General features: G+C 41.0%; 2 protein-coding genes across 2 annotated transcripts in view; both read right to left on the bottom strand.

Annotated features, from left to right (window-relative positions):
* Positions 1-729: 729 nt before the first annotated feature.
* Positions 730-114,746, bottom strand: ALG9 (ALG9 alpha-1,2-mannosyltransferase). Its single transcript, XM_006065264.4, has 16 exons — positions 114,523-114,746; positions 113,385-113,523; positions 112,263-112,397; positions 101,801-101,871; positions 96,170-96,258; positions 93,291-93,426; positions 87,334-87,421; positions 87,046-87,151; positions 72,853-72,975; positions 70,102-70,256; positions 67,500-67,629; positions 66,741-66,888; positions 65,489-65,618; positions 31,096-31,226; positions 4,302-4,420; positions 730-4,018 (listed from the first exon to the last, which is right to left on the bottom strand). Exons 1-16 carry the CDS (start codon positions 114,651-114,653, stop codon positions 3,981-3,983), a joined length of 1,869 nt encoding a protein of 622 aa, XP_006065326.1. The 5' UTR covers positions 114,654-114,746; the 3' UTR covers positions 730-3,980.
* Positions 114,747-119,277: 4,531 nt separating this feature from the next.
* The window catches only part of FDXACB1 (ferredoxin-fold anticodon binding domain containing 1), a 5,028-nt gene continuing 2,409 nt past the window's right edge, over positions 119,278-121,896 (bottom strand). The window contains exon 5 of the mRNA XM_006065263.4: positions 119,278-120,860. Within this exon, the coding sequence (XP_006065325.2) occupies positions 119,678-120,860 (1,183 nt within the window). The 3' untranslated portion in view covers positions 119,278-119,677. The remainder of the gene's footprint in view (positions 120,861-121,896) is intronic.

Below are 121,896 nucleotides of genomic sequence, written 5' to 3'. Positions count from 1 at the left end.
AGAACAGCCAGATGGCTACTAGAAGTTATTGACTCTAAGGTGCGAGATACAGGAATGATATTAGAAGTTCATTCACACACACACAAAGTTGTATTGTACCTGACAAAGTGGCAAATTACCTAAATGTTAGATATGACTAGATCCCATTTCTATGAATATGGAGACTCTCATACTTTAGCCACCTGATGTGAATAGCCGACTCACTGGAAAAGACCCTGATACAGGGAAAGACTGAAGGCAGAAGGAGAAGAGGGTGACAGAGGATGAGATGGTTGGAAGACATGACTAATTCAATGGACATGAACCCAGGCAAACTCTGGGAGATGGTGAGGAACAGAGGAGCCTGGAGTGCTGCAGTCCACGGGGTCACAAAGAGTCGGACACCACTTGGCCACCTGAACAACAAACAACGGAAGATTCTCAAAGTCCAGAGATTTCTTAATTCAAAAACGTTAACAGGGACTCAGAAACTCGTAGGCACGATGTTGACACACTGGGTAGTTCCCACTGTGCCTGGTTTTAAAACGAATCCTCACCGGGTTTTCCAATGGCTTCTCCCCCGTTTTCAAAATAAACACACTAGGTTGTTTGGTCTGCAGAGGGCAAGTCTGTACACTGCAGGGGAAAGTGGAGGGGATGGAAGGAGCTGAGCTCCTTCAGTTTCCAATCTCCACCAAAGATTCAAAAGCTAAAAGCAAAAGAGAAAATACCACCTTAAGAAAAGGAAAATCAAACTGCCAAGATTTATTTAACTTCTTTCACGGAAAATACAAGTATGTAATGTAAACACTGACATGTGAAATGAAGTACAAGCATTAGGAAGACAAAGGACCTGAACAATAACTCTTGCTTCAACACTGCAGTGCTTCCTGATTTCACTTCCAGCAGGAATCACAGGATTATACAGATTACATATCGGAAAAATCAAAGGCAACATCCATTGATATTTACCAAAACACCAGAGAGCCTCTGAAATTCAACAATGCCATATGGAAGTCAGAGCTCTATGCTGCTGCAAAAAAAAGAAAGCTGAGCACATGTCCATTAATCTGTTTACCCAAGGTGTTTAATGTAGGAGCCTAAGAAATTAACACATGAGTTTAATTTGCCGGTGGAGGTGAAGATTAAGTGACCCCTCTTTTCCCTCTTCAGAGAAAATGAAATTAACCAAATTTAAAGCAGAGCTGCTCAACACTGGCCAGAAGACGGCACCATCACAGTGAATTATTTCAATAAATCCCACAAAATGCAAAACACAATAAAAGATTTCCATTTGTGCTCTGCCCAAATGGTCAATCCAGATCCAAGGCTGTAGGATCACATAGGGTGTTCTTTCCCCAAAATCCAAACTAGAAAAAGATGACCCAAATAAGTGGTTGGGATCAAGAACCATCTTGATTTAAAACAGATGATCTGTTTCTGAACTTGAATTCAGCAATAAAGGGTGCAGTCTTCACTTTTCTATTATCTGATGACACCCACCAGTTGGCAGGTCCACTTTGATAACAGATGCTACTACACAAGTTGGTTCAGTAATGGAACTCAGCATCGTAAGATCTGGAGATCAGGGAGCCCTGGAATTGCCAATATATCTACTTCCTATTGTTGCCTGGAGGCATCCCATGGACAGAGGAGCCTGGCAGGCTACAGTCCATGGGGTCGCAAGGGTCGGACACAACTTAGTGACTAAACGAACACCACCTACTTCCTCACTCACCTCCATAATCCAAGATTCCCACCAATAATCTGCAGCCCCTTATTCCTTGATAGTCAACAAACAATGGAGAAAAAAGGACTTCAGATACTTCATCTTCATGCTGACCACTGAATCTCTGGAGGAGAAATGCTACTTGCTCCGGTGTTTTGAGACACTTTCCCAGGCAAAGCTAACCTCCCTGTACTGCTGAGGTGGAGAGCTTTAGTGTGATTATATGTCATGTGAAAAATACCTTCACAACAAACACCACTCATTTTTATGTAACTTACCCATAGAATTTGGCACAGTGTTCTGCAATTTCTTGTGCTCTTACTAAAGATATTTGTAGGACAGAGAAAACCAAATCAAGTTTTAAAGAGATAGCAATTGACATTCGCAAAGAACATCAATCATGACATTTTTTGTGCTACATTACAGTAAGTTGTTGCTCAGCAGGCTGTTTTTTTTTTTTTTTTCAAACCTGCAAGATGATATAACAGATCAGCACTGTACTACTCTGATTAGAAAAACGCCGCTCATCGTTGACCTCCATTACTGCACTTTCTCATTCACTTTTGCAGAAAAAGAGAGCTCTAGCCACTGTGAAGGACAGTTTACCATTACTGCAAGTATGGCAAGATATTTCACTAAAAATTCTCTATACGGTAGTCAGACTATACGTGCCAATATTTACCTTGGGAAACAGGAATCAAGTATTGAAAATTAAATGCCAGAAGTCCTTAAAGCAGTCAGTGGGACCCGAGTTTCTGTTCCCTCTCCAAGGAGGGAGCTCGTCTACAAGATCTAGACCCATTGCCTCACTAGTGCTTCCAGCCCACCCCAGATATTCTGTCAGCGTGGACCCCAGTGAGGAGACTCTTTAAACCTAACTAGCTGTTTCTTTTCTTGTCACTTCTTTTCTCCTCTCTGATCAGTTCCTATTGAAAATCTCTTCTCTTTGAAAAATGAAAGATGGAAACTCTGAAAAATTAATGCATCTTATCTGCAGATACTAAACATAATTACCCTTAGGGAAATAAGGCACTATAATGTCACCCCAGCCTGACTATAGGAATGGAAATGGAACTGATATTGGATCCTGTGTGGTTGCACAGAAGCTGGACTTCCAAACATGAGCACTGCTCTCCTGCCGCAGGCCAAGCTGCGTGCTGGAGTGCTGCTGATGGTCAGACCCACAGGCAGACCGGAGGCTCCACAGAACTGAGAAGCCCAGATAAAATGCTTCCTTAAAAATAGAAAGTGATGTTATCAATCAGGTCTCTGGCCAACCTCATCATTCCTTCAAGTCATGTTTTCGTAGTCAAGTAGAGTATGGATGAGCGCTAGATGAGAAGTTAAGCAACCCAGGTTGTGGTGCGAACGCTATTATTGGCTGTGTGGCCTCGGGCAAGTCACCTCACCTTCCTCTGCTCCCTGCCCTCTAGTCTTACTTTCTTCATCTGTAAAATGGGGATAAAACCTCTTGCCTTGTCTCCCTCACGTCATGACTGTGTGGATTGAATAAGATAATGTGAAAGTGCTTTGTAAACTATGAAATACTGTGTGTGAAGGCAAAGTGAAATATATACTTATGTTCTATTTAAGTCCTTATCATTGCCTATTTGACTAGAGGTTTCCCATGCAGGATGTGCTTTGCAATAGAGAGACTCAAAAATAGATGCCATAAATACACACTGGTCTTTTTCACTAGGGTTGTTTAAAAAAGGGAGAGTCTTAATTTTCTCAGAAATGGTCTCAGAATAAATTACTTTAAAATGTGATGTCGTTCAAATCCACCAACTGATAGAATTAATCTTCTCCACCTATGTCCTATACAGTTATAGTCTGGTCTGTTGATACCTTGACAGAGGGAAGTCTTGAATTCAAGAAAGCATGCTAAAACTGAAAAAAACAAAAACAAACACCAAACTCTCATAGTTATAGCTTGTTGTAACAGATTTAAATGAAAATAAGAGGCATCCTATATAAAGAAATTAAGCCACAGTTCCTCAAATGGTTGCCTTTTTCCTGAGATATCTCCAGGACAAGGTTCTAGTCCTGTGAAGTGCTTTAGAAAAGCTTAGTCTTGCTGGAGGTGAAAGGACATGTAGGTTGGCAACTAGGCTGTGCTCATTTTCAGCACTAGGATTTGAATGAGAAGTTCTGCTAGGAGCTCCCAGGGAGCTTGGGTGGAGAAGCCCACCCGGCCCCAGGGAGGCCAGTCCTCAGACACCAGGCCAGAGTGTGGAGAACAGCTCAACACTGCCATCCCATCCCAGGATTTTCAGCTCTTCCTGGAAGTTGGTTCTGCTCTTCTCCGGTCTAGTAAATAATCGAACAGAAGAGAAACAGTGAGATGTGGAGCAGCATACTACCCGGACTGCAGGGCCTGTCTGCATCTGGCTGTACAAGGCGCACATGCAGAGCAGACACAGGCAAGGAGTGAGCGTGACTGACTGACCGGCCCAAAGCACCCAGACTCCAGCATTCGTGTCACACGGCCTTTATTACACACGGTACAAGCGCTGGCTTGGAGGGTGTCCTGTCAGTGGGATCCCCAGTGAACAGGATGGGAGTCCTCTGGGACCACAGGCATGATGCTAACCTCCACTTCTCTTCCTGGTTTGCTTTGCTTTCCGGGGTTTGAGGATGGTATAGTTTGCATACACTGTATACTGATCTGACAGGAAGGGAACGTAGAATGCCCGCAACAACCTTGAAGACCTGAAAGACAAGAGAGAAAAAAGACAGAATCTTAGCATTTGAGAGAATTTACTCGTGGTACTGATTAAAGGAAATGAATAAAATGCTGTGGTGAGGATTATATTTTATATAAGCCATACTTAGCTATTAGATCTTGATAAAAGACTTAATCAAAACCAAGTACTGGGACTTCCCTGGTGGTCCAGTGGTGAAGAACCCACCTTCTATTGCAGGGGACGTGGGTTCGAGCCCTGCTCAGGGAACTAAAGTCCCACATGTCTAGGAGTAGCTAAGCCCATGCGCCACAATGAAGACCCAGCACAGCCAAAAGAAAAAAAGACCAAGTACCTTCTTGCCTGAACCCAAATGACAGTCTTGGTAGTCTTGCTAATAAGCCACAGGATATCCTTCAGAATAGCTCTAGGTCTGCGTTAGAATTTGCCATTGAAAAGTTCTAATTCAATCAAAGAAATGTTATTACGGAAATATATTCTTAACACCTCAAGAGTTTGTGTACCCCAGAGACTGCAGAGATGCTAAATGCTCAAATGATCCTGACTCCAGCTCTAAGTTTTCCTAGAGAGGTGAAGAAAAAACTATGTCCTTGGCTTCCTGTGCATACTGTTCTGGCGATTCTCAAGTCAAAGACAGAGTCCAGTCTTTTCTCTTTATACTGAAATATAGATAGGAACAGCTAAAACCCTGAATAGCTCACTAATTTCTAAAGAATATGAAAAATATCTCACATTTATTGAATACCTAGCATTGAACACAGAGAAAGCAATGGCACCCCACTCCAGTACTCTTGCCTGGAAAATCCCATGGATAGAGGAGCCTGGTAGGCTGCAGTCCATGGGGTCGGGAAGAGTCAGACACGACTGAGCAACTTCACTTTCACTTTTCACTTTCATGCATTGGAGAAGGAAATGGCAACCCACTCCAGTGTTCTTGCCTGGAGAATCCCAGGGATGGGGGAGCCTGGTGGGCTGCCATCTATGGGGTCACACAGAGTCGGACACGACTGACATGACTTAGCAGCAGCAGCAGCAGCATTGAACAAGCCCTGGGGAAAGTGCTTACACTTTTTCAGATACTATTTAATCCATCCAACAAACCTATGTGGAAAGTGATATTACTTCTATTTTATAGATGGGAAAGTGAGACACACAGATTAAGTAGCTTGAGCAGGGTCACACAGTAAGTGATAAAGCCCTCATTCAGGTTCAGATTTGATTCCAGACTCTACACTCCTACCACTCTGGTTTATCCTGCATCCCAGGAGACAGGCTAACAAGATTCATCATTTCCTAGAAAAAGTGGCAGTGATAGTTTTAAATTCTATATGCGGTATTACTTCTTGACTACGATTTCTGAGTCAAAAAACCAAAAGTTGGCCCAGAAACTGCCAACCTAAATGAGGTAGCTGAAGGGTGCTCCACTGCCAGTCCTTTTCCAGACTCTCAACTTGTAAATGTCATGTCAACGTGGCATTTGTACTGGCAGCCTACTTCTGAGTTTGGCAGGCACCCGCGATGCCTGCACACAATGGCACCGTGCTTGGCATGCACACCTCCTAGAGATCCTTCCCAACTGGGATGCTGGCCGTGCGCTGTGCTCGGCAGAGATTCACTTCACTTCAACAGCTAACAGCTCAAGGGCTTTGATAGAGAAAAGAGGCTTAGCAGAGAGACACACGAGATAAAGCAGGGCCTCTGCAAAGAAACGAACAGGAGGAGGAAGCACCTACCTCAGTCAAAAAGACGTTAATTTTTCTTCTTTCTGTCCACGCTGCATAGATAAGGGGAAGGTCAGGACAGAAAGCTGTAAGCTGGAACAAAGTCCCGCAGGCTTCAGTGTAGTGAAGAAAGGCTAAACTGCATGAAGCATCATTTCCATTCCAGGTGACTCCATGCTAAAAGCTTCACTAATGCAGTCAGAACATGTCTCCAGTCAACTCATCCCTTGGTCTAACATTAGGTCCACTGGGCCCAATTTTACTTTTTTTACTTTCTTTTTGGAATGATTCCTTGCTACTTGGAAAGATCATTATTTTGTAATTTTATTCTTCTTGGAGTCTTCCAAAGAAGAAAGGAAAATTATACTTATTTTCAAAAATAGAATAAAACTCATTCTATCATGTAACTACCATACGGGTCCATTACAACCTTTTATAAATTTAAACTATATTAAAGAATCTTAGTGGTCTTTTTTCCCTCTACATCTTGGATTATTTACAACTATGCTTAAAAAAAAAACACAGACAGACAAATGATAAGAAAAAGAATGATGACATCCTCAAAAAGGATTATGCAAAAATGATATAATTACATTATCCTTCCATTTTTTTCACTGCATTGTTCAAAGTATGCATCATCTTTCAATAAGGTACAAAAGATTTGTGACACTATCTTTGCAGCCTGCACTTAGCTTTAATTGAGCACAGCTGAGAGTTCAGAATTTAAAAATTTTCTGTCCATAATGCCAATGAGAAGAAAATCAACAGAGGAAGACACTTCACAATTAGACAAATCAGAAGATGAATGCGGAGACAGCGGCACTCGAGACTCTAATGACGATAGCATGTATGTGTGTGTGTGTGTGTATGTGTGTGTGTGTGTGTATGTGTGTGTGTGTGTGTGTGCACGTGCGTGCACGTGCACATGTGAGTGTGCTCAGTCACGTCTGACTCCTAGCGACCCCACGGACTGTAGCCCGCCAGTCTCCTCTGTCCATGAAATTTTCCAGGCAAGAGTACTGGAGTGGGTTGCCATTCCCTTCTCCAGGGGATCTTCCTGACCCAGGGATGGAACCTGGGTCTCCTGCATTGCAGGCAGATTTTTTACCCTTTTTTTCTGAGCCACCAGAGAAGCCTATTTCAGGTATATATATTCAAAAGCAGGAAAACATGGAATAAAGATTGGGGTTGCTACATTCAAATTCTTACAAAAATTTCAAATGATGTTTTTAAAAACTATCCTTTCGTTATTACTTTTATGTTATTTATAAAATAATTAAAAAATATGAAAACAAAAGGGGTTATAGGCCCTTTTACAGACCAAGACAGTACATGGTGAAGACAAGACAGTATGTGGTGATGACTATTTCTATGCTAACTCCTTGGTCATCACAAGGAATTCTAAAAGAGATCATTTCAGGAAACCATCCAGGGTGATTCATGGGACATGTTATCATCAAAAACACTGACCTCCCTAAAACAGAAGAAGGGTCACTATGCATTACTGCTGAATGCAAAAGGCAAGCTGAAACAAAGGTAAAAGAATAACGGAGACTGGGACAAAATATTTACCATATACATAACAGAGGAAGGGTATCTAGACTATATAAATTATATATATATGGGCTGGGCTTCCCTGGTGGCTCAGATGGTAAAGAATCTGCCTGCAATGCAGGAGACCCAGGTTTGATCCCTGGGTCAAGAAGATCCCCTGGAGAAGGGAATGGTAACCCATTCCAGTATTCCTGCCTGGAGAAATCCATGGACAGGGGAGCCTGGTGGGCTACAGTCCATGGGGTCGCAGAGTTGGACACGACTGAGCAAGTAACATGTACTGGGGCTTCCTGGGTGGCGCAGCGTTAAAGAATCCACCTGCCCATGCAGGAGACACAAGACACACAGGTTCTATCCCTGGGTCAGGAAGATCCCCTACAGGAGGGAATGGCAAACCCACTCCAGTATTCTTGCTTATGGGACTGCAATAACCATATGAAATGATGTTCAATTTTACTAGTAATCAGGGAAACATAAATCTAGATATAATTTTTCAATATCAGGTTTGCAATAGCTGAGAAGTCTGACAGTATCAAACCCTGGGGAGGAAGGAGGAACCCGATACTGCCAGTAAAAGTGGAAACCTGCAAGAAGCACTTGGAGAGGCAGTTTTAACAATACCAATAAAACAGAAATTATGCTGTCTTTATGACATAGCACATGATTTTCATTTTGTACTTTGCACCATAATGCTTTTTTTAAAACAACCTACTTTACCATTTGTTACAATAGAAAAATTCAAACACAAGCAAAAGAGATATTTTACTTGTAATAATTTTTAAAGCTATGACAAACTAGACAGCATATTAAAAAAGAGACATTACTTTGCTGACAAAGGTCCATATAGTCAAAGCTATGGCTTTTCCAGTAGTCATGTATGGATGTGAGAGTTGGACCATAAAGAAGGCTGAACGCTGAAGAATTGATGCTTTTGAACTGTGGTGTTGGAGAAGACTCTTTGAGAGTCCCTTGGACTGCAAGGAGATCAAACCAGTCAATTCTAAAGGAAATCAATCCTGAATATTCATTGGAAGCATGGATGCTGAAGCTGAAACTCCAATACTTTGGCCACCTGATACGTAGAGGTGACTCATTAGAAAAGACCCTGATGCTGGGAAAGATTGAAGGCAGGAGAAAGGGACGACAGAGGATGAGATGGTTGGATGGCATCACTGACTCAATGGACATGAGTTTGAGCAACTTCAGAGAGATGGTGAAGCACAGGGAAGCCTGGCATGCTGCAGTCCATGGGGGTTACAAAGAGTCGGACACGACTGAGTGACTGAACTGAACTGAACTGAGACAATGTTTTAAAGAGAGGAAACCTCAAATCCTTAAAATGAACAAACACAAAACCCTATGTGCCTGCTACGTGTACGGCTTTGTGTGCTGGCCCTGAAGACACAAAAGCCTCTGTTCTCAAAGAGCTAATAATCTACAGTTGGAAGAAAGAGATTATGAGTGATATATAATATGTCTCTGTGTTAGTTGATCAGTCGTGTCTGACTCTTTGCGACCCTGCCAGGCTTCTCTGTCCATGGAATCCTCCAGGCAAGAATATTGGAGTGGGTGGCCATTCTCTTCTCCAGGGATCTTCCTAACCCACGGATTGAACCTGAGTCTCCTGCGTTGCAGGCAGATTCTTTACCATCTGAGCCATCAGGGAAGCCCAACTATAATATAGCACACACTAAATACTAAATAGCTAATATAGAAGTTCAAAGTGATAATACACATATTCAGAAGAGAGGATAAAAAAACACTGTGGGTTGCATAAGTATGGAAGAAGCATTTATTATACATTATTTTATTTGACCCAGTCAACATTTCAAGGTATACTAAGAAAAAAAAAAAAAAAAAAACCTTGCCCATCCATAACCAAATCTATAGGCATCTCAGATTAAATTCTTTGTCTACTCAGCAACAATTGGAAAATGGCTTGAATAACATCCAGACTCTGTAATGATCTACAAAGCTGTAGGAGATCTAGCCCTCGCTAACCTGTCTCTCTTCACTTTGTACCATTTTCTTCCTTGCCCACTACACTCTCCCCACACAAGCCTCCTTTCAAGTTTCTCAAAATTACAAGTTCTTTCCTACTCTCAATGATGATTTCAAAGTCCTATGGAATGTGTGGTTCGGAATAACCATCTTGCTAGGGACAAACATGTATCTGACTCAGATACATCAAGAGACCCAAGAAGAACTGGGATTCTCTCAAGCTTCCTCTGCGTGCAAACATAAAAAATTTGGCATCAGATTCTAGAAAATGTGTTCAGGAAGCATGGAGGCATTTCTAGTTAGACCTGAACACAAAGCTATATTAAAGGTGAGAACTAAATATAAGGAAAAGTTAAGAAAAATTTATCATCCAAATCTGGTACTGGAAAAATCCTTGTTAGAAGATGAATCTTCCTTTCTCCTGCAGATTTTGCTTATGATTTTTAATTGTCTTTAACATGTAAAGCCACTACTTTCTTCCAGTGGATGAAATGAGTAAACAATCAACACAAATACTTCTGTGCTGGGATGGGAAGAGTCTGTGTTTTTGTTTTTTCTTTTTAACCAAAAGAGCAAGTTGGCTTGAATTCTTCACTTCTAATACTATGGCTGCTCTTCTAGATTAATTTCTTTCTCATCTGTAGCTTTACTAAATCAAGCACAACTGGGGCTGTTCAAATCATTATACAGTTGCTGGAAGAACAAATTGGTTATTTGTCTCTGTGAAAGAAGAGAGCAGTTGAGCATTGGAATAACGTGCATACGCACACATTCATACTCATGGAAACAAAGATAGGACTGAATCACAAGTTAGAACCAGACTAATCCTGATCAAAACTCATGTAACAGTGTCTGTAATAATGTGAAATGCCAAAGCACTGCCCTAGAAAGCACAGGCAGCATAAATTAGGAAGGCACTAAAGGGACGCTGAAGCACTTCCCCTCCCAGTGAGGAAGTCACTCAAGCAATTCAAGGATGAAACAGACATGGACAAAACGACCGCCTGGATGGCATAATTAGCCGACAGCTCAGAATGTTTTCTAATTCAACTATCAGCCCTATTTATCAGGGCTGGGGGGCACTCCGCTGTGGCGATTTTAATCTGCTCTTGCTGACGTCCGTAGAGTCTGCCTGCCAGTCCCTGACGTCACCAGTGCAGCAGGCCCGACGCAAATGCTGGGTCAACTTTTAATTTTAAAGAGAAAACATCTTAAGTACTCAGGCTGTCTCCATGATTTTTGTCTGTCTCTCCATCCATTCAACCACCCGTCCAACCAGACATTGCTTATTCCTGTGAACCTGCAGCCTGGGCTCCCTGCCAGTTCTCTTCCTTTTTCAAAGCTAATTCCTTCTCTTTTTGTTTTTGTCTCTGTCTCTTGTTCTCCTGCACTTAGTTCAGTGACAGACTTCCACAACCCTCAGAACAGAGCTGGCCTTTCAGAGAAGTCTTTAGTTCTGAAGAGAATCTCACAATTCCCTCAAGACTTACTCTTAGCCATGGTCAGTTCTGAGTCTCATATCAAGCAGTTTAAGAACTGCTCAGAAGGCTGATAATGCAGCAAAAATGTGGCTGATCTTTAATATTCTTTAATAGAAAATGTGGTGAGAGACATTACCCTCATGATAAGACAGAGGTTCAGTTCAGTTCAGTTGCTCAGCGGTGTCCGACTCTTTGCGACCCCATGAATCACAGCATGCCAGGCCTCCCTGTCCATCACCAACTCCCAGAGTTTGCTCAAACTCACATCCATTGAGTCGGTGATGCCATCCAGCCATCTCATCCTCTGTCGTCCCCTTCTCCTCCTGCCCCCAATCCCTCCCAGCATCAGAGTCTTTTCCAATGAGTCAACTCTTCGCATGAGGTGGCCAAAGTACTGGAGTTTCAGCTCCTTCCAAAGAACACTCAGGACTGATCTCCTTTAGAATGGACTGGTTGGATCTCCTTGCAGTCCAAGCAAGGGACTCTCAAGAGTCTTCTCCAACACCACAGTTCAAAAGCATCAATTCTTCGGAGCTCAGATTTCTTCACAGTCCAACTCTCACATCCATACATGACTACTGGAAAGACAGAGGTAACACTTATCTATTTTCCAAAGTAGAGAAACATATATCTTAATGTTCCCCTGGAATGCCAGGCCCTTGAAGATAGAACTTACTCTGACCAACTGCTGTACTGCAGCTTTTAGAATAGGCTCAGTAGGCTTCTGGTTCAAGTTGGCCAAGGAGAAGGACATGTGTTCATCTCCTGAGAGAGCATCAAAATCACAACTAGCTGTTGAACAACCATTGACAGGAGGATGCTGGAACCCAATGAAAAAAGACATCCCACTACGAAAGACAAAGAAGCTGCAGAGAGATGGTAGGAGGGGCACAATCACAATAAAACCAAATCCCATACCTGCTGGGTGGGTGACCCACAAATTGGAGAGCAATAAATACCAAAGGAGTTCTCCCACTTTGTGAAGGTTCTGAATCCCATGTCAGTCTTCCCAGCCTGAGGATCTGACAAGGGGACTGGGAATCCCCAGGGAATCTGAACTTGAAGGCCAGCGGGCCTTGATTATAGGACTTCCACAGGACTGGGGAAATCAGACTCCAGGCTTGCAGGGCAGAAATAAAACCTTGCCTACACCAAGTCCCAGAGGAAAGGAGCACTGACCCCACAGGAGACTGAACAAAACTACCTACTAGTGTTGGAGGGCATCCTGTGGAGGCATGGATTGGCAGGGGCTCGCCACAGGCACAGGGGCACTGGCAGAGCAATCCTAGAAGGTCCCCCTAGGCGTTAGCCCTTTTGGAGGTTGCCATTAACCCGACCATAGAGCCCGTAGACCCCAGGGCTGGGTTGCCTCGTGCCAAACAACTACCAGGGAGGGAGTGCAACCCCAGCCATCAGAAGATAAATAGATTAGAGCTTCACTGAGCAAGGCCCTGCCCACCAGAGCAAGATCCAGTTTTTCCCATTGCCAGTCTCTCCCATCAAGAAGAAAACACAAGCCTCTCAGCCTCAGCCATCAGAGGGCAGACAGAAGAAGCAAGAAGCACAGTCTCACAGCAGCTAAAACAAAAATCATATTACAGAAAGTTAATCACAATGAAGCTCCAATACTTTGGCCACCTGATGTGAAGGACTGACTCATTAGAAAAGACTCTGATGCTGGGAAAGATTGAAGGCAGAAGGAGAAGGGGATGACAGAGGATGAGATGGTTGGATGGCATCACCGACTCGATGGACATGAGTTTGAGCAAGCTTCAAGACATGGTGAAAGACAGGGAAGCCTGGCATGCTGTAGTCTATGGGGTCGCAAAGAGTCGGACATGACTGAGTGCTTGAACAACAACAATAATCACAGTGAAAAAGCAGAAAGTTATGTCCCAGATGAAGGTACAAGATAAAATCCCAGAAAAACAACTAAATGAAGTGGAGATAGGCAACTTTCCAGAAAAAGAATTTAGAATAATGATACTGAAGATGATCTAGGATCTTGGGAAAAGAGTGGAGGCGAAGATTGAGAAGATGCAAGAAATGTTTACCAAAGACCTGGAAGAACTAAAGAACAAACAAACAGAGATGAATAATACACTAGAAAGAATCAATAGCAGAATAACTGAGGCAGAAGGACGGATAAATGACCTGGAGGACAGAATGGTGGAAATCACTGCCACAGAACAGAATATAGAAAAAAGAATGAAAAGAAATGAAGACAGTCTAAGAGACCTCTGGGACAACATTAAACACACCCAACATTTGCATTATAGGGGTCCCAGAAAGAAAATAGAGAGAGAAAGGACCTGAGAAAATATTTGCAGAGGTAATAGCTGAACAACTTCCTGAACAGGGGAAAGGAAATAGTCAAGTCCAAGAAGCACAGAGTCCCAGGAAGGATAAACCCAAGGAGGAACACACCGAGACACACAGTAATCAAACTGACAAAAATTAAAGACAGAGATAAAATATTAAAAGCAACAAGGGAAAAATGACAAATAGCATACAAGGGAACTCCCATCAGGCTATCAGCTGATTTCTCAATAGAAACTCTACAAGCCAGAAGGGAATGGCATGATATATTTAAAGTGGTAAAAGGGAAGAACCTACAACCAAGAATACTCTACCTAGAAGGACTGTCCTTCAGATTTGATGGAGAAATCAAAAGCTTTCCAGCAATTAAAAGTTAAGAAAATTCAGCACCACCAAACCAGCTTTACCACAAATGCTAAAGGAACTTCTTAAGGCAGGAAACGAGAAGGAAAAGACCTACAGAAAATAAACCCAAAACAAATAAGAAAGTGATAAAAGGATCATATATATCGATAATTACCTTAAATGTAAATGGATTAAATGCCCCAACCAAAAGACATAGACTGGCTGGGCATTTGAAAATGTGTGCATGTATGCACTTTCACTTACCATATCACTCTGCTTGACCCCCTCTCCCAAATTGTATGTAATTATTCTATATTGTTAGGTTAATTACATTCCCATTATGGTTTGTAAATATAATTCATTTTTTCTCTGGCTATTGATTGTGAAAAAACTGATAAACATCCTTTACTATTGTGATTATGTAAGTATTTCTCAATACCACTGCATCATGATTGGTCAACAGAAAAATAATAGAATTCTATATTACCAAAACTACCATTTAATAGAAAACCTGTAATCACTTTTCAAAATCCAGATGTGTATCAGAATTATCTTGGAGTTTTTTGAAAAATACAAATGCCCAGGTATTGCCTTTTTCCTCCAAAGCTCCAGATATGTTTCTAATGAGCAGCCATGTTTAAAAGCAACTGGACTATCTGATGATCTTTCACTTTTATCTAGTTTGTTTCACTTTTTCCATTTCATAGTCAGTGCTCTCATTTTATTTAGTTTATATTTTCCAATTTCTCCATCTCTCCTTTTCTTTTTTGATGTTCTTTCTCAAGCCTTTACCGAGTGTTGTAGAAAAGATTTTGTATACATATATATATATAGAGAGAGAGAGAGAGAGAGAATGTGTAATATATATTTTAGAAAACCTATGAATTTTTGCCTAATTAAAAAATTTATGACATTTTGATTCCACTGGCTTGACTTAGTAATGAATAGAATGCAAGACTTCTACTTTTAAAAAAATAGATAAGCAACAAGCAACAAAGGTTAACTGTATCGCACAGGGAACTACAGTTACTATCTTGTAATAAACTATAATGGAAAATAATTTCAAGAATAATATACGTGTATCTGTGTAACTGAATCACCTTGCTGTGCACCTGAAACACTGTTAAGTCAACTATACGTCAATAAAAAAAAAAAAAAAATATATATATATATATATATATAAAAAGAAAAAAAATAATGTGAAGCTCTTCCTCATCTCTTCCCAAACAATTCAGTCCTAAAGCCACTGGGCAGGGTGGAGCAAAGTGGGAGTCTTTGGAGCGCACATGGGGAATGGGAAGCTGTGGTGGGATGTTAGCGCCCAAGGGAGATGCGGAGGGCGTCCATATCAACAAAGACGGCATTCTTTTCTTTCCTAAAAAGTTTTAATCTCTTTTTGGGTGGAAAGGAGGCTTCACATATCCAGGGTTTATAAAACAAAATATGGTATAAACTAGATGAGAAATACCTGTAGGACACAAACTGTACAACACAGCCTAAATGTCAGTAAAGTAATAGCTGGGGGAACCGACAGTGACTGAAGGAACAGGAAGAGGAGAGACAAGAGACAAGACCATGGAGAATGTGCAAGACTCTGATAAAGAGGAGAAAAGCGCTCAAATCCATTATGATATGACGTTCTATATCATCTTCTGGTTCCTACTTCCTTTATGGCCTCATTTGTTACCCCCTCCAGCCTCTCATTTTGTACCCCAGAAACACAGAACTACTTGCGTCCTGCCATTTCTTACCTAGCAAAGAGAATATTCATGCAAAAGGTCAAGAAACCTCTCCGGGTTTCAGTTTACACAAAATCTGCTAAATCGTCATTACCCATGTGGCCAGAATGACCCTGTTTTCAGAGGGCATGTCCACAGACCCTGAACATTCAATGAACACATCACGGTTTTGGCTCTTCAGCAGCGACCTCCAAATCCACACTGTGTAACGACTTGGAAATTTGCTGAGGCACAAACGGGGATCACGTCACTGAGAGACATGTGTATGGGGTGGATCATCTCACTGACGTGCGGCCTTGGCCAATCAGTATGACCTCTGGACAGTATAACCTCTTGACCAGTCACCTTTCACCAATATTCAGCAATGAGGGGATTGAGAAAGAATTGGTATTAAGCAAGTGGTCGTTTTCTGACCTTCAGTCCCATTAAGTTTGCTGGAGAAAAGCTCGTGAGCGGCCCTTTCCCATCTGATAGCTCCTGAGATGTTAAGGTACCACGTGCTCCATCCACTGTGGAGAAGACACTGAACGGTGTTCAGGAAGGGGTCTGCCCCTACTCTCTGGACCCTTGTCTGAGCTACTTCTCTGTGACAAACAGTAAGTGGCACTGGAGGCCACAACCGGCTGACGGTTCTGGCAAGTTTTACAGAGAAGAAATAATGAGTATACTCTGAAATAACTCAACAATCTTTTTTTTCCCAGCTTAAAAAAAAAAAAGCCATCTATTATTTCTCTCAAATCTGTGGCTTACTGATGGGCTTTCTGTTTCACCGGGCTTTGGCTGGAACACTTATGGCCAGCTGTGGGCTGCGAGCTCAGCTAATGCTACAGGCCTCAGGACTCCTTCGTGTGGGCTCCTCTCTGCACACAGTCTGTGGATTTTCTTAAGGGGTGGAGCGTGGGTCTTAAGGAGGAGCACTCCAGCAGACAGGAAATAGAAGCCAATCAGCTACTTAGCGATCTTTATTTTACCAAATAAGGGCATGAGATGGAGAAGGAACTGGCAACCCACTCCAGTATTCTTGCCTGGAGAATCCCATGGACAGAGGAGCCTGGCAGGGTACAGTCCATGGGTCGCAAGAGTCGGACACGACTGAGTGACTAAGCACACAAGCACACACAAGGGCGTGAGAAGCTTTTGAAGAAATTTATTTCATCTTTTCCCTTTATGCAACGTCAGATAATTGATAAATATTTTCTAAGACCCTATGTGCTAATATGTGCTAGGAGTTGTGAGGGTCAACAAGAGATGTTCTAACTCTCAAGAAACTGAGAATACATGTCTCTGATGATGCCAGTTGCCTGGCCTAAGCTAGCAGAAAGCGGTGAGGTTCTAACACACTGTATATATGCATGCTTCAAGCCTGAGAGGCTCTTGCATCATGGACCTGAGGCTCAGACAGTCTGACTCCAGAGAACTAACTTCACAACAAGGCAAAGTAGACCCTCTGAGCTTCGGGGAAAAAAAGAAAAGGGTTTATTCTCCTGCAAGTGTCCGTAGACAATGATTAAGCAGTCAAGAATACAATGGGCAAAACCGAGTGTGTTCTGAAGCCAAATCTAGCCTGAGGTAGTAGTGATGCCAGGCGAAGGGTCTAAGGAAACCATCTGGGGAGAAGGAAATAGGGACAGCCCCAGACTGGTAAAAAAAGAGAAAGCATAAGAGAACAATGAGGAGTTAAGGAATTACAAAAGTACAAAAACTCTGACGGCTTTCCCCTTACAGTTTCTCAGTATTCTTGGCAAAGACAAAGGAGCTGAAGGCAATGCTGTGACTGACGTGCGGGGAACAGACAAGAGCACTTCAATCATGGGTTAGGAGGGAGAACCAATTCCACTGAAAGGATCTGAACACCATGTGAAGCATGTCCAACTGCTGGCCTGGAGCCAAACTCTGCCAGGGGGCGAAGTCTCCCTTTCCACCTGGGTAGCAAGAAGCTGCAGATGGGAACAGCCTGCTGGACTATTTTGGGCGCCATATGTCTCTTCTGCAAGAAATCGCCTTCAAAAAAGGTGGGTTTTTTTTTCCCCCCAAAAAGTGTCTAATTTGGATGAAGAATAGCATCAAAAGAGCAGTGATGTTTTAAAAACATGTCCATAAATTCTTTGACAATCTTCCCATCAACAGGGGAAATCTAATTCCTCTCCCCTTGACCATGGGCTATTAGACTGGCTTGCTTTCAATGAAAAGAATGAGGTGGGAGTGATGCTGTGTGAATTCCAAGGCTAGGTCATAAAAAGCTACACCGCTCTTGAGATTCTAGCTCCTGGAAGCCAGCCACCATGCTATGAGGAAGCACAGGCCACATGGAGAAGCCACGTTAGGTGTTTCAGCCAAGAGTCCCAGCTGAGAGCTAACCAGTAGCCAGCATTCCCTGTTAGATGTGTAGGAAAGCCCTTAAGGGGCTTCCCAGGTGCTGCCAGTGGTAAAGAACCCGCCTGCCAATGTAGGAGACTTAAGAGACACAAGTTTGATCCCTGGGTTGGGAAGATCCCCTGGAGGAGGGCATGACAACCCACTCCAGTATTCTTGCCTGAAGAATCCCATGAACAGAGTAGCCTGGCAGGCTGCAGTCCATAGGGTCACACCGAGTTGGACACGACTGAAGCAACTTAATAAGCACACACACACGCAAAGCCTCTGAAATGCCCCAGTGCCAACCACCATCTGATGGCCAATGCATAAGAACCGTGGAGCTTGGAATGGCCCACTGAGCCCAGTGAGTTCCCAGAACCATGAGATAAAACAATAACAAATTACTGCTGCCTTTTAATACCATTAAGTTTGGGATGCAGCAATAACTGGGACAAGAGTTTACAATTAGTTTTCACTTTACAGTGATTTTCCAATGGTCTTCTTATCTTTTGGAAACAAACAGTTCTGCTTATGCTGGGGTTAGAGTTGGGACATGATGCCTGCTATCTACGAGACAATGACACAGAACCAAACTGGATTCAGCACCATGGCCTCACAGCTGCTGGATTCACTTCCTGGATGCTAAAAGGAAAGTAATAGTCTCAGCTGAAAACCTCCACAAGGGTCCTGTGCTGGACACTGAAAGAACACAAGCATCAGGGGCTATCACCACAACCCCCACCTGGCCCTACAGAAATCCGCTGATGAGTGTAAAGGCCCCTCCCCTACCACACCAGCTGAAGATGTTATGTTCAACTCTTCACGTGCATCTACCTGTAATGATACATTGGGCAGGGCTTTGAAATCCTGCCCTACTGCTGCTGCTAAGTCGCTTCAGTCGTGTCTGACTCTGTACGACCCCATAGACGGCAGCCCACCAGGATCCCCCGTCCCTGGGATTCTCCAGGCAAGAACACTGGAGTGGGTTGCCATTGCCTTCTCCATTGTGTGAAAGAGAAAAGTGAAAGTGAATTCGCTCAGTCACGTCCGACTTGTAGCGACCCCATGGACTGCAGCCTACCAGGCTCCTCCATCCATGGGATTTTCTAGGCAAGAGTACTGGAGTGGCTTCCCATTGTCTTCTCTGCCTGCCCTACTAAGTGTCCCCAAATTATCTCACATCCCTTGTCAGGCAAGCCTAAAGTTCAGTTGGATGAGGCCAATAGGTTCCAAAATGGGGAAGAATAAAATATCACAATCCAAAAATCAAAGGTGAAGGCAAAGACAGCAAAACAGAAGGGACCTACAATGAAGGTGGAAAAAGTGGGTGTAAAGTGGCTGCAAAGCAGTGGCCGGGCCCCCCAACTTGTTTCTAAAGCTACAAACAGGCTCTGCTGCTCAGCAGGCCAACTCCAACATCCTGGAGAGGCATTCCCCACCAGACTCTCTCAGCCAAACACTCTCACCACCCTTAGAAAGGAACCCACCATCCAGCTGAGTTATTGCAACAGTCTCCCTTCACTCCTCTCTGGGGAATCTCAGAGTAACCATTACATCCACCCACTTGTCCAACTATTTTATACAAGTAGCTATTATATCAGGCTTCAAAGAACGGAAGAAAACAAAAAAATCTGCTCATTTTAGAAAGTATGTAATATGAGATGTCCAAAGGGTGACAAATGCGTCTGGTTTAAAAAGTGATATGTCAACGAGTTTAGCCCCCGTATCTTGGAAGTTTGATAAACGCTAATAATATTAGCCAGACACAGACACACCAAACTTAGGGAGAGGAAGTTGCAGCTCTGGTACCAGTCATGCGTGGGAGGAGACTAGAAAATGGTTATCAAGATCTTGTGCCTGATGGAGGGACACATGTATGCCCATGACTAATTCATATACTGCTATATGGCGAAAACCGTCACAGCTGTAAAGCCATTATGCTCCAAGCAAAATTAAAAAATTAAATAAAGATATTATGTCTAGATCTTCTAGACATAAGAAGATCTAATGTGGTCTGGCCTCTCCAGTCCTCTGATAAATCAAAGAAGTCTTCTTCGAAGAGCACGCGTGGGCATCTGGGCGGCCTTTCTCCCAGACAGGTTTACAATGTTGAGCCCTCTTTCTGAGTCCTTCTCCAACAGTCCAACAGGAAACTCTGCTTATCTTCCAACAATTTCAGCAGAAAACACGCCTCTTCACATATTCATAGATATTCAGAATTCCTAAATTTGCACCAGTCACAGCACTGTCCTAATAATTTTACGTTGCTTCCCTGGGGGTGGAGTCTCCCCTGGCACACACTCAAGAGTATGATTTTTCTACATGCTGGTACTGTCTTCAAACTAGCCTCACCGCTTTCCTTTCAGACAGCTAAGGCCCAATCCAGGCTATGGCACCAAGCAATGTCTAAAAACTAAATCAAATAAGTGACCTATGGGCAAACCCAAAGGTAGACATGGACTGACCATAACCATGTGCTCCACTCTCCAGTCCTGCTTTCTGGGATAAGCTCTTGTATTCCAGTCACATTACGACAGGATGACCACGTATCTCAACTCACCCAGGGCAGGGTCCCTTTTACTTTCAAAAGTGTTCTCATTTGGATACTGTATTACAGATCACTCTAACTAAAAGAAAATTTAAATCAAAGAGGTAAATTAAGCTTTCCTCTATGGACCCTTGGGTCCCCTCTTTTAACAGGCTTCTTTTACTTTTTCCACTTGTGTTCATGATTCCTTCTTCTTGAATTACAGATATGATTCTGCCCTCTTTACCACGAATACAAATCCTTTTTCTTGTACACTTCGGCTAAGCACCACCTTCTCCAGGAGACCTTCCTAGTACACTCTAACCTCCACAGAGCTCTCCTTTCTCTGAAGTTTTAGCACACCACCCAGCACCTTCTATGGTCTTAATGTCTTCTCTGGTGGCTCAGATGGTAAAGAGTCTGCCTGCAGTGCAGGAGACCCAGGTTCGATCTTTGGGTCAGGAAGATCCCCTGGAGAACGAAATGGCTACTCACGCCAGTATTCTTGCCTGGAGAATCCCATAGACAGAGGAGCCTGGGGGGTTACAGTCCATGGGGTCACAAAGAGTCAGACACAACTGAACGACTAACACTTTCACATGGTCTTAGTACTATTTTCAAGGTGTTTATGTGTGACTACAAAAAGTGAAAGTGAAGTCCCTCAGTTGCGTCCGACTCTTTGCAACCCCATGGACTATAGCCTCCCAGGCTCCTCTGTCCATGGGATTTTCCAGGCAAAAATACTGGAGTGGGTTACCATTTCCTTCTCCAGGGGAATCTTCTTGACTCAGGGATCCAACTCGGGTCTCCCACATTGCAGGTAGACTCTTGTTTTTTCACCATCTGAGCCACCAGGGAATCCCTACAAAATTTTACAAAAGGAACTACAGAAGTTGTAAATTATTCAAAGGTAAAAATCTGTGTCTAATTGCTTCTTTCATAACCCCTAAATAATCTAGTGCTGTGACAAGAACATTATAGCTTTTCAATAAATATTTTCTGATATCCAAACCTACTTAACCAGCTGGCTTCATGACTTAAAAGCAGACTCCAGGGGCGTCTCCTTCTCTCTGAGCACCCTGTACTTTTCTCTTAAAGTACCTAACAGGGCTGTAATTCTAGACTGATCTAGATGGTTATTTGTTTAATGCTAGCCTCCCCAGTATGCTGTAGGGCTCAAGAGGACAGAGAGTTTGTGTTCACCGTCATATACACTTAAGATCCATCACAGTTCCTGGCAGTGTTAAAAAAAACCTGCTGATTAAATGGGTGTCAGATGGCTAGAAAGACAGAGATGGATAAAGGAAGGAAAAAAATGATCTCAAAGTGAACTCTAAAGAAAGCAGATTTCTATTTCAGGGGCTTGGGCTTCCCTGGTGGCTCAGTGGTAAAGAATCTGCTTGCCAGTGCAGGAGACATGGGTGTGATCCCTGGTCTGGGGAGATCCCACACGCCGCACAGCAGCTAAGTTCCGTGTGCCACCGCTACTGAGCCCGTGCTCTAGAGCCTGGGAGCTGCGACTACTGAGCCCACGTGCGCAACTACCGAAGCCTGTGCGTCCGAGAGCCTGTGCTCCACAAGAGGAGCCACTACACTGAGACGCCTGCACGCTGCAACCGCAGAGCGGCCCCCGCTCGCCGCAACTAGAGAAAAGCCCTCGCAGCAACAAAGACCCAGCACGGCCAAAAATACACACATTTTTTAAAAATTAAAAATAATAAATTTCAGGGACTTAAGGAGAAGGCAATGGCAACCCACTCCAGTACTCTTGCCTGGAAAATCTCATGAACGGAGGAGCCTGGTAGGCTGCAGTCCATGGGGTCGCTAAGAGTCGGACACGACTGAGCGACTTCACTTTCACTTTTCACTTTCATGCATTAGAGAAGGAAATGGCAACCCACTCCAGTGTTCTTGCCTAGAGAATCCCAGGGACGGGGGAGCCTCGTGGGCTGCCGTCTATGGGGTCGCACAGAGTTGAACACGGCTGAAGCGACTTAGCAGTAGCAGCAGCAGGGACTTAAAACATTTGAGAAACTAACCTGCTTACATTTCTAAAAAGATCATGTGGTGGTATGTCACAGGCTTATGAAAACCCTTCCTCAGGAAGAGCTAGATAACAGCTAGGCCTGCAGCCCACCTGATCTAGGGTCTAAGACATGAGTGACTAATGACATGTGGATAGTGCCATTCTCCTCCCTGTTACATAAATTGCTAAAATACAAAAACCATTGTTTCATGAAGACAGAGGAAATGTAATAGCCCCATTTGAGAGGCTCAAAGACATCCCAGGGTCGAGTTCTCAAGGGCATTTCATGCACCACCTCAGAGGGGTATCTCTGAGGCACACCGCCTCCCACAGTACAGCCCAACTTAACTGGCCCAAAGTCAGCAACATCAGATGTCACAGTGCTGACAGTTACACACTGCTGTGGCAAAGGCCGCTGGAAGATCCTGCTGCTTTTGCAGCCGGGTCAGTACATACTAGGAATGGCTGAGCAAGAGAAATGTACAGAAAATCAGCATAACTTTGGAGCTTCAGGCAGCCTGCTAATTAATAGGAAGGCCTGATACTTATATAACGCTTTAGGATTTAAAAACACTTTCGTATTTCAGCTCTCCTTTAATCCTTCCAACATTCCCATAAAATATATAAAATATTATCTCTGTTTTACTGATGCGGAAGTGTGGGAACAGAGAGGAACAACAGCAAGTAACCAGGACTGAATGCACATGTCTTCTGACCTCCTGTTCTTTTCATTATACTTCGCATACTTTCAAATAAACTTCCATTATGCTTTGCATATCTTCAAGAAATCTGTAACCAACAGATTTCTTTTTTTTTTCTCAGCACACGGTCATGAAAAGAATGCCAGTTTAGGGAAATGAGTACAACTTATGGGAAATCAAAAACCTCTGAAGGCATTCTCTAGGGGTCTTCTCCTTTTCTCCACCTCCACTGGACGTGTGCTCGATGTTAAATGAAGCGGCACCAGGGACCAACAGGAGAGACAGGACATACAACGGGATAAGCTTAGAGTCCTGTCTCTCTGGCAAGTGCTGCTCAACGTGTGAAAGCTTCTGGTCAGGGAGCAGCCTAGCTAGAGAAAGAAAACCGTAACAGCGACTAGCACTGCATTTCTAATAGAGCAGAGGAAAATACTAAAAGCTTGATCAAGGCCACTGGAGAAAATTGTGGGCTTCTGGGATCCAAACTCTGGCCTGATCCTTTTCTGCAAAAATGTGTCTCCTGAGTCCATTCATCCTTTACAGCTGAGTTCACTTCCTCGTCGCCGCTCATCTAGTCAAGCAGAATAGCCTCCCGGCTTGTTTGTACGCCCCCCGCCGTGCCGCCTTCCAGTCCACCTCCCATAGTGGACCCGGTGTAGTCTTCAGACGTCATGTCCTCTTGGAATCTTCCTTGGTCTCACCATTCTAGCCTTTTGGAGCTAACCCCACCCTCTCACGCCCCAGTAGCACCTCTCTGAACCACGGTGCATCTCCCCGGGTAAACTATAAATTCCCAAGGCAGTGGTCTTGTCTGCACACAGTCTATAAAGTCTTATAGGCAGAAGACGGCCAACCAATGTCTATCAAACTGAGCCTATCAAACAAATGTCTGTCAAACTATGCCTCATTTCTGCCCTTAAAATCTAGCTGCTTAGGGAAGCAGATGTTCAGTGGGGAGCAGCAAATAGTATCTCTGGGAAAGGCTCTCATATTTCATGGGCTCCCAATGTGTCCCCTGCCCCCACTAACTGAGGAGAGTGCTGAACAGAGGGCCCTGGAGGAGTGATGCTCGACCACATCATTGAGTGACAGTGTGGTCAGCTCCGTCACTTTCTGCTCGCCACGAGGCAGGTGAGAAGGTGCCCAACACCTTCTGCTCTTCCCTCAGGAGATTTCCAGTTCTCCGGTGAGCAGTGTACAACTATCAGGCTTCTTTGCCTTAAACAGGCTCTCAGTTCATGTCTACCAGCTGCTGGGCCCATGTGCTACCAAAAGGGGAAATGGGAAGATGAGGAACTTTCCCTACTCCAATCCTTTAAGACCAAAAGGAAAAAAAAAAAAAGTTGCTTCAAAAATACTGTCTTGCCCCATTTGCTATAAACAGAATTTATTCTGTGACCAAGGTACGTCTGGTCAGTATCCATCACCCATTGCTTCCCTTTGTTAACAGGAAGGCTGTTAGGGATCTACTGACCCTCCTGGGCTGGAGATCTTTTCAGGCCCAGGTCTCATGTCGTCATAGTTTTCTCAACTCAAAAATGAAGCCACGACAGTGACCTGCTCTCCAAATACTGTATCAAATAACAAGTCAGGCACCAAAAGAATATGTATGATGCAGAGAAAGTCATACCTTCGCTGCTGCTTGAAAGGGAATTTCAAGTTCCCTCCTACTACTGTTCTGATTCTGACAATGTTTTTGAGTATCAGGTCATGATCCTATCACCTGTCATGGTCTCCCACTCCTTCAATGCCTACCCCCACTCCCTCCTTACTCACTTAAGGACATGATGATTGATCTTTTCTATTGTTTTCTTCATCTCTGTTTCATTTATTTCTGCTCTGATCTTTATGATTTCTTTCCTTCTAGTAACTTTGGGCTTTGTTTTTTCTCTAGTTGCTTTAGATGTAAGGTTTTAATGTTGTTTGAGATTCTTGTTTCCCAAGGCAAGATTGTATCGCTATAAACTTCCCTCTGAGAACTGCTTTTGCTGCATCCCGTAGGTTTTGGGTCATTGTGTTTTTGTGGTCATTTGTCTCTAGGTAGTTTCTGATTTCCTCTTTGATTTCTCCAGTGATTCATCAGTTATTTATTAGCCTATTGTTTAGCCTTCACGTGCTTATGTTTTCAACAGTTTTTTTCTTGTAATTGATTTCTAATTTCACAGCGTTGTGGTTGGAAAAGATGATTGACATGATTTCAATTTTCCTGAATTTACTGAGGCTCGTTTTGTGGCCCAGAATGTGATCAACCCTGGAGAATATTCTGTGTGCACTTGAGAAGAATGTGTATTCAGCTGCTTTTGGATGGAATGCTCTATAAATATCAAGTAAGTCCATCTGGTCCATTAATGAAAGTGGGTGTTAAAAGTTCCCCACTATTATTGTGTTACTGTTGATTTCTCCTTTTATGGTTGTTATTAGGTTGGTGCAAACGTAATCACGGTTTTGGATCATGAATTTTAAATAACTATAACTAGGCTCAAACACACACTTATTAATCAAAATAGGAACCATTACAATCAACACATTTCTGCCAATGAGAAATAAGTTTGCTTATTCCTGTAGCATAAAAGTCTGTTCTTCAGGATTTAATGAACTCTTAGAAAACATTTTCTGCATCCTGTTGGTTATAGAAGCATTCTCCCTGCAAAAAGTTGTCACGATGCCAGTTGGTGAGAGGTCAGGTGAATATGGAGGATGAAGCAAAACTTTGAAGCCAAATTCATTCAATTTTTGAAGCATTGGTTGTGTGACCTGTGGTCAGGCATTGTCATGGAGAAGAACTGGCCCTTTCTATTGACAAATGGTGGCTGGAGATGTTGTAGTTTTTGGTGTATCTCATTGATCTGTTGAGCATACTTCTCAGATGTAATGGCTTCCTTGGGATTCAGAAAGCTGTAGTGGATCAGACAGAAAGCAGACCCCCAAACAGTGACCATGACCTTTTTGGGTGCAAGTTTGTCTTGGGGAAGTGCTTTGGAGCTTCTTCTCAGTCCAGCCACTGAGCTGGTCATCACCAGTTGTCATACACAATCGACTTTTTGTCACATGTCACAATTCGATTGAGAAATGGCTTGCAGTTGTTGCACAGAATAAAAGAAGATGACACTTCACAACAATGATTTTTTTGGATTTCCGGTCAGTTCATGAGACACCCACTTATCAAGCTTTTTCACCCTTTTCAATTTGCTTCAAATGCCGAACGACCATTAAATGGTTGACACTGAGTTCTTCGGCAACTTTTCGTGTAATCGTAAGAGCATTAGCTTCAATAATGGCTCTCAACTGTCATTATCAACTTCTGATTGGTAAAGGCCAGCCACTAAGCTCCTCATCTTCGAGGCTCTCATCTCCTTTGCAAAAGTTCTTGAACCACCACGGCACTGTATGTTCATTAACAGTTTCCTGGGCTAAATGAGTTGCTGATGTTGCAAGTTGTCTCTGCTTCTTTACGACCCATTTTGAACTCAAGAAAATCACCCAAATTTGCTTTTTGTCTAACAGTATACCCATAGTCTAAAATAAATATAAAATAAACAGCAAGTAATGTCATTAGCAAAAAAAAAAAAAAACAAGAAATGTGCATTAAAATGATGTATAACTTAACCACATTTATTTATAATGTATTCCAATATCAAATGGCAAATTTCAACAAAGCAAAAATCGGAGGTACTTTTGCACCAACCTAAACAGTATTAATTTTTGCCTTTAAATTGAGGTGTTCCTATGTTGTGCGCATATAGTTAAAACTGTTATAGCTGCTGCTTCTTGGATTGATCCTTTGATCACTATGTAGGGTCCTTCTTTGTCTTTTGTACTAGATCTTTATTTTAAAGTCTATTTTCTCTGCTATGATATTGCTACTCCAGCTTTTTTTTAAATTTCCATTTGAATGGAATGCACTTTTCCATCCCCTCACTTTCAGTTCTGTATGTGTCCCTTGATCTGAAGTGGGTCTCTTGTAGACAGCATATATGTGGACTTGTTTTTGTCATCCATTCAGCCAGTCTATGTCTTTTGGTTGGGGCCTTTAATCTGTTTCAATTCAGTTGAGTCACTCAGTTGTGTCCGACTCTGAGACCCCATGAACCATGGCACACCAGGCCTCCCTGTCCATCACCAACTCCCGGAGATTACTCAAACTCATGTCCACTGAGTCGGTGATGCCATCTAACCATCTCATCCTCTGTTGTCCCTTTCTCCTCCTGCCTTCAATCTTCCCCAACATCAGGGTCTTTTCAAATGAGTCAGCTCTTCGTATCAGGTGGCCAAAGTACTGGAGCTTCAGCATTTCCAGTAGCATATTGGGCACCTACCGACCTGGGGAGTTCATCTTTCAGTGTCCTATCTTTTTGACTTTTCATACTGTTCATGGAGTTCTCAAGGCAAGAATACTGAAGTGGTTTGCCATTCCCTTCTCCAGTGCCCACATTCTGTCAGACCTCTCCACCATGACCCCTCTGTCTTGGGTGGCCCCACACGGCATGGCTTAGTTTCATTGAGTTAGACAAGCTGTGGTCCGTGTGATCAGATTGGCTAGTTGTCTGTGATTGTGGTTTCAGTCTGTCTGCCTTCTGATGCTCTCTCAGCGCCTACCGTCTTACTTGGGTTTCTCTTACCTTGGACAAGGGGTATCTCTTCATGGCTGCTTCCGCAAAGCGCAGCCACTGCTCCTTACCTTGGACATGGGGTAGCTCCTCTGAGCTGCTGCCCCTGAGCTTGGGCGTGGGGTAGCTCTTAAGGTAATTATCAATATCTATATGTTCTTAGTGCCACTTTGTTAACTGTTTTGGATTTGTTTTTGTAGGTCTTTTTTCTTCCTTTCTTTTGTTCCCCTCACTTTGATTTGATGATTGACTTTTAGTGTTGTGTTTTGATTCCTTTGTGTGTGTGTGTGTGTGTGTGTGCGTGTGTGTGTGTGTGTGTATCTACTGTAGCTTTTCAGTTTGCAGTTACCAGAAGGCTTTGATAGAGCAATCTATATATAAACAATACTGTTTTAACTTGCTCATCTTTGAATACCAAATGCATTTCCAGTATCCTGCATTTGTGTTCTCCTCTTCTCACAGTTTGATATCGTATTTGTGTGCAGGTGATTTCTTACCTTTACTGTATGTTTGCCTTTACTGGTGAGCTTTTCCATTTGTAATTTTCTTGTTTCTAGTTGCGGCCTTTTTATCCCCAGAGAAGTTCCTCTAGATTTTGTTGTAAAGCTGTTTCGGTGGTGCTGAATTCTCTGAGTTTTTGCTTGTCTGTAAAGTTTTTGATTTCACCATCAAATCTGACAGCCTTTCTGGGTAGAGTATTCTTGGTTGTTGGTTCTTCCTTTTCATCACTTTAAATATATCCTGCCACTCCCTTCTGGTTTGCAAAGTTTTTGGTGAGAAATCAGCTGATAACCTTATGGGAGTTCCCCTGTGTATTATCTGGTACTCTTCCTTTGTTGCTTTTAATACTTTTTCTTTGTCTATAATGTTTACTAATTTGATCACTATGTGTCTCAGTGTGTTCTTCCTTGGGTTTATCCTGTCTAGGCCTCTCTGCACTTTCTAGACTTGGATAATTGTTTCCTTTCCCATGTTAGAAAAGTTTTCAGTTATTATATTATCTCTTCAAATATTTTCTTAGATATGTTCTCTTTCTCTTCTTCTTCTGTGATCCCTATAATGCAAATGTTGGTGTATTTAATGTCATCCCAGAGGTCTCTTAAACTGTCATGTCTTTTCATTCTTTTTTCTTTATTCTATTCCACAGCAGTGATTTCTACCATTCTGTCTTCTAGGTCACTGATCTGTTCTTCTGCCTCAATTATTCTGCTACTGATTCCTTCTAGTGTATTCTTTATTTCAATTAGTATATTGTTCATCTCTGTTTGTTTTTTAGTTCTTCTGTGTCTTAGTTAAACATTTCTTGTATCTTCTCAATCTTTGGCTCCATTCTTTTCCCAAGATCTTGGATCATCTTTACTATCATTATTCTTAAATTCTTTTTCAGGTAGATTGCCTATCTCCACCTTACTTAGTTGTTTGGGATTTTATCTTGTTCCTTCATCTGGGACATATTCCTCTACCATCTCACTTTGTCTAACTTTCTGTGATTGTGATTTCTGTTCCACAGGCTGCAGGGTTGTAGTTCATCTAGTTTCTGCTGTCTGTCCTCTGGTGGATGAGACTGTCTTAAGAGGCTTGTGCAGGTTTCCTAGTTGGGGGGTCTGGTACCCGCCTACTGGTGGGTGGAGCTGGGGCTTGTCCCTCTGGTGGGAAGGGCCATATCTGAGGGTGTGTTTATTATTGGGCAGCTGTTTATTCAGGACGACTTTAAGCAGACTGTCTGCCGATGGATGGGGCTGTGTTCCCACCCTGTTGGTTGTCTGGCCTGAGTCCCAGCACTGGAGCCTACAGGCTGTTGGGTGGGGCCAGGTCTTAGTTAGAAAACAGCAGCCTCCTAGAGGGCTCATGCCAATAAACACTTGTCAGACCCATGCCACCAGTGTCCCTGCCCCTCCAGTGAGCCATAGCTGTCCCCTGCCTCCACAGGAGACCCTCCAACACTAGCAGGTAAGTCTGGCCCAGTCTCTTATGAGGTCCCTGCATTTTTCCCTGGAACTGGATGCCCATAACACCCTGTGTATGCCCTCCAAGAGGGGAGTTTCTGTTTCCCCCAGTCCTGTGGAATTCCTGTGCTCAAATACCACTGGTCTCCAAAGTCAGATTCTCTGGGGGCTCCTCCTCCTGCTGCTAGACCCCTAGGCTGGGCAGTCCAATGTGGGGGTTGGAAAGTTCACTTCTGTGGGAGAACTTCTATTGTATAATTATTTTCCAGTTTGTAGGTCGCCCACCTGGTGTCTATGGGATTTAAGCTTATCGTGATTGTGCCCCTCCTGCCATCTCGTCATGGCTTCTTCTTGTCTTTGGTTGTAGGGTATCTTTTTTGGTAGGTTTCAGCGATTCTTTTTGTCAGTGACTGTTTAGCAGTTAGTTATGACTTTGGTGTTTTCGTAAGAAGCACTGAGCATATGCCCTCTACTCCACCATCTTGCTGCGTTTCTCCCTGCCATTTTTGCTTCAATCCCTCTAATCTCTCAAATTCTATGCCCCCGCCACTCCACCAAAATTGCTTTTATCAACTGTCAAATCCAATGGACAGTTGTTATTCTTCACCTTATTTATCAGTAGGTTCTGATCATTCTCTCTTCCTGAAAATATTTTCTTCCCTGTTTCTGAGTTCCAAATCTGCCTCTCAAGACCTGGTCCTTCACCCTTTGGTTTTTACTTGACCTCTTGGATCCTGGGCTTTGCCTATGAGACCTCCTTGGACCTCCTTCAGCTCTAATCTCCTTGAACTTCAACTGTCTGTCTACCTGGACCTGGGCCCACAGACAACCTGTACCTTCTAATTCTCTCCCATTCATTACTGCTTTACCTGAACATCCTGACTCCCATCTTATCATGAATTCTGAGGCCTTTCTGAAGAGGTAGTCAAGGTCTAGTCTATTTGGTTTCTTTACTTAAGATGTAGTAAGGCCTGGCCTTATCTCTGACTGAGCTTTGAGCTCAAAAATAATTGATATGAATTTCTAGCTCCATAAAGAACATAGTCAATCTTCCTAACAGTATTAGAAAACTCTGGTTAAGAAAGCTGAAGTTTGTCAGAAATACTCAATGTCAAATATTTTGTGTTTTCTTCAGTGGATCTATCTGTTTATAGATTCTTTTATTTGGATGATACCAGAATATACTTCGCGTTCTGATGCCTAGAAAAGGAGAGCACTCTTTTAGATTTCTCAGGGAACTGGACACAGATAAAATAAAATGGATACTAGAGTTAGCCCAGGACTGGAAGTTATTCAATCCCAGATTCCAACTTTCATCCTTATTAGTCCTAGTACATTTCTTAGGATTAAAGCCACATACCTAGAAGCATCAAGGAATGGTCTGTAGGCCAAGTTGATCCATTCTTCTCTATTGGATGAATATTTTGGCTCCCGGGGTGTTTCTCTCATGGTGTCCAAATCCACTAAATAATGGCATTTACTGATGTCAATCTGCAATGGAGAAAGATGAACTCTTATCAGGAATTGCAAAGGTCCTTTCTGGGTAAGAAAGATAAATTGTAACCCTAAGAATTCAGGCAGGGTTTTAGAAGCACAAACATCAAAGTCCTCAGATGTTATCAGTGCTCTCTTCGCTCAGATAAGAGTGCTGGGTGTTAGGGTATTATTTAGGCTCCTGGGGGAGGGAGGAGACATCAACTCACCCAGCCAAATATACATGTAAGCTTTGGGAGTTTTGACTCCAGTTTGGGTATGAAGTCTCTCTAGCCTCACAAACACTTCTGAAGCTAGCAAGAGTCCACAACCTACTCAAAAAACTTTCTTTTGTGGCTCACTATTGCTCCCTTCCAAACTATCACCTTTTGTTTCAGAGATTGAGAGGCCTGATCAAACAAAAATGTTAATGTGTGAGAAGCCCCAGCTCTGCTGACAGAGAGCCAGCGGGGTCACCGTATACCTCACAAGTAGTTCAAAGACATCATGCACATTGTTTCCTTCAAACTTCAACAGAACTGACAGAGACACAAGAACTGTCCCTGCAGAGAAGATCAGTAAAGCAGATACAAGAACTGCAAGAGTAGAGATTATGAAATGTATATAGTAACTATTGGCAAAACTAGAGTCATCCAGTTGCTCACAATACGGACACATCAGAGGATCACTCGTACTCATAAGAAATTATTAATGCATTTTATTTAAAACCATGTTGGTACTGTGCTTCTCACAAAATTGATTAGTTCAACTGATTAATGCTACAAAATCTGTAGGATACTTTTGCAGTTAAATGGTTCATCTCAAACTATTCTTCCTCTCATCTCAAAGCCAGGGGAGAAATTTTTAAGCATTTTTAATAATAATAATAATAAAACTGTAGACTTAAAAAAAATTCAATACACACACACCAATGTTCATAGCAACACTATTTAAAATAGCCCAAACATGGAAGCACCTAAGTGTTCATCAACAGATGAAGCAATAAAGAAGATGTTGTATATGATTCTACCATAAATAAGGATGAAATAGTGCCATTTGCAGCAATATGGATGGACCCAGAGATTATCATAAGTGAAGTTAAGTCAGAGAAAGATGAATATTATATGATATCATTTACATGTGGAATCTAAAAAATACTAATTAACTTATTTACAAACCAGAAATAGGCTCACAGACAGAAAACAAATGTATGGTTTATAAAGGAAGAAGGGTGGCAGAGGGATAAATTAGGAGAATGTGACTAACAGGTACACACTACTATATATAAGATAAACAACAAGGATTTATTGCATAACATAGGGAACTACATGCAGTATCTTATAATAACCTATAATGTGAAAGATTCTGAAAAGAATGTGTGTGTACGTCTGTGTGTGAATCACCTGCTGTATACCCAAAGTGGAAGTCGTTCAGTCATGTCTGACTCTTTGCGACCCCATGGACTATACAGTCCATAGAATGCTCCAGGCCAGAATACTGGAGTGGGTAGCCAGTCCCTTCTCCAGGGAATCTTCCCAACCCAAGGATCAAATCCAGGTCTCCCTCATTGCAGGCAGATTCTTTACCAGCTGAATCACCAGGGAAGCCAGTATACCCAAAACTAGTACAATACTGTAAATCAACCACAGTTCAAAAACATATAATACACAAGTTTCTATGGTGTTAAATAAAAGCCCAAAGATGGAGAACATCACTGTGACATGATTTATAATAAATATTCTTGGGGGGTCTTTTTCTAAGATTTCTGACTGGCAGCTCCTAAAACCCTGGTAATTTCCTAGGCAATAAGAGAAATGGGAGCATTTTTTGTTAAAATGTTTGGCCTCTTATCCTCAGTTCCTGATATCTCTTCAAAGCAATAATGGTGAGTGGAATGTCTTGTTATTCATAGCTAGCCCCTATGTACCACAACTGAGCTTAGGTTAATGGGGTGACTTTTGGAAATCCCCAAGGATGGCAGGGGGTGCTGGTCACCAGATGAACTAACCATATGAATAGAATGTTGGTCTTTGCAATCACCAGGGGAGGGGTAAAGGGCTGGAAACAGCCAGTGATTTAATTAATCATTCCTGTGTCAGGATGCCTCCATAAAACCCTGAAAACCCAGGTTTAGAAAACTTCCAGGTTGGTGAACGCTTGGAGATTTAGGAAGGGTGCTGAACGTGGAAAGAGCATGAAGACCCGAACTCTTCCCTAATATCTTGCCCTATTCATCTCTTCCATCTGGCTGTTCCCAAATTATATCCTTTTATAATAAACCAGTTCTCTAGTAAGTAAAATGTTTCTCTGTGTGTAATACTCTAGCAAATTAATCAAACCCAAGGAGAGGGTCGTGGGAGACTCTGCTTTACACCCAGTCAATCAGAATTACAAGGAACAACCTGGACTTACAAACAGTACCTGAAGTCCAAGAAGGGGGTCATGGCCCCAGTCTGTCACCAGCCAGTCAGAAACAGGTACCAACCTGGGCTTGAGATTGGCATCTGATGTAGGCAGCAGAAGGGGGCAGTCTTGTAGGACTAAGCCCTCAATCTGTGGAGTCTGATGCTGTCTCTGGGTAGACAGTACGAGAGTTGCATTGAGTTGTAGGATGCCCAGATGGTGTCTGAGAATTGTTGTTACTATAGGGAACACCTCAACCCCCAACATTAGAAATCAGTCCCAGAACCCTCTTAATTACTAATGTAGTCAGTTAAAGGAAAGTAAATCTCAAGGGAAGGAAACTACTAATTTTAAGTGGTTTTTTTACATGCAAGGAAAAGACTCTGATGCTGGGAGGGATTGGGGGCAGGAGGAGAAGGGGACGACAGAGGATGAGATGGCTGGATGACATCACTGACTCGATGGACATGAGTCTGAGTGAACTCCGGGAGTTGGTGATGGACAGGGAGGCCTGGCGTGCTGCGATTCATGGGGTTGCAAAGAGTCGGACACGACTGAGCGACTGAACTGAACTGAACTGATGTTAAGGCCTATAGAGGAATTATTAATTCCTATTTTATAAATGAGGAATCCAAGACTCAGAGACAAATTATATAACTTCATTTTTTTCAAGATCTACATTAAGTCCCTACAATATACTAGGCATTAATAAGTTAGTGCTAACGATATAGAAATAAATAACAAATAAACAAATAATAAGTTCTCACCCTAAAAAGATATACAATCCTCACCAAAATCACAAGAGTTTATAGTAGAGCCATGTGGGTATTTAGTTGTTTCAGTTGTGTCTGACTCTTTGTGACCCCATGGGACTGTAGCCCACCAGGCTCCTCTGTCCATGGGGATTCTCCAGGCAAGATACTAGAGTGGGTTGCCATGCTCTCATCCAGGAGACCTTCCCAACCTATGGGTCGAACCCAGGTCTCCCGAATTGCAGGTGGATTCTTTACTGTCTGAGCCACCAGGGAAGCCCAGTAGAGCCATATTGGACTCAAGTCAGTGTGACTGCCAATGTTATACATCAACTGCCCAAAATGACCGAATGAGAGGCAAAGTACTCTCAGGAGCTCATCTAAATGTTGCTTAAAAATTAAAACCAAAAAAGAGTTGTCCAAGAATGCCAGGTTTCAGCTAAGATAAAGACCATTTGAAATACAATTAGATCTATAGCAAATCTCATACTTCAACCTTGATGAAGGGTTGAAAGCTTCTCCTTTGGAATCGGGAATAAGTTGAAGCCACTTGTTATCATTACTCTATTTAACACTTCACTAGAGATTCTACTACTGCCGCTGCTGCTAAGTCACTTCAGTCGTGTCTGACTCTGTGCGACCCCATAGACAGCAGCCCACCAGGCTTCCCCGTGCCTGGGATTCTCCAGGCAAGAACACTGGAGTGGGTTGCCATTTCCTTCTCCAATGCATGAAAGTGAAAAGTGAAAGTGAAGTCGCTTAGTCGTGTCCGACTCTAGTGCCCCCATGGACTGCAGCCTACCAGTCTCCTCTGTCCATGGGATTTTCTAGGCAAAAGTACTGGAGTGGGGTGCCATTGCCTTCTCCAACTAGAGATTCTAGTCAGCAGCAAAAGATAAAAGGAAAAAACAAATGGTAGAAGAAATGAAAAGAAAAAAAACTCATTTATTCATCACAATGATATGACTGGTATACATAAAATCCAAAACAGTCAACAGAAAAATGTTTGGAATTAAGAGAGTTTATCAAACTTTAAACTATTTATAGAATGTAAAATCAACATCATATATTCTTACATAACAGCAGTAAACAACATATTAAATTACACTGAAAAAATTACATATTTTCAAATTATATTATAAAAGTACCATTCACAAGGATTTGAAAACATGTGGCTTGGAATAAATCTAACAAAATATGGGCAAGGCCTCCATTAAAAATTATAGAATTTTACTGACAAGGGTCTATCAACTGATGAATTTATAATGTGGTATATTCATATAATTAAAATGTGGTCTAAAATGCAGTGGTATATCACTGTCTTAAAAAGGATACACACTACAACAAAGATGAACCTTGAAAACATTATATTACGTGAAAGAGACACAAAAGACCATTCTTGTGTAACTCCATTTATAAGAAATGTCCAGAAGAGGCAACTAACTACATTAAGACAGAAAGCAGATTAGTGGTTGCTAAGGATTGGGGAAGTTAATGGGTATGGGTATTTTTTTGGTGGCAGGGGTGGGGTCGGAGGGGAGGAATGAAAAGCTCTGAAACACTATGAACATACTGAAAGTCACTGAAAAAGTTCTGGAGATAGAAAGTGGTAATGACTACATAACAGTATGGATGTTCTTAATGCAACTGAATTATATACCTAAAAATGATTACAATGGTAAATTGGATAATAAAAAATAATTGAAATGATGAATTTTATCTCAAAAAATTTTAGTAAACCATAAAGTAGACCTTTAAGATAAACCTTATTTCTAGGTTAAAGACTCACTATTATAAAGATGTGAATTCTAAATAAATTGATTGAGAGATTAAATGCAATCTCAATAAAAATGCCAATAGACTTTTTTGATAAAACTTGACAAACTGATTCTAAAATATATTTGGGAATGCAAAGGACAGGGACAGTCCAGGCACTCTTGGAAAAGAACAAGGTGGGTACTTGTTATGGTAATTAAGACAACGAGGTATTGGTGCTGATTAGAACAGTCCACCAAATAAAACAGCTTACAGGCATATATGGACCCTAATCTATGATAAAAGTGACACCTTAGAGCAGTGGGAAGAGTATGGTCTCTTCATTAATGCATGCTGGGACAACTGAATATCCATTGGAGGGGAAATGAAATTGGACTTCTGCACACAATGAATAAACAACAAGGACCTACTGTATAGCTTGGAGAACTATATTCAATATTCCATGATAAACCAGAATGGAAAAGAGTATTTCTTAAAAAGAATGTATATATGTGTGTATATATATATAACTGAATCACTTTGCTGTATAGTAGAAATTAACACATTGTAAAATAAACTATACTTCAATGAAAAATAATGATAAAAGTAAAAAAATCTACTTCATATGGATTACAGAACTAAATGTGAAAAGCAAAACTCTTGGATTACAGAACTAAATGTGAAAAGCAAAACTCTTGGAAGACAATATGGGAGACTATTGTCAAGATCTAATGCATGGCAAAAGTTCTTTTAGACAAGCACAAAAAGTATTAACTATAAAAGAAATGATGGATAAATTTGATTATATTAAAATTGGGAATATCCATTCATCAAAGATACCATTAAGAGAGTGAAGCGATGAGCCAAAGAATGAGAGAAAATATATGCAATATATTAATAATCAAGCACTCATGTCTAGAATATATAAAGAACACCTACCAATCAATAAGACAAAAATGGACCATCCAACAGAAAAATGGGCAAATGATTTGAATAGGTACTTCAGAAGAAGAAATCAAAGCGGCCAAAACCAAAAGGTATTTAACTGCATTAGTAACCAAGGAAATGCCAATCAAAATTACATGAAAAATTACAATACCAAGTATTGACCAGAATGTGGAACGATTCTTATACATTGCTAGCAGGAGATTAAGTTGGTACAAAATTTTCAGAAAAGAATTTGGAAGAATCTGCTAAAATTGAACATATGCATTTCTTATGATCCAAAAATTCTACTCCTAGGTATTAGAATGAACCATATGGAATCATTAATACGTGACTGATCCACAAAAAAAAAATGGTAATTTCACAGGGTTCAAGCTAATGTATATCCAACAGGAATGCATGCACCAAAAGATACGTTCAAGAATATTCAAAGTGGCATTATTTACAGCTGGCCCAGATGGGAAACAACCAAAAAATGATCAACAGTAAAACAATAGTGATATAGCCATACAATGAAATCTATACTATAATAAAAGAGAACAAACTACACTACACTCATCAACATGTGGTTACAAACAAAATGTTAAGCAAAAGGATCAAGACATATAAAAATGCAGTATAATTCCATATATATGAGGTTCAAAAACAGGCAAAACTAATTTAAGTTGTTTAGGAATGCTTACAAAAGCAGTAAATCTAAAGAGAAAAGCAAGAACATTTTTATCGTAAGCAAAAGAGGGAATGGGGTAGTGATCAAAGGAATTAATTGGGGAACTTCTGGGTGCTGATAATGTTCTAATATTTGACCTGGGTGATGATTACACAGGTAGTTGCTCTATTATTATTGTATTATTACTAATTTAATGTACATTTATGTTTTGTGCACATTTAGGCTTATGGGTTATACACAGCTTAAGGTTTGAAAAAGTGCATATAAAAACAACTTGGTCATCTCTGGCTTGCAGCAAACTCTGTTCTTCCCCAACCTCTAACTCACAGTACTGTTCTCATTCTCTCTAGCATTATTTATATGTAAAAAAGACTTCAAGTCTCACATCTGTCTCTACATATGGCTATTCCTCCAGGGGAGAGAAAGCACACTGCGAATTGACGTCAGACCCAATTCCATTCCACATAACTCTCTAAAAATGATCCTTTGCATAAACACTCCAGGAAGCAGCCTTTTTGGTCTGAACACCCACTCTGTAGCTCCCAGGGATTTTAAAAACATGAAACAAGTTTTTTAAAGCTTTGCAAGTGCCATGCCTCTGTAATCAAATAGAACCGGCAAGGGGTAAAGATTCACAGTCTCAAGTCTAGACCTCCTTTGGTGAGGGAGCTCTGAGTTTGACATTTCAATACTTGAGCTCAGCCTGGCCTTTTCTGGCCAGGCATGCTACAGGTCTGATTATTTAGCTTTGGTGCTGGACACATGGTCTACCAGAGATGTGGACAGTAACTAGTTCACACCCAACTATACCAGTTAGCTTTAGACTTCACTCATCACACCATCCATAAGCAAACTGCATTTAAAGATTTTTGAAAGATACCAAGGCAAAAACTGTATTAATTGAAATACTAGCCCATTAAAAAGAGAAATGTAACCTCTTTTCATCTATTCTGGAAAGCAGCTGATGAATAATCTTTTTTTTATAGCAATCAGTTACCGAACAACTGCAATACACAAGGACAAAGGTCTCTGGCAAAAAACGATTAGGTATGATCAAGGGTAGTTTTTCTAGTAGAAAAGAAATAAGGCAGTTAAAAAAGGAGCCCAAAATAAAAAGGCAACCTATGGAAAGAGAAAAAAATATCTGCAAACCATCTATCTGGTAAAGGATTAATATCCTCAATGTATAAGGAACTCGTAGAACTCAACAGCCAAAAAGCCAAATAAATATGATTTAAAATGGGCAAAGGACCTGAACAGACACTTTTCCAAAGAAGACACACAAATGGCCAACAGGTACGTGAAAAGGTTCTCAGTATCACCAATCATCAGGGAAATGCAAATCAAAACCACAATGAGATGGCAACCTCATACCTGACAGAATGGCCATCATCAAAAAGAAAAGAGATAAGTACTGGCAAATATGTGGAGAAAAGAGAGAAACCCTGCACTGTGAGTAGGAACGGGAACTGGCACAGCCATTATGGAAAACAGTATGGAGTTCCCTCAAAAAATCAAAAATAAAACTACCATATGATTCAGCAACCCGACTTTTGGTATGGACCTGAAAGAAATGCAATCACCAAGGTGAAGTGATATCTGCACCCCCGATGCTCACTGCAGCATCATTCACAATTGCCAACACATGAAACGAAGCATCTGTCACAGGATGAAATGTGGGATGGATAGCTAGCTTGCTCTCTCTCACTCTACCTCACACACACGCGTGCATACACACAAAAATGAATATTATTCAGCCATAAAAAGAAGGAAATCCTGCTATTTGGGACAACATGGATGAACCCTGAGGACATTATGCTAAGTGAAATACGTCAGACACAGAAAGACAAGTATATCCTGTATAGACAAGTATATGACTTCCCTCAGGTATCGAATCCCAAAGTCAAACTCATAGAAACAAAGTAGAATGGGGGTTACGAAGGGGCTGGGGGAAATGGAGAGATGTTGGTCAAAGGCACAAAATTCAGTTACAGACGACTAAGTTTTACAGATCTAATGTACAGCATGGGAACCACAGTTAAAACAATACAGTGTTGTATACTTGAAATCACCTAAGAGAAGACCTTAAATACTCTCACCACAAAAAAAATGGTAACTACATGAGGTGATGGAAGTATTAACTAACTTACTGTGGTAATCATTTCACAATATATACATACATGAAATCATCACATTTTACACCTTAAACTTGGACTTCCCATGTGGTTCTAATGGTAAAGAACCTGCCTGCCTGCAGGAGATGTGAGAGATGTGGGTTTGATCCCTGGGTGGGGAAGATCCCCTGGAGGAGGGCATGGAAACCCATGGACAGAGGAGCCTGATGGGCTACAGTCCATAGGGATGCAAAGAGTCAGACATGACTGAAGTGACTTAGCACACACACCTTAAACTTACATAATGTCATTTGTCAATTATATCTCAATAAAGCTGGAAAAAAATTATATTTAAAAAATTAGAAGAGGAACTCTAAGTCAAAAGCCTAGATTCTGGTCTGGGCTCCATAAAAACTAGCTGGGTGATTCACATTCATTTAAGTTTTTTATACTTTAATTTCTTCTGTAAAAAATAAGGATAATACCATTTGGCTCAAAAGCTGTAATGAGGATTAAATGAGATGATTCATTTAAGTAAAACTTGCAAACTATAAAACACTACTATGCAAATAGCTATAATATTAGAAGGAAGTCTAATTCTGTGAAAAGTGAGAACTTGACTAATGTAAGAGAACCTTGGAGCATTAGAGCCCAGTAAGATGAATTATTCTTGTTTTCAACCTAGATTGATATTTATTGTCAAGTCATGTCCAACATGTAGGACACAACAGTTATAATATTAACTACTCACAGTCCTTGATTAGCAGTGAATTGGCAGCATCTACTAAATGGTATCAAAATGAATCTTCTGAGCTCACAGAAATAGAAAACAAACTTATGGTTACCAAAGGGAAGAGGAAGAGGGGAGACACAAATTAGGAGTTTTGGATTAACAACTATAAACTACTACATATAAAATACATAAGCAACAAGGATTTACTGTATAGCACAGGGAATTATATCTATTATCTTGTAATAACCTAAAATGGACTATAATTTGCCAAGTCCTGAATAAGTATGCTGTACAACTGAAATATAATACAATATTATAAATCAGCTGCATTTCAATTTTTTAAAAAACTGGAAAAATCAATCTCCTGGGCATCATCAAAGCCTTTATTAAGTTGTTAGGTGAATACTAAACTAGGCATATAAAATTCCTCTAAGACATGTCTCGTGTTATTAAACTTGTAATTTAGGTCAGGAAATAATACTGGCACATATGAAATATAGAAAATATTATAAGTAGAGTTCAGAGACAAAGAAATCACAGGGGGCTTCAGTAGTTGAAAAGCTTCCCAGGACATGGTGGCCAAAGTTAGAACAGAGAATAAAAGGCAGAAAAAAGCAAGGTCTTCAGGGGAAAGAGGTGGAATATCTGCTTGTCCCAGAATGTGTGCAATGAGAAACAGAACTAGAGAGAGGAGGTCCAAGGACTGATAACAGAGGACCCAAAGTAGGACACTCTGGATTTTGTGCATCAGGAATCTACTCTAGGTCTTTTCAGTGAGTGACAGTCATTCAGTCGTGTCCGACTCTTTGTGACCCCATGGACTGTGCATAGACTTCTTCAGGCAAGAATACTGGAGTGCGTTGCCATTTCATTCTCCAGTCTTTTAACCAGGGAGTCTTTTAACCAAGGAGTAATACAACTGAAAAATGGGTCTCAGAACGAGAGGTCCATATTGGCTATGCTGGGGACGGCAGGGGAAGGAGCACTTGCAGAGAAGGCGGGGAGCAAAGGCTGCAGTCACCACCACAGCATCTAGTTGCGACGGGACCACACCCTGAAGCTCCATGGCAGGCAGAGGGTGAAGGGAGCAGAAAGGGTAGATCTCGGGTCTGTCTGAAAGGAAATCAGTGACTCCGGGATTTCTAATGCAGTGAACTGGGGAGAAGGAGGAAATGCAGTGAAGAATCAATTTAGGTTAAGACTGAGAGAAGACGATAACTTGTTTCAACACCTACTGAGGTGGGAAGAAACATGGTGTATTTAAGTACTGAAAGAAGCTCCATGTGATTAGAATACTGAGTTAGAGTCTACAGTTCCTACTGCCTGGAATACTCCCTGCTGTTACCTCAGAAATCCCTACTCATCCTTCAGATTTTAGCTAAAAATGATTTTCGAGAAAGACTTCACTGTCCACTTAAACTAGGACAGGCCCCTAAATTACATGCTCTCATATCAACCAGTACTTCTCCATTAACTCACTGTATAATTATAATTTATGAATCAATTGGGGAAAGAGTAAATTCTGTGGAAGTTGGGACTGTGTCCATCTCCTTTCATGCATTCCAAAAATCCAGTATAGTGCAAAGTACACAACAGGTGCCAAATAAATATGTTAATACATGTACACAGAGAGCATGAATTTTAAAAAGTGAAAGTAAATTGAGGGAGGAAAAGATGAAAGGGTAGGAGAAGGAAGAGAAGAGCAGAAGACCCCAGATAAAGCTTGGGAGGATGCCAAAAGTACTGGCAGAAGAAAGTGGAAGTAGGGGCTGAAAAGATCCCTTAGACAGGCTGCTGGAGAAGGATCAAAGAAGTACACGGTTGGGAAACTCGGGGAGAGTGGATTTCAAAAGCCACAGAAAGGCTGCGGAGGAGGTTGAAGATTGAGAAAAAAATAACAACAGGACTGGGTTCAACAGTTGTATCAAACAATAAATTTATCACAGCTTAGAATGTCATGGGGGGACAAGGAAAGAACTAATCTCCTTCTCTCAGTGACCTTCCCTGCTGTCTACCCAGTGCCGGAGCCAAGCCCCCACAAGTCCTAAGGCAGGAAGGATGTGAACTTGCATTCACGCGTTTATCAGCTGGAAATGACAATGACGCACGTAGCTGTAAAAATAGAGATCTCTGGCAAGGGCCAACGTGAAGTTCAGGGAGCATCACAGAGAAACCATCTCCATGTAGAGAACAGATCTTATTTCTCAAATGTCACTGAAAGTTCTCCAGTAAACAAATGCAGGAAAGAATACTCTAAGAGTTTAAGGGCAGGGAATTCCCTGGTTCAGCGGTTAGGACTCTGCGCTTTCACTGCTGAGGGTCCAGGTTCAATCCCTAGTCAGGGACACAAGGATTTCCACACACCATGTGGTGCAGTCAAAAAAAAATTTTTTTGTAAGAGTTTAAGGACATAATGTGAAAGATCAATCAAAATCGGCCTGTAACCTCCAAGAAAAGTGGGAGGACTGAAGTTGAAAAAACTGTTTAGATGCTTTGCTCAGCTGCTTATTAATTGTGATAAATCTACTAAAATGTCTCCAGCTATCAAAATGGGTTCAAGTTCCAGTAAACTGGCTATTAATTTTGAGTAAGGCTAGACAATTCATCATAACAAGATTTGACTTGCCTGTATATTTTATAGAATAAAATAATTAAAGTATGGGAGTTGCCTAGAAAAATTAATTTGAACAATTATTCCAGGATCCCACTCCTGTGAACAGAACATATAACTCCCTTCAGATCTACGAGGGTGCTCTTGCTCTTAGGATGAGGGTTAGAGAATATGAAGAACACAGTAAATGAACAGAAGAATTGAACATAAGAACAAACCAAAACTCCACATGGATGTTCCTTGCTTATTCTCAATTCATAGAGAAGACATTAGAGACAATTAAGTCCAGATGTGCAAGCTTGCAGAACCTTCTGCTTGTGAAGAACTTCTCTGAGAAGGTATCTTTTGACTCCATTTTAAAAAAGGTATCTTTTGACTCCATTTTAAAGAAGATATCTTTTGACTCATGACATTTCATTATAAAAAAATACAAACATATAAAGAAATCCTATTGTATATAATCCTACTATATTTAGACATGGATTATGTCAGCAAGGAATCATAAAACAGACAAGTGTTTGAGACAGCTAACTCTCTGAAATGACACCAGCAGAAAAGCAGAATAATGCTTTGAACTCCTTGCGCCCAATTATGCATTATTCTTATTTAAATCTATCTAATATTACCATTCTTGTCAAGAGATGGGACCTCTAAAGACTCTGCTTCTAGCTCCAGCTCTGCAATTTAGGGAAGTTCTTAACCTAGACTAACCTTTACGATCTCTTTAAAGAGTTTAGCCTGCAAACCACTAAAATCCCTCTCAACTCTAACAAGGACTATAGAGAAAAAATTCCATTGCAATTGTAGATATACTCCACATTGCTGACTCTACTCTTCTCAAACTGCTGGGGCACATCATTAGATGTATTTTCATATTGAAAGACATCCCTGTACTAGACGTAACAAATACACAGGGTCTGCTTTTCGCACTGCCAAGACATGAGCAATCAGAGAGTCTGCCTCACTACTAGCACTGAACATAGCTGAAGATACATATTTGTCAGGAATGGCACAGGCAAAATAAGATCATTCAGTTCTCTGAATGTGCTGAGCTCAAGGAGCTGTTGAGGACTTCCCTGGTGCTCCAGTGGTTAAGACTCTGCACTTCCACTGCAGGAGATCTGGGCTGGATCCCTGGTCGGGGAGCCAAGATCCAGGGATTCAAAGCCAAGGTATCACCATTGTTGTTCTGACACATTGTTGTTCTGTTAAAAATGTAAAGGGTAAGGGAAATTTTGTGGGCCTGTGTGCTTGAAGAAATTTTAAATTTTTACAGAGTTTCTTCAATTCCAATGGCTTTATCAATAAATATGCAAGTGAATATCCAGAACAGTGGTAATGCTACTCAATGAAGCCCAATCTACATATCCCTTAGCTCTCAATGACACATCTCAATATAAACAAACTTACTATTTTATATGAAATGCATCTTTAGAAAATTGAGAAGTCATGGGAAATTGTTTAATTCCTTTTGTTTTATAACAGCAAATTTAGGGTTTCTTTTCTAAATTTGATTTTTTTTTTTTTTTCGGATGTGTCTAATGGCTTGTGGGATCTTAGGTCTCAGATCAGGGAGCGAACCCAGGCTCTCGGCAATGAAATCACTGAGTCCTAACCACTGGACAGCCAGAGAATTCCTCATAAATTTGATTTTTTTAAATACCAGTTTATATAAAACATTTTAAGATTACATCTATAATATAGGATGAAATTCATTAGTTTTTATAACTAAAGTTACTATCATTACCACCTTTATGAAAAAAATCTATTGATTACCAAATTAGGAAACAAAAGAAAAATCACTCGACTTCCAAAAAATTTCTACTTGAGTCATATATACAAAAAGCCATACACACCATTTTTGTCAAAAATTTTGATTTTCCTTTAAACTTTTTATATTGTCACTGTAATTTAAAAGAGGACCCAAGGAAGACAAACATATAGATAGATATGTGCCCTTTAGGAGTTCACTACCTGAGATGGACAATACAAGGTAAAGAAATTTAAATGGCATTCAGCCAATGGAATAAAACAATTGTGCCAAAGTAAAAATAAAAAATAACAGAAAATTAATTTTTAATCACTTGGAGCTGGGAAAACATGTTCACATAATTTTCTATTATAATTTTCTCTGCTTTATTAGTTGATTGATATTATTAGTTCCTGGTATATATTTTGCATTCCAAGAAGAGGAAATGGCTTTTTAAACTCAAACCTTTCACAGTTGTTTTCATCACCCATTCAAAACAGTATAAATTCAATAAACAAAGCTCTGCCTAGGTTAACATTTAAGCATCAACCTATAACGTGTTCTGTACATGAATACTAGAAAAAGCAAAGTAAGGGGAAACGGACTGGGGAAGGTGATAATTTTCTGATGATTCTTATGCTGGGTTTTAATGGGTAGCTTTTTTAGTTTATTTGAGATTCTGTGAATTCCCAAAATATTAATAGCAAAATATATTCAAGAGTAGGCGTTATTAATATACTGCTTTTTCTACTAACATAGATAATTGAGTGGTGATTATAAGTGGATTTTTAAAAAAGACTTTTAGGTTTTAGTTTTTAAAGGGAAATAGATGGTGCATAATATGGGATTAGAGCCAGTAAACAGCCATGGGAAAATTGTGTTGCAATAACAAAATCAAAAGAAATATAAGAAGGTCTCCTTTGCTCAATCTGCAAGAACTCCTGTAGAAAACAAGATCCGTAGTTGGAAAAGCGGTTTGGCAGACTAGCTGGAGGAAGGGCAGCCGAAAAGAGTGGCATGACAGGAATAGCAAACCACCTTTGTGAGACTCACAGGTGTAAGTGAGCCAGACAGACAGGCCAGGTGGATGAGGCTCTGTTATGTGAAGCAGCTGTGGTTCCCAGGCTTTGAATTAGAGTCTCTGCAAATGCCACTGACTGTGAAAACAGACCTAACACGGGTAAAAGAAAAGTAGAAAAGTATTCCGTCTTCCTGCAATACATCAAACTTGAGAGCGAACCAGCCAAGACATAAATCGGCCAAACGCTAAGCTCTGCCAACTCACATCAGAAACAAAGGACAGAAGAAGGCAAGACTGTGTCTTAAGAGACCCTGAGGTCACAGATAGGATGCTGAAGTCTCTGAAGCCAAGAGATGATACTTTTAATTTCTTTCCAAGTTAAAGGTTGGAAGTTTGGAAGAGAAAGATAAGGGAGGTGAACAGAAGAACACAAACAATGGGACCGAATCACAGGGCTGTGTTTCTGAATTATGACTTATAGCCTACTGCATTTGTGGCAAGGATCAGAATATTGATACATCTCACTAAGAGCGAATGTGCTTAGAAAAACCTCCAACCAGATGAAGAAAATTTCAAACAAACATCTGGAGGAAAAGGACTCCCAGAGAAAATCATAGACTAGACACTCTAGTCCAAAAAACGTGGTATTTCTTAAAAAACACACAGGTGATCCAGGGGTTAAGAAGCCACCTGCTAATGCAGGGGAAATGAGTCCAATCCCTGGTCTGGGAGCGTCCACATGACGCAGGGCAAGTAAGTCCGAGTGCCACAACTACTGAGCCCACGGGCGACAACGATTGAAAGCCACACGCCCTAGAGTCTGTGCTCCGTGACGAGAGAAGCCGCTGCAGTGAAGAGCCTGTGCACTGCAGCTGGAGAGCAGTCCGTGCTCACCACCACCAGAGAAAGCGGCAACGCAGACCCAGCACAACCAAAAATTAAATTAAATTAAAAAACACACATGCACAGAAGGCAGAATTTAAATTTCAGGAGAAAATAGAGGAGAGAATTAGAAATAAAAACCTATGGCCTCAAATATCAATGAAGCATTTAATCTGTGTTAAAAGAAGGTGACAAATAAAAAAAACCAGAGAAGGTACTTTTCCATATTCCTTCTGCTGAGTCCAGCTGAAAACCCTGGACACTATACATGGAACACATATAAGACAACTCCAAAGAGTGGATGAAAGAAGGCAGACTGGCTGGGAACCTCAGGACTCGAGGAGCAATACTTTTAGACAATAACCACTCTATTCCAATAGTGATCATTAATGTTATGTGCCAACCTACTTGGCCACAATATCTAAATATCAGGCCAAATATGTTGCTACAAAGATATTTTAAGATTAGATTAACATTTAAATCAGTAGACTCTGAGGAAAGCAGACTACCCTTCATAATGTGGACGGGCCTCACCCAATTAGTTGATGACCTTAATAAAAAAACAAGTATTCTCTCACCCCCTCCTCCCCACCAGGAAGAGAGAATTCTGTCTCCAGACTGCCTGTGGACTGGAGTTGCGACATCAATTCTTCCCTAGGTCTTCAGTCTGCCAATCAACCCTGCAGACTTCAGACCAGCCCCCACCAATTGTGAGTCAATTCCCTAAATCAATCTCTCTCTGACACATACAAACACTCACACACATATACACCGGCACACACACATACATGCACACATTCTATTGGTCTGTTTCTTTTGAGAACCCTAACATACTGGCCAACACTCCCTCAAAAACAGATCATTCCACCCATTCCTCTGACAGTAAATGCCCAGTGGAGAGAACAGAGTTTCGCACCTTCATCAGGCTGTAAGAGGGACGCCTCCTGCCAGCCTGGATGGTGTCAGAGAAGACCCAGTAGGGAGGTGGGCAGCACCAGCTTCCCTCCTCCCTCACCACATCACGGCAACAGCTGGAAGCCTTGCGGGGAGCCTGGACTCCCCCACTCCCTGGCAGTAACGGGGCAGCCAGCCTCTTAAATGCTAGGGTGGTGTTGGAGAGGGCCCCATGGAGGGTCAGAACTTTCACTACTGCCCAAAAGTAACGAGGCCACACCCCCTCCACAAACACACACACTCTGGCATCAGTCGAGTCTACACAGAGGGTAATGAAAAGGCATGGCTGCCCTCCAACAGCCAAGGTGATATCAGTAGAGACTAGTAGACAGCCTGAACCCCCGCTGCCATCCAGCAGTAACAAACAGCCCTGTCTAGCCCCAGGTATCAGTGGAGGCCACGTGGGGAATGTGGACTTCTATCCCCAACTGTCAGTAACAAGGCAACACTCCCTTCTTCCCATCACAGTTAGGTCAGAGGAAGCTTAAAACAGAAGAATCAGAGTCTCATAATACTCAAAATACCCAGGTTCCAAAGTAAGGAAGATCTCATGACATGACAAATGACAACAAACTCCAACACAGGAATGACAGAGGTGTTAATATTACCTAACAAAGATTTTAAAGCCACCATGATAAACATGCTTCAATGAGCAACCACAAATATGCTTGAAACAAAAGAACAGAAAGTCATGGCAAAGAAAAGGTTTCACCAAAGAAACAAAGGAAGAAAAACCAAACGGAAATTTTAGAAATAAAAAAGGACAAGAACTGAAATTAAAAGCTCAGTGCATGTGCTAAACAGCACAACAGAGGAATCAGAGGAAAGAATCAGTGAACTGGAAAACAGAATCACAAAATAATACAATATTGAAATAACAGAAAGAAAAAGAACTGGGGGTCAGGGGAGGAGAAGAGAGCTTCAGGAGCTTGTGAAACTGTAACAGAAGATCTAACACTCGTGTCATTGAGCCCCAGAAGGAGAGAAGAGGGCAGGGCTGGAAAGGTACCAAAATAATGGCCAAAAGCTCCCCAAATTTGGCAAGAGACTTAAACTTATGGCATCAAGAAGCTGAGTAACCCCCAAACAGACTAAACTCAAAGATATACACTCTAAGACACATCATAATTCAACTTCTGAAAACTGTAAACAAAGAAAAACTCTTGAAAGCAGCCAGAGAAAAATGACCCTCACCTATAGGGGAGAAAGAATTAGGGTGACAGCGGATTTCTCATCAGGAAACATGGATGCCAGAGAAACGGGCGTATTTTTCAAGTGTTAAATGAAAAAAATTGTCAACCCAGAATTCCATATCAAGGGGAAATCAAAACATTTCCAGGATGCACGCTGGTCAGAATGGCCTCATCAAAATGTATACAAATAATAAATGCTGGAGAGGGTGTGGAGAAAAGGGCACCTTCTCACACTGTTGGTGGGGATGTAAATCGATATAGCCACTATGGAGAACAGTATTCCTTAAAAACCTAAAAATAGAATTGCCATAGGATCCAGCAATCTCACTTCTGAGCATATTATCTGGAAAATATGAAAACTCTAAAACTGAAAAGATACATGCACTCCAGTGTTCATAGCAGCACTATTTACAATAGTAAAGACATGGAAGCCCCCTAAAGTCCATGACATATGAATGAATAGAGAGGATGTGTTGTAATTATATGTATTCAATAGAATATTACTCAGCCACAAAAAGAATGAAGCAATGCCATCTGTAGCAACATGGCTGGACCTAGGGGCTTCCCTCGTGGCTCAGTGGTAAAGAATCCACCTGCCGACACAGGAGATGTGGGTTCGATCCCAGCTTGGGAAGACCGAGAGACAGAAACAGCAATCCCCTCCACTATTCTTGCTTGGGAAACCCCATGGACAGAGGAGCCTGGTGGGCCACAGTCCATGGGGTCGCATGGAGTTGCACATAGCAACTGAGCCCAAGTACCAGCACGAATTGACTTAGAGATTAGCAAACTACCTGAAGCACATCCGACAAAGACAAATATAATATCACCTATGTGTGGAATCTAAAAAAAAATGGTACAAATGAACTTATTTACAAAACAGCAACACACTCACAGACATTAAAAACAAACATAGTTATTAAAGGGGAAAGAGGTGGGGAGGGATAAACTAGATACATCCTGCTATATATAAAATAAAGAGCCAGGGCCTATTGTACAGCACAGGGAGCTATGTTTGATATCTTGTAATAATCCATAATGGAAAAGAATCTGACATACACATATATATATATATAACTGGATCACTCTGTGGTGTATCTGAAACTAACACAACACTGTAAATCAACCACACCATAAATTTTTTAAGTTCCTAGATGAAGGAAAACCAAGAAAACATATTACTGGCAGACCTACCCTGAAAGAATGGCTATAGAAATTCATGAAACAGAATGATGATAAGAGAAGAAATCACGTAAGATTAGGAAGGAAGCAAGAAGAGAAAGCGTAAGCATACGGATAAAAATAATAGAGGTCCCTTCTCTTGCATTTTCTAAATTATGTTTAGAGGTGAAAGCAAAATTATAACATATTCTAATGTTGTTCTCAATATATGTAGAGAAAATATTTAAGACAATTATATCATAAACAGGGGAAGGTAAAGGAATGCAAAGGGAGGTAAGATTTCTGCACATCACTTGAACTGGTGCAGCCAATCTGGAAAACAGCTTGGCAGTTTCTGAAAAACTAAACATATATTATACCTACCATATGAGCCAGCAATCACATTCCTGGGCATCTATCCCAGAGAAATTAAAATGTATATTCACACAAAAACCTGTACACAAAGATGTATAACAGCTTTATTTGTAAGAGTTAAAAATTGGAAACAACCAAAATGTCTTTCAATAGGTAAATGGTTAAACAAACCATAGTATATCGATAGTATCAAATACTACTCAGATATAAAGACCAAAGTGTACAATTTGGATGGCTCTTAAGAGCATTATGCTGAGGGAGGTAAAGGTCATTTCAAAGGTAATGCACTACGTAATTCCATTTATATAAAATTCTCAAAATAACACAATCATAGAAATAGAGACAAACCAGCAGTTGCCAAGGGGTCAGTGATGGTAGAGATGGGCTGTAACTATTAAGAAGCAGGACAAAGATGATCTTTGTGGTGATGGAACAGTTCTGGACCTTGAGTGCAGTGGTGTTGCATGAATTTACACAGCTGATAAAATGGCACAGAACTGCACTAATGTCAATTTCCTGGTTTTGGAATTATACTATAGGTACACTGGGGGAAACTGCATGAAGGGTACATGCACCTCCTCTGTATTATTAATATCTTTGTAACTTCCTGTGAATCTGTGATGATTTCAAAATAAAAGAGCTTTTTAAAATGAAAATAAAGCAGCAAGGAGCCTCAAGATCTGGGGGGATGGTATATGTGACTCAACTGGTAAACGTGTCTCTTTCTCAAAAACAAACCCAAATAATATAAACTGAATGCCAAAAACTCATGAAATCCTCCTGAAAATCCTTCAACGTGAGAGGAGAAATGGAGAGGACTAAACATGTTGATGAGACTTGAAAGAGAAATAATAGAAACAATACTAATCACAAGGAAATATCAAAGTTGTTTTCTAAAAAATAAACTGCTAACCAGTCTTATGGTTAATGCTATGATGTTAAAGCAATAAATAATATGAATCTTTTTAGTGGGTTGGAATCTTGGTAGATAAAATAAACCTACTTAGCTCTCTTCCTCACTAAAGGCAGGCAGAGACCACTATAGAAATCAGGGTTTTTAGTCATGTAAGGATCGCATTAAAACAAGAGGAAGCAGGAGCATTTCTCTCTTTCAGTCTGGCATCTGTTAATAAAAGTGAAAAGGTTCATCCAATTACTATCTGCCAATGCTGGGCCATTGCAGTGCTGCCTTGGTGGGAAGGTATCACTGGGAAAGGATGTGATCGCTGCCCTCCAGGGGCTTGTAACCTCGTACGCTAATCAGCGTACACCCAGACCTTGAAGAAGGACACTGCTCAAATCCTAGTCTAAATTTCTACTATTACCAGGGCCTGGGGAGGCCTCTCGAGTTCAAGAAGATTAAATGAAGGGCTATTTTAGTTAAATATTTAAACTATCTGCTATGTATAAGCCCTAAGAGAGGTACTGTGGAGGTGCATGAACTCCTGTCCTTAAATAAGTGTATAATCTGTTAGAGAACACAGTCACATACATAAACAATGACAAGAAATGAAACAAGAAATAAAACATGCTCTGCCCAATTACTTCAAATCTAGAAACTTCAAACCATTTATTTCCCCCTAAACACTCAATGCTTTTTCATACTTTAAGGCTTTCCACATGCTGTTCCCTTTGATGGAAAACGTTCCTTTTCCTTCCTCCTCCAGGGAACCAGTAATTCTCCTGTAAGACCCAGATCCTCTGCCACCTCTCATGTGAAGCTCCCTCCAAACAGAGAAGTAGGAAGAGCCCTTCCCACTTTATCTGTGCTTTCCACAGCAGACGGGGGGCACTTACTACACTGTTGAAAATATTTTAGAACTCTCTCTTCTACTGAACTGCGAGGAAATGATTTATGGGTTTCTCTAAATTCACCTTTAGGTCTATTAAAATAACGTTTATGTGCATAGTTCAAAATTTACATGGTACAAGCTTATTAGGAAAAACAGTACATTCCCATTGCCAGGTCCCACTTCCCAGAGGCAATTTTCAGCTCTTCCAATGCTTTATTCTGGTAGCTCTTGATTTTTCAATTATTAATAATAATAATATACATTAACTTCTTTTGGTGCTTAGTGATTTGGGTATGAATCATTTCTTATTCATCATTTTAGGTACACTTTGTGGGCTCTTTCAAACTGAAAAGCAGTATCATTTAGTTCTTGGGCAATTTCCTCACATTTTTTCTTTGGCAATTTTCTTTTCTCCATTTCCCTTGTTCTCCCTCTCTGGACTTCCTATTAGCTAGATGCTGGATTCTCTGATCTTTTTTCCTTTTCGTATTTTCTCTCTCTTAGTTTTTCTGTTCTGTTTTTGTATTGTCACTGTATTGAAGATTTCAACTTTGGCCTCTAATCAAGCTATTATTGATTTTTAAAATCTCTATATCTTATTTTTAATTTCCAGAAGCTCTTATTTTCTGACTGTGCCCTTTTCAAAAAACATGCTTTTTTTTTTATGGTCCCCAAACTTTTCCTTTAACCTATCAGGGACGCTGGTTAAAAAACTTTTTTTTTCTGCTTCTTACAGAGTTTTCCAAATTCCTTTTTATCCCCATAAACTTTTCCTTTTCCATTTGTTCAGGACTTTTCTTCAATGACAGGAGACTATGTTTCTTGTCACCTTTGAATCTTTAGCACAAAATTTAGAAGAATAAAGAGTCAGATACTGAGTAGATGAATAAAGAAGGAACAAAATTAAAAACATTCAAAAATAGTTAAGAATAAACAGATGACAAAAGACTGGAGAGAATGCTTATTGTGCTGATAAGACTTACACGTCGCTGTCTTTTTAAGCCAGTGATCCAGGACTGCAGGGGATGCACCTGTCCACAGATGCTCTCTCAACTGGATGAACATAGCCTTTTGTCCAAACCTCACCAATAACCAAATTATTTAATTTTATTTGTGTAGAAAAATAAATTCTTTAACGCTCCTCCTGTCTGGAAGAACTGAATATATTACTTCATAATTTCTTTGCCACAGCAGCATTCTCTTTTAGTTTTAGGTTTTTAAAAAAATTTTTTCCTCATAGCTTGCAATAGATAAACCAAATCTATTTCTTTGAAGCAATCTACATCTAGTTTTCAGAAAGAACAGCAAAAGTAGTCTTAGATACAGTGACTGAAATGACTTAAGAGGCCAGAAGCCTACGAGGTATAAAAAAAAAAAAAAGTAACAGAAAATCTATCTTCCAACTCTGAGTGGAAGGTTCTTGTGCTTAAAGACAAAAATCTAATGTCAGCTGACTGTGCTGAGTTTTGTTTGTAAAGCCTACCAGAGATCTTGGTAGTTTCAAAGATTTGATATCTATAGCCCTTATTATGGTAACTTTTTTAAATTATGAAAGTAAAATATCATTTGTTATCAAAATATCTTTAAAATGCATTTTAAAAATCACTTATAACACTACCACCCAAAGAAAATCAACATTAACCTATTAGTTTATGTTCTAGGATTTTGTCTTTGGAGATAAGGATTTTTCTTCATAAAATCTGGATCATACATTTTACTGTGACTATTTAGAGTCTGAGATTTCTCAGTTTGAGCCACTGGTAACACCAAGTGACTACTGCCCCTTAGGGCTAAGAGAATCAGAAAGAATAGTTTCTTCTCTAGATTTTATCAATATCTCAGTGCACAATCTGAGACCATACTCCATACCACATCATCTACAATTCAAAAATCAAAAGGCTGGATTTGTAACCAAAGAGCTCATTTTTTTTTTTTTTTTTGTTTCTTCAGATTTAATCATTCTTTCTTGCATCAAAAATAACAAAATTGTAGGGTGACATTAACACATGATGGTGAAACAAAAATGTGTTTCATTTCATTAGTCACAGGCTACATATCAACCAGCTGTCGAAGCTAAAAATATGCCTTAGTTTAAAATTTTGTAAAATACAAGCGTTTAAGACTCATTTTGAAAGAAATGTGACTTCTTTTCGTTTCTAACAACCCACTGGAAGCTTTGAAGAAGAAAAAATCAGCACCTCTAAAGCAAAAGAAAAAGAAAGGCGGTGGGAGGGGAATTCAAACGATTTATTGATAATCAGTATCGCATTGTTTACACCTTATCAGGAAGATGTAAGGATATTACACATTAAGGATGACAATTTAAGGCCACCCCAGAGGTAAACAAAAATACAGACTCTAAAAAGAAAAGGCCTGAGCCAGAGATCAAGACATCAATAATAAAAGCAGTGCGTTTTGGTGGGGAGCAGTGGGCCAAGGGGATGGGGCAATAATACTCTCACAGCTTTTTCTCACAGGGGTTTTGCCAGAGATGGAGTGTGCAGCCATGTCTTCTCAACTCTCAAACATCACACTCAGGTGCCATGACACAGATGCTCAACTTTGGGACAGAAACAGCAGAGAGACTTCCATGTCTGGTCATTAGGTCACATGGCCCAGAAATCACGTTTCAAGATAACACTTTCTACCATGAAATATCTTGATTAGAAAACAGGTCATGGGAGAAGCTGAAATCTAAACACTGCAATTGGAAGTCAGGTGTAGCTACAGCAAATTAGAGATGCAAAGCTATTTCAAGGGTCTCGGAAACCCATGAAATCATATAAGAATAAAGTACATTTCACTGAATTTTAGAAAAGAATCCCAGGTTCTCCTAACTCCCAGCCCAGTCAGTGCTCTTGCCACTACATCATTTTGCCAGACATCAATATGATCCTGGGATTGTCTCTCTCTCTCTCTCTATTTTTGAAATAGGAACTCTGGGGCCTAGGATGAAACATCTGATAGGGAAAGATTTCAAGTATTTTTCTGGATTTTTCATTTATTTTTTATATACTGAAATTAAATTTTAAAAAGTAATTGTCACCCACAGTCACAGATTTATAGTTTTATTGCCTCCCATAAAGCCTTGATAAATGTATATTTGTTGAATGAATCTTTAAATTCACAAGTAAAAATTTACTTCACTATAAAAACATAAACTCACAGGTAAAATGCTGGGGTCATTCAATCACTAAAGATCATGAAAACATCATCTCTAAATGCCAACACAATGGATATGAGTGAATTAATTTTAAAGAAGCATTTTGAACATACTTAAATTCAGAGTGGATTCCAATTTTACTCTACTGAACATAGTACAGCAATTTTAATCTGCCTGCTCTGCTACTCAAGGCTAATAATAATTACCAAGGATATCTATCAGGTAATTACTTTTCTCCTCAAATAAGGACTTTGAATAAGAGTAGGAAAAATGATTAAAAGAAAAAAAGAATGAAGAGATTAAAAAAAGGGACTAGACACCAATTTCTTTTGATAAACACAATAATTATATAAAGTATCTGGCATACATGTAACAGAGCTCTAGAAATGAAAAATAACCTCTTAAAAATGTAATGCTCAACAACTTAAGGGTCTATTCAGTCCTTCTACATGAAAGAACAATTAACCATTGCACGAAAACATACATTCAAGTGATACATTATACGTGACTTTGGAGTCATGAAAAGAATAAAAATAATACTGGGGAATCCTGAAACCAAGCTTTTATCTTAGGACTAACCTTTGTCAGGTTACAACCCAAGCCCCAGTTTTTTCACCCATAAAGTGAAAAAGATCTTTAAACTTTATGATACTTATACCTTCCAAAACCATAATTCTTTCCACTGGTTAAATGGTAAAAGCGGGGAGAAAGATGAAAATAATATACAATCAGTTCTGTTCTAACATTTGTTTTGAATATGCACATTTGTTTCAATGCAACTGAACAATGTGAGCATAATTCACTCTCCACGTTTGCTTACGTATCATTTAATCCACAAGAAAAACTAGATGAATCCAGAAAACTGCACCCAATTGAACCGATCAGTCCAGATATATACAAAGTGCCCACACTCAAATATCTCCCAGCTTCTTCAGTTCACTGCATGTTATGAGCCATACCCATCCATATCATCCATATTTGGCATTACAACTTTCTGTTTCAGATAACCCTTACTTCACAAGCTACAGCCCTCCTAATGCCACTTCAAGAAGCATACCTGACGTCTCTTTCAAGGTAAACTTCCGTATTATTGTAGCATTTATGCATTTTTAGCCATGTAATACATACAGTGCAGCCAAAGATGGAGAAGCTGTATACAGTCAGCAAAAACAAGACCGGGAGCTGACTGTGGCTCAGATCATGAACTCCTTATTGCCAAATTCAGACTGAAATTGAAGAAAGAGGGGAAAACCACTAGACCATTCAGGTATGACCCAAATCAAATCCCTTATGACTATACAGTGAAAGTGAGAAATAGATTTAAGGGACTAGATCTGATAGACAGAGTGCCTGATGAACTATGGACTGAGGTTCATGACATTGTACAGGAGACAGGGATCAAGACCATCCCCAAGAAAAAGAAATGCAAAAAAGCAAAATGGCTGTCTGAGGAGGCCTTACAAATAGCTGTGAAAAAAAGAGAAGTGAAAAGCAAAGGAGAAAAGAAAAGATATGCGCATTTGAATGGAGAGTTCCAAAGAATAGCAAGGAGAGATAAAAAAGCCTTCCTCAGTGATCAATGCAAAGAAATAGAGGAAAACAATAGAATGGGAAAGACTAGAGATCTCTTCAAGAAAATTAGAGATAGCAAGGGAACATTTCATGCAAAGATGGGCTCGATAAAGGACAGAAATGGTATGGACCTAACAAAAGCAGAAGATATTAAGAGGAGGTGGCTAGAATACACAGAAGAACTGTACAAAAAAGATCTTCACAACCCAGATAATCACCATCGTGTGATCATTCACCTAGAGCCAGACAACCTGGAATGTGAAGTCAAGTGGGCCTTAGGAAGCATCACTATGAACAAAGCTAGTGGAGGTGATGGAATTCCAGTTGAGCTATTTCAAATCCTGAAAGATGATGCTATGAAAGTGCTGCACTCAATATGCCAGCAAATTTGGAAAACTCAGCAGTGGCCACAGGACTGGAAAAGGTCGGTTTTCATTCCAACCTCAAAGAAAGGCAATGCCAAAGAATGCTCAAACTACCGCACAATTGCATTCATCTCACACACTAGTAAGTAATGCTCAAAATTCTCCAAGCCAGGCTTCAGCAATACATGAACCATGAACTTCCAGATGGTCAAGCTGGTTTTAGAAAAGGCAGAGGAACCAGAAATCAAATTGCCAACATCTGCTGGATCATCGAAAAAGCAAGAGAGTTCCAGAAAAACATCTATTTCTGCTTTATTGACTATGCCAAAGCCTTTGACTGTGTGGATCACAATAAAGTGTGGAAAATTCTGAAAGAGATGGGAATACCAGACCACCTGACCTGCCTCTTGAGAAATCTGTATGCAGGTCAGGAAGCAACAGTTAGAACTGGACATGGAACAACAGACTGGTTCCAAATAGGAAAAGGAGTACGTCAAGGCTGTATATTGTCACCCTGCTTATTTAACTTATATGCAGAGTACATCATGAGGAACGCTGGGCTGGAAGAAGCACAAGCTGGAATCAAGATTGCCAGGAGAAATATCAATAACCTCAGATATGCAGATGACACCATTCTCATGGCAGAAAGTGAAAAGGAACTAAAAAGCCTCTTGATGAAAGTGAAAGAGGAGAGTGAAAAAGTTGGCTTAAAGCTCAACATTCAGAAAACGAAGATCATGGTATCCAGTCCCATCACTTCATGGCAAATAGATGGGGAAACAGTGGAAACAGTGTCAGACTATTTTTTGGAGCTTCAAAATCACTGCAAATGGTGACTGCAGCCATGAAATTAAAAGACGCTTACTCCTTGGAGGGCTTTCCTGGTAGCTCAGATGGTAAAGAGTCTGCCTACAATGCGGTAGACCCAGGTTCGATCCCTGGGTCAGAAAGATCCCCTGGAGAAGGACATGGCAACCCACTCCAGTATTCTTGCCTGGAAAAATCCCAGGGACCGAGGAGCCTGGTAGGCTATAGTCCATGGGGTCGCAAAGAGTCGGACACGACTGAGGAACTTCACTTCACTTACTCCTTGGAAGGAAAGTTATGACCTACCTAGACAGCATATTTAAAAGCAAAGACATTACTCTGTCAACAAAGGTCTGTCTAGTCAAGGCTATGGTTTTTCCAGTGGTCATGTATGGATGTGAGGGTTGGACTATAAAGAAAGCTGAGCGCCAAAGAATTGATACTTTTGAACTGTGGTGTTGGAGAAGACTCTTGAGAGTCCCTTGGACTGCAAGGAGATCCAACCAGTCCATCCTAAAGGAGATCAGTATTGGGTATTCACTGGAAGGACTGATGTTGAAGCTGAAACTCCAATACTTTGGCCACCTGATGGGAAGAACTGACTCACTGGAAAAGTGCCTGATGCTGGGAGGGATAGAGGGAAGGAGGAGAAGGGGATGATAGATGATGAGATGGTTGGATGGCATCACCGACTCAATGGACATGGGTTTGGGTGGACTCCAGGAGCTGCTGATGGACAGGGAGGCCTGGCGTGCTGCGGTTCATGGGGTCACAAAGAGTCAGATATGACTGAGCGACTGAACTGAACTGAACACATATAAAACTATCCTTCTGTTTTTGTTAGGTTGCTATGAGAAAAAAGCTAGTGGAGGTGATGGAATTCCAGCTAAGTTATTTCAAATCCTAAAAGATGATTCTGTTAAAGTGCTGCATTCAGTATGTCAGCAAATTTGGAAAACTCAGCAGTGACCATGGGACTGGCAAAGGTCAGTTTTCATTTGAATCCCAAAGAATCACAATGCCAAAGAATGTCCAAACTATCATACAATTGTGCTCATTTCACATGCTAGCAAGGTTATGCTCAAAAATACTTCAAGCTAGGCTTCAGCAGTATATAAACTGAGAACTTTCAGATGTACAAGCTGGGTTTACAAAAGGCAGAGGAACCAGAGACCAAATTGCCAGCATTTGCTGGCCCATGAAGAAAGCAAGGGAATTCCAGAAAAGCATCTACTTCTGTTTCACTGACTATGCTACACTTTGTGTGGACCACAACAAACTGCAGAAAATTCTTAGAGAGATGAGAGTACCAGATCACCTTACCTGTCTCCTGAGAAACCTGTGTGTGGGTCAAGAAGCAACAGTTAGAATTGGACACAGAAAAACTGACTGGTTCAAAATTGGGAAAAGAGCACGTCAAAGCTGTATATTTTCACGCTACTTATTTAACTTCTATGCAGAGTACATCATGTGAAATGCTGGGCTGATCAGTCACAAGCTGGAATCAAGATGGCTGGGAGAAATATCAATAACCTCAGATATGCACATGATACCACTCCAATGGCAGAAAGGGGCTTCCCTGTGTGACTCAGTGGTAAAGAATCCGCCTGCCAATGCACGATAGGTGGGTTTGATCCCTGGGTCAGGTAGATCCCCTGGAAATGGAAATGGCAACCCACTCCAGTATTCTTGCATGGGAAATCCATGGACAAAGAAGTCTGGCAGGCTATAATACATGGGGTCCCAAAAGAGTAGGACATGACTTAGTGACTAAACAACAATGGCAGAAAGGGAAGAGGAACTAAAGGGCCTCTTGATGAGGGTGAAAGAGGAGAGTGAAAAAGCTGGCTTGAAACTCAACATTAAAAAGACTAAGATCATGGCAACCAGTCTCATCACTTCATGGCAAACAGAATGGGAAAAAGTGACAGATTTTATTTTCCTGGGCTCCAAAGTCACTGTGGATGATGACTGCAGCCATGAAATTAGAAGACACTTGCTCCTTGGAAGGAAAGCTATGACAAACCTAGACAGCATATTAAAAAACAGAGACATCACTTTGCCAACAAAGGTCCATACAGTCAAAGCTATGGTTTTCCAGTAGTCATGTACAGTTGTGAGAGTTGGACCATAAAGATGGCTGAGTGCCAAAGAATTGATGCTTTCCAATTGTGGTGCTGGAGAAGACTCTCGAGAACCCCTTGGACTGCAAGGAGATCAAATCAGTTAATTCCAAAGGAAATCAATCCTGAATATTCACTGGAAGGACTGATGATAAAGCTGAAGCTTCAATACTTTGGCCACCTGATGCGAAGAACTGACTCATTGGAAAAGACCCTGATGCTGGGAAAGACTGAAGGTGGGAGGAGAAGGGGACGACAGAGGATGAGATGGTTAGATAGCATCACTAACTCAATGCACATGAATTTGAGCAAACTTTGGGAGATAGTGGAGGACAGAGGAGCCTGGAGGGCTATAGTCCATGGGTTTGCAAAGAGTAGGACACCACTTAATGACTGAACAACAACAAATCTCTTCCATATGTCACTGACAAACTTTGTGAGTATTGTGTCCTTAACTTCATTTTTCCCACAAGACTTGTGGCTTTCCACACCATTATCTTTAGCAACCGCACATCATGTTATAGCAGAACAGACTATATTCCTATTTGGGGAAAAAATTAATCAATGACCAGTTTTATCTTCTTCAATGGTAACAGATGGACAAGCTTCTTGAAAATCTGCTTAAGCATTAAGCCAAAGTCAGAGAAAAGTCTTTAAGCTCCCTCCTGAAGACATAATTTTTATTCCAAACTCTATCCATTGACTTAGTAGTTCCCAGATTAGATACCAGATTTGGAACCAAACATTATCATTCACCTTGGAATAGTGAACAAAAACTGGGATTTGTCAAGAGATAGAAGAGACACTGAAGGTATCTTCTAAATTCAGACCTTGATTCTGAAAGAGAATCTTGGTAGGTACCACTGAATAATGCCACCTGTTCAATAATGGGATGTTCAACAGCTACTCAATAACTATCATGAAAGAATATGCAGCCAAAAAAAAAAAACCCGCTGCAGTATAATTATAACACTACAGTAGAAACCACAGAATCTTTACAAACACTCCTAATTCTTGCTAAACTCAGAGGTGACAGAGCATAGGGAAAAGCATGAGGTCAGGCATGTTTCTTAGTTTCCATTCAGACAAGAAACAGGAGACAGACCGCATCACTTAGCATTGAAGCCAAAGGTTGGGTAAAACATGTTACTCAGAACCAAAGGGCAAATAAAAATAATGCTGCTATTCCGCATGCACAGGAAAGACAGAGAACATGATTGTTTTGCCTGTTTGACTGAACCTGTACTTGAAACCAGGACTGATACCAGAAGTACCAAACACAACTGTGGTACAGCGTGAACTCATACAAGCCAGGCAGAGCTGTTTGGTCACTGCAGTCTTGATCCTGGTACCAGTTCTTAAAGAATGACAGTATTTTTCAAAATAATTGAGATCGTTGTTCACATACAAATGCACATATGAATGCAAGAGAAAAAAAGTGAAGAAAAAGAAACCATCAAAATGGTTATGGTGGTTTAATATTTGGGTAATTAGATTATGAGCTTCCCTAGCGGCTCATGATAAAGAATCCACCTGCCAATGCAGGTGATGTAGGGTCCATCCCTGGGTCGGGAAGATCCCCTGGAGGAGGAAATGGCAGCCCACTCCAGTATTCTTGCCTGGGAGATCCCATGGACGGAGGAGCCTGGAGGGTTACTGTCCACGGGGTCGCAAAGAGTAGGACATGACTTAGTGACTAAACAACAGCAACAACAAATTAGATTACAGCCGATTTCTTTTCTTATTGGGTAGCATTCATTATTTTACACAATAAGTGTTTACTACTTGTATCATCAAAGGAAAACAAATGTCTTTTTAAACCCTTAACTGAAAGAAAGTAATCCCTGATCATAGTTCATGTAGAAGCCACAGTAAGCCACCAATTGCATCTTCTGCTTTCCAAAGGGTCAAAGGTGAGTGGGCTGGATTTGAAGGGCACTTCCCCCACCACACAGGAAAATCCAGGGAATTCTGCAAGAAACTCAGTCACAGAAATGTCCACGAGCACAGTGATAGACACTGCACACTCAAGGCACGTGCGGGACCTGCTTGTCCCTGGTTTTACCACCTAGCGTTTTGCTGACTCCCACAGCTCTTCTGGAAAATCTTTACCTTTGGGGTAAAGCTAATACCGTCACCGAACAGTTATCTTGAAGCAGAGAATATGGAAATCAACCAATGACCAGAGCACACCAAATGTACAATAGGCCACTGTAGTTTTGTTTTTTAATTGAAGTACAGTTGATTTACAATATTTTATTAGTTTCAGGGGTACAGCATAGTGATTCAGGGGAGTTTTGTGTTTTTGTAGATTATATTCCATTATAGATTATTATAAGATATTGGATACAATTATAATTCCCTGTGCTATGCAGTAAATCCTTGTTACTTATTCATATATAGCAGTTTGTACCTGTTAATTCTATACTCCTAATTTGTCCCCCTCACCCCCACTTTCCTCTCTGGTAACCATAAATCTGCATTCTGTGTCTGTGAGTCTATTTTTGTTTTGTATATAAATTCATTTGTATTATTTTTTAGATTCACATATAAGTGGTATCATGTAGTATTTGCCTTTCTCTGTCTGACTTACTTCACTAAGCATAATATTCTCTAGGTTCATCCATGTTGCTGCAAATGGCAATATTTCATTCCTTTTAATGGCTGAGTGATAGCCCAGTGTGTGTGTGTATGTGTGTCTGTTGATACTGTAAATAATGCTGCTATGAACCTTGAGGTACATGTATCTCTTCAAATTAGCATTTTTGTTTTTTCCAGATATGTACCCAGAAATGGGATTGCTGGATCATATGGTAAGTCTATTTTTAATTTTTTAAGGACCCTCCATACTGTTTTCCACACTGGCTGCATCAATTTACATTCTCACCAACAGCGTAGGAAGGTTCCCTTTTCTCCACACCCTCTCCAGCATTTATTATTTGTAGACTTTTTGAGGATGGCCATTCTGACTGGTGTGAGATGATATCTCTCTGTGGTTTTGAAATGCATTTCTCTAATAATTAGCAATGTTGAGCATCATTTCATGTGCCTGTAAGGACCTGCAGATTTTATAGCCAGTTTTCTCTCAACATCATCATCCCAACCATGATGAGTACTCATTCCTCAAGCCAGAAAGCACAGATTAATTACTAGATATACAGCACTATTTTAGCCACTATGGTGAATACAAAAGAAACAGAAGCAGTCATTCTTTCCATAGCATTCACAGTGTGATAGCCAAATATATGACATACACATCAGGAATATTTAAATGACAATAAGACAGCAAAATTAAATGGCTAAATGAGCTACACAGATCAATTTAAAGGAGGACACTGCTCACTATGGACTTAAATAGTTGGGAAAAGCTTCAGGGAGGAAGAGTTTTGGTAGCAAAAGAAGGTAGACAAAGGAAGTCCAGGTACTGGTACCAAAATAAGCAAAGTTACTAGATAGAAAAACCAATAATGAGTCTGAACAGACTGTAATAAAAACCAAGTTGGGGAACAATAAATTTAAGGAAGGAGAAATAGCTTTGGGCAGATTATAAATCCTCTTAAGGGTTCATTTACCTCTAATCCATCAAATACACCATTATCAAATTAAGAACATTTGTGGGAAAACCTGTGTACAGACACTATGCTATATATGACAGAGACATATGATATCCAGTCTCACATTAATCTTCCCAAAGTAGGTATCATTATTCCCACTTCACAGACAGAAACTGAAATTAGTTAAACAGAGATGTTAACTAATTTGCTCAAGGTCACCAGGTAGGCAACAGAGTTTAGAACCCAGGCCTACTTGACTCCAAAGTCCATACTCTTTTTTTTTTTTTTTTAATTTTCCTATACTATCTCTTCCTAAAACACAGCTGCAACAATATTACTCTGAATTTATTATATCTCCCCTCATCACAGCATATTCTCCTCTTTTTGACTATCAAGTGTCCCCATGATGATCCCCTGTGCATCAAAGCCTGCTCTCACGAGAGTGTCTGCAGCTAAAATAAACGTGGCTAATAGCAGTTTGTCACACCCAGGAGTATTTTCACTGTTACAGGAATCAGAGGCTTCAGTTAGAAAGAAACTCCAAGTCACTTAGTGGAATACACTTCCTACCTTCTCAGGGAGCCAAGCCAAAAATGTATTTTATGATGTCCATTTTCATAGCTTATAAAGCTAAAGCTCACACAGTAAGAATCTCACCCATAAACTGAGGGTCTCCACGGAAATCTAACCTGCCCCAATCCAGGAGACAAAAGGCCAGCCGTGGCTACAGGTTTGCTCTGAATGGAAATTGAAAGTCCTGATATTTCACGCTTTAGGTATATGACATAAGGGAAATGTATTTGACATTTAAATTCCTAAATGTTTTCTAAACAGGCTGCCAAAAAAAAAAGTGCTTTCTAATAATTCTACAAAATGGTCCTTTACCGTCTCTGGGAACCAGGAACATTATCTTTAGCGCTCTCACCTTTTCTGCAGTCAAAGATCCTACGGGTATCAAATGGTGAAAGTGTCATCTCTCAAAGGAACCTACATGGGCTCTCAGAGTGGGTAAAGATGAGTGTGTAGAAGAGCATGGCCCGTCACACTGCTTCACGGACTCCGTGTGAGAAGAACCCTCACTGACTATCCACTTGCTAAAGCCGGAATATACTAATCGTTAGCTCAAAGGTACCCACTCCAGTGTTCTTGCCTGGAGAATCCCAGGGACAGGGAAGCCTGGTGGGCTGCCGTCTATGGGGTCGCACAGACTCGGACATGACTGAAGCAACTTAGCAGCAGCAGCAGCAGCTCAAAGGTAACTTGAACGTTCCCCAGGAAGTATTTTAATGGACCAAGGATGATAAGAGTTGCAGAATGTGTTTCAAAATGGCTTGAATTGAACATAAGAAATTTTCTGATCCAGCTTAGAAAATAGGTTGAATTAAATATTTTACATAGAAAATAAAGGTCATTTGAAAATAAAAATGACACCCTTCATTCTTTCTCAACAGTTGTTATATCCCTCACCTTAAAGAAATCACTTCCTAAAAAAACTCTCATTTCATCAAAGCTCTATTACATATGATAACAAATTTTAAGGGTGGAACGCTTGTCATAGTAGTAAAAGGAGAATTATGCCCTTACGTATCTGGATGGCTCCTCTAGGTTCTGGTCATTCATGTCAGTAGGAACAGTCCGGGTGGCCAGTGGTCCCTCTGCAAAAGGTTTTGGTAACTGGCCTCTGAACTCTGATGGAATGAACTGAAGCTGCCAACTGTCAGAAACACAAAAGAAGAATGAGAAAAACACAGGGGGCTCAGATTGCTAAATGTACTTGAAATACATAAGCAAAAAAAGGAAATTTCATGTGAAAAATATTTCACTTGGAGACAAAATATTTCTGCGAAACCTTAGTCACAGAGCATAGAGGCAGAGGTCACAATTTAATCCAAGATCGTTGAGAAATTTTCAACTTGAGAGCTCTCATACCATTTCACCAACTCTCAGCAGTGAAATTTCCAACAGTGGTTATACCATCAAACAACTAGAGAAACATCAAAGCTCATTGCCAATTATCATGTGATCAGGGGACCTCTCAAAATTTAAGCAAGTTCATCAGGCGTAGAGAGGAAACAGTGAAATGTAGGGACTCACTGTGGGAAAACTACTTTGTTCCTGAGTAATCCTCAAAAGCATCTTTAGTTATGAAACTGTTTCAGATGGAAAAGGCAAAGGCTAAAGCGAACACTTTAAAAAACAAGCTTTAATTAATCATTAATGACTGATACAGGATCTTTATCAAGGAAAAAGATATTACCACCAGCTTAGCTGCTGCAGCCAGTCCCCAAATGGAGCAACATGACTCATCTTAACCTGACTTCTCTTTTCCCTAAATAGGACTCTTCTCTGTCTGAATAAAGCAGTTACAAAGGAACTAGGAGCCCATGCTATCTAGCACATCCAACCACAGACAGCATGGAGGAAAGCGGTGCACAGGTCTTAGCCACAGCTTTCCCCAGAGTCCATATAGTGGGAGAGAACGTTCACTGTCGCTGGACAACAAATGTGTCCTCTCTAAAAACACTCTAGACACCGAGAGTCTCTAAACCACTTTCAAAAGTGGATTAACATGAGTTAGTCATAAAAATTTAAACACAGATCCTCAGGAAGAGCCACGAGCAGGAGCCCAGGACCCACAACGTCCTCAGAAGGTCAGGGCAGCGCAGGGTGCATCAACAAACACAGGCCCTGGGTGCTCGGCACGCTTACCGAGATGGTGAATCACTCAAACGCCCCCGGACAAATCCAAAGTGGAGGAAAAACTAAGATGACATTGCCACAGATTTGCTGTTTCTACACCTCGATTTAAAACTCTGAGAATTAAAGGGCAGCTTACTTGTCGGGCAGAAGGAAGCTGCTGGGGAAGCGATGCCACTCTTTCCCGACACAGACGTTGACGGGCCGGCCTTCAGGAACGCTGTGGATGGTGGGATCCGTGGCAATTCGATAAAATTCTGGATACAAATCAAGGGGTCCGTGATACCCTGGAAAGGAGAGGGGTGTGTGAAAGCCGAAGATGAGAGAGGTGAGATCCTGCTATTTAATTAAAACGCGTGTTAGTGGCCCTCTGGGATCCGTGTGAGAGGCACACAGCAACTCCAGCAGGATCCCACTCAGTGACATCACACATCTCTGCAGTCAGGAAGATGATTACAGCAGAGGCCCAATCTTTGTCAGAAATTATTTGCTTTCTTGCCCTTCTCTACACCCTCCACCTTTTTAATTCATGTTCTTTGAGCCCATTTCAATATTCTGGATCCAAATGAAGATTATAAGAAAGAATATAATCATGGACTTGAGCCACAACTCTGCATCCTATGTTTAAGGCTTCCTTAATTCATTCTTTAAAAGAAAAAAAAAAAAATTAGTAAGAATAGAGAAGAAGTGTATAGTTAATCACACTAAAAGGAATTCTCAATCTTCTCTTCAGTCCTAAGGTACAGATGTCACATCCCATTCTTAATTCGAAGTCCACAGGTTCTCCACACAGAAAAGCCCTCCCCCTCGGCTTAGGCTGAATTGTATTAAACACTCACGCGTCAAGCAAAAACCAAGGTAAAGTGAGTGTGGATTAAGTTACTGTCTGTACATCTACCTCTGAACAGTGCCACAGAGCGAGAAAAAGACAGGAGCCCGAACAGGAAGAGTGTTCCTAACGCCAGCCAATTCGACGTCACAGTGTAATGCTCCAGGCGGTATCGCTGAAACACGAAGTGGTAACATTTCTAGAAAGAAAGAAAACTGCTCTGAAAAAAAGATACACCTTGCAGGATACACATCATCACAAGACATCATCATAACTTAAAGAGGAAGGAAAAGAGGTTCTACCAAGAGTCTGAGCATTTGCACACAGTGGGGTACCCACTCCACATTCTAAGATGAAAGCAAACTCTGCTAAACTGTCTGTAGATCAGCCTCACCAGAGGATGTTCCTAGAATGAAATCTCACTGGCTTCACAGGAAACTTAGTTGGATATTTCCCTAGTGACTAAAGTCCTAATAATTTACTTTAAAAAAAATATTTAAATGAAAATGGCTTTTGGTAGTTTTTTGTTTTTTTTTTTAATATATGAAGTATCTCAATCTATTCTGATGTAACTGGTGATTAACCTTCACTTTCCTTACTGACAAGTTTTCATCAAAGTTTTTAGTAACAACAAAATGTCTCATGACCAAACAAGAAGGAAACAGAATTCCCCTCTTGGAACGTTAGGAAAATGCTGTTAATTATATGCTAAGCTACTTCACAAACCAGATGAATGTCATTAAGAATATACACACACCTGCATGAGTTCTGCAGCCTTTCAGCACCTTCCCATGAGACTTTCTTCCTGCCTTCTTTCCCTCTCAGACTAGAACTACTTTTGGAAAGCAATTTTGCAATACATAACAAGGGCCATAAATATGTTTGAACTCCTTTCATACTTTTTGGAATCTTTCCTAAGGAAACAACCCAAATACCTAAACAAAGATATTTATCCTAGCATTATTTATAATACTGAAATAAGTGAGCAACCTAAACTCTAACATAAATTACGTCTAACCATTATATATAACCAATTCAATATATTATGTATTACATAATAATGTTATATATCGTATCTAACTCAGAACACTATATTGCTATTAAAATGATGCATATAGACATGGCAACATAATGATATAATTATATTAAGAAGGATACAGTTACATGAACCTTAAACTATAAGCATAATAGATTCCGTTATATGATTGGCAAAAATGCCAGAAGGAGATTTTGTTTGGGTAGCAGGACTGATTTTAGAAAGAGGTAAAAGAAAAATTATCCGTGATGAAGCTCAATTACTTTTATAATTAAAATTATTTTTAAAAACTATTGTCCTAACAAGGATGAGATTTTAAAACTTTATGCTAAATGAAAGCAGTCAATCACAAAAGCGCACATATTCTATGATTTCATTTATATGAAATGCCTAGAATAGGCAAAGCTATAGAGATACAAAGTAGATTAGCTGTTGATTGTGACTGAGGAGATATTGGAGGGGGGCAGCTACAACAGCTAAAGGATTTTTGAGATGATGAAAATGCTATAAATTGAGGGCAGTAATGCTTACACAGACCTGCGAATAGCCTAGAAAACACTGTATCATATACTTTAAATGAGTAAATTCTGTGGTTTGCGAATTGTGCGTGCATGTGTGCTAACTCGTTTCAGTCCAGTCAGACTCTGAGATCCTATGGACTGTAGCCCGCCAGACTCTTCTGTCCATGGGATTCTCCAGGCAAGAATACTGGAGAAGATTGCTGTGTCCGCCTCCAGGGGATCTTCCCCACCCAGGGACTGAACCCTTATCTCTTTCATCTAACCAGCATTGGTAGGCAGGTTCTTTACCACTAGCACCACCTGGGAAGCCCTTGTGAATTATATCTTATCATAAATCTGTTAGCCTTCCCTGGTGGCTCAGACGGTAAAGCGTCTGTCTACAATGTGGGAGACCTGGGTTCAATCCCTGGGTCGGGAAGTTCCCTGGAGAAGGAAATAGCAACCCAATCCAGTTACTCTTGCCTAGAAAATCCCATGGACGAAGGAGCCTAGTGTCCATGGGGTCGCAAAGAGTTGGACACAACTGAGCGACTTCACTCACTCATAAATCTGTTAAGAAAAAAAACCTATTACCCAAATTATTCATTTTTTAATAATTGCAAATGGAGCAGAGGTTTAAAAAAAAAAAAAAGAGTCCGACACTTCCAAGGCCATAAATACAGAAATATTCATGATTAGTTCTGACCTGGACAGGTTTTAAGCCAGGATTACAATGTCCCATATTGCTAACTGCCTGAAGTAATCCCAAACACCTGAGCCAGTTTCATTCAGGTTTCATAACTGAAGAACAGACATTTCATTAGCTCTGCTGGGCTGCTACCATCCTGTGCTAGGCCCATGTAACGACTTAAAAAAATTCCTTTCATAGCAATTGGGTTCTTATTGGCAAGAGAGACAAATTATTACTAACACAAATCAACACTGCAAATATGTGATCAGAAAACAGCAGTAGAGACAACACCTAAGCAATCAAAGCTTCAGAATATGATCTGTATCACCTTTAATGTATGGATAACGTATCTTAGGTGGAAGCATTCTGCAACCTGCCTTTAAGCTTTTTGAACGATTTAATGTGAAACAGAATGAAGCCGACATACATTTCCCTGAAACTCACCTGAAGTGCAGAAAGGGCCACAGCACCACAGAGACATATAAGTGGATACACAGGGAAAAGAAATCTCTCCTCTTTGTGAGGCTGGATGAAGAAAATTATAAACCAAATATACATTGGAGCCAAGGTAAGCCAATAAGGGTGGCCTAAATTCTGAACTGTAAAACACAGAAAAAAATATCCACCTTTCACCATATGAGACCAAAACAGCACATTTACTCTCAAAGTTCTCTTGATCTCAAACTTAGGCATATATCCTAGGGCACCCCACTCTTTTATTCACACTTTCTCTGATATAATTAAGGAGTCAAATAGAAAGAGGTATATACTTCTTAGCTCTCCCAAGAGATCCAACATTTAAAGGTAGGTACAATGCTGGATTTAGCTGGAACACAAATGAATGTCAGGTGAATAGGTAATAGAGCTTAACAATTTCTACACTGGATGAAGAAAAAACACACCTCTCTCTCTCTCTCTAGAGAGAAGAGTCCTGCTACTCAGACTAAAGATTCTTGAGATTAACCAAAAGCATAACATAAATTCACTTCTTAGACTTTAATTCTTCTGTTTATTACATTAATCTTCTTACATATATACCAAATAGCTATAGATCAAAGGAAAGAAACAAAGTTGGATTCTCAAACTCATCACTGGTTTCTGTCAAGCTACAAATAACAGAGAGTTTGTTTCAAAGAAAATATAAAACCATTCTTAAAGGAAGTTTGCTGAACGAGTTTTCTCTCCTGTTTGGTAATGCACATCCATCCACTCTGTACCTCAAAATTAAAGCCAAGAATGTATTTTAAACCATATGAAAGAATTGCAGGAATTTAATGAACACTAAGACCCAAGCACCTGCTGGAAAGTTCCTGTAGTCATGGCTAGGTACATGGACACTGAGTGATAAGCCTACAACCGACAGTGAAGGCATCTCAAACTGTGCTCCCATTAGCGGTAACGAGTAGTACACGGGAAGCACCGACCAAGGGTGGATAGACAGCGCCCCCTGGTGGCCGTTATGTCTACAATGAGCGAGTTGAGGTGAAAGATCAGGGTTGTCATCAGAGCCCAACTTAGCATTGCTTAACCTACTGCTCCTTAGTTACACATGCTTTTGAAAATACAGGTGTTTTTTTTTTTTTTGGCCTTGAGACGTGCAGGATCTTAGTTCCCCAGCCAGGGACCAGGGGTCAACCCCGCACCACCTGCAGTGGAAGCGCAGAGTCTTAACCATCAGGGAAGTTCCTGCAGACATTCTTTAAGAATAAACATTCTTCAACTGCAATAACAAGTTTATCTTTTTTTTCATTTATGAAATTTTAGGCTATAATTTAGGGTATTTACCTTTCCAAGAAGTATTTTGGGTTGGAATTTTCTTTATTATAAGAAAAAAAGTTTATCTTCTACAAGTAAACAATCTTTTCTTCTTTTGCATCTCAGAAGCTAACAAACATATTTTAAAAATATGGCCTAAAATTTTGGAACATCCTCTATAAAACATTTATAGTTTCTGTTAAACTATACTCTGTTAAACTGGGTTAAACGTATTGTTGCTGTTATAAAATATACAAAACGTATAAAGAAAAAACAATCCTCAATTTCTTACTAGCTGGACATATAGGTACATGGCACAATTTTAAACCAAAATTGGATTCCCACTTTAGAGAACAGCTTAATATACTGTTCTTGTTTTTACTGTTTTTATAGTTATATTACAAGCATTTACAAATCTTCCACAAGTATAAATTATTTTTATTGTCAGAAAAAGGTACTTATCAAAAAAAAAAAGAAAAGTGATCCTTAATAAACATAAGGAGTGAAGGAATGTGTTAATACCTCATGGGAACAAACAGCTGAATCCAAACGCGGGACACTATATATGCAAGATAAGTGACATGGTTTCTTTAGAAATCTTCAGGAGGACAAAGGTGAGGGAGGGGGGGAAACCTCTAGAAAAGCTTATGAAACGTAACACCAAATTCAGTATATGACTCATTTAGATCCTGCTTTAAACAAACTATAAAAGTTTTTTTTTTTTCCAGACAGTGTAGGAATCTAAATACTAGCTGGGCATTAGGTGATATTAAGAAAAAAACTGTTAATTTTGTTAGATAACGGCATCAGGGTTATGTTACAACAAAAGTTCTAAAATAAAGCAAAAGTGACTCTGAAGGCTGCTTTCATATTCTATGAACACAGCAAACTCTTTATAAACCACTAATTGTAGAAAAGCAGAATGGGAAATGGTATGGAGGGATCACCTGGCATCCAAACCAGAACGAAAAGTTGGAAATTAAATCTTCTTCCAAAACTCAAACGAATTTCTGCTCAGCTCTGTCTTCCAGTCAGAGCAAGCACCAAATGTGGGGGAATCTCTACATGGCTTAGTTTCCAGATTTTTGGTTGAATTTCCCAGAAATTGTTTGCCTCTAGAGTTGATTATCTTAAGCAGTTTACCATACTAACATACACTTCTTTAAATAGGCTTATCTCCCAAGATTTTTTAAATGCTTTTGCCTCCCCAGATGATTCTATAAATCATACAGACTTCCTCACTTGCAATTATTAACCAGATTACCACATAGGTTAGCACAGGTTGAATAAACTATAAACAGAGATGGAAAAATGCAATAAGCCAACCATTTCCATAGGAAGAAAATGGAAAATAAAATAAGTAGATTTTTTTTTATTTCTTGGTATACATTGTTACTTCTCTTCCCTCCCCCCAAATCTATCTTTCCTTATTCCACTTACCATGAAATCTCTGCAGTAGGTATTCCATGAGAGAAGTCAGTGGTAAGACCAGGAGGGCTAAAGCAAAGACTACATTGAAATTCAGAAATCCATTAATTAAATAGAAATACCAAGGTTCTGTGCCTGAGGGAAATAGAGAGACAAGGACTCATTAGTGGACGCCTCCGATACCTACTACAATGCTTGACTCACAGAGTTCCTTGTCAAGCAAATTTGATGGTCCAGTACCTCCTGTAAGTGAGAGCCCACAGCCACTCCCCCCACCTTAGAAATCAGGTTTCAAATATTTAGCTCTCATGACTACTATTTGTTGTTGTTCAGTCGTCAAGTTGTGTCCAAGTGTTTAAGACCCCATGGACTGCAGCACACCAGGCTTCCCTGTCCCTCACCATCTCCCAGAGTTTGTCCAAATTCATGTCCATTTAATTGGTGATGCCATCCAACCATCTCATGTTCTGTCGCCCTCTTCTCCTTCTGCCGTCAATCTTGCCCAGCATCAGGATCTTTTCCAGTGAGTCAGCTATTCATATCAAGTACTGGAGCTTCAGCTTCAGCATCATTCCTTCCAAAGAGTATTCAGGGTTGATATACTTTAAGATTGTCTGGTTTGATCTCCTTGCTTTCCAAGGGACTCTCAAGAGGCTTCTCCAGCACCATAGTTTGAAAGCATCAATTCTTCGGCATTCTGCCCTCTTTATTGTTCATTTCTCACATCTGTACATGAGTACTGGACCACTATATCCAGCCCAAATTGCCAAGCCCAAATGGGACTAATACTTTTCAGAAAACCAAACAATATAAATAGCTTAGCAGCGATACTGTGATTTATAATAAGAAGTATTTATTTGGTCTTCACTCCCATTCCTAGGAGAGAGCGCCTAAAATGACCTTCCTAATTCCTAAAGTGGTGAGAAGTGTCTTTTGTTATGTTAATTTGGGGATTTCTGGCAAAGTCCTAGGTAACATCAGGAAGGGGACTAGTTGCAAGAGGAACCACCTAGTGAATGGAGGGTTAGAACTTTCAGTCCTGCTTTTCCCTCCTCTGGGAAGGGGAGAGGGTATAGCAATGGGGTTTAAACATTCAAGCAATGGTGCTCAAGTAATGAGACCTCCATAAAAACCCAAAAGGACAGTGTTCAGAGGGCTTCCCGGCAGGTAAACAGGTAGGGAGGCACAGGGGAGGAAGCAGGGATAGTGAAAGTGAAGTCGCTCAGTTGTGTCCGACTCTTTGCAACCCCATGGACTGTAGCCTACCAGGCTTCTCTGTCCATGGGATTTTCCAGGCAAGAGTACCGGAGTGGGTTGCCATTTCCTTCTGCAGAGGATCTTCCCGATCCAGGGATCGAACCTGGGTCTCCCGCATTGCGGGCAGATGCTTTACCCTCTGAGCCACCAGGGAAGCACCACGTATCTTCCCGCCCACCGTGCCCTATGCATCTCTTCCATCTGGCTTGTCTCCTTTCTAATAAACTGGTCAACAGAAGTAAGTGTTTCTGGAGTCCTGGGAGCTGCGCTAGCAAATTAACTGAACCTGAGAAGGGGGCTGCTGGAACTTCTAATGTGGTCAGTCAGAAGCCCAGGTGACAACCTGGACTTTCAAATGGCATGAAGCAGAGGCCTCCCCACCGAGGGCTGGAGGGTGGCGGGGTGGGTGCAGTCCTACAGAGCTGAGCTATGAGGGCCTTGCCTATCCATTTATCCTATCACATTCTAGTATCCTTCCCCCTGATGTGCTCAACCACTTTTCAACAGTGTCTGTTGAAGGGGGACCTTCCACAAAAAAGCAGCGACTTTCTGAGGAAAACCATGTTCAGAGACCCCAGACCCTGCTCAGCTTTTCAGATTCAGAATGAAACAACATGACCGAAAACGCAAGCCTTGCTCGCACAAGTTTTGATTCTTTAACTCCAAATCCTGAAACTCAAGTGATGAGAGACAGCCCGCTTTGGCACATTCCGCCGGTATTCATCTGCTCTTCCCTCCTGTGATTACTTCAATCAGGCAGTGAATGACACACGCGGGTTTTAATCACTGTGTGTTGTGACACCCGCCTTGCACCACAGCAATTTCCTGCAATCAGCATTGCTTAAAAGGGTAATCAGAAGGCAGAGGAATACTCAGAAAAGCCTGACATTTCTGCAGCTTGCACAGCAAAATAAGATTAGAAACCAAACCCATAAGGCGAGAAACGTCTAAGGGAGGAGGAAGATGCAGAGGGGACCCTGGGGAAGGACTCAGGTTCGACAGTGTGTCCAGCTTTAGGGAAAGCTCCCTCCCTCCTGTCGAAACCCAGGGACAGGGACTGTCCAGGAAGAGAGACTCTGTCCCAGGCCAAGCTCATTAGAGACATTTGTATCTTGTATTCTTTACAAATAATCTTTTAGGTTACAGAAAACTGCTGGCCTGCTAAGTCAATTCAGTCATGTCTGACTCTTTGCGACCCCGTGGACTGTAGCCCGCCAGGCTCCTCTGTCCATGGGATTCTCCAGGCAAGAATACTGGAGTGGGTTGCCATTTCCTTCTCCTACAGAAAACTATTGGATGGTTTTATTTTCAAAATGGAAAACACACGTCTTTCCTGGGTTTTAATTACTATTTAACAGCACATTTCCTAAGTTGAGTCCTTTAGAAGTCCAGTTTTCAGAGAAGTAAGTTTTCGCACAATCATCTCCTGACCGCCAGTGTGGAGGCAACGCTATCAACCCTGACCCACCTTCTTCTTTACAAAATTCTGGAAATTTGACCCTGGGATGATAAAGCAGCGTGACTAGAAAAAAGGGGGTCGCCCTTCACATCATCTGTTACAGATGCTTAAACATCAACAGATAAAAGCCTCCTTCTCTTTGATCCTTGCTAATATATGCTTTTTCAAGCAAAGTCCTCTAGTGTTTTCCTCTTTACCACAACTTACTATGCCCTCCTGTTAGGGCTGTCTACTTTTTTTTTTTCTTAATTTGTTTATTTTAAGGCTGTCTACCTTTTAACCAAGGTATACTGTATGCTGAGATGTGGAACCAAAAGCATTAACTTGGTAAACTCAATTATTTTTATGTGTTAGGACCTCATAGATCAAGTTCATAGCTAGGCTGTGAACATTTCGTAATAGACTGTTACTTCCCTGAAGGATCGGGTAGAAACTGGGGAATAAGTCAAGATTTGGGAAGGTTCAAGTGACAACAGTCTTAAAAACAAGGGCAAAAGGGGACAAGAAATAGTGAATTCTGTTAACCAGTGTCCTCCCCTACTTGATGAGGCATCTACCTTATAAGAGTAAAAACCTGTATCTCTTTCAGGGAGATATTCAACACTGCTCTCAGAAATTATCAAAAGTGAACTATGTATTGTAGAAAAAAATATGTCAGAATGACAAGCTAAGCATTTAACTCGTGCAAGACGTAAGGTGAAAGGAAGCTGGAAGCAGGGTGCAGGGGGGCTCACCTATCTCCCTTTTCACGGAAACTGCCTCAATCCCTTTCATTCAAATGAGCTCAAGGGAGCTTTGTCAGAGACTAAAAGAAGAAGGGATAATGTTTATTGTTCCATCGACTGAATGAACGGGAACTACTTTATAGGCCTACAGTTTTACAGAACTCTAGGAACTAAATTATAATAAATCATCCTTATAAATGTCAAATTTGCACCACCAAGAGGAAAAATCCACCAAGGTTCAACACAAATGATTAACAAAACAAAGAAGGCTCCAGAACAGGTCATGCTAGTGGGTGACCCTAAGCACGCCTCCAAAGCGTCCTCTGGGGCTTCATCCTCTGCTGCTGCAGGACTGGAAAGCTGTGGGCCTTCTGACCAAGGGCTCTATCCTTTACCTTCTGAAATCTCCCGTCCTGTGGCCTGACAGATTTGATAAGACAGACAGGCACGGATCATATCCTAAGCTCCAAGGGGCATCCCTGAGCAGACCCGCTGTCGTTTTTGAGAGAAGAGCACTTCTTACACCCATCCTCCCACACCTGTCCTCCCACGCTTCTCCCAGGCCTGCGTTCTCATCAGAGAGCACAGCTCTTCACACAAAAATACTCAACCTCAACATCTGAGAACTTGAAATGTTACAAGGGGAAGAGGCCGAATCAGTGCCAAGTCTAGTCACTTTCGTTTTTGCAACACGAAATTTCACCTCTTTATCTCTGACCCCACAGAGACGTTTCACCTACAACTTTGCAACTTCCATGTCTACACTACTCTAAATTTCCTAAGCATCGAGTATTCTTGACCTCATCCAAGTAATAATTGTGAAAAATTGCCTCTGTCCCCTGGCTTCAAAAGTCAAGAGTCAGTCCAGGTCTGGAATGTGTCATTAATAAATGCTATTTGGCCAAAAAAAGTATAGAAAGGCCCCTTTGAAAACCAGGAACAATAGAGAGAATAAATATTTACAGATTTTCCTCAATCTATGATGGGGTTAAGTCCTGATAAACCAATCATAAACTAAAAACATCATAAGTCAAAAACACATTTAATACACCTAACATACCAAACACTGTAACTCAGCCTAGCCTACCTCTAACAAGGTCAGAACACTTACATTATTAGCCTACAGTTGGGCAAAAGTCACCTACTACCAAGCCTGTTTTATAAGACAGTGTTGGTGGTCTCATGTAATTTACTAGCTACAGTACTGAAAATGAAAAACAGAACGGCTGTCCGGATAAAGAATGGCTGTGAGAGCTTCCACGGTTCACCCTCATGACGAGTGGCTGACTGGGAAGTGTAGCTTCACTGCCAGTGCCCAGCACCACGAGAGATACCTTATCGCCTACTGGAAAAAGATCAAAATACAAAGTATAGTTTCTACGGAATATGTATTGCTTTCACACCATCATAAAGTCAAAAAAAATTATAAGTTAAAGCACCATAAGTTGGGGTGGGTTCTAAGCAACTTCAGTCGTGTCCAACTCTTTGTGACCCCATGGACTGTAGCCCGCCAGGCTCCTGTGACCGTGGGATTCTCCAGGCAAGAACACTGGAGTGGGTAGCCATGCCCTCCTCCAGGGGGGATCTTCCCAACTCAGGGATCGAACCTGCGTCTCTTATGTCTCTTGCATTGGCAGGCGGGATCTGTACCACTAGCGCCACCTGGGAAGCCCCATAAGTTGGGGACCATCTGCATATTATTACAATCACAATGGAGAGATTGGCATTATCTTGCTTACACCTGTGTAGTTCTTACCTAAAATTGGATAAGCTGTAAAACGACCTTAAGTTTTTAAAAACAAACTCAATATTCAATCTTTTTGGCTCAGCAGTCCGACATTTGACATTCTGTTCTTCTGCAGCGTGTCCACCTAGTGTCTTCCTGGCAAACTCCTACTCTTCCTTCCAGCTCAGCTCAAAGACTTTCCTGACACCAACAGATGAACTTGCTCCTTCAATTCCCTGACTATCATTCTACTGCTGCACATAACACATTGGACTATAATTAACTATTCATGTGTCTGCAGCCTTATCAGACAGCAAATTCTATGAGGAGCATAATCAATGATCAAAAGCAACTGATTGAATGTTTCTTTAACTGAACTCATTTATCCATTCATTCAAGAAGTATTTATAGGCTTATTAGGTTCTTATACTTAAGAAAGTGAAGTGAAAGTTTTTCACTTTCATGCATTGGAGAAGGAAATGGCAACCCACTCCAGTTTTCTTGCCTGGAGAATCCCAGGGGCAGAGGAGCCTAGTGGGCTGCCATCTATGGGGTTGCACAGAGTCGGACACGACTGAAGCGACTTAGCAGGAGCATACTTAAGAAAACACTAAGAGATGTATGCAAAAACTATCAGCATGAAGCACTTAATCTAAAATTTTCAGATTAAAAAACTAGGTGCCATAGCTAACAAAGCACTTGAGGTGGGAGACTCTAAAAATAGCTGAAATAATGCCCAAAAGTGCCAAACAAGTGAAAGAGTTTCCATGACAAAGACATGCTGTCTGTTTGACAACTGTACAGCAGCAAAGCATCTCTTAAAACATAAGTCTTAGGACTTCCCTAGTGGTCTGGTAATTAAGAATTCACCTAGCAGTGCAGGGGACGAGGGTTTAATCCCTGGCGGGGGAATCAAGATCTCACATGCCAAGACTATACTTTCAGGGATCACATCTCTGCAATCTACAGATTCAGTGTAATCTCTATCAAATTACCAATGGCATTTTTCATAGAACTAGAACAAAAAATTTCACAATTCATATGGAAACACAAAAGACCCCGAATAGCCAAAGCAGTCTTGAGAAAGAAGAATGGAGCTGGAGGAATCAACCTTTCTGACTTCAGATTAAACTACAAAGCTACAGTCATCAAGACAGTATGGTACTGGCCCAAAACCAGAAATACAGACCAATGGAACAACACAGAAAGCACAGAAATAAACCCTTGGACCTATGAGTACCTTATTTTTGACAAAGGAGGCAAGAATATACAATGGGGCAAAGACAGCCTCTTCAATAAATGGTGCTGGGAAAACTGGACAGTTACATATAAAAGAATGAAATTAGAACACTTCCTAACCCCATACACAAAGATAAATTCAAAATGGATAAAAGACCTAAATGTAAGACCAGAAACTATAAAACTCTTAGAGGAAAACATAGGCAGAACACTCGACATAAATCAAAGCAAGATCCTCTATGACCCACCTCCTAGAGTAATGGAAATAAAAACAAAAGTAAACAAGCGGGACCTGATTAAACTTAAAAGCTTTTGCACAGCAAAGGAAACTATAAGCAAGGTGAAAAGACAAGCCTCAGAATGGTAGAAAGTAATAGCATATGAAACAACTGACAAAGGATTAATTTCCAAAATATATAAGTAGTTCATACAACTCAATACCAGGAAAACAAACAACTCAATCAAAAAGTGGGAAAAAGACCTAAACAGACATTTCTCCAAAGAAGACATACAGATGGCTAACAAACACATGAAAAGATGCTCAACATCACTCATTATTAGAGAAATCCAAATAAAAACTACAATGAGATATCACCTCACACCGGTCAGTATGGCCATCATCAAAAGTCTACAAACAATGAATGCTGGACAGGGTGTGGAGAAAAGGGAACCCTCTTGCACTGTTGGTGGGAATGTGAATTGACACAGCCACTATGGAAGACGGTATGGAGATTCTTCAAAAAACCAGGAATAAAACCACCCTATTATCCAAAGAAATCCCACTCTTAGGTATACCCTGAGGAAAGCAAAACTGAAAAAGACACACGTATCCCACTGTTCATTGCAGCACTATTTACAATAGTTAGAACAAGGAAACAACCTAGATGTCCATCGACAGATGAATGGATAAAGAAGTTGCAGTACATATACACAATGGAATATTACTCAGCCATAAAAAGGAATGAATTTGAGTCAGTTCTGATGAGGTGGATGAACCTAGAACCTATTATACAGAGTGAAGTGAGTAAGAAAGAGAAAGATAAATATCATATTCTAACACACATATATGGAATCTAAAAAAGTGGTACTGAAGAGTTTATTTACAGGGCAGCAAAGAAGAAACAGACATAGAGAATAGACTTATGGGCATAGGGAGAGGGGAGGAGAGGGTGAGATGTGTGGAAAGAGTAACATGGAAACTTACATTACCATATGTAAAATAGATAGCCAATGGGAATTTGCTGTATGTCTCAAGAAACTCAAACAGGGGCACTGTATCAATCTAGAGAGGTGGGAGGGGGTGGGAAATGGGAGGGAGGTTCAAAAGAGAGGGGATATATGTGTACCTGTGTTGAGGTTTGACAGAAAACAAAATTCTGTAAAGCAAGTATCCTTCAATAAAAAAATAAGTAAAATTAAAAAAAAAGATCTCACATGCCATAGAACAACTAGGTCTGCATGACACAAATACTGAGTCTAAATGCTCCAGAGCCCACAGGCCACAACTAGAAAGTTCACGCTCTTCACAACTAGAGAGTCTACGCACCGCAACGAAAGATCCCACATGACACAACTAAGACCCAACACAGCCAAGTAAACAAATACATATTTTTAAAAAGATTAGTCTTTCATATTTACTGAATGGACTCAACAATTACAATAAAATTAGCTGACAGTGGTCAAGTACTACTTCACCTGGTCAAAGCTATGATTTTTCCAGTAGTCATGTATGGATGTGAGAGTTGGACTATAAAGAAAGCTGAGTGCTGAAGAATTGATGCTTTGAACTGTGGTGTTGGAGAAGACTCTTGAGAGTCCCTTGGACTCCAAGGAGATCCAACCAGTCCATCCTAAAGGAGATCAGTCCTGAGTGTTCACTGGAAGGATGGATGCTGAAGCTGAGACTCCAATACTTTGGCCACCTGATGCGAAGAATTGACTCATTTGAGAGGACCCTGGTGCTGTGAAAGATTGAGGGCAGGAGGAGAAGGGGACGACAGAGGATGAGATGGTTGGATGGCATCACCGATGCAGCGGACATGAATTTGAGTAAGCTCTGGGAGGTGGTGATGGACAGGGAAGCCTGGTGTGCTAAAGTCTACGGGGTTGCAAAGAGTTGGACACAGCTGAGCGACTGAACTGAACTGATTCTTTTTTATTTATTTTGGTTGCACTGGGTCTTTACTGCTGCACACAGGCTTTCCCTAGTTGCAGACAGTGGGGGTTACTCTCTAGTTGCTATTCTCTAGGTGTGTGGCCTTCTCATGGAGCAGAGCACAGGCTCCAGGGCGCATGCACTCGAGCAGCGGTGGCTCACAGGCTCAGTAGCTGTGGCTTGCAGGCTCTAGAGCTCGGGCTCAGTAGCTGCTGCACCTGGTTTTGGTTGCTTCACGGCCTGTGCGATCTTCACAGTTCAGGGCTCGAACCCATGTCTCCTAGCAGGCGGATTCCTATCCACCGTGCTAACAGAGGAAGTCCTACTTCTATTATTCTTAACTTGTACGAAGATAATCCCAACCTAGCACACAACAGGCCTAAACAAAATAGTTCTAGGATATAATAGCGATCAGGGCACTGATGCAATCTGAGGCGTATTCCAGAATGTGCTCATTTTTTCATTCACGCATGAGAAATCTTTACTAAAGACCTAGAATACAGAAAGACTACCAACTCCTAGGTGGAATAAATATTCTCTGCAAGCCTGCTAAAGCAAAATGGCATTAACACGGAAATCAGACACCCTTGAAGATTTGTCAAATCCAAAGATGAGAAAAAAGCAAAAAAATTCTACCACCCCCAAAAGTCTAGTTGACTACACATCAGTCCTGTGGATGCCCATATGACAGTTCTCTAGGGAAGCCCATGGCTCAATGGTAAAGAATCCGCCTGTAGTATAGGAGACATGGGTCCAATCCCTGGGTCAGGAATATCCCCTGGAGAAGGAAATGGCAACCTACTCCAGTATTCTTGCCTGGGAAATCCCACGGACAGAGGAACCTGATGGACTACAGTCTGTTGTTCTTCAGTCACTCATCCACGTCCAACTGTTTGTGACCCCATAAACTGCAGCATGCCAGGCTTCCCGGTCCTTCACTGTCTCCCAGAGCTTTCTCAAACTCAGGTCCATTGAGTCGGTGATGCCATCCAACCATCTCGTCCTCTGTCATTCCTTTCTCCTGTCCTCAATCTTTCCCAGCATCAAGGTCTTTTCCCAATGAGTCAGCTCTTCGCATCACATGGCCAAAGTACTGGAGCTTCAGCCTCAGCATCAGTCCTTCCAATGAATGTTCAGGATTAATTTCCTTTAGGATTGACTGCTTAGATAACCTTAAAGTCCAAGGGGCTCTCAAGAGTCTTCTCCAACACCACAGTTCAAAAGCATTAATTCCTCAACGTTCGACCTTATTTATGGTCCAACTATCACATCCATACATGACTACTGGAAAAATCATAGCATGATTATACGAACCTTTGGCGGCAAAGTAATGACTCTGTTTTTTAATATGCTGTCTAGGTTGGTCATAGTTTTTCTTCCAGGGAGCAAGCATCTTTGAATTTCATGGCTGCAGTCACCATCTGCAGTGATTTTGGAGCCCAAGAAAATAAAGCCTTTCATTGTTTGCATAGCTTCCCCATCTATTTGCCATGAAGTGATGTGACTGTATGCCATGATCTCAGCTTTTTGAATGTTAAGTTTTAAGCTTTTTCACTCTCCTCTTTCACCTTCATCAAGAGGCTCTTTAGTTCCTCTTCGCTTTCTGCCGTAAGGGTGGTGTCATCTGCATATCTGAGGTTATTGATATTTCTCCAGGCAATCTTGATTCCAGTCTGTGCTTCATCCAGCCCAGCATTTCTCATGATGTACTCTGCATATAAGTTAAATGAGCAGGGTGACAATATGCAGCCTTGACATACTCCTTTCCCAATTTAGAACCAGTCCATTCCATGCTCAGTTCTAACTGTTGCTTCTTGACCTGCATACAGGTTTCTCAAGAGGCAGGTCAGGTGGTCTTGTATTCCTATCTCTTGAAGAATTTTCCACAGTTTGTTGTAATCCACACAGTCAAAGGCTTTAGCATAGTCAATGAAGCAGAAGTAGATGTTTTTCTGGAATTTCCTTGCTTTTTCTAGGATCCAACAGATGTTGGCAATTTGATCTCTGGTTCCTCTGCCTTTTCTAAATCCAGCTTGAACATCTGGAAGTTCTCGGTTCACGTACTGTTGAAGCCTAACTTGGAGGATTTTGAACATGACCGTGCTAGCATGTGAAATGAGTGCGACTATGCAGCAGTTTGAACATTCTTTGGAACTGCCCACCTTTGGGATTGGAATGAAAACTGAGCTTTTCCAGTCCTGTGGCCACTGCTGAGTTTTCCAAATTTGCTGGCATATTGAGTGCAGCACTTTCACAGCATCATCTTTCAGGATTTGAAATAGCTCAGCTGGAATTCCATCACCTCCACTAGCTTTGCTCCTAGTGAGGCTTCCTAAGGCCCACCTGATTTCGCATTTCAGGATGTCTGGCTCTAGGTGAGTGATCATACCATTGTGATTATCTGGGTCGTGAAGATCTTTTTTGTATAGTTCCTCAGTGTATTGCCACCTCTTCTTAATATCTTCTGCTTCTGTTAGGTTCATACCATTTCTGTCCTTTATTGTGCCCATCTTTGCATGAAATGTTCCCTTGGTATCTCTAATTTTCTTGAGGAGATCTCTAGTCTTTCCCATCCTATTGTTTCCCTCTATTTCTTTGCATTGATCACTTAGCAAGGCTTTCTTATTCTTGCTGTTATTTGGAACTGCATTCAGATGGGTATATCATTCCTTTTCTCCTTTGCCTTTCACTTCTCTTCTTTTCTCAGCTATTTGTAAAGCCTCCTCAGATGATCATTTTGCCTTTTTTTCTTCTTGGGGAAGGTTTTCATCGCTGCTTCCTATACAATGTCATGCACCTCCATCCATAGCTCATCAGGCACTCTTGTCTATCAGATCTAACCCCTTGAATCTATTTGTCACTTTCGCTGTATAACCGTAAGGGATTTGATTTAGGTCATACCTGAATGGCCTAAGAGTTTTCCCTACTTTCTTCAATTTAAGTCTGAATTTTGCAATAAGGAGTCCATGATCCGAGCCACAATCAGCTCCTGGTCTTGTTTTTTGCTGACTGTATAGAGCTTCTCCATCCTCAGCTGCAAAGAATATAATCAATCTGATTTCAGTATTGACCATCTGGTGATGTCCATGTGTAGATTCATCTTTTGTGTTGTTCGAAGAGGGTGTCTGCTATGACCAGTGCATTGTCTTGTAAACTCTGTTAGTCTTTTCCCTGCTTCATTTTGTACTCCAAGGCCAAACTTGCCTGTTACTCCAGGTATCCCTTGAATTCCTACTTTTGCATTCCAGTCCCCTATGATGAAAAGGACATCTTTTTTTGGTATAACTGGCAAGTAACTTCTGCCATCTTGGAGGTTACTCACTGGCTACAGTCCGTGGGATCACAAAAGAGTCAGACACAACTTAGTGAGTGAACAACAATAATAATATGAGAATAATTCCTTCTTTCCCAATAAAGCTTCTTCTACCAGTAGGAAAGTGATCAATTCTTGGACATTCAATGTAGCAAAATCTGAACTGAAGCTAACCCAGGTTCACTAAAGCAGGCGGAACAGAGCCCCAAGGACTCTTCCCCATAAAACGCTGGCTGAAATGAACAGCAGATGCCAACATCCAGGCAAAGACTGGCCACTGCTCTCTGGATCCCAAAACCTACTCACTGTTAAACCAGAAATATAAACTTAGGTCAGAATTTATTCTTTTTTTCCTACTCTATCAATATACTTATTTTTAGATGTAAAAACTTCACCAATCTAGAGGAATATACAAGTTACAAAACTTTCATAGGCTCTCACACAAAGTTTTACAAATAAGCAGTCAGAATACCAATATGTAATAACCCATTTAAAAAGTACAGAAGTCAATTTTTCAAAATTAAACTCAAATTAACACAATTTATTCACCAACATATAATGCACATTATGCTTGTAATAGGCTCCATGTAAACCAAGTTCTAATATCCAATCCGGATCCAGAAGTGAGTCCCCCTTCTATTGTCTTGTGGAATCAAGTAAAATTTTACGAGTAAACTAAAACAATGGGCAAATAAAAACCTGCAGCTCTCCCTAGATAAAGGGAGACCTCTAGAGGCAAAAGCTGAAATTGGGACTTCTCTCCATATCCTTAGGGATCTTAGAGGCACATCAAGAAGTCAGTCAAAATTCCTTCACTTAGCAATTATTCTCTATGCAGTTTGTAAATTCATTTTATTTTTAACCTACTACTTGTCATCTAAAATGACAATGTTCCCCAAATCCCAGGTGGTGGTTGTCCTGTCGCTAAGTTGTATCTGACTCTTTGCAACCCCATGGACTCTTGCTCAAGTAAATTTCATTCACACACTTACTCTAAATCTTATTCAATCTGTTGGTTCTGTTGGCAAAGTGGTAAAGAAAAATGGGCATGGGTTAAACTGATTAGAGAGACAGAGATAACATTAATGTGTTTCACACTGGAATATAAGATAATCACATACACAGAAAGATCTAAGATCTTCAAAAGGTTAAGTCAGAAGAAACTATACTTATTTAATGAGAAGTTATCTTATACAATGTTTACTGACTTGACTGATCTGATCAGAAAGATCTCTAGCTTATCCCTCTGTAGTGGTCACTAACTAAAATGCTCTCGGGTCTACCCCCCCACCCCACTCCACCCCCCGCCCCCGGCTACAAAAAAGAACAGGCTCCAGGGCTGGTTGGAAAAGGGAAAAAAATAAAAGACTAGCTGAGAGAAAACCATCAGGCAAGAGTTAGAGATGGACAGAAACTGGAGAACCAACCCCAGGCTGTTCCCCGACAGGTGGCTCAGACGGTAAAGAACTTGCCTGCAATGCAGGAGACCCGAGTTCAATCCCTGGGCTGGGAAGATCTCCTGGAGTAGGAAATGGCAACCCCCTCCAGTATCCTTGCCTGGAGAATTCCATGGACAGAAGAGCCTGGCAGGCTGCAGTCCATGGGGTCACAAAGAGTCTGATACAACTTGGCAACTAAACCACCACCAGACTAAAGGCATTCCCTTTTTTCCCCCTCTTAATGCTAAACTGGCCAAACTATCCACCCTCTCAAGATGACCTCACCCTCATTTGCTACACTTTGTCTACAGATTTTGTGAACTTTCTCCCCTAATGCAAAATACTAAAGTAACACAAATTATTGGGTTGGCTAAAAGGTTCATTCAGGTTTTGGCCAACCCAACAAAAAAATGAAAAAGGAAAACCAAATGTGTATTTGTATAGAAAATGCCTGGAGGAATATTTTCCAAGGTGTTGACAATAGCTATCTGGGGATGATGAGATTATGAATTGTTTTAATTTTCTTATTTTTGTTATATTCTTGATTTTCTAATGAGAAGAGAAGAAAGTAACTTAATTTTAAATGAGGAGCATCAAAAGCCAAGGCATGCCTGACAGAGTCCTTACCACTCTGTAACTGAGAATAAGAGGCTGCAAGACTAACAGGAAGCCAGAACTGAGTACCACATTAATCAAGGAAAAATATTTAGTTGCCACATACCATCATTGTGCTGTGTTCAAACATCATTTATTTTTAAATAAGAAAAGAAGATTACCTTTTGTTTAAATAACAAAAGGCTATCTTTGATAAATGAGGCAACTGAATTAAAATTTCAAAGCTGAGGCCAATTAAACTATGCTCCAACGCTTCCCTCACTTCATACAGCCTTACCATAAAGATCAGGTCCATGAGGAGTAAAGACATTATACAAAACTATGTTGAGTGGTGCAATCACCAGCTTCCCATAATAGTAGCTGTCAATGACCGCCACAGGCACCTAAGACAGAGCAGAAAACAAGGCAATTGTAGAGTTTTGCTACAACTAACATCCTCACCATGCTAACAGTATGGACTTCAGAATGAAAAACTGAATCAACTCCTAAGGTTCTCTTTTCCATCCACACCACAGGTTGCTTTTGTTAAAACTTTAGAACCAAATAACGTAAAAAGACAACTCACCAGAAACAGCATTAGAGCAACCAACGACCAATGAAAGAAACTCTTCCACCTTTGTTTCATGATCAGCAGATCAAAGGCAATAGGTAAACTATTTAACAGAGAAACAGAAAGTGGGGAGTTAAATACTCAGAATACAGACTCAAACAGGACACATTCACACATAACTCATGCTGAATTGCGAATCAAATGTCTCCAGCAATTACTGTGGGGGAAGAAGGTGGTACAAGAAAGGGTGTCTTCTCAAAAATAAAAATGTGATCTCTTCAGGGACTCATCAGAGGATGATGCATTCCACAGTGCACAAGAAATACAAATACTCAGCTTCGGAGTGAGCTCCATTTTATACGTATTTATGTGCAGTGGGCACTTACAATATATTAATCATAACTAAACGACCTTATTGTCCTACTCCCACCCTGCCAAATAAATACTTATTTCTCCCTTCCATGATTTATTAGCACTTTAGTAATAAAATAATATTACACACTTTCACTTCAATTCTGATATATCCCTTTCCAATATGTAATATTGTTCTAATATGCACTATGTGCCCTTCTTCCTTTCACTTGAATTTCTCAGGCAAGTAGCATATGTGCGTTGCCTTCACTATTTCTTCTTTAAGGCCTAACATCAAGTTATTAAGACTGATCTGAGGTCACCAGGAATTTCCTCTCTTCCAGACCCAGTATCTTTCCACAACCCCATCCTCTTTGTCTTTCTGTTGCACTTGACACAAAGCATCTGTTCCTTCCTCTTTAGACTCCCTGGCTCCATGTTCTTTTCTGGGCTCTTCCCTAGTCCTCCTTTCAGGCTTTCTTCCCTATCCCATGGTGAGCCTTACCATGGTCCTAGCTCCCAAAGACGAGGTTCTACTTTTCTCTCTCTACACTCACTTTCTCAGCAGGTGCTTCAACTCCTGTTCCATGAACAATCACTTTCATACTCATGACTTCTTAATCTAGGACACTAGTCAGAGCTTTACCCATGATCCAGTCACAGTGAATTCCCTCCCACACCCATCTACTTACTTACATCGAATCTACCCAGTGTCAACTACAGGCTCTGCTCTGGCCTCCCCCACGAGCTCTCTCCATTTACACGGCACTATTATTGCTGTCATTTATTTGGCCATGTCATGTGGACATCTCTCTATGATCTGAAATTCCGCATTCTATTAACTAAATATTGCATTGACATTCCATTTTTTTTTCTCCCCAACTAGTTACACTTCCATGAAAATGTTAGCTGCTCAGTTATGTCTGACTCTGCAACACCATGGACTGTTGTCCACCAGGCTCCTGTCCATGGAATTCTCCAGGCGAGAATACTGAAGTGGGTTGCCATTCCCTTCTCCAGGGGATCTTCCTGATCCAGGGATCGAACCCAGTCTCCTGCACTGCAGACACATTCTCTACCATCTGAACCACCAGTTACATTTCCATAGCAGCTGTATTTCTCCTTTGATAAGTCAATAAATGAGAGCACAGTGCTGAGTAATTAACTGTGATCCCAAAATCACTTATCAAAAGGCAGAATAATCAAAACACCCAAACTCAGAGGTAATTGAGGAACTCACAAAGTTGAATGTAGATCCAGTAAAGAGGAAAAGGAATGGAGAGACTGAAAAAAGGAGGATGGAGATGTAAAAATGAGGAAACCATAAGGCCTTGTGAGTCACATTAAAGTCTGAACACCATCACTAGAAAGGAATGAAGTATTGACACATGTCATAATGTGGATGACTCTTGAAACCATGTGAAGTGAAAGAAGCCAGACACAGAAGACCATACTGTATGATTCTATTTATATAAAATCTCCAGAACAGGCACACGGAGTAGATTTTGGTGTCCAGAGACACAAAGTAGATTAATGGATGTCAACCTGGACAGCATATTACAAAGCAGAGACATTACTTTGCCAACAAAGGTCTGTCTAGTCAACCTACGGTTTTTCCAGTGGTCATGCATGGATGTGAGAGTTGGACTATAAAGAAAGCTGAGCACTGAAGAACTGATGCTTTTGAACTGTGGTGTTGGAGAAGACTCTTGAGAGTCTCTTGGACAGCAAGGAGATCCAACCACTCCATCCTAAAGGAGATCAGTCCTGAATATTCATTGAAAGGACTCATACTGAAGCTGAAACTCCAATATTTTGGCCATGTGATGCAAAGAACTGACTCATTTGAAAAGTCCCTGATGCTGGGAAAGACTGAAGGCAGAAGGGGATGACAGAGGATGAGATGGTTGGATAGCATCACAGACTGCATGGACATGAGTTTGAATAAACTCCAGGAGTTGGTGATGGACAGGGAGGCCTGGTGTGCTGCGGTCCATGGGGTTGCAAAGAGTTGGACATGACTGAGCGAATGAATTAAAGACTGGTAGGTCTGGGGACAAAAGGAAGTTACTGCTGAAGGGTACAGGTTTCCTTTAGGGATGATGAATGTTCTAAAACTGACTCTGGTGATGGTTGTATAACTGTATAAAAACCATTGAATTACACGAGTTAAGTGAGTGAATTATATGGTATATTATGTATAAGGTATATTACTGAATTCAGTAAAGCTGTTTAAGAAAATGTTTGGACACCACAGAGCAGGGGTTGGCCAACTTTTTATTTAAGGGACACGATAGCATATATTTTATAGCCTTTGCTGAACCTAAAGTTCTGCTTTGGTCTCTGCTGCATATTCCTCTGTGTGTGTGCATGTGTGTGTGTGTGTGCGCGCGCACATGTGTACGCACACACACACACGCATGGGCACGCATTCTCTAAAAATGTAAAATTTCTCAGTTCTTGGGCTGCACAAAAACAGGCCACCTGAATGTGTGACCCACAGGCTACAGACTGCCTTCTCTGTGACACAGAACAATGGAGAATCTATTATAGAGTTTCAGACAAAACAGAGAGTGATAAAATCATATTTGCATTGTAGGAAGATAACTCTAGTTCGAGTATGGAGAAGAGATTTATAAGGACTAAGACTAGAGATGGGAAGAACATTTAGGAGGTTGCATCGAGGAACAGAGAGAGGTGAAGATAAGCAGATTCAAGAGACATTCAAGAGGCATAAGACAGGACATGAGAAAGAAAAGAGTCACAGAGGATTTTCAGGTCCTGGCCCAGCACAGATGGTGGTACCACTTACTGGGCTAGAAACACAGTGAAGGACAGATATGGAGGGAAGATGATGAGTTCAGCTTTGTACATGTTTAACTATATAAATGGAGATATCTAATAGGCAGCCAGGTAGATATGAGCGAAGCTTAAGAGATGACTGGACTAGATATAAAGATATGGGACTCATCAGGATGATGGAGAGAGAGCAGAAAGTACAGAAGAGGGTCCCACATAAAACCTTGAGAAATATAATAATCTGAGAATGATATGCAGAAGAGAAGATAAGATTGGAAGTGGGGAAACCAGCCTTTAAAATCCAAACAAGGAAATTTTAAATGTTTATTCTCTGACTTCATAACTCCCTTTAAAAAATTTATTCTAAAAATAAACTTCCATAAGACATGTAAAAGAATCTTTGCTAAATTATTGTGTATAATAACAAAAAAGAAACTGAAAACCAAATGCTTACCAACAAAGCAATGGTTAATTGCTTAATTATGGACAGCCATACAATAATGGAATGTTATTGCCAAATTCACTTAAATTGAAGAAAGTAGGGAAAACCACTAGACCACTCAGGTATGACCTAAATCAAATCCCTTATGATATACAGTGGAAGTGAGAAATAGATTCAAGGGATTAGATCTGATAGACAGAGTGCCTGAAGAACTATGGACAGAGGTTTGTGACACTGTACAGGAGACAGGGATCAAGACCATCCCATGGAAAAGAAATGCAAAAAGGGAAAATCTTTGTCTGAGGAGGCCTTACAAATAGCTGTGAATAGAAGAGAAGTGAAAGGCAAAGAAGAAAAGGAAAGATAAACCCATTTGAATGCAGAGTTCCAAAGAATAGCAAGGAGAGATAAGAAAGCCTTCCTCAGTGATCAATGCAAAGAAATAGAGGAAAACAACAGAATGGGAAAGACTAGAGATCTCTTCAAGAAAATTAGAGATACCAAGGGAACATTTCATGCAAAGATGGGCTCAATAAAGGACAGAAATGGTAGGGACCTAACAGAAGCAGAAGATATTAAGAAGAGGTGGCAAGAATACACAGAAGAACTGTACAAAAAAGATATTCACGACCCAGATAATCATAATGGTATGATCACCAACCTAGAGCCAGACATCCTGGAATGTAAAGTCAAGTGGGCCTTAGGAAACATCACTACGAACAAAGCTAGTGGAGGTGATGGAATTTCAGTTCAGCTATTTGAAATCCTAAAAGATGATGCTGTGAAAGGGCTGCACTCAATATGCCAGCAAACTTGGAAAACTCAGCAGTGGCCATAGGACTGGAAAAGGACAGTTTTCATTCCAACCGCAAAGAAAGGCAATGCCAAAGAATGCTCAAACTACCACAAAATTGCACTCATTTCACACGCTAGTAAAGTAATGCTCAAAATTCTCCAAGCCAGGCTTCAACAGTATGTGAATGGTGAACTTCCAGATGTTCAAGCTGGATTTAGCTAAGGCAGAGGAACCAGAGACAAAATTGCCAACATCCACTGGATCATCGAAAAAGCAAGAGTTCCAGAAAATATCTACTTCTGCTTTATTGACTATGTCAAAGCCTTTGACTGTGTGGATCACAACAAACTCTGAAAAATTCTTCAAGAGATGGGAATACTAGTTACCTGATCTACCTCTTGAGAAATCTGTATGCAGGTCAGGAAGCAACAGTTAGAACTGGACATGGAACAACAGACTGGTTCCAAATTGGGAAAGGAGTATGTCAAGGTTGTATGTTGTCACCCTGCTTATTTAACTTATATGTAGAGTACATCAAGAGAAATGCTGGGCTGGATGAAGCACAAAGTAGAATCAAGATTGCTGGGAGAAATATCAATAACCTCAGATATGCAGATGACACCACCGTTATGGCAGAAAGGGAAGAAGAACTAAAGAGCCTCTTGATGAAAGTGAAAGAGGAGAATGAAAAAGTTGGCTTAAAACTCAACATTCAGAAAACTAACATCACGGCATCTGGTCCCATCACTTTATGGCAAACAGATGGGGCAACAGTGGAAACAGTGACAGACTTTATTTTGGGGGGCTCCAAAATCACTGCAGATGGTGATTGCAGCCATGAAATTAAAAGACGCTTGCCCTTTGGAAGAAAAGTTATGACCAACCTAGACAGCATATTAAAAAACAGAGACATTACTTTGCCGACAAACATCCATCTAGTCAAGGCTATGGTTTTTCCAGTAGTCATGTATGGATGTGAGAGTTGGATTATAAAGAAAACTGAGCAGCGAAGAACTGATGCTTTTGAACTGTGGTGTTGGAGAAGACTCTTGAGAGTCCCTTAGACTGCAAGGAGATCCAACCAGTCCATCCTAAAGGAAATCAGTCCTGAATATTTGTTGGAAGGACTGATACTGAGGTTGAAACTCCAGTACTTTGGCCACCTGATGCGAAGAACTGACTCACTGGAAAAGACCCAGATGCTCGGAAAGATTCAAGGCAGGAGGAGAAGGGGACGAGAGAGGATGAGATGGTTGGATGGCATCACTGATTCTATGGACATGGGTTTGAGTAGGTTCCAGGAGTTGGTGATGGATAGGGAGGCCTGGCATGCTGCAGTCCATGGGGTCGCAGAGAGTTGGACATGATTGAGAGACTGAACTGAACTGAGCAGACAGCAGATGCTTAATAGTCACTGCTCTTATTAGAATTAAACATGAGAGAAATATTCTTCCACTTCCCAGAATCTTTATATAATTAATTCCCACAACTTCAGCCCCACCTAGAGACTAAGGAGACAACCTAACATTCAGATGGACTTTATGCCCAGTAACACAGAGAAGATGAATCACGTTAGTTTCTTACCCGAGAGCTGCACTGAATGGCCAGCCTAAGATGGCCCCAGCGGCTACTCCAAGCACAGCAAAGGAAGTTTTGTCCATATACCAGCCAGTCATGGCTATCAGGGTAGTGTACATACAGAAGCTGCTAGGAAGGAATGCTACAAGACAAAAAAAATGAAAAAAGGAGGGAAAGAGACAAAGGATTGAGATATACTAGGTATCAATTATTAAAAATGAACCTGCATTGCAAAATGTCAATAACCAAGAACATACTTTGAACAATGCTATATTAGAAATGAGGAATACAGTGATTCTCCTTAAAAAAAAAAAAGTTCAATTTTCTTATTTTCATAGTCCTGTTTTTTTATGTACCAACATGTCACCCAATTATACAAGGTCATTTATCTCCTGGCCTGTACTCCAAGTCTAAAACTTACAAGACTGCAGGTTCCCCAGGAATACCCTCAGGTTATATTTCCAGGAAGGAATTATGCATCAAGAAATTTAGAGCCACTGGGGCTTCCCTAGTGGCTCAGTGGTAAAGAATTCACCTGCCAATGCAGGGAACATGGGTTAGATCTGTAGTCAGGAATATCCCGCATGCTGCAGAGCAACCAGGCCTGCGCGCCACAACTGCTGAGCCTGTGCTCTGGAGCCCGGGACCTGCAACTCCTGAAGCCCTCGTGCCCTAGGGCCTGTGTTCCACAGCAAGATAAGCCAGCGCGGTGAGAAGCCCGCATCCCAGCTAGAAAGGAGCCCTGCGCGTCACAACCAGAGAAAAGCCTGTGCAGCAACCAAGACCCAGCACAGCCAAAAAAATAAAATAAAATAAATTTAGAGCCACTGTTAACAATCTGTTTCGGAGGAAGTTAGTCCTCTGATCGTCTTCTGAGACTGTCCAAGCAGCAGCCTGTACCCCAGCCGAGTTCTCAGAAGCCTTCTGAAGAGCCACATCCGTTACACGGCAGCACCGCTTTGCATCCTGCATCCACTGCCACAGGCGGTTTGGCCTTTAGATGTCCCCCTAGTTATTTCACCACATAACTTTCTTGTTGACCACCTTCAGGGTCTCTGGGACAGTAACATTTCATCCAGGCATTTCTATTAACTCTACATGAAAATGCAGACCTGCTTCTCCCTGCTGTTTAAGGGCTTCACCTAGCACTAGGTAAGAAAACTCAGTACCAATTCCAACAAGAACCGCAGTGAACAGGCAGTATGGTTTAAGAAACTCAGCAAAGGCATTCCTGTGGCTGATTCATATTGATGTATGGCACAAACCATCACAATATTGTAAAGTAATTATCCTCCAATTAAAATAAATTAATTAAAAAAAAAAACTCAGCAAAGGGTTCAGAGGCTCTGTATAAAAGGATGCCTTTAAGTTATTTGTGCCTTAACATCCTCAACTGAAATTATAAAACTAAAGATACTCCCAGGTATCTCCCTCATACAAGAATCCATTTTAGGACTAGCAAAATAACTAAAAAGACATGTGAAGTACAACCTTCCCAGACCAATGCTAAACAACACTGATGCCATCCCACGCTGCTGATTCCAGCTCCAAGGGGAGGAGAGGAACCTGAGGTCTCTGCCCACTTAGAGGCCAGAACATAGTCTCATTTAGGCTCTCAAAGCTATTCAGGTAAGAGGCCTGAGGTGTCTGTAGAACATGGATTAAGATACAGTCATTGAAGGAAAATAAGTATATATCAATACTTTTACATTAGATACTATTTTTGTGTATATTTAACATGTATACTAGATTCTGGTACACACAAGTCAAAATTAAAATTCAGATAATTACATCTAGTAACTAAATTTTTCTGGGTAACTGGAAACAGGCTACCTTTTAGGAACAGGTCACTCTGGCGCAGGTCAAAAAACACAAAGGTTCAAAGGCAGCACAGCTGGAAAGCCACCACTCTACATTAAGGATTTTATTCTAAATTTACAGAAGCTTACTGTAAAAAAAAAAAAATTCAACCGAAGATGTGTACTTTTATAGAATCCACAGCAAGTAACTGGCATAAAATAGAACCATCAAGACCAGGGTCTTTGAAACCATGCTAAGTCATTTCAGTTGTGTCTGACTCTGTGACCTTATGGACTGTTGCCCGCCAGGCTCCTCTGTCCAAGGGATTCTCCAGGCAAGAACACTGGAGTGGGTTGCCATTTCCTTCTCCAGAGGATCTTCCCAACCCACGGATCAAACCTGTGTCTCTTATGTCTCCTGCATTGGCAGGTGGATTCTTTACCACTAGCGCCACCTGGGGAGTCCTTGAGCAAAATAAAATTCTTTTCCTTCTGCTAACAGCAAAGAAAGGCAGTGGATGCCTCTGTTTTTCAGCCTTGCAATGATAAAAATATATATATAATAATGTAAAAGAAAACAACTTGATGAAAATAACAGCCCTACCACTTATGAATTCTTTGACTTTTGGCAAGTTATTTCACCTTTCTAAGTTTCAGTGTGCTTACTTGCAAAAATGAGAAAACATTTATCTGACTTTTATCATAGGATTGTTGTAAAGGTCAATTAAGGTCATGAAGATAATCCCCTACGTGCATGTTCAAGTCGTGTCCGACTCTCTGCGACCTTATGGACTGTAGCCCACCAGGCTCCTCTGTCCGTGGGATTTCTGAGGCAAGAATACTGGAGTGGGTTACCATTTCCTCCTCCAGGGGATCTTCCTGACCCAAGGATCTAACCCACATCTCTTGTGTCTCCTGCATCAGCAGGCAGGTTCTTTACCACTGAGCCACCTGGGCAGATTATAGGACTCTGGAAATTACTGACGTGTTATACATATATAACCTACATCTGGACAAGTTCTTCTGTTCAATGCAACTGCGAAATGTCAGTGAACCTTTTATGCCCTCACCTGCTCTTTTCCTTACCTGATGACGAGCAAAACATGCCAGTGCTGAGAACCAAGAAGGCTAGCATCATTCGACTCACATGCAGCCCAAACTTCTTACACACAGCCCTAGAGGGAAGGCAAAGACTATCAACACAGCAGACCTTCAGGATGGAAATTTCAATTTAAAGCACAAAAACAGGCCTGCATCACAGAGAACACTGAAGATCTGAAGTCAAATACAGGACTGTCTCAACAGGTCTATTAGCAACTTCATGTGCATAAACATTCTTATTCCTCATGCAGGAGAGAAGCTCTGTACCTAAGAGGAAATGTATACTTTCTATAGATCATGTCTACAGAATAATCTATGCTAGATTACGTCTAACATCAGTAGGAAAACAGCCTGGTGTAATGGAAAAACAACAGACCTCACGGACACAGGTTACAATCTTGGCCCTTCCACTCACTAGCAGAGGCACCCTCGCCTAGTAACATCTCTGTAACATTCCTCGTCTGTTAAATGAGGGTAACGATAATACTTCCTGCATAAGGCTTATGTGAGGACAATGCATGGCAAAGTACTCAGAAGAGTGCCAGGCACAGAGCTGCTCAACAGAGGGCAGTTATCAGGAAAGAAGACTAGGAGGCACACCAAAGTTTTAACAAAAGGTTATCTAAGTCAACGTTCCTCAATAAATTATATACTTCCTTTAACTTCTGTCTTATAGGTCTTTTCAACCCGATACGTAAAACATCAGTAGAGGTGACTATTGCTTCATTCAGTCAATATTTGTTCAGATATAACCATGTGTTAACTCTCCTTGCTCATGTTCTTAATTGTATCCCAGGGCTTCTTCCTGAAATAATTTTGTTTCTTCCTTAATATATCCTTTAGAACATTCTTTGTTGTAAGGATCTGTTCATGGTAAATTCTGGTTTTTGACATTTTTTTTATTCTGTCAGAAAAGCCTTTATTTAGCTCTTGGTCTTAAAAGGTGATTTAGCTGAATATATCACTTTAGGATGACAGTCATTTTCTCACAGAACTTTGAACATATTTTTTTGTCTTCTGACTCTTGAGAAGGCTTTTGTTGGTCTTACTGCCTGACATTTCTTTGTAGGATTTGTATTAGTCCTCTGTCAACCTGTAAGATCTTCTTTACTCTTGGTTTTACACAGTATCCCTGATTACTTTTTATTTATCCAGCTCAGGACATTAGGCTTCCTGAATTGTGGATTAGTGTCCTTTCTCCTTTGATTCTGGAAAATTCTTAGCTATTACTTCTCTGAATACTGCCTCTCCCTATTCTATAATCTCCTAAATCTGATTAGATATAAATCAGATCTTTCAACTCTACCACACGCATTTTTTATCCTCTCACCTTTTTTTTTCCCTTCTGTCGCTCTGTACTGCATTCTTAGTAATTTCTTCAGATTAATCTTCTGGTTTATTTATTAGAAGTGTCAAATCAAGAGAACAGATTTGTGGACACAGTGCAGGGTTGGTGGGGGAAGGAGAGGGTGGGATGAATAGACAGAGTAGCATGGACACATAAGCCTACCATGTGTGAAACAGATAACCAGTGGGAATTTGCTATGTGACTCAGGGGGCTCAGACTGGTGCTCCTTGAGAAACTAGAGGGGTAGGGTGGGGTGGGCAGTGGGAGGGAGGTTCTAGAGGGAGGGGACGTATGTATACGTATGGCTAATTCATGTTGATGTATGGCAGAAACCAGCACAATATTTTAAAGCAACTATCCTTCAATTAAAAATAAATATTTAAAAAAAATTTTTTTAAAGAAATGTCTAATCAGTTGTATATCCTGATGCTGGGAAAGACTGAGGTCTGGAAGAGAAGGAGGCGACAGAGGATGAGATGGTTGGATGACATCACCAACTCGATGGACATGAGTTTGAACAAACTCCAGGAGATGGCGAAGGACAGGGAAGCCTGGCACGCTGGTTGCAAAGAGTCAGACATGACTTAGTGACTGAACAACAACAACAAATCAGCTGTTTAAACTATCCACTAAATTTTATATATCCATTATTATATTTTTAATTCTACAAGTTCTGTGTGTTTTTTTTTCAAATCTGCCTGGTCATTTTTGTAGTCTCATTCATTATCTTTTTTTATTTCATTGCGGTTGCTGCTGCTGCTGCTAAGTCGCTTCAGTCGTGTCCGACTCTGTGCGACCCCATAGACAGCAGCCCACTAGGCTCCTCTGTCCCTGGGATTCTCCAGGCAAGAACACTGGAGTGGGTTGCCATTTCCTTCTCCAATGCATGAAAGTGAAAAGTGAAAGTGAAGTCGCTCAGTCATGTCCGACTCTAACGACCCCATGGACTGAAGCCTCCCAGGCTCCTCTGTCCATGGGATTTTCCAGGCAAGAGTACTGGAGTGGGGTGCCATTGCCTTCTTCGTTCATTGTGGTAAGAACACCTAATATGAGATCCACCCTCTTAACAGATATTTAAATGTAAAACACAGTACTGTATCAATAGGCATAATGTTGTATAGCAGATGTCTAGAGCTGATTCATGTTAAGTGAAATATTATATCCACTGATTAGCAACTTTCTGTTTCCATCAGCCCCCGATCTTGGCAGCCACAAGTCTATCCATTCATTTGCTTCCATGAATTCAACCATTTCAGATACCTCGTGAAAGGGGAACTATGCAATATTTGCTCCCCTGTGGCAAGTTATTTCACTTAGCACAATATCCTCAAGGTGCATCTACGTTGTCATATCTTTAGGATTTCCCTTTTTTTAATATTTTTCTTTTTTAATTATTCATTATTTTATATTTGGCCATGCTAATCTTCACTGCTGTGTGGACTTTCTCTCATTGCAGCAAGGAGGGGCTACTCTCGAGTTGAGGTGCGAGGGCTTCTCATTGCAGTGGCGTCTGGTTGCACAGCAGGGCGCCTGAGCTTCAGTGGTATCAACTCACGTGTTCTAGATCACAGAGTAGGACATGACTGAAGCAACTCAGCAGCAGCAGCAGCTCCAGCATTTATAATTTATAGACTTTTTGATGATGGCCATTTTGACCAGTGTGAAGTGATACCTCATTGTACTTTTGGTTTGCAATTCTCTAATGATTAGCAATGTTGAGCATGCTTATTGGCCATGTGTATGTCTTCTTTGGAGAAATGTCTATTTAGGTCTTCTGCCCACTTTTTGACTGGGTTGCTTTTTGTTGTTAAGTTGTAGGAGCTGTTTGTATATTTTGGAGATTAAGCCCCAGTTAATCACATCACTTGCAAATATTTTCCCCCAGTCTGTAGTTTGTCTTTTCATTTTGTTTATGGTTTTCTCTGCTGTCCAAAAGCTTGTAAGTCTGCACAACACTGTCCATCAACTCTATTTCAACTTAAAACATAAAAAGAAAAAATTTCAAAGTAGTTATCAGTTTAAGGCCCTAAGTGTTTATCTGCTTTTATTTCTATTGCCTTTGGAGAATGACCTAAGGAAACATTGGTACAATATATGTCAGAGAATGTTTTACCTATATTCTCTTTTAGGAGTTTTATAGTGTTATGTCTTATGCTTAAGTCTTTAGTCATTTTGCGTTTATTTTTTAGTATGGTGTGAGAGAGTATTCTAACTTCACCGGTCTATTAATATATGTGGCTGTCCAGGTTTTCCAACACCACTTGTTAAAGAGACTGTCTTTTCTCCATTGTATAATATATCCTTGGCTCCCTAGACAAAAGCCATTCTAACAGATATGAAATGATCTACGTGTGGTTTTGATTTTTGTTTTCTTTATGACTAGTGATATTGCCCTCTTTTTATATGCCTGTTGGCCATTTTATTAGGTTTTTTTAAACCATTGAGTTAGAAGAGCTCCTTATACATTTTGGAAATGAACTGATCATATATATGATCTGCAAATATTTTCTGCCATTCTGTAAGCTCCTTTCCACTCCATTGATTGTTTAATCTCTTATTAGTCTTTTATTTCATGCTTTCAATTCCCTATTTTATTTCTTTAAAAATATTAAATATAATTATTTTATATTCTTATTTTAGTAATTCCTAATAAATGAAATTTTGTAGGTCAGCTTTCTATTGATGATCTCTGCTGGCTCTCACTCATAATGACCTGTTCCTTTCTGTGCTTTGTCATTTATTTTTATTATAATCTGGTTCACTAGAACTTTATCTATGGTAATTCTTTGACAACTGGATTAAGAATCCACTTCTTTAGAGAAATTTTACTTTTTGATTTTGCAAGATGTCTGGAAAGGAAAGGAAAGTGAAGTCACTCAGTTGTGTCTGACTCTTGGTGACCCCAAGGACTGCTGCCTACCAGGCTCCTCCGTCCATGGGATTTTCCAGGCAAGAGTACTGGAGTGGGTTGCCATTTCCTTCTCCAAAGGTGTCTGGGGACACTATTGTTGTTCAGTCACTAAGTCATGTCTGCTCTTTGCAACCCATGGACTGCAGCAGGCCAAGGTTTCTTGTCCTTCACCATCTCCCGGAGTTTGTTCAAACTCACGTCCATTGAGTTGGTGATGTCATCCAACCATCTCATTCTCTGTCACCCTCTTCTTCTCCTGCCCTCAATCTTTCCCAGCATCAGGGTCTTTTCCAATGAGTCGGCTCTGGATCAGGTGGCCAGAGTATTGGAGCTTCAGCTTCAGCATCAGTCCTTCCAGTGAATATTCAGGGTTGATTTCCTTTAGGATTGACTGGTTTCATCTCCTTGTAATCCAAGGGACTCTCAAGAGTCTTCTCCAGCAGCACAATTCAAAAGCATCAATTCTTTGGTGCTCAGCCTTCTTTATGGCCCAACTCTCACATCCAGAAAAACCTACGAACCTTTGTCAGCAAAGTGATGTCTCTGCTTTTTAATACACTGTGTAGGTTTGTCATAGCTTTTCTTTCAAGGAATAAGCCCTGAACAATTTACAATAAATTCTAAACTTGGGGCTTAGGAGACCATGCGGGTAATTTGATCTCAGTCCTGAATTCATATGAAGACCAACTTAAAGTTACAATCCTCAAAGGTAGCACTGGATTTCTTTTTTTTACTTTATTCTACTCAGAGTCAAGACCAAAGAACTTTTTCATCTGACATTGTTGGCTGTTTTGCAATGGGAAGACTTTAAGTAACGGTTACTAAGTCCAAATACCTTTTAAAGCATTCTTAAAATGTTTGTTAGGTTTCATGTAAAAAAAAAAAGTAGCTATTTTTATTACTGGGATACTTGAATGCTAACATTTTCACTAATATTCATTCAACCAACAGTTACTTGGTGGAAGAAAATCATACTGAGTACATATAAGAGCAGTGAGTCTCACAGTGGAAATAATTTCCTATCAGCTAAGCTCAAAAGGGGAAGAGAGACATCATGATTTATCTCTTAGGACCAAAAAAAGGCTCTACAAAATCCTACCAAATAAAGTACTACTCAAATATACACTTACGGAATTGAAACTATAACATGAAGATACAGCATTTATCACCTCAGGAAATCAGAAGTATTTCCTCCCAATGGTTGGCTTTAAACAAAAAATTGAATTTTAGATATAATATCAGTAGCTAGAAGAAAAATGCCTTCTATTTCTAAACACTGTTTCTCTATTATCAGAGAAATAACTTATGCTCAATTTGGCTCTTACAGCACTTTTAGAAGTTAAGTTTTTATACTCACTTGTAAAAGTAAAGTTCACATATACAGCTCACAAAAGCCAGCAGACATCGTAAAAAGTAAAAGACAAGAATCTGAAAGAAACCCAGAACCAGAAAACAGAAGTCACAGATACAAGTTAGAAAAACTCTTAAAAGATGAAACCACTCTCATTTGTCAGTAATAATTATAAATTAGTATAATCCTTTTGAAAAACAGTATGTATCAAGAACCATGGAAATGTTCGTACCTCCAAATTCAAGTATGGAAGTATATTATGGACTACTTCTATGACTTCAGCCCACAAAAGTAACTCAAAATATAGGAGGGGAGTTCGAGTCATAAAGACGTTAATTGCAGCTCTACTAATTTAGTAAAAACTATTTAAAAAACTACAAAATGTTCAATTACAGGAAAATGGCTAAATTTTGTTACATCTACTTCATGTTATATCTATTCATGATACAGATACCAAAGTTCATGGTTACAAAGATCAAAGTTCATGGTTACAAAGACAGTGGAAAAATTCTTATCATATAAATCCCATTCACACGACAAACATCTCTAAAACAATTATAATAACTGAAATTATTATAAAATTATGACACAATACCAAACGAAAACATATATGATTTATACATCACAGTTATAGCTATAGAAATCTGAAGTACATGAAAAAAAAGAAAGAAATATAATAAAATGGTAAAGGTGGTTGTCTCAGCCTAGTGAGACTTACATGCATATTCTTCCTCTTATCATCCAAATGTCTGTAATGTGGTTTTATTAATTTTATGAACACAAATTTTAAACATAAAAATAACAAAATAAAACCATATTAAATAGCTTTTCTACTACAGTATAACTAGTATGTTTAAGAAAAATGAATACTTCTGAATATAAGCACTATTTAAATATATTCTATGATTAATGTTACTGCATATAACTTAAAAGTATTTTCTGTTTTATCATTATAACCAAAAAACAAAATTCCCAAAAGAATCCAATCAAGTGATCAGCAAATGTCCAAATTCATTCATTAATTCAACAATATACTGAAAACCTGCTATGCACTGATCACTCTTCTAGATGCTACTAGGCATATAGATAATTTTAGTACAAAGTATCCACATTTAAGGACTACTCATCTGGTTGGTGAGAGTACAAAAACACATTTAGAAAGTCAAAAACTAACACAAGATAATCAAAGAACTGTACTTGGGAACAGGACAATGATGCCCCCATAGTTACTAATATTCAGTATAGTAACTGGATATCAGATCAGTGCAAAAAGAGACAAAAAAGCAAAGAACTAAGTATAAGAATGGAGCAGAAGAAACTAAAGTCAGTATGAAGAGATGAAAGAGAATCCAAGAGATTCACTTGACAAACTGTTGACACTGATAAGGAAATTCAGTGAAATTGAGATCAAAAGGCAAAAATCAATTGTCACAGGGAAATTTGACCTTGGAGTACGAAATGAAGCAGGGCAAAGGCTAATAGAGTTCTGCCAAGAGAACGCACTGGTCATAGCAAACACCCTCTTCCAACAACACAAGAGAAGACTCTACACATGGACATCACCAGATGGTCAACACCGAAATCAGATTGATTATATTCTTTGCAGTCAAAGAGGAGAAGCTCTATACAGTCGAGAAAAACAAGACCAGGAGCTAACTGTGGCTCAGATCATGAGCTCCTTATTGCCAAATTCAGACTGAAATTGAAGATAGTAGGGAAAACCACTAGACCGTTCAGGTATGACCTAAATCAAATCCCTTATGATTATACAGTGGAAGTGAGAAATAGATTTAAGGGCCTAGATCTGATAGAGTGGCTGATGAACTATGGACAGAGGTTCGTGACATTGTACAGGACAGGGATCAAGAACATCCCCATGGAAAAGAAATGCAAAAAAGCAAAATGGCTGTCTGGGGAGGCCTTACAAATAGCTGTGAAAAGAAGAGAAGCAAAAAGCAAAGGAGAAAAGGAAAGATATAAGCATCTGAATGCAGAGTTCCAAAGAATAGCAAGCAGAGATAAGAAAACCTTCCTCAGTGATCGATGCAAAGAAATAGAGGAAAACAACAGAATGGGAAAGACTAGAGATCTCTTCAAGAAAATTAGAGATACCAAGGGAACATTTCATGCAAAGATGGGCTCAACAAAGGATAGAAATGGTATGGACCTAACAGAAGCAGAAGATATTAAGAACAGGTGCCAAGAATACACAGAAGAACTGTACAAATAAGATCTTCATGACCCAGATAATCACGATGGTGTGATCACTCACCTAGAGCCAGACAACCTGGAACGTGATGTCAAGTGGGCCTTAGGAAGCATCACTACAAACAAAGCTAGTGGAGGTGATGGAATTCCAGTTGAGCTATTTCCAATCCTAAAAGATGATGCTGTGAAAGGGCTGCACTCAATATGTCAGCAAATTTGGAAAACTCAGCAGTGGCCACAGGACTGGAAAAGGTCAGTTTTCATTCCAATCCCAAAGAAAGGCAATGCCAAAGAATGCTCAAATGACTGCAATTGCACTCATCTCACACGCTAGTAGAGTGATGCTCAAAATTCTCCAAGCCACGTTTCAGCAATACGTGAACCGTGAACTTCCAGATGTTCAAGCTGGTTTTAGAAAAGGCAGAGGAACCAGAGATCAAATTGCCAGCATCTGTTGGATCATGGAAAAAGGAAGAGAGTTCCAGAAAAACATCTATTTCTGCTTTATTGACTATGCCAAAGCCTTTGACTGTGTGGATCACATTAATTGTGGAAAATTCTGAAAGAGACGGGAATACCAGACCACCTGACCTGCCTCTTGAGAAATCTGTATGCAGGTCAGGAAGCAACAGTTAGAAGTGGACATGGAACAACAGACTGGTTCCAAATAGGAAAAGGAGTACGTCAAGGCTGTATATTGTCACCCTGCTTATTTAACTTACATGCAGAGTATCATGAGAAACGCTGGGCTGGAAGAAGCACAAGCTGGAATCAAGATTGCCGGGAGAAATATCAATAACCTCAGATATGCAGATGATGCCACCCTTCTGGCAAAAAGTGAAGAGGAACTAAAAGGCCTCTTGTTGAAAGTGAAAGAGGAGAGTGAAAAAGTTGGCTTAAAGCTCAACATTCAGAAAACAAAGATCATGGTATCTGGTCCGATCACTTCATGGCAAATAGATGGGGAAACAGTGGAAACAGTGGCTGACTTTATTTTGGGGGCTCCAAAATCACTGCAGATGGTGACTGCAGCCATGAAATTAAAAGACGCTTACTCCTTGGAAGGAAAGTTATGACCAACCTAGATAGCATATTGAAAAGCAGAGACACTACTTTGCCAACAAAGGTCTGTCTAGTCAAGGCTATGGTTTTTCCAGTGGTCATGTATGGATGTGAGTTGGACTGTGAAGAAAGCTGAGTGCTGAAGAATTGATGCTTTTGAACTGTGGTGTTGGAGAAGACTCTTGAGAGTCCCTTGGACTGCAAGGAGATCCAACCAGTCCATTCTGAAGATCAGCCCTGGGTATTCACTGGAAGGACTGATGCTAAAGCTGAAACTCCAATACTTCGGCCACCTCATGCAAAGAGTTGACTCATTGGAAAAGACTCTGATGCTGGGAGGGATTGGGGGCAGGAGGAGAAGGGGACGACAGAGGATGAGATGGCTGGATGGCATCACTGACTCGATGGATGTGAGTTTGAGTGAACTCCAGGAGTTAGTGATGGATAGAGAGGCCTGGCGCGCTGCGATTCGTGGGGTCACAAAGAGTCAGACATGACTGAGCAACTGAACTGAACTGAGCTGATACCTGCAATGAAAGTGAATGTAAGTGAGAGTCACTCAGTCGTGTCTGACTCTTTGAGACCCTGCGGACTATACAGTCCATGGACTTCTCCAGGACAGAACACTGGAGTGGGTAGACTTTCCCTTCTCCAGGGGATCTTCCCAACCCAGGAATCAAACCCAGGTCTCCCACACTGCAGGTGGATTCTTCACCAGCTGAGCCACAAAAGAAGCCCAAGAATACTGGAGCGGGTAGCCTCAACCCTTCTCCAGTGGATTTTCCTAACCCAGGAATCGAACTGGTGTCTCTTGCATTGCAGGCGATTGTTTACCAACTGAGCTATCAGGAAAGCCCTATACCTGCAATGAGTTTCTAAAAATATTACAGAAAACAAGATCACATCCATAACAGTAATAAAAAGTATAAAGAATCTAGGCATTATCCTAATCAAAGAATGGGTAAGCTTGACATGGATAATTTTTTTTTGATACCTTCTCTAATTTTATTAAAAGACAACAGAAAAATGAGGTCCAGTGGTTAAGAATCCACCTTCCAATGCAGCAGATTCGGACTCAATCCCAGCAGAGGAACTAAGATCCACAGGCCATGGGGCAATTAACCCAAGCACTGCAACTACTGAGCCCACGGGCTCTGGAGCCCACTGGTCACAACTAGAGAGAAGCCTGCGCACAGCAGTGAAAGATCCTGCAGGCCACAACTAACACCCAGTGCAGCCAAATAAATAAATCAATTAAATAATGTTTAAAAAGACACATAAAACCTGACTAAATAAGTACATCATTTATATACAATAGGGATGGAATGATGTAACACTGTAAGAATACTGTCATGCGTGCATGCGTGCACTCAGTTGTGTCTGATTCTTTGTGACTTCATAGACCATAGCTCACCAGGCTCCTCTTTCCATGGAATTCTCCAAATAAGAATACTAGAGTGGTCTGCCATTCCTTTCTCCAGGGATCTTCCTGACCCAGGGATTGAACCCGGGTCTCCTGCATTGCAGATGGATTCTTTACTGTCCAAGCCATCAGGGAAATCCATTGATTCTCATATTAATATGTAAATTCAATGCAACCCTAAGCAAAACCTGCCAGAATTTGGGAAGGGGAAAACTGATTCTAAAATTATTTTTAAAATAAAATTTTTAAATGGATAAAGTGAAAAATTCATCAGCCACACTACAAAGCCATAATAATAAAAACAATATGGTATTCTCTGACACACTAACCAGAGACATAGAACAAAAGGCCAGAAACATACATGCGAATGAGATGTACAATAGAGATGGTAATAATATTACAAATCAGAAGGAAAAGGAAGAATTAACAGATGGTTCTGGAAAATCTACTTCACTATATAGCCAAAAATGAAGCTGGATCTTTCAACAATTTATATATTAAACAAAAAAAACTGAATGGAGTAAAGCCTTATATGTGAGGGTTTCCCTGGTGGCTAAGATGATAAAGAATAGGCCGGCAATGCAGGAGACCCAAGTTCAATCCTCGGGTTGGGAAGATCCCCTGGAGAAGGAATAGCAACCCACTCCAGTATTCTTGCCTGGAGAACCCCATGGACGGAGAAGCCTGGAGGGCTACAGTCCATAGGGTTGCAAAGAGTTAAGACACAACTGAATGACTAAACATGCACGCTTATATGTGAAAGAGAAAATTACAAAGTTACTATGAAAAAATATATAAGAATATCTTTATGATCTGTGGTGAAGGATGTCTTTTAGAAAGACCCAAAATCCAACCATAAGTCAAAAACTAATTGGTTTGACTCTATCAGAACTAAAGAAAAGACTACAAAGTTAGTACAGGTGACAGTCTAGGAGAAAGGATTTCCAGTACCTAAAACCTACAAGGGGTTACTATTGAGAACTTACACAAATCACAAGAGAAAATCAGAAAATTCAATTGAAAAACAGGCAAAGGGGCTTCCCTTGTGGCTCAGTGGTAAAGAATCCACCTACCAAAAAGAGACACGGGTTCAATTCCTGATCCAGGAGGATTCCACATGCCACGAGCAGCTCAGCCTCTGTGCCACAACTACTGAGCCTGGGCTGTAGAGCCCGGGAGCTGCAGCTACTGAGGCCCACGTGCCCTAGAGCCTGTGCTCGGCAACAAGAGATGCCACTGCATTCAGAAGCCTGTGCGCTGCCACTACAGAGAAGCCCCCACTCTCTGCAACTACAAAAAAGCCTGCACAGCAGTGAAGACCCACCACTGCTGAAAATAAATAAATAAGTATGTAAAAGAAAAACAGGAAAAGGATGAGAACAGGTAATTCACAGGAAAACCAATCTGAATGACTGGTAAATATATGAAGAAATTCTCCATCTTACTATTTGTCAGAAAAATAAATTAAAATGAGGAGCATCTCTCTATGGATACCAAGGGGGAAGGGGGTGGGGGGCAGATGAGTTGGGAGAATGGGATTGACACATATATACTATTATGTATAAAATAGATAACTAACGAGAATCTACTATATAGCACAAGGAAGTCAGTGCTCTGTAGTGAGCTAAATGGGAAGGAAATCTTAAAAAGAGGGGACATATGTACACACATAGGTGAGTCAGGGCTTCCCAGGTGGTGCGAGTGGTAAGGAATCTACCTGCCAATGCAGGAGGCATAAGAGAAGCCAGTTCGATCTGTGGGTCAGGAAGATCCCCTGGAGTAGCGCATGGCAATTCACTGCAGTATTCATGCCTGGAGAATTCCCATGGACAGAGAACCTGGAGGGCTACAGTCTATAGGGTCGCAAAGAGTTGGACACAACTAAAGCAACTTCGCATGCACACACGCATAGCTGATTCACTTTGTTGTACACAGAAACTACAACACTGTAAAGCAACTATACTTCAATAAAAATTAATTTAAAAAATGAGAAATATCTCACATACTTAGAGAGTCAGAAATATCAAGTGCTCAAGAGATGCTGGGAAACTGAAACTCCAAACACTGCTGCAGGGAGTATAAAGCTGAATATCCATTCTGGACAGCAATATGGCACTGCTCCATGAAATTATGTAGTCCATGGATATATGCATGGGATCCCATTCCTGAGTGTACAGTTCAGAGAAATTCACACTCCAACCCATAAGGAGACAAAACAAAGCTGTCCTTTTTTAGAGTGGTAAGAAATTGTAAAGGTAACTGTCACTGCTGCTGCTAAGTCACTTCAGTCGTGTCCGACTCTGCGCGACCCCATAGATGGCAGCCCACCAGGCTCCCCCGTCCCTGGGATTCTCCAGGCAAGAACACTGGAGTCTAGGGGTACCAATTATTACCATATTGTCTTGTGGATCACAACAAACTGTGGAAAATTCTTCAAGAGATGGGAATACGAGACCACCTGACCTGCCTCCTGAGAAATCTATATGCAGGTTAAGAATCAACAGTTAGAACTGGACATGGAACAACAGACTGGTTCCAAATCGGAAAAGGAGTACATCAAGCCTGTATATTGTCACCCTGCTTATTTAACTTATATGCAGAGTACATCATGAGAAACGCTGGGCTGGATGAAGTACAAGCTGGAATCAAGATTGCACGGAGAAATATCAGTAACCTCAGATATGCAGATGACACCACCCTTACGGCAGAAAGGGAAGAAGAACTAAAGAGCCTCTTGATGAAAGTGAAAGAGGAGAGTGAAAAAGTTGGCTTAAAACTCAACATTCAGAAAAGTAAGATCATGGCGTCTGGTCCCATCATTTCATGAGAAATAGATGGGGAACAGGAGAAATAGTGACAGACTTTATTTTGGGGGGCTCCAAAATCACTGCAGATGGTGACTGCAGCCATAACATTAAAAGACGCTTGCTCCTTGGAAGAAAAGTTATGACTAACCTAGACAGCTTATTAAAAACCAGGGACATCACTTAGTCAACAAAGGTCCATCTAGTCAAGGCTATGGTTTTTCCAGTAGTCATGTATGGATGTGAGAGTTGGACTATAAAGAAAGCTGAGCGCAGAAGAATTGATGCTTCTGAACTGTGGTGTTGGAGAAGACTCTTAAGAGTCCCGTGCAAAGCAAGGAGATCCAACCAGTCCATTCTAAAGGAAATCAGTCCTGAATATTCATTGGAAGGACTGATGCTGAAGCTGAAACTCCAATACTCTGGCCACCTGCTGCGAAGAGCTGACTCATTTGAAAAGACCCTGATGCTGAAAAAGATCGAAGGCGGGAGAAGGGGATGACAGAGGATGAGATGGTTGGATGGCATCATCGACTCACTGGACATGAGTTTGAGTAAACTCCAGGAGTTGGGTGATGGACAGGGAGGCCTGGCATGCTGCAGTACATGGGGTTGCAAAGAGTCAGACATGACTGAGCTACTGAACTGAACTGAACTAAACTGTCTTTCAGCAACAATCTACCCTTTACTACTCTGAATTATGATGCTGCAGTTGGGACTCTAGAAGCTACAATTTGAAGTGATAGTGGAAATCCAAGTGGAAATGGAAATTTTAAGCTCTGCATATTGTTATTTCTCTCTGGGGTTTCCCAGGTGGCTCAGAGGGTAAAGAATCTGCCTGCAATGCAGGAGAGCAAGAAACGTGGGTTTGATCCCCTGGCTGTGAAGATTCCCTGGAGGAGGGCATGGTATCCCACTCCAGTACTCTACCTGGAGAATCCCATGGACAGAGGAGCTTGGTGGGCTACAGTCCATAGGGCTGCAAAGAATCAGACACAACTGAAGCGACTGAGGATGCACACACACATGCATTGTTATTTTGCTACTAAGTCTCTCTTCCTGTATATCTTTCCTTTGACAAATAAGTTCAAAAAAAATCAGAAATTTGATACTAGTTAGGGACAGAGGGATAGAGTTCTATCACCTTCTACAGGTGCTACCTTTCCGATTATTTTAAAAAGGAAATGCAATCATGTCTCTCCTCTGTGAAAAACTTTTGATAGTTTCATAATACACTTGGAAAAAAAAGAAAGTCTAATTGCCTAAAGCCTGGCCTCTTCCTCTCAGTCTCATCTAATCCACTCTACCACTCACGCTCTCCTCCAAGCATCAGACCTATTGGCTAGGGACATTGGACCTGAGGAACAACATGGTGCAAAGTTCCCTGGGTTTTCCTCTGGTCTTCTATGTTCCAGACTTGGAACTAAAGAAGTTGTAAACTAGAAATGCCAATGTACACAGACATAAAAACAACAATCAAGGCCTGCTCTATCTAGCCGTAAGACCAAGAAAGGGGTAGCCTAGCAAGAAAGAAACTTTTAGACAATAACCACTGTAATCCAGCCAAGCACCCCAGAAAAAAATGTGGCTCCACTTCCACCATCAAAGGTCAGGTGGGAGACAAGGACTCCTTGACTGTGGTAAGGAGCTCCCTCTCCCGGCACAGTGTCAGTGAAGACCACTTGGAGATCTTGGACTCTGCTTCCCTCAAACCTAGCAGTAATGAGGCATATCCACCCTGACCACTAGCGTGGTATCCGTGGAGGACCAGTGGGGAATGCGAACCTCAAGCCCTAATTGGCAGTAACAGGTGGAGAACCCTCTCCTTTTTCTTGCTGTAGTGGTATCAAAAGAAGCCAGCTAAAAGAGAGGCTTAAATAAGAAAAGCAGAATAGTGCAGAGCAAGCTTGCTGGGCCCATGAATAAGATCCAGAATCTCATACTGTAATACCCAAAATGTCCAAGTTTCAACTAAATATTGTTTGTCAAACAGGAAAATCTCAACCTGAAGAGAAAAAGTCAATCGATAGATACCTAAAACAAGATGAGATATTAGAATTATCTGACAAAGTTTTAGAGAAGCCATTGTAAAAATACTTCAACAAGCAATTAAAAACATACTGGGAACAAATGAAAAAATAGAGTCTCAGTAAATAAGCAGGAGATAAAAAGAAAAATCAAATTGAAATTTTAGAACTGATAAAATACAATAATCAAAATAAAAGCTCAATGGATAGACTCAACAGCAGAAAGGAGGGGACAGAAGAAAGTGTCAGTGAACTGGAACACCTAAGATAGAAATTGTTCAGTGTGAACACAGAGAAAACAGACTGGAAAAAAAAAATGAAGAGAGCTTCAGGGACCCATGAGACTATAATAAAAGATCTAACATCCATATCATTGGAGTCTCAGGAGAGGAGAAACATGGCAGAATTGAAAAACTACTAAAAAAATAATAGTAACAGTCAAAATCTTCCCAAATTTGCAAAACACATAAGCCTAAAAATTGAAGAAGTTGAATAAACTCCAAACAGGATAAACCCAAAGAAATTCACACTAAAGACACATCACAGTCAAATTTCTGAAAGGTAATCAGGTTAGGTCTCGGTTAACTCCTAATTATCCTTCAGTATTTTATTTACACTAAGCTCTCCTAATACGCTAACCTATCGCACATTGTACTTCTCCTCCAAGACCCACTGCATTTATAATTACTTGTTCCATGTTCATCTTCCTCACTGGATTTCATGAGGGAGGGGATTGATCACTGTTAAACTCACAGCACTTAACAAAAGCATCTACCAAATACAAGTTGCTCCATTAATATTTGTTGAATAATGAATAAATGATTCTTCTTCAAAAAAAGTCCTGTCTTAACAACCAATACATTTTATCTTTTTCACAAAACTGTTCCAGAGACTCACCCACCTCTTCATCAGTTGTGATTGCTTCCAAGTTGGCCTGCTCTTACCTTATTCGTTTGTAAAATTCTCGCATGAAATGCAGCTGGCCAGGCATGAAGCAACAGGTAAGCATACGAGCGAATGGCATAAGCTGGAGAATATTCCCAAGTCTGAAACCCCTTCCCATAGATGAGGTAGTGTGTCTGAAAGTACAAAACGAATGGATTCAGGGTTATATTGGCCAAAACTTCTTGTTAAGGGGATGCAGATAAAGTTTCTAAGCAAAAATATTAACTAGACAAAGGTACACAAAAATGCTGAAATTGTCAACAAGATTTGCAACTAATGGATGGATAAGAATCAAAAGGACCCAATACTGATATATTAAGATATTATAAATCTTGTAAGACTATCGTTTGGCCAACATTGAAAGCTCAGATTTTATCCTCTACTTATTAAAAAAAAAAAAAAAATACTCTTTAGACAAAACAGGAAAGCTCAACATCTTATATTTTCCCAAAACTACCTACACTAAGCATTTATTTTTTATGCAAAATGTGATCAAAAAATTTCACCTCTGAATTTCCTATAAAAGAGTGTCCAACAGACTTATAAATGTATAAATCAAGAAACAGCAATATAAGCATAGTATGCAATAACATTGTTTATTTTAGTAAACATCAGTAAAAAAAAAAAAAGCCAAAAAATTTAAAGAAAGTCGTTGCCTCTGGGGACAGGTGTTTGTATACAAGATGTAGAAAATAGAGTTACTGCTTTTCTTTTGCACTTAATATTTTTAAACTACCTCAAAGTATTATTTTGATTTTTAAAATGTTTTAAGAAAATTACAAATTATACTGTTTTGCGTAACTGCCAAATTCCTATATCCTTCAATAGTAGGTAAATCATCAGCTTAGAATACAGAAGTGAAAATAAAGTCATTTTACTAGTAGTCAGGAGGATGAGATGGTTGGATGGCATCACCGACTTGATGGACATGGGTTTGGGTGAACTCCGGGAGTTGGTGATGGACAGGGAGGCCTGGCGTGCTGCAGTTCATGGGGGTGCAAAGAGTCCGACACGACTGAGCGACGGAACTCAACACTGTATATCATTTGTATCTTGATTAATAACAAGGACCCAAACAGTGAAATTGAGAACAAAAAGAGAAAAGTAGAGAAATCACCTACTGGTTCCCAGTAGTTGAATGTTTCGTCACAGTCCGAGATGTTGCTCAGCAGGGCAGCACATAACCTTGCTGAGAGCAAACACTTGAAAGCAGTAGATCCTTCAGGTGCCCAGACTTGTCCGGCTTTGTTCCCAGATAACCTGCTCAGAAACACAAGTACGTGATAGGAAGGACATGCTAACTAGAAGAACTAAAACTAGGTAAAAAGGACAACACGGCAAGAGACACCAAAGCACTTGAGTTGGTCACCTAAAAGGGTGAACCGTTAATTGTTCTGCGTAGAATAAGTGAAGAAGGAATTAAGACCTTAATCAACGTTAGTCATTACGTCCACTTCTTCTTTGGCATCTGTGACACTCTGCTTATCCCAAACCAACAAATTGCTCAGTTGTAGGCCACAAGCTTTCGTTCGTTTTTTTTTTTTTTTTTTCCTTTTCCTGCTGCTGCTGCTAAGTCGCTTCAGTCGTGTCCGACTCTGAGCGACCCTATGGACAGTAGCCCACCAGGCTCCCCTGTCCACGGGACTCTCCAGGCAAAAATACAGGAGTGGGTTGCCATTTCCTTCTCCCCTTTCTTTTCCTAACAAGGTCATTACTTTCCATGGCTTTTATTCATTTCCCGGTCTGTTCAAATGCCCAGAGGCTACTGTGTGCAAAGGACATCACCGCGTCCTCCAATTCCATTCGCTGACGGCTCCCTGGCGCAGTCTTAACCTGTAGCCCCCCAGTTTGGACAGAGGAGGCTACTGGTGTGGAGAGTGCTGGGCCCCACACAGAAGAGTAAAGGGCCGAGACCCTGGGGGGACTGAAGCTGTGAGAGACAGCCATACAAGGTGCTCTTTGCTCTCTCCAACTAATCCTGGGCCTGGGGCGGAAGCCGCACAGACCTGCACTCCAGGTTTCTCCACTAGCAGCACGGGCCCGAGCTGGGGGCAGGGCGGGGGGGGGTCTCATCTAAGCCCTGGGGGGCGTCTCATCTAAGCTCTTGAGGAGGGGTCTCATCTGAGCCCCAGCGTGCACCCGGCCCGCAGAAGGCGCGGGGTGCAGAGACTGCGGACCCTCCAGTACCGCGCAGGCGAGACCCTGCCCGCGGCAGCCCCGCGCCGCCCGGCCACGCCCCCGCCGCGCCCGCACACCTACTCGGGCCGCGGCTCCGCGCTGCCCGCCTCCCGGCTGCACAGCAGCTCCCGCAGCTTGTCGGCGGCCGAGGCCGTGTCCCCGCCGCTGCCCCCGCTTCCCTTCAGGCGCTGCCGGGCCCCTCGGCTCGCCATGGCAAGCGTGGGAAAAAAAGGTAGAACTCCGCACCCTACGAAAGCAACGAGCGCGGAGACATTGCCGGGGCTGGCAACGGTGTCCGCCGAGGGACAAAAGACCTCGACATGCGCAGAAACGACTAAACACCAGTGCTCTTGGGCCAACTGGGGCAAATCCGGGTTAAGAGATGCAATAGTTATCCCTTCCACATAACTTGTAGTTCTGGGCATGCCTCCCTCTCCCTAATTCGCTCTTCCTTCACTTCTTAGCATTCTTCACTCTCCTACAAACACTGTCCTTCAGCATCCGTTTAAAAGAAAGCACAAATAGAAAGTGATTAAAACAACTCCATGTGGAAAACATAGGTACTCAGTTAAAAACCATAGCACAGCCATCTATCAAAGAGAAAGTTATTTTAAGATCACTGACACCTTGTCCTCTGTATTTTGTCAAGTAATAGGGACAGCCTGTAGCGAATTAACTGCTTCAGAGAAACAAAGCCCTAATAGCAGAATACAGAATTAGAAGAAAAGTGAAAGGCTAAAGAAATTCTGTGCAGCAAATTCAACAAGATATCAGTCATTGCTATTGCTACTACAACATTATGGAAGCATTTACTGTGCTTACCATAAAGGATGAAATCATCCTTTTTTAAAATTTTATTTAATACAACCACCTTATTTTACCAAAAAGGAAACTGAGGCCCAAGTTTGCATAGCTAAAGAAGTGGTAGAGCCATATTCCACCCCAGGTCTTACTACAAAGTCTGTGTTCTTCCAATCAGGAGACCAGAAAAAAGCTCTTGATTTCATACATTCCTCCACAGGCACCTTGATGATACCACACCAGTGACTCAGGGGTCATGCATCTGTTCCTGACACTCTGCCTGCTCCCCCAGTCGAAGAACTCTGTCCCGCTCTGTGGAGCTCTATGCTGCTGCTGCTGCTAAGTCGCTTCAGTGCGACCCCATAGACCACAGCCCACTAGGCTCCCCCATCCCTGGGATGCTCCAGGCAAGAACACTGGAGTGGGGTGCCATTTCCTTGTCCAATGCATGGAAGTGAAAAGTGAAAGTGAAGTCACTCAGTCGTGTCTGACTCTTAGCGACCCCATGGACTGCAGCCTACCAGGCTCCTCCGTCCATGGGATTTTCCAGGCAAGAGTACTGGAGTGGGGTCCCATCGCCTTCTCCAGTGGAGCTCTATACCAGCAACTAAAACAAGGTTATAGAGGGACTGAGAAACTTGACAGGATCCCTAGTTAAGACTTCATACTAAAAATTTCCAAGTATTAACAATGGAGACTGATCCTATTGCTCAATTCCCATGTGAAATTACTAGTTACCAAATTCAGACATCCTAATCTAACTATATCTCATACATCCACCTCTTTTTCATTTCACTCTAGTCAGGCCCATCCCTGACTCTACCTAAGACTACTACAATAGTGTCCTCACAGGGATCTCCCATCTCAAATTGATCCTGTGCAACACTGTCCAATTAACTTTCTAAAATACTTCTCTGTGTCACTTCCTTAATCAAAGATTACCAGATTTTCCCTATTGCCTACAAAATAAAGCACACACTTCTTATTCCAGCATTTGTGGGCTTTCATGAACTAACTCCAGGTGCGATATACTTTTCTAATCTCATCTCCCTCTACTTTCCTATACACACTTCATGTTTCAACTAACTAGCCTGTGAAGGACCCTGGACACTTCCTTATCTATACCTCTGCTCATGTATGCCCTCTGCCTGGAATGCATGCCCTCCTTGCCTAACAATCATCCCATCACATCCCTGTCCTTGTTTTAAGATCCAGCTCAAATGATTCCTCATCCAAGTGATGCCAAACCAAACGTGGGTCTGCCCACCTGCACAGAAAAGACAATGTACCAACACTGGGCTTTGTTGAAACAAAGTACAGTGTTTATTGCAAGGAGAATGGGCAGCTCATGCTCAAAACACCTAAACTACCCCAAGCCTTTCAAGGGAGGTGTTTTAAAGGCAAGGTGAGAGAAACAGTTGAGATGTTTATGATCAGCTCATGGACGTCCTTGATTGGTTGGTGATGACATTAACAGGGTGGTATTTCAGGAGTCAGCCTCAACAACCTCCTGGGGTCTATGTCCTGGTGATCAACATGCAATTAACTTCTTCCATCTGGTGGGGGTTTAGAATCAATAAAACGCACAAGGATATGACTCAAAATATTATCTATAGCCGTTGAGGCAGAACTAGAGTTACTTTTTTTTGAAAGCTAAACTATTATTATCTCACATGACTGATTTGTTTCTGCATATTCTCATTTCTCATTGCATCAAATCTGCTCTTTGTTGGACTTCCCTGGAGGTCCAGTGGTGAAGACTCTGCACTTCAACTGCGAGGGGCGTGGGTTCTACCCTTGGTCTCAGGAATTAAGAACCCACCTGCTGTGCGGCCAAACAAAATAAACCTTTGGAACTCAGGGAAGGCCTAGGAGGCTAACGCTTTTCTACAAACAAGAGGCGGCAGGTATGGAAGAGGTTGGAGGGATCTCACCCCAGGAAGACCCTGCAGGATCGTGCTTGGTTTCATGCTTACTAAGCACTATTGGGGTTGGAAGAAAACTGTTAAGTCACATGCTCAGTCACTAAGTCATATCCGACTCTTTGTGACCCTATGAACTGTAGTCTACCAGGCTCCTCTGTCCTTGGGATTTCCCAGGCAAGAATACTGGAGTGGGTTGCCACTTACTTCTGCAGGGTATCTTCCCAACCCAGAGATCAAACCCGCATCTGTCGTCTCCTGCATTGGCAGATGGATTCTTTACCATTGAACCACCTCTGCCCTCAATTAGCTTAAAGTCTATGTGGAGAGCCAAGCAATACATGTGTCCTTAAGAGATCCCTTGATTCACTACCTAAACTTACTCCCATGCCAGTTTTCCTACTCCAATTAAAGATACTTCTCCTAGTTGCTTGGATCAAAAAACTAGGGATTCTGTTTGATTCCTTTATTTCTCTAACTCCAAAATATTTGTATGTGCATATATATTTATCAGTAAGTCCTTTGAATTATTTCCCAGTCCAACTGCTTTTTACCACCCAGGTCCACGTCACCATCATATTTTGTTTGCATTATAATACACTAATTTGTTTCTTTCAGTTCTTGCCTTTCCACATGCTCTTGTCCAAATACAAGAATAAATGACATTTGAAATCAATCATACTTCAGTTACAAAAAATAAAAACAGAAATTTTAAAAAAAGAATAAGACAGACAGTTATTTCCTTCACAGAGTTTACACTATAATTCTAATCAGCAGATCCTAGGTATTAATAGGAACATACATTAATTCACATTAGGGCACCCCATTCTGCAGAGTCCTGGGCTGGGTCAATCTCCAAATGTTCTTTAGAGATACAACAGAAAGCCCCAAAATCGAGGGGAGCAAAGTTTAGAGTTAATCACAGTTGAGAGATTATTGTTGAAATCCAAGGAAAGAAAAGTAAAGTAACAGAAAGTGGCAGAAAGAACATGGGCTTTAGAGTCAGACAGACCCAAATGTGAACTCTAAATCTGACACCTGTTCAGTTCCATGACTTTAACAGCAGTCAACCAGAGAATAAACATGATGATACCAAAAATAATATGAAGCACTTGCAACTTAACCAAGCTAATAAATGGTCTAACTTTAAAACAAAGATCATGGCATCCGGTCACATCACTTCATGGGAAATAGATGGGGAAACAGTGGAAACAGTGTCAGACTTTATTTTGGGGGCTCCAAAATCACTGCAGATGGTGACTGCAGACATGAAATTAAGAGACGCTTACTCCTTGGAAGGAAAGTTATGACCAACCTAGATCGCATATTCAAAAGCAGAGACATTACTTTGCCAACAAAGGTCTGCCTTGGCTAGGCTATGGCTTTTCCTGTGGTCATGTATGGATGTGAGAGTTGGACTGTGAAGAAGGCTGAGCACTGAAGAATTGATGCTTTTGAATTGTGGTGTTGGAGAAGACTCTTGAGAGTCCCTTGGACTGCAAGGAGATCCAACCAGTCCATTCTGAAGGAGATCAGCCCTGGGATTTCTTTGGAAGGAATGATGCTGAAGCTGAAACTCCAGTACTTTGGCCACCTCATGCGAAGAGTTGACTCATTGGCAAAGACTCTGATGCTGGGAGGGATTGGGGGCAGGAGGAGAAGGGGACGACAGAGGATGAGATGGCTGGATGGCATCACTGACTCGATGGACCTGAGTCTGAGTGAACTCTGGGAGTTGGTGATGGACAAGGAGGCCTGGCGTGCTGCGATTCATGGGGTCGCGAAGAGTCAGACACAACTGAGAGACAAGACTGAACTGAACTGAACTGAACTTTAAAAACCACTCTCAATTGATTTAGAGAGATGATATGGTAGAGTTAAGGAAGAGGAACTGACATTGCATAAAATATATTTATATTTGAGGAGACACTCAAGTTTTACTGCCTCTTCAGAATGATAGCATCTAGTGTTTAAGACGCTGTTTTTTTGTTTGTTTCCCTGTCATTACTCATGATCAAAATATTGCACACCTCCGAAGGTCATCAATCACATCAATCACACAAACAGTCTCAGTGACTGAGCCACAGGTATCTTTCGAGCCAAACAACCAATATTTAAATTTTTAAAATTTTATTTGGCTGCATCAGGTCTTAGTTGCAGCACTCAGGACCTTCACTGTGTCACGCAGGATCTTTCCTTGTAGTGCTCAGACTCTCTAGTTGTGGCACACAGGCTCTGGAGTGAGAGCTCAGTAGCTGCAGCGTGAGGGCTTAGTTGCTCTGAGTTATGTGGGATCTTAGTTCTCGGACCAGGGATCAAACCCTTGTCCTCTGCACTGTGAGGTGGATTCTTAACCACTGGACCGCCAGGGAAGCCCCTCAATTAACCAATCTTTTACAAAGTAGAAGATTTTTACAAGACAAACAAAAAGTCCAGAAAGTACAACAGTTTACAAACTGGACTTTTTCCACCCACACCCACAAGGATCACTATGGAGAGATGAGTTTACTAAACTACCGAGGTGTCACATGGAGTCGTTGTTGAATCTCTTTCCTAAGCTGGGACTGCATTGATGCTACCTGTTGCTGGGTCAGGGCCTTGTCACAGGTCTGGTAGGTCAGTCTATAGCAGAGGCTGACCTGTTCGGTCTTTGGATGCTGAAAACGACTAAGGAATTGTATGGATATAACGGTGTCCTGGGACACTGCTCGGGCCAGAGTGTGAAACTCGACTTCATCAAATCTTTTCTTTTCATCTAACCAAAAACTAATATCATGCACATAGAATGGAGGATATAGGGAATAGCTTTTAAAGGGTTCTATTTTTCCAGGGGCAAAATTCTTCAGGAAACGATTATCAGAGGTCCACAGCATCCTCCAATCAGAGATACCCCAGACAAGCATGGCTAAGAGGTCCAAGTTCATACACACACACACAAAACACTGGTCTTTGTGTACCACGCTTGTAGCAGATGTGGTAACAGACCCAATAATCAGGTCCTTAATACAATCTGGGCCAAAATTTTGAGACTTCACAGTAATCATATATCTTTCCCCAGTTGGTTGAAAGACAAATTCCACTGAACTGCTCCGCTCAGAGCCCTCCAGCCATGTCTGGGTCAGAAGGTTGTCTAGAATGCCCTTCAGATGATCCAGTAGTGACTGAAGACAGCTGTCCTTCAGATTTTTATTAAATCCAAGGATATACAAAGTCTCGTGAAATGCTGGCATTGTGAAAGGTGAGATGCAGCACCTCTGAAAGACAGGTCCACTGAGGATGTGCAGAGAACCAGGGAGAAAGTCTGGTGCTTGGATTACAGCCTGGATGTGAACCAGAAGAGAAGGTCTAAGGCAGACCTTGGCCTGGCCATACGTTCCTTCATGGGCTTCTTCCCTACTGTCTCTTCTAGCGCTCTTGGGAAGGCTGAGTGCTGAAAATGACACTAGAAAGTCCTCCGCGTCTTGTGTCATCCCACTAGTCAGGGACTCAAAATTTGAGTTATCTTCGTGGAGACTAACCCAAAAGGCAGTTGATAGGATGTCAGGGTTGTGGGATGTGAGAACACTGGCGTCTCCTTGTGGCAGCAAAGGGGAAGAACACTTCAGCCTTTTTAGAGGGAAAGCTTTCCCCAGTTCAGCAATGAGTTTCTCATTTATGGTCTTGATAGGATGACATGAAGCTGCTTCTAGGAAGCCCCTGTTTAAACACACACAAAAATAACTTTTAAAATTATAAATAATGATAATGTAGCTAGAATCAAAAAGAATAGCTTAATAAAAAGAATCATCAAGTTGATCCAGAAAGGAAACAAATCATCTACTATAAAGAGAGTGGCATGTGTTTCAGAATTCTGACAGCTTGTAATATACCAGGAAATATGATAATTTAAAAAAAAAATTTACTGGAGTATAGTTGATTTAAAATATTGCTTTTAGTTTCACATGTACAAATCAGTTATACATATACATAGCCTGTGCTGTGCTCAGTTGTGTCTTGACTCTTTGCAGCCCCATGGACTGTAGCCCACCAGGCTCCTCTACCCACGGGATTTTCCAGGCAAGAGTACCGGAATGAATTGCCATTTCCTACTCCAGGGGATCTTCCCAACCCAGGGATCGAAATCATGATTCTTGCATCTCCTGCATTAGCAGATGGATTCTTTACCACTAACACCATCTGGGAAGTCCCATATATCCACTCTTTTTTAGATTCTTTTTCTACATAGGCCATTACAGAGTACTGAATAGAGTTCCTTGTGCTATAAAATAGGCCCTTATTAGTTATCTATTTGATATATAGAAATATGTGTAAGTCAGTCCCAATCTCCAAGTTTATACCCCCCTGACCCTTTGTAACCATCGGAGACGGCAATGGCACCCCACTCCAGTACTCTTGCCTGGAAAATCCCATGGACGGAGGAGCCTGGTAGGCTGCAGTCCATGGGGTCGCTAAGAGTCAGACACGACTGAGCGACTTCCCTTTCACTTTTCACTTTCATGCATTGGAGAAGGAAATGGCAACCCACTCCAGTGTTCTTGCCTGGAGAATCCCAGGGACGGGGGAGCCTGGTGGGCTGCCGTCTGTGGGGTCGCACAGGGTTGGACACGACTGAAGTGACTTAGCAGCAGACCCATTGTAACCATAAGTTTGTCTTCTACATCTGTAACTATTTCTGTTTTGTACCCCCTTTTTTTTAGATTTCACATATAAGTGATATCATAAGATATTTGCA

Source organism: Bubalus bubalis, chromosome 16 (assembly GCF_019923935.1).
Source record: "Bubalus bubalis isolate 160015118507 breed Murrah chromosome 16, NDDB_SH_1, whole genome shotgun sequence".
Taxonomy (NCBI): Eukaryota; Metazoa; Chordata; class Mammalia; order Artiodactyla; family Bovidae; genus Bubalus; species Bubalus bubalis.
The sequence above is the reverse complement of the archived record's forward strand: the minus strand, read 5'-3'. Positions and strand labels throughout refer to the sequence as shown.

What these genes read in the sequence shown, in the direction of transcription:
- ALG9 (XM_006065264.4), bottom strand. Translation starts at nt 114,653, where the DNA reads ATGGCGAGCCGAGGGGCCCGGCAGCGCCTGAAGGGAAGCGGGGGCAGC. An exon ending in CTCTGTGGCACTGTTCAGAG is followed by an intron (nt 66,889 to 67,499) that starts GTAGATGTACAG and finishes TCTCCTTTCCAG; the next exon opens with GGTATCACGGACCCCTTGAT. An exon ending in CCATTCCTTGATGCTTCTAG is followed by an intron (nt 4,421 to 31,095) that starts GTATGTGGCTTT and finishes CTTGTCTTTCAG; the next exon opens with GTCTTCAAGGTTGTTGCGGG.